Consider the following 135,082-nt stretch of genomic DNA (forward strand, 5'->3'; position numbering starts at 1 on the left):
TGTACCTTGGTTGCGGGCACATCCCCAGTAGGAGGTGTGCAAGAGGCAGCTGATCGATGACTCTCTCTCATTGATGTTTCTAACTCTTTATCCCTCTCTCTTCCTCTCTGTAAAAAAATCAATAAAATATATTAAAAAAAAAAAAAAAGATCTTGTTTTCTGCCCTGATCGGTTTGGCTCAGTGGCTAGAGTGTCGGCCCGTGGACTGAAAGGTCCCAGCTTTGATTCCGGTCAAGGGCATGTACCTTGGTTGCGGGCACATGCCCAGTAGGGAGTGAGTGTACAGGAGGCAGCTGATCCATGCTTCTCTCTCATTGATGTTTCTCTCTCTCTTCTTTCCTCTCTGTAAAAAAATCAATAAAATATATATATATTTTATTTTATTTTTAAATATATTTTATTGATTTTGTACAGAGAGGAAGGGAGAGAGATAGAGAGTTAGAAACATCGATGAGAGAGAGTCATCGATCAGCTGCCTCTTGCACACCCCCCAGTGGGGATATGCCCGCAACCAAGGCACATGCCCTTGACCGGAATCGAACCCGGGACCCTTCAGTCCCCAAGCCGACGCTCTATCCATTGAGCCAAACCGGTCTTGGCAAAATATATTTTTTAAAAAGACCTTGTTTTCCTTCATAGAAATTACTATATTTACTTTTAAAAAATATTTTTATTGATTTCAGCATCAGACATTTTCTCCACCAAAGTCTCAGGGAGGGTTCCACGGCACAGGGGGGTGCTCGCTAAGTCACAGGGGAGACGCTCAGCCGGGCAGTACCGCTGTCATGCCATGGCCGCCATGGCCGAGGGGCTCTGGTCTTGGGGCTCTTAAGGATTTCTGTGACCTTGGGGAGTCCCTAGACTCATGTTTTAAAAGGTGGAAATCCTACATAGGAAGCACTGATCTCAGTTGTTGTTTTTTTTTTTATATACATTTTATTGACTTTTTACAGAGAGGAAGGGTGAGTGATAGAGAGCTAGAAACATAGACCAGCTGCCTCCTGCACACCCCCCACTGGGGATGTGCCCACAACCAGGTACATGCCCTTGACTGGAATCGAACCTGGGACCCTTCAGTCCGCAGGCTGATGCTCTATCCACTGAGCTAAACCGGTTTCGGCTATCTCAGTTTCTTGAGATCTTGCTTCCAGGTGTATCCTTTGGCTCAAATAGATTCTTACAAAAATTCAAAAAATAATTAAAATAACTGGAAATCCTAAACATGAGAGATGGTCCGCAGCTGCCCACACCCCACTTGGCTCTTCCTCTTGGGGTGCCCTGGTCCAGAAGGTTCCACCGCGCTTTTTCGGAGAAAGTAGTACGTATCTGGGGGAACAGAGAAGGTGCCCAAGGTCAGCAAGAGCTGGCAGGCCGGGAAGTCATTCCGTCTCCATCCTCCGCACGCCGGGGGCCCCTCCACCCGCCCCGCTCCTTCCCGCCCGGCATCTTCCCCCGGAGGCCGGTGCCCCTCGTGCCCGCGGAACGCGTCCGGCGGCGGCGCCACCCCGGAGCGCGGCATCTCCGTGGACGGGCCGGCGGCTCAGGGCGCCCCCGCCTCCCCTCCCGGGGGCCCCGGGCCTCGCTCTCCGCCGCGGGCCCGGGGCTGCGGCGCCCGAGCCCTTCCCGCGGCGCCGGGTCTAACGGGCCGCGTGCGCGGGGCGGCGCCGCGCCTGATTGGCCGCGCCGGGCCGGGGGGCGGGCGCGCGCCGGGCGGCCCGCGGGCGCCGACAATGAGGCTCCATAAAAGGGAGCGGCGGGGGGCCGGGGCCCCGGATTGAGCCCTCCCCGCCGGGGTCCCTTCGCTCCTGGTCGCGGGGAGGCCCGGGCGCGGCCGGCGCGGGCCCGGCGGCGGCGGGGAGGGGCGGCGGGCCGGTCCTGCGGAGCCCGGCCGCGCCATGGCGCTCAAGGCCGAGGGCGCCGCGCTGGACTGCTTCGAGGTGACGCTCAAATGCGAGGAGGCGGAGGACGAGGACGAGGCCGTGGTGGTGGCCGTGATCCCGCGGCCCGAGCCGATGCTGCGAGGTGAGGGGGGGAGGCACTCGCTCGGACCCGCCGCCGCCCCGGGGGCCCCCGAGCACCCCGGCCCCTGGCCCCACTGGGTTGCGGGCCCGGCGCCCTGCCCCTCCGCCCGGCCCGCGCCGCCCCGCCCCCTCCCGGGCTCGGAACCCCTGGCCTCCGGCCCCCCACCTCCCACCCCCCGCCGCCCGGCGTCTGGAGCCTTCGATCCCCGCGCGCCCGCCGCGCTCCCGGCTTCCGGTGCCCGAGCGCCCCCTCCCCGAGCCCAGCGGCCATCGGCCCCCGGAGCCCCTGCTGCCCGCGGCCCGGTCTGCCCCCGCGGAGCGGACTCAGGCCCGGGGCTGGCTGTGCGATGGGCCCAGGGCGGCAGGCGAGGGCCCGGGCCGGGGCGCGGCCCCCGGGGGTCCCGAGCGGTTCGGAGGCTGGAGGCCGGCGCCGCCGCCCCGGCCCGGAGGACCGTACGGGCCCTGGAGCGCCCCGGCGCCCCCCTCCACTCCTAGGCCCTCCGCTGGAGGGAGCCACAGGTGTCCCGCTCCACAGCTCCGGGGGTGAGTGGGGTGCTTGCGGCACCGGGTTTCGGACCCGTCCTTGCCTGGGGGGGGGGGGGGCGCCCTCAGCCTCCCCGGGAGGAGATTGGCCGAGGGAGGGGGACTCAGGAAGGTCTGGGGACACCCCCCCTTTCCGGACGGGAGACAAAGGGCCCTCTTAATGGGAGAAGCACTGGTCATGGAAATGCAAATAGCCTGACCCGGACCCCCTCTTTTTGGAGGGAAGTGCCCTGGGGAGGCTGAGGGGAAAGCCATTGGCTTTGCCTCCGGGATGGATGAGGGACGGGATGAGGGATGGGATGACGGAATGGCTGCCTCTTCCGTTGGGAATCTGGAGGGTTCCAGGATGAGTGGGGGATAAAGGTACCATCCTCAGAGCTTTCGGTCCAACAGAGATGGTCTCCCAGCTTCTCCTGGTACTCGGGATGCTCCGTGCCAGGCCGTTAGGGGTGAGGAACTAGGAGCCCAGAGAAGCTGATCATGGGACACCTACGATGTGCCAGGCACTGTGTTAGGCTGGACATGCTAAGGGCCATAAACAGAGGAAACTGCCCTTCTGGAGCATACACACGCACATCCTAAGGACCGAACCCAGACAGACTTGAGTAAGTCAGGTGGTTCCGAGAACACTAGAGCAGAGGGAGGGGGAAAGAGGGGTCAGGGTTTTATTGGAATATGGAGCGGTCCGTCCTCTAGGGAGGTGAGATTGGAGCCCAGACCCAAAGGGGTGAACCCCACAGAGACGCAGGGGAAAGCCTTTTAGGCAGAGGGACTGGCAGGTGCACAGGTCCTGAGGCAGGAAGCCTCTTGGAGAGGTTCCTGGTGGGAGGGGGAGGGGGAGCTCCAGGTTTGGGGCCTGAGCGAGGAGAAGGGTGCGCTTCCCGCTGACTGAGGTGGGAAGCTTTTGCAGGCTTGGGAGGGTGGGAGTTCGGGTTGGCACATGGGAGGGGTGAGGTGCCAGGGACACATTCCAGGGGGAGGTCAGGTGGGAAGTTAGACACGCGAGACTAGATTTCATGGGAGATCTGGCTGGGGGTATAAACACGGAAAGTGCCAGCAGGCGGGCAGTGGGACGAGAGCGTGAGAGGAAGCGGGTAGACGGAGCGGTCTGAGAAGTCACACGTGCTCCAGCGGATCCAGGTAGGAGCTGGAGTCGGTCCCTCATCAGACGGTTCTGAGCGCCGCTCTCTGCGGGCACAGTGATGCTGTCGATACAGGCGTGAAGGGTCGGCAGTCCGTGCGTCCTGGAGCCTGCAGTGTGCGCCAGGAACACCCCGTGCCCGGTGCGAAGTGTGCCGTGGGGAAGGAAATGGAGGGGCAGAGGAGTGCCAGGTGGCGTGGCGGCAGCTTTCTGACTGGCAGGGAGGGCCACGGTGGGAATGTGGTGGCAGAGGGGAGGGAGCCGTGCAGGTCCCTGGAAAGATGATGAGGACGGGAATGAAGTGAGGAACGGGCGTAGGTGACTGAGGAAGAGGAGCCACGGGAAGGTGGTCCCTGGGAGCTGGGGGACAGGTCCAGCGGTGGGAGTGATCAGTCAGATGAGGTCTCAGAGCTGCCTGCTGGTTCAGCACGGGGACCTCGGGAGCGGCTTGGACGAGCAGTAGGAAAGAAAGCCGATTGCAACTCAGGGTCCAGGTCCCACCGTGGTCAGATGGGAGTTGTGTACAACCCCACGTTGGACCTGGATCTTCTGAGACACAGCCCGCTCCCCTTCATTTCAAATGCCGCCTCTCCCATGCCGCCCCAGGTGCCCGGCCTCGTGGGTGGGAACGAGCTGTACCCATGCGGGTCTTGTGCACTCGCTCCCACAGCCCCGAGCCGCCTGCCCTGGCACTGAAGTCCTTGTGCACGGCGGGCAGGTGCCAGGCAGCCTGGGGGTGAGGTGACCGCTGCAGAGGCTCGGGGGCGTGAGAGGCCTTCCGAGGGAGCCTCCCAGGTGGAGGAGCAGGCACGTGGCTCATTCACTGACCGAAGGCTCCGTGAGTCCTGTGTGCCCGCCCTGTGGGGACAGTACGATGCTAAATTACCCTCTTTGACCTCAAGAAAGTGGGACCTGATGCCAGACGTGGATGTAATAACTGCCAGGGCTGGGAGGCCAGGAAGGCTCCAGGTGTGAGACTCTGAGCGTGTCCACCAAGGGAGTGGGGGGATTTGCCAGACTGACGGGATTCTGGGTGGATGTGCGAGACTGAAGACTTATTTGTTTGTTTAAAAACAGTTTATTTTTTAAAATATATTAATGATTTCAGAGAGAGAGAGAAACATCAATGATGAGAGAGAATCCTTGATGGGCTGCCTCCTACATACCCCATACTGGGGATCGAGCCCGAAACCTAGGCATGCGCTCTTGACCGGAATCGAACCTGGGACCCTTCATTCTACAGGCGGATGCTCTATCCACTAAACACGTGATTGGCAAACAGCGGCTCACGAGCCACATGCGGCTCTTTGGCCCTTCTGTGGTTCTTCCACAAAATGCCACGGCCTGGGCGAATCTATTTTGAAGAAGTGGCGTTAGAAGAAGTTAAGTTTAAAAATTTTGGCTCTCAGGAGAAATTTCAATTGTTTGGCTCTGCGGACTCATGAGTTTGCCGACCACTGCACTAAGCCAAACGGGTAGGGCCAAACAGTGCATTCTTGTATTGTTGTTGTTACCTAACTCTTGCCCGTCCCTGTGGTGTTCCTAGGAGACAGGCAGGGCTGTTGGTGAGAAGGGGAGGGACAGTGTGTCAGTACAGGAAGGCATTTCTTTTTCTTTTTTTTTCTTTTTTTTAAATATATTTTTTATTGATTTTACACAGAGAGGAATTGAGAGGGATAGAGAGTTAGAAACGTCGATGAGAGAGAAACATCGACCAGCTGCCTCTTGCCCACCCCCGACTGGGGATGTGCCCACAACCAATGTACATGCCCTTGATCGGAATCGAACCCGGGACCTTTCAGTTCGCAGGCCGACGCTCTATCCACTGAGCCAAACCGGTTTCGGCCAGGAAGGCATTTCTGATGGTGCAGTAGCCGAAACAGCGGGGCCAATTCTAAAGAGTGTTTTTAGTTTTCAGTTCAGTGGTCATCCTATCTGCTTTCTTCTTATCCTTGCAATCAGCTCTTTAGGAAACGGAGCTTTAGGCCTGGTCCAAAGGTTATTTTGCCCTTTTAACATCCCAAAGATTTGAGGCCTAAGATGTGCAAGGTAGTTCCTCTGGGGTGACAGCTCCAGCTCCATTTATTCTTTTATTTTTTATTTTTTTCCTCCTCTTTCTAGGATGAAAGCTGAAGAATTTATTTTGTTTAAAAATTTTTATTGATTTCAGAGAGGAAGGGAGAGGGAGAGAGAGATGGAAACATCAGTGATGAAGAGAGTCATTGATTGGCTGCCTCCTGCACGGCCCCCACTAGGGATTGAGCCCACAACCCGGGCATGTGTCCTGACCGGGAATTGAACTGTGACCTCTGGTCCATCGGTCAGCGCTCAACCACGGAGCCACACCAGCCGGGCTACTCATTTTTTCACAGTGGCCTGCTCCTCCCGCACACCACCCAGTGCGGGGACTTGTGTCCTGGCTAGTATTGGCCATGGGCACCTTTGCTGATCACACCGCCCCTCCGCTCCTCCCGCAGTGGCTCAGCAGGAGAAGACCCCGCCGCCCAGGCCCTGCCTGCTGGACGCGGGCGGCGGTGGCTGTGAGGAGCCCAGGCTGCAGATGACGTGGGAGCAGGAGTTCCTGGTGGGGAGCAGCCCGGAAGGCAGCGGGCGGGCGCTGTGCATGGTGTGCGGGGCCGAGATCCCGTTCCCCTCGGCGGACACGGCGCGCGCGCACATCCTGGAGCAGCACCCGCACACCCTGGACCTGAGCCCTTCGGAGAAGAGCAACATCCTGGAGGCCTGGAGCGAGGGGGTGGCCCTTTTGCAGGACGTCAGCGCTGAGCAGCCATCCCCACCCGACTCAGGTAGCGGGGCCGGGGCGGGGGCGGGAGAAAAGCAGGCCCGTGGGGACACGCGTGTGGCGCTCACGGCACGTGCCCCTTCAGACTCGGCCCAGGATGTCAGTGCGGACCCGGACCCTGCCCCGGACCCTGCCCGAGTGCCAGCAGAGATTGTCGTTCTCCTCGACTCGGAGGACAGCACCGTCCTCCCGAGAAGGACCCGGCCCCGGGGGCTCCGCCCGCTCGAGCTCCCAGGTCGGTCACGGGGAGCCAGTGAGGCTGGGGGGCGGGGGAGGCACAGGGTGCGTTCTGGGGGTGGAGAGGCGGTGGGCAGAGAGCTTCAGCAGGGTTCAGGTTGAGGTTGCGGGGTTCAGACATATTCCCTTTTTTGCAGTTGCCCCTGCCACAGAGCCAGTAAGTAAGAAGTCTCGGAGTCAGAGGTGGAAGGAGCCCCCTGAGGAAGAGCCAGCCAGAAAGAAGAGAAGCAGATCCGTGACCAAAAACCCGGACCCGGACCCGGACCCGGACTCTGACTCAGGTGAAGGGGAGCCCATCGGGGCATTGGGGGCTCTGGCTGCGGCGCTCCAATCCGAGCCAGTGAGGGCGGCCGGGCCTCGGTTCTGGCCCCGTGGGGGAGGCTGCCCGCCCTCCGGACTCAGTGCCCCTCTCTCCCTGCAGACCCCTTGTTGCCTGACTCGCCCACAGAGGCTTTCACGGCGCCCCCCGAGGTCCGACACTTCACCGACGGCAGCTTCCCTCCCGGCTTCGTCCTGCAGCTCTTCTCCCACACCCAGCTGAGGGCCGCGTGCAGCAAGGGCCCCGGGGCGGGGCCGGCGGCCGAAGGAGGCCTCCCCCCGCTGGAGAGCCCCTCTCCAGGTGAGCTCCGAGGGAGGCAGGGCCCCTGGAGGCGGCGCTGGGCCCTGGGTGATGGGGCCCGGGCCGGCGGGTCTGAAGGACGGGCTGGCTCTGGCTGAGCTCTCCTGCCAGGCCCTTGGCGTGGCCTGGAAGCGGCCGGTAGGTTGGACGAGGCCAGTCCTCCTGGAAGTGGACTGGAGCCTGACTGAGGTGCCATCTGGGCCCGTTGACAGACTAGACCAGGGAACGCGTGGCAGAACCTCTGGGCAGAGCAGCTCAGTGAGTTGCCATGACAGCAGGGAGCGCGTGTTGCAGCACAGCCTCCTGATGGTGAGAAACTTCTGTAGGCAGTTCCCTGGGCCCTTACCAAAGTGCCTTCCCTGGGAGTCTCAGACGGTCCTCCTTCCCAGGCCTGTCCGTCCCTGTGGCCACGGTAACAGCTGCCACCCGCTCAGTGCTTCCAGCAGCACAGATGTTCCTTCTCAGTCCTGGAGGCCAGAGGCTCCCTGGCGAGAAAGTCACCGCGGCTCCTCTGGAGGCTCGGGGAGCCTGCATCTTGCCTTTTCAGGGTTCTAGGGGCCGCCTGCTCCCCTGCTTCCCCTCCTCTTCCATCTTCAAGGCCCGCGGTGGCCCTTTTCTCGGGATGTCACCTTTGGCCTGACTCTTCTGCCGCCTCCCTCCCCGCTTCAGGAGCTTGTGACCACACTGAGTCCGCCAGAGGGTCCCGGTGAATCTGTAGCTTAAAGTCAGCCGGCTGGCACCGTCCCTTCCGGCCATGTAGAGCCTGAGCCTGCAGCCCGCTGCCTGCCTTCTCCTTTGCCTGGAACTTACCGTGTTCACATGTCCTGGGGGTGGGGACTAGGGCACCTTGGGGGCCGGTGCTCCGCCTGTGCGCAGTCATGGCACCCGGCAGAGGCGGGCGGCCGTGAGAGCAGAGCACATCTCAGCAGGGCGGAGGCTGAGCCTGCCTCCTCTGTTCCGCCATGCCGGCCCTGCTCGCAGCACCTCTGGCTCGGGATGGTTCTCGCAGGAGGAGTGACGCAGGGGTGCCTGTCCCCGCCTGTCTGATGTGCCTGTGGAGTTAGAGCCCCGGGGGGATGGCTCTCGAGGAAAAGCAAGCGCGCCCCTCGCCGGCCACATCCCTCAGCGGTGCCGCTCCTGATAGCTGTATCCTCAGGCTCCCCCAGAGCTCGGCGTGTGCCGTGTGCGTGCTTCCTTCACGTGGATCTGGTTTTAACCGGCTCAGGTTTCAGCCTGAGTCACATTCCAGTCCTGCCTCCCCAGACTGCTGGGACTTGAACGTCTCTGAGTCTCCTGTTGTCTTGGGTCACGGCGCTCAGTGGCCACCTCTTCTCTGTCCAGCGGTCTGCTCTCATTCTCAGAGGCCCTTCACTCGGAGCCCTGGGCCCCCGGTGCCCAGCCCCCCCTCCCCGGAGGGGTGGGTAGCTGAGAAGGAGCCCTGAGCCCTGGGTCCCTTCGGGGTGAGTGGGGAAAGACGAGGCTCAACGAACGGAGTGAGCGATGGGAGGGGGAGGGGCTGCAGGTGTCCCCGCAGCGGCAGGGCCGGTGGAGTTTGGACTCGGCCGGAAGCCACCGAAGACACTAAACGACCCAACAGCAAGTGTCCCACAGCCCAGCCCCCAGCGGAGCCCGTGGAAAACGGCACGTGCGAGGCAGCCCTTGTCCCCGCAGCTGCGGCCGGAGGGACAGGTGCAGGCAGTGAGGAGCACAGGGCCACGCTGGTCCCGGGCAGAGCAGAGGCTCCTCCAGGACCTCCGAGCTGGGCTGGATTCTCGGAAACAGGCTTCAGCCGGATGTCTCTGCTCGGAGTTGTTTCAAATATATATATTTTACTGGTTTTTTACAGAGAGAAAGAGAGAGGGATAGAGAGTTAGAAACATCGATGAGAGAGACACATCAATCAAGCTGCCTCTTGCACACCCCCCACTGGGGATGTGCCTGCAACCAAGGTACATGCCCTTGACCGACATCGAACCTGGGACCTTTCAGTCCGCAGGCCGACGCTGTATACACTGAGCCAAACCGGTTTCGGCTCGGAGTTGTTTTACGTATTAAAGTTCGCTGAAGATTTTATTTAATACAGACACACCACTTTCAAAAGTTTAAAGATCAAGGTTTTAGAAGTTGGAAAAGTTCTCTGGTCAGGCCAGAGCGTGAAGCAGTCAGGAGAGGCTTTCTGGGGCTTTCCGAGGGCCTTTAGGATGAAGGTGGGAGGGTGCCCGGCCGCAGAGGGCTCTGAGTGCCCGGCTCCCGTTTTACCAAAGAGGACTGAGCCAGGGAGGTAAGGCCCCTCGCTCAGGCCCCACACAGGGCTGTACTTCCACTGAGCCCCCCACAGGGCCAAGAGCCCGCCCCCTGCCTCCCTCCCTCCCTCAGGCCACATCCACTGCGTTTGCTCCCCACCCCCCCTCGCTGTAACTATCGCTCCTGCAAAGGCCGGTCCTTAGACTCCTCACCAGGCCTCTCTCCCGCTGGACATTTCTGTTGTCCAGATTTGCCCAGCAGCCTACACAAAGCTCTTATCTCTCCCTTCTTCCTCCTCCCCCAGCCACTGGCCCATTTGTCCGTACACTTCCGTCCGCTCTGTGGAATGTCCGCGCCTTCAGGTCAGGGTGCCTGCCTGTCTCACTGTGTGGTGTCTCTTCCTGGTGCCCAGCCCAATAGGTGCTGCCTTACTGCGTATCTGGTGACTAAGTGCCCCAGCCGTGGGTCAGGGCGGAGACTCACTCCCTGCATCGCAGCTCTAAATGCCATTCTTGTGCTCACAGCTCCGGCCTTGACCCTCCAGGCCAGGCCTCTCCCCTCGGTCCCGGCTCTCTGAATTGCCCAGGGACATGTTCCTGGGCAGGGGTCTTCAAACTACGGCCCGCGGGCCACATGCAGCCCCCAGGGGAGTCTGATCCGGCCCGCCAGGTTTTTTGGGCAGTGAGCGCAGCCAAGGTGTTACAGTAGGAATTAGTAGTTCATATAGTCCGGCCCTCCAGCTCTCTGAGGGACCGTGATCTGGCCCCCACTTTAAAAAGTTTGAGGACCCCTGCTCCTGGGGCTAAGCGTTCCCCGCAGCTTGGCACGCCGAGCGGAGCCCAGTCCCCCCCCCTCGCCCCGTCAATCTGGTCTTCCTCAGGCTTTTCTCCCTGAGGAACTGGCCACCTCATTCTTCCGTTGCTTCATCCTCTTGTCTCAAAACCACATCAGACCATCGACAAATGTCAGCCCCTCCTCCTGTGAGCACCTCCACTGCGGCTCCTCTGCCCCAGCGTCGCTCGCCTGGTTCCTGGCGAGTCTCTGGCTTCTTGCCTTTGCCCACTGGGGCCTGGCCTCGAGCAGCCAGTGTCCCTGTCGAACACTAAGTCTTGTCCCGGTGACGTGCTCCTCACCCAGGACCCTCCTGTTCCTGCAGCGGCACCTGCACTGAGTTCCTCCCACCGGTGCTGCTCCCCAGCTCCGCCAAGCTGGCCCCTCACTTCCTGTCCATCTCTGCTCACAGGTCAGCATCCCGAGACGCTCCCTTCCTCTTCCCTGGCATATGTCTTTTCCTTTGCATCTGTGCATAGATCCTACTGCACCTCTTATTTATTCTCATTGATTGGCTCTCATCCCTGGAACATAAATTCCAAGAAAGCCACTTGCTCTGCTCCCTGCAGTGCTGTTCCCCTGGCAGCGGGAACCCCGGGGCAGAGCGTGGTGGCCTAACAAGTTATTGTTGATCAAGAGAGAATGAGCGGGATTCAGCTGTTTTCAAGGAGCTTCTAGTTTATCAGGAGACGGACCAGCTTCTGAGTACAAAGCAGAATGTGCTCAATTGGGCTTCCGGCCCCCCGGGCACTGAGCTCTGGAGACGGGGGTGTGCGGAGACCTTCAGGAACAGCCTCATGTGGGGTGTCTGGAGGCCCTGACCCTGTCTCTGCTCCCATCCCTGCCCAGGTCCCCCTTCCGGCCTTCGCGGGACGCTGGATCTCCAGGTCATCCGCGTGGAAGGAGGAGTCCCCGGCGGTCAGCCCCCTGCAGGATTGGTCCAGGCATCCCCAGGGCACCAGGGGTGTGGGAGCAGGTGACACCCCGGGCCGCCCCAGGCTTTGTTGGATCGGCACACGGGGGTGGCGGGAAGCAGGGGGTGGTGTATAGTTCCTGCTTCGGGGAGGGGGCGGAGGAGGCCTATCTCTGCTCAGAGCTTCCGCGCTGCCGCCTGGTGAAGAGTGCCAAGGCAGGGGAGGCGGGGAGGGGCAGCATCTGCTGGGGGGGGGGCACAGAAGAGTGCCCACAGCGAGTGGGGGCGTGATGAGCTGTGTGGTAGGGCACTGGGCCTGTGGAGAACCCCGCCCGATCCTTTGCTGACCCACCTCTGTCCCACCTCCTCCCGCCCCCTCAGCCGCTCACCATTCTCCCTTGGCACAGTGCCTTACACCAGAGGAGGGCACCACGGGGTTTGAGCCGAGTCCCACTACCTCGGAGGACGCCTCTCCTCCCCCCTGTCCAGGCCCCTCATCCAGGAGGCCTCCATTACCTCTTCCCGCCCCATCCCTGCAGGAGGCCAAGCAGCCGCCTGGGCTCCATTCACTCCCGCTCCCGTTTTCCGGTTGTACATACATCTCCTGTTGACAATAAATTATTTTTTTTTATTAAGAGAGTTCCGTCTGGGCCATCATTGGGGGAGGGGCTTGCTAGGAGGATAGCTGGCCTCCTGGGTGACCTTGAGGGCAGGAGGGCTGAGAGGTTGTCCAGGCAGGACCCGGGCAGGGCTTTGCTGGTCCAGAGGCCTAGGTCTGCCGTGGCGTCAGTCACAGAGAAGCCCCCCTCCCCCCGTCCTGGACGTGAGCCTGCTGACTCCCAGGCCCCCGTCCGAGAGAAGCCACCCCAGGGTCCTGTCCTGACCTTTTCAAAGGGCATGCTGGTGGCCAGCCGCCGCGGGAGAGATGCGTCCCTCCCCCGCCCCGCAGTGGAGGGTGGGCCCGCGGGTCCTAAATGCAGCCCTGCCTTCACCAGTCCAGCTCTGTGCTCAGCTGAACACTTTGGTTTGATTGAACCCGAGCCTTTGTCCTGTTTCCCGTTCCCCAGACCAGGAGTCCACCTCCGGTCTCTTCAGATTCCTTCCCCTCCGAAACCACCATCACAGGCCAGAAATGGTGAGGACTGGTTTTTCCCATTGACATGGCGTGCTGGAGAAAGGCCCAGAGCTTCCCCCGGATCCCACACAGCACTGCCCCGTTTGGAGGTGAGGGGCGCGTGGGATAAAGGGGGAGTCCGCCTTCTGCTCCTGATAGTACTGAGTGTTCAGGGAGAGGGCGTGGCTAGGGCCCAGGGCAGCGTTCCCTTACAGCACTGACTCAGCCAGGTTTGAGACCATCCAGAAAGCCAGCCCCCACATCGGGGAGGACCTGATTTAGAAGGATCTGGGCCTGTGATCGCAGTCGCTGAGCTGGTGTCACTTGATCCAGACCGGATGTGAGGAATCTTACTGTGATCTCTCATGGGACGTGTCCTTCCTCCCCATCTGACTCACCTGGAGGGGAGATTGTGGTGGAGAGAAGTCCGAAGGCAAAGATTCCTGACCCCCTGTGTGTTCCCGTCCCACAGTGTGGCGTCAGGCGGGCCGTGGGGTCTCGGTGTCTGCCACCATTTGCGCAGGTTGGCAAAACTGGTGTCCTCCCTGACAGGAAGGAAGGAATGATGCTGGAAATCAGGCTCTGAAGCCGGGATGTGAATTATTGCAGTTGATTCCTCTTCATCCTTTCACTCATGTGACTGTTTACATTATGCCGACGTGCTTTTACACAACGTGGCTGTGTTGCTGGATGTTCACAATCGAGAAAACGTAGATAGGAGCTCGTTGTAGAATCGTGAAGATAAGTGCGCCTTCACCACTGTCGACGTGATTCGTGGTTTGACCCACTAGGCTGTGAGCCCCTTCGGGGCAGGGGCTAGTTTGCAGTGACGTCGTTTTCCTAGAGCCCTGCAGGGCTGGCACATAGTAGGTGCTCAATAAATGTTTGTCAAGTGCCCTCTTGGCTTGTCTTTGTGACATTTTTTCAATGTAAGCTGGTCCCTGGGGTACAGTTCTCCACATGGGGCGGCTGCCATGGTGACGGCAACCCCACAGCCCAGCTAGCAGGGGTCCACCCAGCCTCGGCCAGGACCGGAGGGCTGGGAGCTGCCCCGGTCACCTCTGGGCTCCGGGGAGAAGGAGGTAGAGAGCACGGAGCCAAGGGCATGACTCCACCGGGATACAGAGGGAGGTTTCAGGATGTAGGGCTGATGGCTCAGGGTCCCCCACCGGGACTGGAGCCCCCATCCCGAACACCAGGACAGCCTCGCAAATACCAGTGCCTCCCAGGGCTGGGGGACGGGAACCAGCCACGGCTTGGGGGGAAGAGGGTGCCACTGCCCCGACTCCTGCCACCCACGCTCCTCGCCCCAGTATTCTTTCGAGCTCTGAAGCCGGCCACCTGCTCCCAGCCCCGTTGCCCTCCTGGATCGAGGAGATCTTTCTGGATACCAGCCATGGCCTGTGGGCAAAGCCGGTCTGAGACGAGGGAAGAGCAGCCCTCCCCGCCTTGAAGAAAAACCAGTGTGGAGGGTACGGGTAGGGAGGGGCCGGCTGGGCCTGGGCAGCACCCTCTTTGGGTCACCGGTCTGGCCCATCCCTGAGCTACTATGTAGCTCAAATGAGATGGCATTCTGGGCCCTTCGTAAACTGCAAAGCCCTGCACACCCCTGAGGGCGGCTAGAGGCTGGGGCTGGGAAAGGGGGGCGTCTCTGATGGGGTTCCAGACCCTCTGTCTCCCCCACCGGGTCTGCTGGGAAGGGAATGCGCAGCTGACCTGCCCAGGGGGACAGGCAGGGAGGGGCAGCTGCCTGCAGCCGGTGTGTCTGCCCCTCCTGGAGCCAGGTGCCTCGCCCAGGCCCTTCCCTGGAGGAATTCCCACAGAATATCCCTCCCACGGATACACCCGCCTCCGGGGGAGGGGGAAGAGCAGGCCTTTGGGCTCCCAACACCGTGTCCACGCCCCAGGCTCCTCAGGCCCCACGTCGCCTAAGAAGCAGGAGCAGCAAGGGGACGGGGGCACGACCTGTGGGCTCAGGTTCCACAAACACGAATGAGGATCCGGTGAGCAGGAACGGCCTGGTCCCCGCTGTGGGTCACCCACATGGTGCCTGTTGTATGGGTGAGGAAGCTGAGGCTGCCCATGAGCCAGGGGATTTGTCTGAGGTGCTGAGCCTGGTCTGCCCCAGAGCTGCTGTCTCCCACACTGTGCGGCCTGTGTCGGCTTTAGGAAGGCCGCCATCTTCCCCCGAGAGCCCAGGCGGCAGTCAGGAGGGTCACTCACAGTGACAAACCTCAGCAGCAGCACCCGTCCCCTCGCACTGATGGTGGTGTCCAGTGTCCTCGTCACCCCAATTTGCAGAGTCCCCCAGGTCCTGGCACTGCTGCGATCGTGCCCTGTGCCCGGCAGTGCCAACTAGAGAGGCTCCCTGCAGATGTGGGAGTGTGCCATGCCAGCACGGCCAGGGGTGAGCCTGGGCGGGGAAGGATGGAGAAGAGACAGACAAGAGGAGGAAGCTGGGTCTGGGTGGGACGCTGTCCTCTCTGATGGAGAGCTAGCGACAGCGCCACGGACTACCAGCCGCGTCTTTATTTTACAGCCGATGCCACGAGGCAAAGGAAGGGGTGGCCAAGATGTTTACAACATTCTCTTGGGTTTCAATCCCACTCAATTACCTGCACCGGATCAAGCTTTGTTTACTTGCAGCCTCTATCACTCAGGCACGTGGGGCCACGTGTTCAGACCGTAAGCTCAAGCTCACAACCGCAGCTGTTGGCTGTCATTGTGCCGGGGGCTCTGCCCTCCAGGTTGGGACTTGAACGTGGCCACGAGAGGACTGTGCCCTCTCCTCAGTCCGAGCTTGAACCTGTGCAAACGCTGTGGCCCCTCTCCACATGGAAGCGTGCTCCTCTCGCCTGTCCGGCTGACAGAGCCTGGGAACCAAGCTGAGGGCTTTGAGGGTGGAGGCAGGCCTGCTGCTCACCTGCCCCTTTTCTCCAGAACTTGGCTCCTGGGCCCCTGGGAGGGCCCTGCCTGCTGACCCTGGCCTCACCCCGGGGCCTGTGACCCCGGCTCAGTCCGAGCTTGGTATTTGGAGGCTACAAAAGCAGTGGCTGGTGCAGTGATGTCCACCTGCAGTGATGGCCTCTAGGGGGCATAGTATTGGGGGGGGGGGCGTGCTTCTCCTAGCCAGACCCTATTTCCCCTCACTTCCTTTCCCTGACATGAGGCGAGTCCTCTTGCCCACCATGGCACCCACTCTTCGTGGGGAGCAGTTTGCCTCTGAGAGACTCGCCCTGGCCCTCCGAGGTCAGAGCTGCGGGAGACCGCTGTGTGCAGCCCGGGGCTCGGGGCTCAGGCGCGAGAGGCCACGCGGATCCCCGCCCACAGCTGCCCCAGCTGCTGCGGATACAGCCGTGAACATACAGCCGCGAAGGAGAGGCCCTACAGGGGAAAACTCATAGGACTGTCAGCTGATTTCTCAGCAGAAACCATGCAGGCCAGAAGGGAGTGGCAAGAAATATTCAAAGCGATGAACAGTGAGAACCTACAACCAAGATTACTCTACCCGGCAATGCTCTCATTCAGAACTGAAGGTCAGATAAAGAGCTTCACAGACAAGAAAAGCTAAAGGAATACATCACCGCTAAACCGTATTACATGAAATGTTGAAGGGTATTCTTCATTTTTTTATTTTTTTATTTTTTAAATATATTTTATTGAATTTTCACAGAGTGGAAGAGAGAGGGATAGAGAGTTAGAAACATCGATGAGAGAGAATCATCGATCAGCTGCCTCTTGCACACCCCCTACTGGGGATGTGCCCGCAACCAAGGTACATGCCCTTGCCCAGAATCGAACCCGGGACCTTTCAGTCCCCAGGCCGATGCTCTATCCACTGAGCCAAACCGGTCCTGGCTGAAGGGTATTCTTTAAAAAGAGAAAGAAAAAGGAGGAGGAAGAGGGGTAAAAAATATGTACAATAAAATGGCAACAAATACAAATACATATCTATCAACAGTCAAATCTAAAAAAAAATAATAATAAAAATTAGCCGAAACCGGTTTGGCTCAGTGGTAGAGCCCCCCCCCCCCCCCCCGCCCCGCCCCAGCACCCCGTTTTGCTCTCCTCGGGTGATCTCGGGATGCCTCTTGCACACAAGATCTCCCTGAGATCTCGGAGCTGCAGGGCTGCGGGCGCGCGTGGGGTCATCTCGGCAGACTGGCGCATCGGTGCCTGCCTGCCCCTCCTCCTCCAGGAAGCCAGGTGGAGCCCTGGACACCAGTTGGCACCAACTCCCCTCTGCCAGCTCCGAGCGGGAGGCTGTGCCGGCTCTCGGACGTCCTCTCCGATGGGAGCCCCTGAGGGCTGGCTCTCGCTCCTGGGCCCTCCCCCTCCTGCCAGTCCTTCCCGGCGGCCCTTTGCATGTCCTTGGCATCAGACTCAGGGTCACCTCCTCGGAGCGGCTTTCTCCTCTTTCTTACCTTCAAACCAAAATCATCGTTTTCCTCTGGAAAGAGCACTTACTTGAAACGTACAAACAAAAAACCTCCATTTTTTTCACGAGTTACAGTAAAGCCAGCACGCGCTGAAACCGGAAACCCAGCTTCCGAGAGAAAATGTGATGGTCGTTAACTTTGGGGATCCCCTCTGCGCCCCACGAAAAGCTGCCCCCTTCTGCTTTCTCCTGTGCTTCTCACGGGGCTCAGCCAAAACCAGCCTGGCCCCACCCGGGAGAGTTGGCACGGAGGCTGCACAGCCCACAGCCCTCAGCCCTGTGTGACCGGGCTGGGTGTGGCCTGGCCCGAAGGCACCTCCTCCCAGGGAGCGGCTGAGAAGGTGCCGTCCCCGGGCTGGGGCCGTGGCCTCTGGGAGCAGCTGGACCTTTCTTGTGCAGGAAACACGTGAGCCAGGCTGGCCGGGGCGCCGTCCCTCCGTGCCAGGCGCGAGTCCAGGCCAGGGGTGAGGCAGGGCAAGCCGAGTGTGGTTGCCGGGTTAGGGTTTCGGAGAAAGTCTTAGCCCATTCGGGCCGCTGCCACCAAATACCACAGGCCCGTGGCTTCCAAACAACAAACGTGCTTCTCCTGTTCCGGAGCTGGGAGCCCAAGATCAAAGCGCTGGCCCATCGGTGTCTGGCCAGGGCCCGCTTCCTGCTTTACAGAAGGCGGTCCTCTCCCTGCGTCCTCACTCGGGGAAGGAGCAGAGGAGCTCTGGGAAATAGCCTTTCTTTCTTTCTTCCTCCCTCCCTCCCTCCCTCCCTCCCTTCCTTCCTTCCTTCCTTCCTTCCTTCCTTCCTTCCTCCTTCCTTCCTTCCTTCTTTTCTTTTCTTTCTTTTCTTTCTTTCTTTCTTTCTTTCGATTTTTCTTTCTTTCTTTTAAATATACATTTTTATTTATTTCAGAGAGAAAGGGAGAGGGAGAGAGAGACAGAAAGATCAATGATGAGCCGGGACCAGTTTGGCTCGATAGATAGAGCGTCGGCTTGGGGACTGAAGGGCCCCGGGTTCGATTCCCGTCAAGGGCATGTACCTTGGTTGCGGGCATATCCCCAGTAGGGTGTGTGCAAGAGGCAGCTGATCAATGACTCTCATCGATGTTTCTAACTCTGTATCTCTCTCCCTTCCTCTCTGTACAAAATCAATAAAATATATTTAAAAAAAAAAAAAAAGAAAGATCAATGATGAGAGAGAATCATTGATAGGTTGCCTCCTACATGCCCCCCACTGGGGACCAAGCCCACAACCTGGGCATGTGCCCTTGAATGGAATTGAACCCAGGACCCCTCAGTCTGCAATCCGACGCTCATCCGCTGAGCCAAACCAGCCAGGGTGAAATCGCTTTTCTAAGGGTTCGAATCCCATGATGCCCATTGGGTACATGGAGCCCTATGGCCTAATCACCTCCCAAAGGCCCCACCTTTTTTTCTTTTTTTTAAAATGTATTTTATTGATTTTACACAGAACGGAATTGAGGACAGAGAGTTAGAAACATCAATGAGAGAGAAACATCGACCAGCTGCCTCCTGCACACCCCCGACTGGGGATGTGCCCGCAACCAAGGTACATGCCCTTGACCAGAATCAAACCCGGGGGGACCCTTGAGTCCGCAGACTGATGCTCTATCCACTGAGCCAAACCGGTCCCGGCAAGGTCTCGCCTTTTAATAGCATCACCCACCGAGGGGGGTAGGGTTTCAACATAGGAATCTTGCGGGGAGGGGAGACACACACACACACATTCTATCTATAGTATTCTAGCCGAAACTGGTTTGGCTCAGTGGATAGAGCATCGATCTGCAGACTGAAGGGTCCCGGGTTCGATTCCTGTCAAGGGCATGTAACCTGGGTTGCTGGCACATCCCCAGTGGGGGGTGGGCAAGAGGCAGCTGATGGATGATTCTCTCTCATCGATGGTTCTGACTCTATCCCTCTCCCTTCCTCTCTGTGAAAAATCAATAAAATATACTTAAAACAAATAAAATAAAATGAATAAAAATAAAAATAAAAATTAAAAAAAATATAGTATTCTAGAAGGCCCCCGAGAGCAAGGGGTTCAGCTCCCCCTCATTATACAGACAAGGGGCCTGGGACCCTGCGGGGGTGGGGGGGTGCGGGGGAGAGTGACCTAATGGCTCACGTGATCCATTCGGGACAGAGCTGGGACAGAGTGGGCTCTGACTTCTGATCCACTGTTGTCTTTCCGGGAAAGGAGGAGGATGTAGCCGAGAAACGTGAGGCCCCGGGAGCCGGGCTAGACCGCTAGAGGGTGCTGGTCACAACAGCACCCACAGCCAGCGCTGGCCTGCCCGCCCCGAGTACGCTCAATAATGTGTTAACTCACTGCAGCCTTGCAGCTCAGCCCTCGCGGCGGTGCGCTCACTGTCCCCGTTTAAAAGACGGGCAGATGACCCTCATGTCCAAGGTGAATGTGGGCCTGCAGGCGGCAAGGGCCCTGCCCCTACCCCTCCAGCCCACTCAGCAATTGCCCCCTTCTTGCCCTGGGGGCCCAGAATGTAGAAATTGTACAAAGGTTTCTAAGTCCCTTCTTTTCTGTGCACTTTTTTATTTAAGAGGTGGGACCCCAGGGGGAACCTCCCCAATAAAGTCTGTTGGGGGGAAAATTAAAAAATAAAATGAAAGACAGGAAGATGGCCGAGACCGGTTTGGCTCAGTGGATAGAGCGTCTGCCTGCGGACTAAAATGTCCCCGGTTCGATTCTGGTCAAGGGCATGTACCTTGGTTGCAGGCACATCCCCAGTAGGGGGTGTGCAAGAGGCAGCTGATCGATGATTCTCTCTCATCGATGTTTCTAACTCTATCCCTCTCTCTTCCTCTCTGTAAAAAATCAATAAAATATATTTTAAAAAATAATAATAAAATAAAATACGGGAAGATGAAGTCGACAGAGGTGAGGCTTGCCTGAAAACACATGCGCCTGAGGAGCAGCAGATGTGGCATCCGTGTATTGGCCCTCTGCCCACACAGCGGCTCTCAGGCTGACTGCCCGATGCCCACCCCCTGGCGAGGGCCCGAGCTTCCCTAGGCTTTGCCTTCCTTATTAGTAGATTGAGTAGCAGCAGTGCCCTTGCGTCCTGTGCCCGCCCTGACACCCACACCGGCACGGCTCTCAGTTAATAAAAAGCTTGGGCGGCGTGGCTCAGTGGTGAACCAGGAAGTCATGGTTCGATTCCTGGTCAGAGCACATGCCCAGATTGCGGGCTCCATCCCCAGTGGGGGGCATGCGGGAGGCAGTCGATCAATGATTCTCCCTCATCATTGATGTTTTATCTCTCCCTCCTTCTCCCTTTCTCTCTGAAATCAATAAAAATGTATTAAAAATAAATTTATTTAAAAAATAGGCCCTAGCTGATTTGGCTCAGTGGATAGAGCGTCGGCCTGTGGACTGAAGGGTCCTGGGTTCGATTCTGGTCAAGGGCACAAGCCCAGGTTGCAGGCTTGATCCCCAGTAGGGGGCATGCAGGAGGCAGCCAATCAATGATTCTCTCTTGTCATTGATGTTTCCATCTTTCTCTCTCTCCCTTCCTCTCTGAAATAAATAAATATATATATATATATGTATGTATATATATATATATATACATATATATATATATACACATATATATATATAAATAGTAATGCAAGAATAAATTCTGGGTTCTGTGTACTCACACTGTAAACGTACTTTTGCGTACCCCTGTATACCTCAAATCCGACCACTTCCTCTGCTGCTGCCTTCTCTAAGCCTCTGTCGTCTCTCACTTGATTTATCATGACAGCCTCCTGCCTGCACTCCGGCCCCTTCACTCTGCTCTCAGCCCAGCAGCCGGCAGGTCCCCTCCCTCCCAGGAAGGGCACCGCAGGGGCCCGGCTTGGCTCCCCATCGCCTTCCTGCCCTGTCCTCCTGCTGCTCCTCCTGCTCACTCTGCTCCAGTCTCACTGGCCTCCTTATTCTTCCTTTCTTTATTCAAATACATTTTTATTGATTTCAGAGAGGAAGGGAGAGGGGGACACATCAATGATGAGAGAGAATCACTGATTGGATGCCCCACACTGGGGATACAGCCTGCACCCGGGGCATGCGCCCTGAACTGGGAATGGGAAATCCAACCGTGACCTCCTGGTTCACAGATCAAGGCTCAACCACTGAGCATGCCCACCTGGGCAGCCTCCTAATTCTTTAAACAGCCCCAGGGCCTTTGCTCTGGCTGTCACCTCTTTCTGGAATGTTCTTTCCCGATCGGCAGAGCTCACTCCCTTTCCGCTTTCAAGCCTGTGCTCAAAGGTCACCTTCTCAGTGAGGCCTACGTTGACCACCTTAGTACTATGACTCCCTTTCCACCCACCTTGCCCTGCAATGCCGACCCCCCTTATAGCTAGCTCTACTTCCCCACAGCATTGAATTCTTACTATTATGTGTGTTGTCAGTCTCCACCAGGTGGGCGAGGGGGGGTAAAAGGGGGAGGGTAGGGGAGGAGACATTGAGATGTAATTCCCTGATAGCAGAGGTCCTCACTTATCTACACCTGAAGAGCCTAGGACAAAGCCTTGCGCGTTGTAGGCGCTCAGTAGAGGTTTGTGGATGGACGGATTTGCAAACTGGAGAGGGATCCATGTGAGGTAATGTGTAATAAATCTTTGAGGAGAAGTAGGTGGTGTCACGGATGTGAGAAGGTAATAACTGAACTGGACCTCGGGTACACCTGGAAGTTGAGGCAGGGGACTGGCAGTTGATCAGCCTGAACAAAAGCATGGCGTGGGGAGAGCTTGGCGGCGGGGCAGGAGCTGGGGGAGGTGTGACCGGTGACACCTAGTGGAGAGGGCACTAGCAAGCTAAGTTGAGGCCAGACTGTGCCAAGCTTTGGGTGAAGGCACACACAGGCTTTTCCGACTGCCAGGACCAGCCACAAAACGTACGGGGCACCGTGCCAATGGAAACGCAGGGCCCCTTGGTAAAAACTTCGGGATGACAGCAGAGTGTGAGCATTAAATCAAGCTCATGGCCCTTCTCAGAGCAGGGCTCTGGGTGGCTGCACAGGTTAGAGGCCCATGAAGCCAGCCTGCCTGTACCATGAGGGAGCAGTGAGAGCCTCCAGCAGGACAGACATGTCATCGGAGCTGGACTTAGGAAGATGGTTCTGGCGTGTCTGGTGGGGCAGGTCAGAGGGCGGCTAAGCAGAGAGACCACTCAGGCAGGCTTGTGCGCAGAGTGAGGGAGAGGAGGGGACAGGCGGGATGGGGTAAGGCCGGCCGGGGGGCAGAGCGCAGGGTTGGGAGCCTGTGTGACAGAGCATGGAGGAAGCAGAATGCCCTTAGAGCGTGGACCGGGGAGACTCCTGAGCATCTACCTCTGCTCTCCAACCCCTTCCTCCTTCCCCTTCTCTCCAGACATCGGCAGTGCCGCTCCCTTTGGCCACCAGGGGGCAGATCATTCTCACGGATTTTTTCAAGATGAATTTGGGTTTGGGGGGGAAGCGGGGGAGGTGGTAGAACAGCCTCTGTTCTCATCTCTTCCCTTTCTTCTCCCTCAACTCCTCTGCATTTCTCCCCAACTCTCCCTCCATGGCCGGGAGCCTGAAGAGCTGGGTGGGCACGGGGAAGGGTGTGTCCTGGGTCCGGGTGCGCTCACGAAGACTGTAGGGGGTAGCTGTTGCCTTAGGAAGTATTTTCATACCACCCTCCATGGCAGCTGCCCGCTGCTTCTTTCTCTGGTTGACTTGGCCAAGGGCTCAGCTCAACACACTGTAGCGGGAGTTGGAAGTCAAAGGTCAGAGGTCCAGCCAGCACCCCCCACCCCATCCCTGCCCCTTTGGGAATTCGGTGGCTGAACCTGGCTCCTTGGGGATTCTGGCTTCTGCCCACCTTAAGCTGCCTTTGCGCCCGGGAAAGGGGGGCAAGTTCTAACATGTCTGGAGCACTCTGGGTGGGGGCAGCTTGGAGCCAGAGGAATCAGACTGGTCTGCGGCCTCTCCCCGGTGAGCCAGTCTAGGGGGAGGGAAGAGGGGGCCCAGGTTGCCACACAGACTTCCCTTTGAGTCAGGGCTCTCCAAAGGGGAGCGGGGCTCAGATCATGAATCCAGCCACCCGGCTTTCTTGATGGGAACACGAGGCCCAGAAGAGGAAAGGAACTCCTCCAGGTGCCCCTTCTTAGCGCCATCCCGCGGAACTCTCATTTTCAACCCATTTCTATTTTCTTTTCCTGGAGTTTCTTGTCTTGGAACGGAAATGTGAATTAAGATGAGAATGTCTCTCTTATCTTACTTTGCAAAAGTATTTATTTATTTAAAATATATTTTTATTGATTTTTTTAGAGTGGAAGAGAGAGGGATAGAGAGTTAGCAACCAAGGTACATGCCCTTGACCGGAATCGAACCTGGGACCTCTCAGGACGATGCTCTATCCACTGAGCCAAACTGGCTTCGACTTTTAAAAAAAAAATATATTTTATTGCTTTTTCACAGAGGGGAAGAGAGAGAGATAGAGAGTTAGAAACATCGATGAGAGAGAATCATCAACCAGCTGCCTCTTGCACACCCCTATTGGGGATGTGCCCGCAACCAAGGTACATACCCTTGACCGGAATCGAACCTGGGACCTCTCAGTCCGCAGGGCGATGCTCTATCTACTGAGCCAAACCGGCTTCAACTTTTGCAGGAGTGTTTAAAAAAGTACCTGGCGCCCAGTGGTGTGGCTCTGGTTGAGCATCGATCTATGAGCCAGGAGATCACAGTTTGACTCCTGGGCAGGCCACATGCCTGGGTTTCCTGCTTGATCCCTAGCAGGGGGAGGGCAGGAGGCAGATGATCAATGATCCTCTCATCGTCAATGTTTCTCTCTTCCTCTCGAAAGTCAATAAAAATATACTTTAAAAAATAACTAGTACTTTAAAAATAAATGAAAAGGTAGCTGGCAGGATAATATGACTATAGTGTGATGTTTTGTGCTATTTTGAACAATTTAAAGACTTTTTGGGGGCGTGGGGGAAGGTAACTGGAATTCAAAGATGTTATTTAGAATGTGATTCTGTCAATATAGGGACGTTGAGGAGGCTAAACTCAGACACAATATGTGATTTTCCCAAGATCACCCAGCATTTTCTCTTCACGGGGCTGGGCCACCTCTGCAGCCTTTCGCAGCTGGGAGCCAAGGACGCTGACCTGGTGCTGGTCTGGGACGAGAAGCCAGGATAGCAGATGGAGGGTGATCAAGGGTAGGGAGACAGGTGATGGAATAATGCTGTACTTAACAGGTGACAGACATATTGATAGGTTGGGTGACAACCGAGACGGGTTTTATGAGCTGACCCCACCACAAACGGACACGCGTTGGGAAACTGCTTTAGAATCGCGGGGACGCCCAACAGCCTCATTTTCTATTTACTCAAAGAGCAGCACGCACAGGAGTTCCCCGCTCCCCGTTCAAGGTCTGAAAATACCCGACAACTGACGGAAAGAAGCGAAGAGTTGGGCTCGGCTCCACTCGAGGGAATGACCCGGGGCTCGCCGGGCCTCGGGTGTTGCCGGAAATGGCCGACGCCGCTGGCTGCGGGGCGGGGCGTGGGCGGGGCCGGCTCTCCGCACGCGGGCGGCTTCGGGTGTTTCCGGAAACTGCCGAGAGCCAGCCGGAGTGGGCGGGGCCAGGCCTGTGGGCGGGGCCAGGGCACCCGGAGTCGCTTCGTGGATTTCCGAAAACAGAGCCGAAGCCCGGTCCTCGGGGTCGCGGAGGCGCGCGCGTCCCCGGGGGTTGCCTTCTTCGGCGTTTCCGGAATCCGCCCGTAGTCGGTGGCCGGGAGCAGGAGGCCGGCCGCCCGCCCGTCCCAGGCCGCTTCGGATGTTTCCGGCTGCCGCCGGCGGAAAGAGCCGAGGGCCGGCGGTGGCGGCGGCCATGTTGGGAGCAGCAGGTCCGGCGGCGGCTGCCTGTGTGCCGGGCGCGGAGCAGTGCCGCTGAGGGCAGGGGAGGAGCGAGGCGGGCGGCCGGCTGCGGCGGCTGAGAGTAGGCGGAGCGGCGCGGCCCGGCCGAAAGGCGGCACAGCCCAGCCGGGGGTCGGGGGGGTGCGGCCCGGAGCCGCTCGGAGCCGGCGCGGCCTAGCCCGAGCGGCGCATCCCCGGGCTGGCGTGAACGGCTGCCCGGCCTCCCCGCACCCCCGGCCGGGGCCCATGCGGCGGGTGCCTCTGCTGTGAGAAGCCCCGCCCGGCCGGGCTCCGCGCCTTCCCTTCCCTCCCTTCAAGCTTCTCGGTTCCCTCCCCTGAGGTACCGGCGCCATGTCCAGCGCCCGGACCCCCCTGCCCACGCTGAACGAGAGGGACACGGAGCAGGTAAGGAGCTCCGAGGGCTCCCGGGATTCTCCGGCTGGGCCCCTGCACCTTGCCGAGCCTTCTCCCTCCTCTGCTCTCCTCATGCCCCTGCTGCCAACCTGCAAGCCCCAGCTGCCCTGTCATCCGTCTTCCGGCCCCGCACATCCCCCTCCGAGCCCCGTCCTGGGACCCACCTCATCCGGGCTGCAAGCTGCACACTTGTCTTTCTGCTGACCCCCCCTTCCCCTCCCCGCCCTCCCGCGCTCTTCCGTGTTACCTCCCCAGCTTCCTCTTCTCTTCCCTTTTTTCTCAGGGGCCCTTCTGGTCTCCCTCCACCCACGCTCACAGCAGCCACCCTCCCTCTGCTCAGCGGGTAGCACCCAGCGATTTGCTCCAGGTCGTGCTCCACCTCTTCCTCTGCCTCTCGAGCCTGGTGTCCCCCCCGCCCGCGCAGGTCCTCCCGGCCCCTGGTTGTCACCCTCGGGGTCCCTGCCCCGGAATGTGTTCTCGGCCCCTTTCCCCCCCTTCCAGTTCCCCAGTTCTGTTTTGTTTCTGCCCAGCTTCTTCCGTCTCCAAATGGTGCTCTCCCTCTTGCTTGCAACCCACCAGCTCCACCCTCATCACCTTTCCAAATCCTTCGCCTACTCTTCGCTCATCACTTTCCCTCCTGCTCCCCAGCCGCTCCCCGTGCCTGCCTGGCGCTGGCATGTGTTGCTTCCGCGTTTCCCCTGCAGCTGTCATGCGCGTACTTTTCCCACAGGTTGCCTTTGGGGTTCCAGTCATCCCTCCCTCCCGTCTTTGGGTCCCTGGTGCTCCCTTCCCCTGGGCTTTGGCTTTTAAACCTCCAGGCCCCCTGGGTCTCGCTGCCAGTGCTTTGCCAGCCCCTGGCAGGGAGAGATGCGCTTTCAGCCACCCCATGCACACAACCTGTTGCTCGGCTCTCCTCCCCCCTTGCCTCAGCACTGCCCTGGCCTCTCTCTCTCCCCCTGCCTCTTCCCTCCTGGATCTGCCACTTTTCCTGGTCTCGTTCTCCTGGCCTGCTGCCTCCGTTCCTCTGCTCTCACCCCCTTGGCCTTACTGTGCCTCTTCATCAGGATCGCCCTTCCCTGTCCATGTTAGTCTCCTGCCTTCTTCACCTATTTATTTCCCCACATACGCTCCTGCCCTCTCCTTTCGTTGCAGCCCGCCGTGCAGGCATTTTGCACACTAGTCTCTCGAGCTGCGCTCTCCCCGTGGTGCTGACAGTCACGACTGTGGTTTCCCACCCCGGCCGCGGCTTCTCTGTGTCATCTCACCTCCGCTGAGAGCCCCTCCCCTCTGTCACCATCTCCGGGTCCCTTGCTGAGAGCTCCCTGCCGGTCACACCTTCTCTTGCGGGTTTGAAAAAACCTGAACTTGAAAAAGGAGCCCTTCTCCCTGGGGCCGCGGTGCTTTTTGCATCCTTTTGCCTCATTGCGTTCTTTATATTTTCCTCTTGTTTCCTCCTTTATGCCATCGGGACCCTTGCTGTATTCTCTTGCATGTTAACATCTTTCTCTGAAAAATATTCCCTCTTTCCACCCTCCCTACATTTTTCTCCGGTTACCCTCACTCTGGCACCGGGCAGGCGGGAACTCCGGAGAGGGCTGGCCCGGGTTCTCCTGTGCGGCGGCGGGCCCTGTGGTTACGGAGGTGGAGAGGGATGGCTGATCTCCATGTGGCCGCTGTGGGGTCTGCACGGGACGGGTCTGGAAGCAGGAGTGTGGTCTGCTGGTCCTGGTCTCCCTCGCTGGCCTGCTGTTTCTCTCCTGATGGGAGCCACTTGTCCTAGGCCAGGGGTCCTCAAACTTTTTAAAGTGGGGGCCAGATCACGGTCCCTCAGAGAGCTGGAGGGCCGGACTATATGAACTACTAATTCCTACTGTAACACCTCGGCTGCGCTCACTGCCCAAAAAACCTGGCGGGCCGGATCAGACTCCTCTGCGGGCCACATGTGGCCCGCGGGCCGTAGTTTGAAGACCCCTGTTAGGCCCTCCGGAAGCTGCCTCTTCCATTCCTTTCCCTGTCACCATCGCGGCCCAGCAGGTAAACCCTGCTCAGCCAGAGGACTTTCCCAGGCTGTTGATTAGGAGCTGGTAGGAGGAGGCCAGGTGACTGACGGGCACCCTCAGGCATTTGGGGAGTGGCCATGAGTGCCTGCTCCCAGGGAGGCTGTGGGGGGCATTGTGCCCTGCAGCAGAGGGCACCTGGCTGCCTTGGTGCCAGTCTACAAACTGTAAATGTATTCTTGCCATGGCCTTTTCTTGTGATGTGTGTGTTAATTTCTTCTCCTCCGTAAGTGCTGAGCGCATAGTAGGCACTTGGTGCACACCCATTGATGGTATGATAGCAGTAATCAGGGCACCTTTTGGCAATAGAAGCTGCTCTTCGATAACCTTGTGCGGAGCAGTGGCTGCGCACATTGTCATCCTGTCCCAAATTCCCAGTCACTCATCCGGTTCCTGCTCTGTATGGTCTTAGGTTCTCCTGAGCCGCTTCATGGCTTCTGCTCATGGCAGCCAGTCTTACTGGTAACTTGATGTTAAGTCTCATCCTATTAAAAGCACAGACTTTGGAAAACCTTGGGTCCGCCATCACAGGCAGGTACCTATACTGTTTAAAGCAAGAAAGGAGGCAAGCAGCAGCTCCTTTGGCCACAAGATGAGCTGCTGGAAGCAGCGGCTCCTTCAGAAGAACCCGTGCCGTCCTGGCTGACGTAGTCAGGGGGCTCGGTCTGCAATGAGCCGGAATGCCGAGAAACAAAGCAAGGGATTTGGTTGGGCTGATTTCTTCCCCCCAAGGTCCTCTATCACCTTATTTAGATTTAAATGATTTAAACTGGCTTCACCAGGAGCTAGGTAAACAGACTCCCCTGCTTGTCCTCAAGTTCCAGTCTCTTGTCTTCCTCTCCCCGTCTTTAAACCTGTGGCTGAGGAGGAGCTGTTTCCAGGAGCTCTTTGATCCCATCTGAATTAAACACACAAACACACACACACAAGATGTCAGAGCATGAAAACAAACCTTGCGTTGTAGGAAGAGGGCCTGTTTGCTGTCGGCTCTGCTGCTAACAGTGAAAGGAGGAGATAACAGAAGTCAAGCCCTGCCTTAGCGTGCTGGTGGCGACATGTGACTTCGGATGTGCTTCGCAGTCACAGCCTCTTCCTCTGGCAGGAGGGCTGGGCCTCCTGGGCTGGGAGCTTGGGGGATTCTTGGTCTGTGAGCCGAGCTTTCTGTTCACTTTTCCAAATGGCTCCTCTGGCCTGCAGGCTTGGCAGTGGCGGGAGCAATCAGCAAGATGACTGCTTGCCTTCCCAGCCAGCAGCAGCGGGAGCAGGGCGGTGTGCAGAGGGCCCAGCCTCCAGAGCCCACCTGCGCTGCCGGAGCTCCCGGTAACACCTGCGGAGGCGGCCTGGCTGCGGCTGCTCCTCCTCTGGGCCTGTGGAGCCCGAGAGGGGGCCCTGGAGCAGACGGAGCCTCTCCCTGCGCCCCCTCTGCTGCAGGGGCAGGGGAGGTGAGCTGTCATTCTGGGGGGGAGGGGCATTGTTCATTCTGTCTGGGAAGAGGCGTTTGGAATCTGAGTGAAGAGAGCAAATCCAGCATAGGATCCTGAAAAGACCACCGAACCACTTCAAACACATATCCCTTGGCTCCCGGGGCTGGTTCTGGCAGAACGTTGCCTGAATAGTTTGGTTCTGGTGGCATCAAGGAGCGAGCTCCGTCAGACCCCATTTCACCGCAGCCCCGCTCCGGGTGCCACCTCTGACCTCTGCCCTTTGACCCCTTGGTGCTGCTTTGTAGTCAGGGCTGCGGGTAAAAGTCAGGCCGTAGGTTCTCATTTCATGGTTGGCCCTCGCAATCAGGTGTTCTGAGAACTAGGGCTTTGGAGTCCCTGGAGTTCATAGAAGTGCCATCCCGTGACCTTTGACCCCAGTGAAGGTAACTGCTAGTAAGTTCTAATAATCTCTCTGATCTGTGGGTTTGGGGAAGTGGCTAAGCAGACGGATACAAGGCAGTCATTCAGCGTGGCTGCGTGAACTCAGGCGTGCGGAGGGATGCTGGGCTTTCTGATGGAGCCCAGAGGCTGGGCCCCCAGGTTTCTTCGTTGTCCATGTCTTAAGCAGCGTTGATGCTCTGAGGGAGGAAGAGATTGAGAATCTGTGTACCTGAGAGATTTGCCTGGTTAGATCTGAGAATCAGAAGCTGCTCAGACCAGACTGCTTTCTCTTTGGCCAGAACAGCCTAATTCCCGGTCGGCATCTGACCAGGACTCACCATGCCTTCATGCACTCTCTCTCATGAGCACTTAGCCACCTGGCCGGCATCTCTCCCCCAGGAGCTCCCATGCCTGCCTACATGTATACATTATGTCGTCCTGAATGAATATTTTATGCCTAGAGTGCAGCCACGCTTCAGACTTTGTGGCCATTACCGGCGAGCCGGCGGGGGCTGGGCGCCACCTTTGGCCTGATGATTGGTCTCCACCACATGGACTCCCCTTGCAGCACTTTGAGGCCCATTAACGGACGGGGAGGCAGCTACCTCAGCAAATGGAGAGGGCGAGGGGGTGGCCGCCTTCCTGCCCCGACCGCCTGCCCGGCTTCCTCCGGTGGCCGGCGGAGGCGGGCTCGGCCCTCCGCTGGAGAGGCGCTGGGGGGGGTGCCTTTCTGTTACTGTGGGGTGCTGCCAGGGGTGCCCTGTCCTGTCGGAACACACACTGAGAGGGATGTGGACAGGTGGGTGGAGTTTAAACACGGCCCTTCCTCCTCCCGCGAAGCTCAGCAGAGTGACAAACCAGTTAGGTGGCGAGTCTGCTTCTCGTGGGGGAGATTCCAGGGTTTGTACATTTTCACTTGAAGCTTGGGTTCTCCAGGCTTTCTCCCCGCCTTCATCAGGCACCAGTGAGTCACTGAAGTGTTACCTGCGCTTTCCCCGGTGTCTCCGCAGAGGGAAGAGCAGCCTTTACAAACCTGGTGGGGAGGAACCACCCGTTTCCCACCGGGGCTGGGGAAGAGGCCTCTGTCCCCGGGTCAGCCCTGCGGGCTCCCGCGCCGAGCAGAATGTCCCTCCCTGCCCACCGTCTCAGACTCTGAGGGGCACACCTGATCCTGAAACACCAGCGAATCGGGCCTCTTGGCTCCCAGCTCTCCCTCCGAGGGGGGACCCAGCTCCTTCTCTGCCCACTGGACCTGCTCCTTCGGGGAACAGGCTGATCGCCTCATCGGAATTGTGGGTTTTGTCTGGAGCATCTGAAGTTTCTTGGTCCCTGTGGGTAATTCTTCCCACAGATGTCTGTCTTTGGGTTGGTGCTCATTTCCCCCTACTTCCATGGATTTCTTTTTCTGAACCAAACAATTAATTTTAGACTTAAAAGCTACGTAGTGGCAGGTTGAGTAGGCGGAGGGTGAAATGGACACGGATGGCGGTGGCTAGCTGAATCCTGTGGGACAGTGGGGGTGGGGAGGGCGGAGAGCAGGGGTGTGTGTGTTCAATGGCTGGCTCCAAGCCATCTTTCTCTCTTTCACATGAGGAAGGCAGAGCAGACCAGAGGCTTTGCTGTGGAACCAGTCGGGCTGGTTTGGGGCGGCCTATTTTCCTCTGTTCTTTGGGAAGTTGGCAATACGAAGGTCTGTCTCCTCTGCTCTGCTCAGTGAGGCGTGAGCGGGACGATGTCCGTAAACACCCTCTCCCCCTGACACTGCGTGGGCCTCCGACTGAGGCTCCATGGGAGTGGGCCTGCTCGGCACCCATCCACCTGCAGGCAGTGTGGTCCGGGAAGCTCGGGAAGCTCGAAGGTACAGCTCCTTTTCCTGGGCCCCTTTGCAGTTCACCGCTTGGCACAGGGCCTCAGCCTGGCCGGAGGGAGGGACTGGGGCTGTGGTTGGCTCCCCATTTGTTGATCTGGAAGGAAATGTGGACTCTTAACTCCTGGCGGTCGGGATCTGGCTGCTAAATCCAGTGAGACCCCAGCCCTCCTGCCGCAGTGCGGTGGGCTGCCTGTCCGGGCTGTGGGGAGGGACGGGAGAGCCTTTTGGGTCGTTGGCGACAGGTACTCGGCGGAGGGACAGCTGAAGGCACCTGAGGGAGGTGGGAGCCCTCAGCCGCATGTTGGCCCTGTGTGAGCAGCGGGAGGGGAGGGCGTACAGGGCTCTGAGGCTCCCTGTGATGGGCCTCCTCGGCACCCGTCCACCTGCAGGTAATGCCGCAGCCCTTCCGCCTCTCACCGCGGAGGGCCCCGGCCTGGAAGTCGGGAATGAATGAGCGAGGCTGCCGGCGAGCCCTCCCGCCTGGGCCTGGGCCTGGGCCCCGGGCCGGAGGGCAGGCTGCGCCTGTGGCCTCTGCGGTGATCTCCCAGCAGCTTTTCGCTGAGGTTTTTGGGGGGATTGCTGGTAATCCTGTTGGGAGGGTGGCCCCCTTTTCCACCATCTCCTTTGGACTCGGGGGTTGGCTGGCCTTCCCCTACCCTGTCACCTCCCCACCTTCCTCCCAGTGGCCGTCCTGGGCCGGCTGCGCAGCGGCGTTGGAAGGACTGGGCTTTGTTTTGCCCACGGGAGTTTGAGCTACTGCTTCTCCGGTCACGGGGCCCTCGGCCTCGCACAGTTCTGGGTGCGGGAGCCTGTGGCAGAGGGGAAAGGGGCGCCCAGCACCGAGGCTGCAGGCGGGGGTTTGGTTGTGGTTGGAGCAGGTCCTAAGCGTGGTGCCCTGTGCCCTGTGCCCGAATCTTGGGTTAGCCCCCCCTGTGGCCTGGGGCTTACTTCATTGGCCTCGGCCTGCCTGCTCCTGTGTGGAAAAGGAGGAATAGCAGCAGCTGTCTTTGAGGAGTAGTTGTGGCTGTTAGGAGAGTGGATGGGTAGAAAGCACTAGAATAGGCCGTGGCAGGATGGAATCATCATCACTGTTTAAACGAGCAGCTTAGATTTCCTCTGAGTATCACAGAGCTTTAGATCTGGGCCCTGGGAATTTCTCTGCAATTGATTAAAAAAATTGGCCTCACGTGACTTTTTATATACCCTCTGGCCCCAAGGTTATAGCCAGAGGGATAGAAAAAAGAAAAGAGAATAAAAGAACAAAAAAGGAAGAAAAAAAAGAATTTGCCTCTTCTAGCCCTTGGGGTCTCAAAGGTGCTTTTTCTAGCATTTCTGTTTGTTTGTTTTAAATTTATTTTTCTATTATTATTATTATTATTATATATATTTTTACCAATCAGCGATCTAAAAGAAATCGAATGTTATTGGAAAGGTTTATGTTCTAAGAGCACTTTAAAAAAAAAAAAAGTTCACTTATTTTCATGTATCAGTATTAGGCCATCTTATTGATCAAAGGAAAACCCACTGCCCTCTGCCTGCCGTGTTTCCGTGCTGTGACTGTGGTGGTGAGTTGCTGCCTCATCAGCGGCTGGAAAGCCAAACCCAGATGCCGGAGCGTGGGCTCCTGAGCGTGAGGAAGGGCCAGCAGTGCGGGTTCCTCCCGCCAGGCCTTCCCAAGGGCAGCGTCCACCCTGCTTCTCTGAGGACCGCGTGGGCCTGAGCGCTGAGGGTTAGGTTCCTGTTCACTGCGGGTTCCCGTGCCGCTGCTGCTGGCTCCCCATGGGACTAGAAAGCCTTCCGGGTGAGGCCGGAGGTCCCGCCATCGCCCAGCTCTCCCTGGGGGTCTGTGGACTCTGACTCTGGCCGGGGTTAGGCCTCCTTTCCTGGTTGTCTTCCTGACTTGCTCTTCTAGAGCCTCTGCCTTGTCGAAGCAGCAGGTTGCGTTGCTCGTTCTTTTGCTTGTTTTTCTCACGTTGCAACTGTGGCGGGTAGGAAGGTGGTAACAGTGTCGTCTCGGGGACTGTTTCTGTCACTGCGCTTTCTTTTTCCTTTTGACCCTCCGCTGACTTGTCTCACTTCCTTTTCTTTTTTTCTTCCTCCTGTTTGGCCTCTTTGAACCCCGTTCCTTCATGATTACTGTCTCGCTCAGGTTTTCTTCTCCACGTCCCACTCGGCCTCACCTGCTTCTGTGCTCTTTGTGGCGTGGCTCGGAGAGGAATTTTGATAGTCTGAGATCTCCTTGATGTATAGAATCCCAGCACCACCCAGTCCTTTCATTCTCCTGTTGCTCTGATTTCTGTAAAGTTAAGGATTTGCTTCTTTAGAAACGTTTTCTTTTTATGTCTCCGGAGCCACCTACCTCAGTAAAGCCAGGCTTGGCAGCCTGACAACTTATTAGGGACAGCTTCCCAGTTTCCCTGGTGACAGGGTCTAAGCCGCTTCCTCTGGCCTATCAGGAATGCCATAATCTAGACCCTGTCTTGGGAGAAATCCGAGGAAGCACTTGTTAATTTTGGTAGCACAGCCTCGGCTAGGTTGCTCAATGGTTAGAGCATCTGCCTGCAGACCTAAGGGTCACGGGTTTGGTTCCCAGCGAAGGTGTGGGCATGTACCTGGGTTTCAGGTTCCATCCCTGGCCCCAGTCAGGGTGTGTGCGGAAGGCAAATTTATATGTCTTTCTCACATCTCTCTCTTCCTGCCCCTCCTCCCTTCCACTCTCCTAAAAATTATTGGAAGAAATACCTTTGGGTGAGGATTAATTTAAACAATGTATTTTCAGTGTTACAATGCAGTCTTTGCAGTTTGTTTCACTCTCACTCTCTCACCAGTATACCGTGGAGTTTTCCAGAGGCTGAATGATGTGTTGACATCATCACTCTTGGCTAATGAAACATGTATTCTGTATTCTTGTTTTCTACAATTTTTAAGGTAATGCTTTAAGGTATAAATGTGGAAGTTTTCAATGATGAACTCAGGTTGTTCTCAGTACTTCTTCTGTGTCTTTACTAACTTTCTTTAGTTGTGTCTGCTATAATTTCTGTAAACCTCGTTATCTATAATAATCTATATTAATAAAAGCGTACTATGCTAATTAGACCGACATCCTTCCGGGTGCAGTCAGGGCTGAAAGGGAAGCCCAGGTCCCGGTGCCTGCCGGCGGGAAGCGGTGCGGCCGGCAGGGGAAGGAGGCCTGTGCCCGCACGAAGTTCGTGCATTGGCCTCCGGTTGTTCAATAAATCGTTATTCTGAAATCCCAGTATCTGCCCAGCATCTTTGAGAAAACACCACAGAAGTAAGTACAACTCACTTTGGGGCAGCTTGTAATTTTTAAAATTTTATTTTCAAGTTATTTTAGTGCTTAATTCTATTTTATTCTGAAGTGGAAGAAAGCTTATAATATTTCTCTTATATTTAAGGATGGATTGTTGGCTTAAAAAAGGGAGACCAGGAGACTTGCTTTCTCACACACATAACTGCAGTGTGAAATGGACGTATACACACGTGAAAGGGAGGAATGACTCCAAAGAGACGGGGCAAAACTGTAAGAAATGCAAAATGATGATAATAATTAAAACAGGAAAAGTTTTCTTCTCAGCTTTATAGATATTAATAATGTACCTTATTGTGTCTTAAGCAACAGCACTCTTTTGCGTAGTATTATTGTGCCAGTTCAAGACCCATCAGTCAGAGTTTGGAGGAAAAGGAATTGAATATTCTAACTGCACACACCATGAGTTCTTTCAGAGCCAAAACTTGCTCCAGCTTTTCAGCCTAGAAGTGAAAAAGTCACTGAAGCCTCAGGATAAGTCACCACATTGCTTTGGCGGGAACGGCACCGGTAGCCAAAGACCAGTGAAGTCTTGAACCGCTGACGTTCCTGTAAGCCTGCTGGATGGAAAGTTAGCAAACTCAGGGCAGTGACTGGTCAAACTAAAGATTTAGCTGCAAACGTGACGATTAATATTTTGTGTACAGAATTTCACTTGCACCTTACAAATGAGCACCGGTATAGACATGGCTCAGCTGGTATCGGCATCAGCTACACTTCAAAAAACATGATCACATGAGTGCTCAGCGGCAGACAGAGACGATGAGCATGCCAAGGGTTGGATAATCTTTTTTTTTTTTTTTTTTTTTTTTTTTTTTTTTCAAATCAATCTTTATTGTTCATATTATTACAAAGGTTCCTCATTTCTTCCCCCCTCCACCAGGTTCCCACCCCACCCTCCGCCCCCTCCCCATCCCCCATTGTCCTCCTCCATAGGTGCACAGTCTATGTTCAGTCTCTTCCTCCCTCCCTTTCCCCGATAGTAAATCCCTTTTCAGATAGTAAATCTGTTACTTAGCATTATCTCATATCAATAATACCTCCACATGCCCAATGATACACTTCACACAAAAGACATTTCCAAATAGGTCAACCAGCCTCATCCAGGCCCCACCCAAGGCACTTACAGATCAACACCCCAGCGCTATACTAACTCAACACATCCAGATCTAAGCCTTCATCACTTGATTTAGCAGACCCTCAAGTTCCCGCAAAAGTTTCCAGCCATGTCTGAGAGGCAGCCGTGGGCAGGTACAGGCGAGGAGCGAGCTGTTTCGGGCCTGGCTGCTCCGGGCCTGGCCTCTGTTGCTCTGGTTCGTTCCACAACCAGCTGCTCCGGGTCTGGTCACTGCCGCTCCCGACCTAGTTGCTCTGGACTTGGCTGTAGCTGCTACAGGCCTGGGCGCACCCGACCCGGCTGCTCTGGGACCAGTTGCTCCGGTCCCGGCCGCTCCGGGCCTGGCCGCTCCCAGCCTGACAGCCGCTGCTCCGGGCCTGGCTGCTCCCAGCCTGGCAGCCTGGATAATCTTTTGACTCTGTTTCTCCCGGGACAACTTCCTCCCCATTGGCTCCGTGGGCGCACGGCCGTGCAGAGGGTCTGCGGGCACACGGCACGCCCAGGCAGGGACACCACCTCCTGGCGGCCGGAGTCCCGGACTTTGTTCCTGCTCTGCGAGCCGTTTTCACGGAATGTCCTGGAGAAAGCACCACCATCAGCAACGTCTGTGCAGTCCCAGTCCTCGAGCAAAGGTTTCTGAGGTCCGAGTGAGAAGCAGGGTCCGCGGAGTACAGTGCCGGCTCGGGAAACGTGCTTGTGTGCTGGAGCGGAACCAGCTGCGTGGGTCGTCGTTTTTACTTGAAAGAACAGCTGATGGACAAACTCTAGTTCTTCATACTGGAGTGTTTCGTGAAATGCATTTTCTTGAAATTGAACAAAGCGAGTCTGTCACCATTGCCAGTGATACAATCCCAGTGTTCAAGTGAAAATCAGAATTTTGGAAAATTTGTATTTGTCAAAGAACTTGTTTTATGAGATCAGTGGTAAAATTAATGGAATATGATCTTCTGATGTTGTATGCATTGCCAATATTTGGAAATTCTGCATGAGTCAACGACGGAATATTTTCCAAATCGCCAGTGGATAAAAGAGCCATTCAGAGCGCAAGATGACCAATGGATTTTAATGTAAAAGTACACAAAAGGGTCACTGATAAAATTTCAGATTGCACATTTGAACCAGCCTTGAAAAACTACCACTGTTACCCTGGATGGTGTGGCTCACTAGGTTGAGCCTCGCCTCCCGCACCAAAAGGTTGCCAGTTTGATTCCCAGTCAGGGCACAGGCCCAATTACGGGTTTGATCTCCAGTAGGGGGCATACAGGAGGCAGTAGATCCAGGTTTCTCTCTTCCTCCTTCTCTTCTCGCTCTCAAAATCAATGGGAAAAAATAGCCTCAGGTGAGGATTAACAAACAAACAAACAAACAAATAAAAACGTTATTTAAAAGCCCAAAGACCTACCACTTGCCTCGGCTGGATGGCTTGGTTGGTCTAAGCTTGGTCTGCGGACTGAAAGGTCCCAGATTCGATTCCAGGCAAGGGCGTGTACATTGGTTGCGGGCACATCCCCAGTAGGCCGTGTGCAAGAGGCAGCTGATCGATGTTTCTAGCTCTCTATCTCTCTCCCTTCCTCTCTGTAAAAAATCAATAAAATATATTAAAAAAAAAAAAAAAGAAAGAAAGAAAGGAAGAAAAAGAAATGCAGTATAAGAAAACCCAGCATTAAAAAAAATTTTTTTTTGAAAAAAAAAAAAAGCGTCGTCCTGTATACCAAAGAGGTTGGGGGTTCAGCTCACGGTGTGGGCTCATGCCTAGGTGTCAGGTTCTATTTCTGGGGACCCCTACGGGAGGCCACCTATCACTGTTTCTCTCTCACTTCCTTTCTCCCCTCGGGTGAGGATAAAAACAGCAAAAACAGACCACTTGAAGAGTTTTGGTCTAATATCAAAGAAGAAAACCTGCAGTATCTGAGTGGCTATTAAACTCCGTTTTTCAACCACAGGTCTGAGTGAATGAGATTTTCTTCATACCTTTGAACGAAAACAATATTTTGAAACACATTGAATGCAGAAGCAGATGTGAGAAGTTGGTTCTCATTCATTAATCCAGACATTAAGGAGTATATAAGAATGTAAAAAATGCAACTCTTGTCATGAATTTCATTTTATTTCTTTAAATATATTTTTATTGATTTCAGAGAGGAAGAGAGAGAGAGAAATAGAAACATCAATGATGAGAGAGAATCACTGGCTGGCTTCTGCACACCCCAACTGGGGATCGAACTCACAACCCGGGCATGTGCCCTTGACCAGAATTGAACCTGAGACCCTTCAGTTCGATGACTGACACTGTCCACTGAGCCAAACAGTCTAGGGCTCATTTTCCTTGAAATAATACAGTTTCTTTATTAAGTATAGGTTATTTGGCCCTAACCGGTTTGGCTCAGTAGATTAAGCGTTGGCCTGTGAACTGAAAGGTCCCAGGTTCAGTTCCGGTCAAGGGCATGTACCTTGGTTGTGGGCACATCCCCAGTAGGAGGTGTGCAGGAGGCAGCTGATTTGATGTTTCTCTCTCATCAATGTTTCTAACTCTATCCTTCTCCCTTCCTCTCTGTAAAAAAAATCAATAAAATATATTTTTAAAAAGAATAGGTTATTTGGTTATAGGTCATTTTGAAACTAAAAAGTGAGAAAACCTCTGTTGTAGACAAAACCCGAGTTGATGGTCCCTCTTGGGTTGGTTACTTGTGATGACCTCATAAAGAGCGCTAGTTTATAATTACCAGCCGCATATAATCTGCGTAAGCCTGAGACTGACCCATGTTAATTTCCCTCTTTTAGTACATATAACCCGCCTCATAAGGTGTTTGTTGCTTTATCTCTTGTTTGTTGGTTTGTTTCTTTTCCCTCTCTCAAAAAAAAAAAGGGGGGGGGGGTGGAGAGAGAGAGAAACATCAATTTGTTGTTCCACTTATTTATGCATTCATTGGTTGAGTATTGCCCTAACAGGGATCGAACCTGCAAGCTTGGTGTGCTGGGACTGTGCTGTAACCAGCTGAGCTACCCGGCTCCTATCTCTGTTTTCTTTATTCCTGAATTTCTTTCCCTTTTTCTTATTTTCTCTTTATTTATTTTTAATTTTTCTCATTTTTTTTGGTTTAATTTTTTCACTTTTTCCCTCTTTTTTCTTTGGCATTTCACACACACACACAAAAAATCATATTCCATTAATTTTACCTCTTTTTGTTGTTTTAGTTTGTTAATATTTGGATTTTAGTTTTTTGGGCTGGCATTGTGTTTTTGATTGCATTATAAGATCAGTTCCTTAGGCAGACTTCCTTTGGTGTGTGTGAAGTTGTGGTTTGGAAAACATAGTTTTTTCATTAAAAATAAGTATCTCAGGCTAGCTTGGCTCAGTGGATAGAGTGTTGGCCTGTGGACTGAAGGGTCCTGGGTTCGATTTTGGCCAAGGGCACATGCCTGGGTTACGGGCTCGATCTCCAGTAGGGGGCGTATCGGGGGCAGCCAGTCAATGATTCTCTCTCATCATTGATGTTTCTATCTCTTTCTCCCTTTTCCTTCCTCTCTGAAATCAGTAAAAATATATTTTAAAGAAATAAGCTCCCTGTATTTAAAAACACACTCAGGTTTACATGTAATGGGTTTATGAATGTTCTCTTAAATTAATGGATACATATGTAAGTCTTTCCTCATAATTTCCATTTATTAAATAATTAATGGATGCAGTCTATATAAGCAGAAGTTTTGGGGGGACTCAGTCATTTTTAATAGTACAAAGGGTTTCTGGAAGCAAAAAGTGTAAGAATCATGGTTAATTCTCTCTGGCTTTGGTTGGTCAATTTCTTGGCAATTTCATAAAAAATCATTTTGCAATTCCCAGCCCCTACTTAGTCCGGACTGGCTCTCAGGCAGCCATTGCTGCCTTGGCTTGCCGTCCTGGCCAGCTGAGGGAGCTGTCTCTCAGCGACCCAAGGGACTTTGACCAAACTTGGCTCATTTCTTCCTTTGAGTACATAGCATTGGCCTTGGGAGTTTCTTTTAACTGTTAAAACAATTTTATTTTTTAAATTTTGAGTTAATTTTAAACTTAGAAGAGTTGCAAAAATAGTCCGAAGAATTCCTGTGCATTCTTCGCCCAGTTTCCCTCTGTTAACATCTTACGTCGCCATAGAGCATGTATCAAAACTAAAAATTATTCTTGGTGCAATGCTATTAACCCAAGTACAGAACTCATTTAGATTTCATCAGTTTTTCCACTGATGTGCTTCTTCTGTTCAAAGATCCTGCAACCGGGAGAAGTGCCCTGACCCAAATCAAACCATGACCTGGCTCATAAGTCGACATTCACCACTGAGCCACACGAGCTGGGCCATATAATTTATTTTACTAATTTTGTAAGTGTAGTTTAGTCCAGTGGCATTAAGTACATTCACAATGTTATGTAACCATCACTACTATTTCTAGAACTTTTTCATCATTCCAAACAGAAACTGTCTATCAGTTAAATAATCACTCCCCGTCTACCCTGCCCCCAGCCTCTGGGAGCCTCTATTATACTTTATGTATAATTTTTCCTATTCTAGATAGCTCATGTAAATGAAATCGTACAATACTTGTTTTGTGTCTGGCTCAATTACTTAGCATAATGTCTTCAAGGCTCATCCACGTGTTTTAGCTTTAATCCCTTTTAAAAGTTAACTTGGATTTGCCCAGCCAGAGAGGTTCAATTGATGTTTTCCAGGCACTGAGAAAAATTGCCAGTTTGATTCCTGGTCGAGGCACATAACTGGGGTTGCGGGTTCAATTCTCAATCAGGGTGTGTATGGAAGGCAACTGATTTTTTAAATGTATTTTTAATTTTTATTTATTTAAAATTTCTTTATTAAGGTATTACATATGTGTCCTTATCCCCCCAGTCCCCCCCCTCATGTCCTCACCCCCCCCAAGGCAACTGATTGATGTTTCTCTCTCACATTGATCTCCCTCCCTGCCCGCCCCCCTCTCCTTTCCTCTCTAAGCATGTCCTTTGGTGAGGATTAAAAAATGGTTAACTTAGATTTGGTGATGATGATGATGATATGTATTAAGTTGATATGTTGAAAAATAATTATTAAGATGTAGTTATAATGGGTTTAGTAGTATTTTAGATTAGTCAATAGTTGAACATTTTCTCTGTTTTAATTATAATACAGTAGCTATAACCCACATAAACAAGCTGTTTGCGGTCCTTGTAATAGGAGTGTAAAGGTTTCCAGACGGGAGAGCCCTCTGCGGACAGGTGTGCGGTTGATGGGCCTCATTGGCTGGCTGCTTGCAGTGACCTCATAGGGAGCCTTTGTTTTGCAATCCCCGCGTCCTGGCGGGCCCTGGCCGCTGGCAGGCACTCCGCTCCGGTCTCAGTGCTTCCAGCTGAGGAGGCTGGTTCTCAGGGACTTTGACCAAAGTTGGCTTGTTTCCTCCTTCAGTACAGAGTGTTGGCTTTTTTTATTCCATTAAAAAGATCATTTGGCTTACTTGGATTTCATTATGACAGTAGATTTTTTTAAGCTTATAAATTGGCTGTTGGCCAATTCCAAAGTTGAAAACTGCAGAGCTTGCTTCGCCTCTCACCTTGAAGAACCTTGTGCCCACAATAGCGGAGGGCCGCGAGGCTCCAGCCTCTGCCGAGGCCAGCGCCCCACAGTCCCCGGTGCTGTAGGGCCAACACACTGTGCTGCTTTCTCCTGTACTTCACTCCTGGCTAGCCTTGTTGGTAATGCCTGCCAAAGCCCACGCTTCTTGGGTACATATTATTGTCTCCTGAGAGAGGGGAGCGGATTGGGTGTGTGTGATAGCGGGTGAACTTGATCTTTCAAGAGACAGGTAAAGTTACATCGGCTATATTATCACTCTGCATCTTGTCCTTCTGCTTGTCCTCATCCTCTGATTTCTGCAGCACCTCTGACTTACCAAAGCTTCCCTTAGCCCGGTACCTTTGGGCCTCGCTCTAGTAGTCACTTGGACCAGCTTTAAGCAGATCTTTTAAAAATGATCTCATTTGGCCAAGACCGGTTTGGCTCAGTGGATAGAGCGTCGGCTTGGGGACTGAAGGGTCCCGGGTTCGATTCCGGTCAAGGGCATGTGCCTTGGTTGCGGGCATATCCCCAGTGGGGGGTGTGCAAGAGGCAGCTGATCGGTGACTCTCTCTCATCGATGTTTCTAACTATCTCTCTCCCTTCCTCTCTGTACAAAATCAATAAAATATATTTAAAAAAATAAATAAAATAAATAAAAACGATCTCATTTGTTCAGAATCACTTCTCATCAGACTCATTAAAGAAACTGTTTAATCTAGTGCAGTGTTTCCCAAACTTTTAACATATGGGTACCCCTTCTATAATTTCCGTAACGCTGATACCCCTCGTACTCATGAGAACGTAGAATTAGGCGCAGCTAAGCACGGTGCAGTGCATATCCCCACCAAACTCCGGTGCAACGCGTACCCCCACCAAACTCCTCCCGTATCCCTGGGGGTACGCGTACCACACTTTGGGGAACACTGATCTAGTGCTTCTCTTATATCAGTTTGAGTTACATATAGACCTGCCGGATTATAGCTCTACTCGTATTTCCTGTCCCTCGGCAAGCCCCACAAAGCATATTTCTTTTTGAATTCACATGTGGCTTTCATTTCAATTCCAGAATTGAACTTGATGTGCTTTTTCTCTCTTCGGCCGCTGGTCTGTACAGAAGATAGACTCTTGCTTTCAAAAAGCATTTGTTCACTCTTGGCTCAGTCAATGACGTTCCCTAAGGGGTTGGGTACTTTAAGGGTAGACAGTGCCCCAGCCCGTCCTCTCTCCCGGGGCACGGTGTGCCTGGAGCGTTTATCGCTATGTCTTTAGCTGTAAACGAAATAGCCAACGTTTATTGAGCACTTACTTTGTCCCCGCTGCTGGCTTAGCAGTTTTACCTCATTAACTCATTCAATCTTTGTGAAATAGTAGTCTTACTGTTTCCCCACTTTACAGATGGGAAAACGGGTCCCAGAAATGTTGAGTAACTTGTTTAAGGTAAAAAACCCACGTGGTCTGGCATGTATGTTGGTGTCAAACCAAACTCTGACGGTGGCGAACTTTGGCTCTGGCTTCAGTTGTGCCCAGACAGTAGGATGGAGGCTGACCCTTCAGCATCAGCTCCCAGTCGGTGCTGGGTAAGACGGCGCCCTCGTTGGCTTTAGAGCCGGGCACGGGCTCCTCTGCCCGGCTGGTTCTTTCTGCCCGGTGGCCTGTGCCCAGGAGGCGCGGGTGTGGAGGTGCGGTGCTGCTGCTCTGGCTTACCCCCCGGCCTTGGCTGTACCATTCAGAGCCGTGGGAACTCACAAATGTACCTAATCCTGGCTCTCACTCTTCGCTAGTTCTTTCACCTGGAGTTTTAAGGACCCCTTTAGAAAAGCGTCCTGAGACCTAAAATTGGTAACGAACAAGCTAGTGCCCCTGAAGAGGACAGTGGGAGGCTGGAGGTGACTGTCCTGCGCTGTAGCACCCGTGAATGCTGGGATTCCAGAGCTCGTTTCAAAAGCACTTCCCTTTTCCCACAAAAAAAAAGGGAAAAAAGAGAAAGCTTTTGTCTGTGTATCTTAACTGGAGACGCTTTATCCTTAATGAAACGAATGTTCTCTGTACAGCCCTCCTGGGCCCCTTCCGCACGGGAGGCCCGGGCTGCTTGCTCTGCCTGGACGGTGGGGCCCGGAGCACCGAGGCTGGATGCACCTCCGTGTGCATTGGGACCCGTGGCCATCAGGTGGTCCTCCCGATCAGGTGGTCCTCCCGATCAGGTGGTCCTCCAGACGCCGTGCTGGTTCTTAGGGAGAGGGCGCCTTGGGAGGCTCCGTGAACTGAGCTCATGAGTTTATGGTTTGATTTCCGTGCTTGTCTCACCCTGGCAGCAGTGCCTTTTCTTTGATCCTGTTAGAAGTTCTCATTTATTCACAAAGTCCTAAAATTTCCAGCCCATTTTCAGCTACAAGGATAAAGGGGTGAGCTGCCGCCCTTGGTTTAAGCATCATTTATGCACTGAAGCCCTCTGCTGCCCTCGCAGAGCGCGAGGGAGTTTGTGTGATTGTATTTGTGTTCAAACCTGGTTCATTTCTCCGAGATCGCGGTTACATGTCATGTCTAAATGACTTCAGAGCCCAGCTTTTTGTCACCGTGGAAAACCACGGTCCCCATAAACCACGCTGACAAGCACAGCTTTCTCAGAGTGATGCTTCCTCTCCCGCCTCCCATCCGCACGTTCATCTCCGGAGGCAGCTGCTGTCACACAGGTGTGCTCCCGCCGCTGCTTCCTCGGAGAGCGGCTTCCTGCTAATGAAAAGGCCGTGTAATCGGCTGGGCCCACAGGGGCTCTGCCCTCTGTACTGTATTCCCAGCGAGGCCAGCCGCTCCCTTAATTACCACCTCGCCGGCAGGGAGGTGCGGCTGCTAATTGATTAGATGTGACAGTCCTTGGCATTGGTGCGGAGCTGTTGGGGTTGTTTTGTTTTTAAACGGACAGATTTGAGCCAGGTAAGTTTATTTTGGAGAGATGAAGATGTCTATTAGGGTTTCCATTTACTAGTCTCATGTCTTTAATGCCATTTCTATATCCTTCTTTTATTTATTTTTTGTCAATCCTCACCGAGGACATTTTTTCCATTGATTTTTAAAAAATATATATTTTATTGGTTTTCTTACAGAGAGAAAGGGAGAGAGATAGAGAGCTAGAAACATCGATGAGAGAGAAACATCGACCAGCTGCCTCTTGCACACCCCCCACCGGGGATGTGCCCACAACCAATGTACATGCCCTGGACCGGAATCGAACCTGGGACCTTTCAGTCCGCAGACCGACGCTCTACCGCTGAGCCAAACCGGTTTCGGCTCCATTGATTTTTTTTAAAAACTTGGTTAGAGGGATGGGAGGGAGAGAGGAAGATAGAGAGAGAAACATTGACATGAGAGGGACACATAGATCGTTTTTCTCCCACATGTGCCCTGACTGGGGCTGGGGATTGCACCTGCAACTCAGATACATGCTCTTGACTGAGAATTGAGCCCTTGACCCTTCAGTGCACAGGCCAGAGCTCCAACGATGAGCACGCCGGCCAGGGTTCTGTGTCTTTATTTTCTAACTTAGTGGTTAGGGGCTCTCGGTTAGCTTTGGTGGCCATCTCGGTGCAGGTGAGGAGTAATCGGGCATCGTTCTCCTCCCCGGCTCCTCCGGCGTGCTCCCTCTGCCCGGCACACCCGATTCCTGAGGTTTGTTTTCCTTCCCTCCTTTCTGCCGTGGAACCGTTGAACTCTGTTTTGAAATCCATTTTTCAGATAGTGTTTAAAAGCAAACACCCTGCCTTTCTTAAAACTACAGAAACTGCTTGTGAAACAGCCGAGAGGGCAAGCTGCCAAAGCCACAGTGTTCAGACCGATCCTCGGCGACAGGACGGCAGCCACTGCTGGGAGCCCTCCTGGTGATTGGGTGTGAGGAGGATTCTCAGAATAAGTGTTCAGGTGCTGAGCTCCCAGCGTCACGTTCATATCCCCGCATTGTGAGATGCTTCATGCTAAACCCATTCCAGAAGAGTCGTGAAGCTAATCTGCTGTCGATTATATAGGAAGGGTTTTAAACAAACCAATTCCCAGTCCCCTATACTTAAAAAGTTTTTTAGGAAGTGGTTTTTTTTCGAGGTGATATTTGAACCAAGTCTCTCGCCAGCTTTTCCCATTTTTAAGATGGGGCTAGCTTCAGAATTGTTTTCCCCCATGGAGGACACCTGAGCCTCAATCGCTGGGCTCTGAATTAACTGACTCTCTTTCTTTTAAGATGGCATGGAACCTTCTGTCTAGAGAATTTTATGTCTTCCCAGGCTCTTCCAGGAATGAGTACTGGTAGTTGTTCCTTCTGCCTTCCACTGCTGGCAGCCTGGTGGGTGAGGCACAGTTTAACCTGTAGCCGTGTGCCCCGAGCTCCAGCCCTGATTGAAAGGGAATTAAGGAAGCAGACGATTGGGAAATAAAAGAACTACATAAACGTGCCTCCCTGGTCACAGCCAGCGTTGAGATATGGTGGTTCTGGATGCAAAGCTTCAGGAATTCCTCCCAGCCCTGGGTGGTGTGGCTAAGTGGTTGTAGTGTCAAACCTCCGTAGAGAAGGGCCTTGGGTTCAATTCCCAGCCAAGGGCATGTACCTGGGTTGCAGGTTTGATCCCCGGCCCGGGTCGGAGCACATGTGGGAGGCAGCCAGTTGATGTGTCTCTCCCACATCAATGTTTCTCTCAACCCCCACTCTCTAAAAGTCAATGGGAAAAATACCCTTGCGTGAGAATTAACAACAACAACAGAAATTTCTTCCAACTCTTCCCCCCTCTCTCTGACTTTATTTCCCTAAACTTTAAGTCCTGAGCAACTTTTGTGACTGTGTTTATGTTCCCATGTCATCTTTGCTTGCATACTGGGCTTGTCCCTGGTTTCCAGATTGGTGAGATAAGGAAAGCTAAGTGATTGCTTCTTCGGCGCGTCTCCTTGGCTAAGCTTTCTCTGCGTCAGCATGGCACAGCTCTCACCAGGGTCGACGCCGAGGGTGGGCAGCCCCACTCATGAAGCCCCAGGGTCAGACAGCCTGGCTGCACACAGGTCCTCGCGAGAAGCGGGACTGGGGTCAGACCTCGGCCTGTGCGTGGCTCCTCTGAAAAACGGCAGAAGCCGCAGACTAGCAGCAAGTTGGCCAAACAGGTGGACGGTAACTTTACTTCCTGGATTGCGTCCCACATCGGACTGTGGGATTTGTGCTCGTGTCCCCTGCTAGCTAATGGACTCTTTTGAAGGCTGGACTGTACTTAACCCTTCTCTGGACCCCTTCCTTCCCCTGAGTCTTCAGAGTGCGTGGTGTGGTCACCTTCCAGTTACTTGTGGAATAAGATAAACTGTAGCATGGCATCATTGTCCACTTGCAGCCGCACTGGGGAAGTGTGTCCACGCTGACTTGTATGTGTCCAGGCTTTGTCCATGCGAGTCACAGTGTCCCAGTAGGTACATGGGTGACCTTTTCAGGGTGCGGGGAAGGTTTACACTGTCACTGGGGTAAGAACCAGAGGAGAAGGCACGGCTGAGAAAACCATGGCTGGCTCTCCAAGAGGGGCCAGAGCCAGAAAGCCAAGCCCCTGTTTTGCCGAGTTCTCTTCTTGCCCCGACCCCCGGTGCCTCTGGCTGCTGTTGGATCGGCCTCATCCTGCCCCTTCCGGTGGGTGGGTGAGAAGTGCACTGCGTGGTGGGGATTTGGCTGAGCTGGGGAGATGGTGCGGCGTATCAGAGGCGGGCGTTCTGGCGGGAGGAAGCTCGGCCATGAACAGGAAGCAGTCCCGGCCCGGCGCCGCTGGGTGAGGGCCCGGTGCGTGTTGAGCGGCTCAGGGAGGTCACTTGCTTTTCTGAATTGGCCAACAGTTGTGAGGAGACCAGGGACCACGTTGTGAAAAGGGCAAGAGTGAGAGAGAACCATTTTCTCCTTCCTGATTCCCTGTCTTTGTGACTCAGGGTGTGAAAGCGCCACCTGACTTTGGACTCTCCTGTTTCTGAGCTGGCGCAGGAGGCACCACCGTGTAGGGCGGTGGACGAGGACCTGTTGGACTGGTCTGCTTGGGCCCGCCCGCACCCCATTCCCCCTCCCCAGGGAGACTGAAACTGCTGAGCTGCTGCTGCTGGGCCTTGCCAAGTCAGTTTCTCCTCCTGGCTCACCTGCCCGCGGTCGGTGTGCAGGCCCAGCTCCCACCCGGAGCCCCCAAGGAGCCGAGCTGCGGAGCCGTGCCTCGGGCGGGGCAGGTGCGCGGTGTGCCTGCCACAGGCCTGGCTGCGCCTACTCAGAGCGGCCGCAGCCCAGCGCCTCGGGGCTCCTGGAAATGGACTGTGTCATTGCCTTCCCCGGCCTGTGGCCACATCCCGGCGCAGGGAGCTGGGAAGGGTGAGGAGCTTGTAAACTGGGGAAGTGAAGTCTGGGGAGGAAGGATCCTTCCCCGGGGCACACGAGGTTCAGGATAGTCATGCTGCTCAGCGGGAGAGTCATGGTGGGTAATTTTTCACCCCAGGCAGAAGAAACTTTCCAGGGTGATCCTGGTGTCCAGGCATGTCAGGTGAGGCTAACTCTGGGGCCAGACTTTTTGGCAGGTTGAACTGATATAAACCAGGGTCAGGATGTGGTCTTCGGGACCTGAGGCTGTGCCCACTTCCTGCTCCGTTCTCAGGGCACACAGGTCTGGCAGGCCTGTGAGTACGGAGGCACTGAGAGCCCACATCCACATGGCAGACCCTCGGGGCTGGTCCCCAGCCCGCACTCTGCCAGTGGGGAGACGCCGGGCCCAGGAGGGCGAGTGACTTGCTAAGGTTTGTAACTCGCTTGGGCCGAGCTGGGTCTAGAGGTGCACTCCTTTGGGGACCTTGCACTGTCTCCCCCCCCCCCCCCAATTGCTTCCACTTCACGGGCATTCCTGCTGCTCAGAGGCTGTGAGCAGATTGGGGGGACAGTGTGCGGCTGTGGTGGGGGGATAGGAGGCTGTGCGGCAGAGGCCTGGAGGCCTGAGAACTTTCTGCCCGGAGTGGGAAGGGGCCAGGGTGAGGCTGGAGCTACAGGCCGGGAAAAGGAGACATGTGGGTGTGAAATTAGTTTTACATGTCTGCGTATATACACACACACAGAGATGTCCATACACATGTACATATACACACATGGATATGTAAATCGTGTGTGTGTGTGTGTGTGTGTGTGTGTGAGTGAAGTGGTGCTTTGAATATGGAGCCATCACTTCCTGGTCCAGTGCTGGGTGCCCTGCGGGGGTGACTGTTGGTGTCCGCCCACCCCTAACCATGTGGTGTGGAGTGAAGGGGCTGGGAGTGGGTGGGGGAGAGCGGGCTGTTCCTGGTGTCTGTCCTGGCGGGAGTCTGGGTTTAGTTTGGAGCAGGCTGGCTGGGAGCCTGTGGGACTCCGTTAGGCCCAGGGTCTGCTCCACTTCCCCTCTTTTCATGGGCAGGGGGCTCTGCAGGCTTTTCAGAGGGAGCACCTGGGGAGAAAGAGGAAGGACCTGCCTGCGGACGGACAGTCCTCTCTAACAGCACCTCTCAGTGGCCACCTCCGGCGCTGCGCTCACAGGACTGCCCTCCCCGTGGGCGGGGCCATCTGTGGCTTCTCTGCCCTCGGCCGCTGGCTGGATGGCACACACAGCCAGTGAGAGTGCCCTCCGCTCCTGCCAGCGGCAGTCAGACCTGAGCCAGCGGTGTGCAGACATGACTGAGCTCCACGCTGCAGGTTCGGGCACCAGGGCGCCGCGGCGCAGCGGCTCGGTGTGCCGGCGTTCCCTCCCCTGCACACAGATGTTGCCGCGGACAGCTGGCTGGCCCCTCTCCTGCAGAGAGGCCTGTTCCCATGCTAGCCCGGCTTGCACTGTTTCCCCTCCTGCCTCTCCCCGGAGACCGTTAAGCTGCCCACCTCCTGTTGTTCCCGTGCTGATAGGCGCGCCATTGAGAGCTGTTGGCGGGAGACCAGCCTGCCGCTGGCTCTGCTCCCCAGCCTGTCGGAGGTGCGCATTCCCCGGAGCCTGGCTGGTGTGGTGCCCGGAGATTGGAGCTCTCCCGAGAGGGACCCGGCTGCTGTCCTCCTGGACTTAGGGGCGGGGTTTGAAAACAGAGAATCATAATCTCCTTCCTCCTCCTCCCCTCCTCCCCTCCCCACCCCTCCAGCACCGCCAGCAAACTGGAGGGACTGGCTCTGGAGCCGACTCTGGACTCGGCCCGCCTCACTGCTCTGCATGGCAGCAGCGATCTGGAGGAAGATTAATGGGCTTGTGAGTATGCGAACAGGGCGCCATTGCACCTCGGCCCGCAGCTCCGGGCAGGTGTGCTTAGTCTGGCGGCAGGGAGACCGGGCTCTGGCGGGAGATGGTGGCCCGGGCGTGTGTGCTGAGGCCGCCTTGTTCTTTCAGACTGGAGAAATGGCAAGCGCTTCCAAATGCTCCTGCCCTTCCGAGGAGCGGTGGGTGGTCGGAGTTTATTCTTAGACTCTCCTGCAGCACAGTATCCCTTGTTTCTAAGCCAGTCGCTTAGTTTCTAAGCTGGACTCACTACCTTCAGTTTCTCAGGAAGGTGAGGGAGTGGTGGCTGCTCCGTTGCTAGAAAGGGGATGCTGGAGGGGAGCACAGGTGGCCGGCGGGTGGATCGTGTCCCCCCTGGCCGGCTAGAGAAGGGGCATCCTCACCTCTTCCGCTGACCTCCTCCGCCAGCCCGGGAACACCCCCCGGAAACATCCTCCTGCTGCTGAGGCTGAGTGCCCACGGCACAGCCCAGCCCAGAGCAGTCCCAGCTTGCTGAGTCGGGGGGATTCGGGGTTCAGGGGCTGTGCCAGGCGGTTTTGCAGGGCCAGGGCCAGGGTCGGCGGCCTGCTGCGGAGACCTAGCTGCCCGGAGCCACCGGCTCGGGTGCTGACCACCGTCCCTCTGGCTGTGTCTGTGGCTAGTGCTGCCATTGTCAGCTTGGCCCTCTGGTTAGAGAGGACGCCCTTGACCTGGTCTCTGGGCTCGCTGCTGCCCGAGCACCTCTGCCCTAGAGCTGTGCCCCGTTGGTCTCCAAGTTCTGACTTTGAGTGGGGCAAGAAGTGGGCACAGGCAGTTCTGTTTGGTAGTTGGACTTCTGACTGGGCATTTGGGCATCTGGGAGCTGAGTGCTTTTTTTATCCAAATGTACCCTTGAGAGCTCCCTCTTAAGCTCCGCGTCACGTCCCGGTGGGCCAGGAGCGCTTTGCTTGGGTATTCATTGTTTGGGGCCCTGCCTTGCTCATCCTTTGTTCTCTCCACCCCTAACAAACCCAAACCTTTCTTACAGAGAACATTGGAAAAGTTGAACAGTGCCTCAAGGTCACTGGATCGTAAGTGGGATTTGGCATAGCCAGCTGGTTTGGTGTTCGGTGAGAGATTTCTGCTTCATATTTGAGCAAAGATTTCTTGGCGGAAGGCCCCTGCGCTGTGTTCGGAGTGCCTGCCCTGTGTACAGGGTTTGCCCCCTCCCTTCCCCTCCCCTGACAGGTTGCTTGAATCCTCTTGCTATAAACAAGTACAGCAGGACGTGTCAGGCCAGCTCACATGACCTTGGCTATCTCTTCCTGGGGTAGCCAGCATCAGCTTTAGGCACGCAGGCACTAGATGTGGTAGGGCTGTCAGGGTGAAAGGGGGTGCCAGGAGGAAGCCGGGTCTGCCGGGGGAGGTGGGTGCTAGGGAAAGGAGCCTCCGTGAGGACCGGGCAGGAAAAGCCCGCTGCCACTGACAGGCGTGAGAAGAGGGGCAGACAGCTTCAGTCCTCCGTCCCTGCCTTTCTGCTCCTGGCATCTCATCTCTCCCTCCTGTCCCTCACACCCTGTCTGGAGGGGCCGGGCCGGCCATGCAGCTGTTTCAGGAAACTGCCCCCGAGACAGATGCATGCATGCTAGTTCATGGGATACAACACCCAGCCCCCAAATCCCGGCTTCCCAATGGCGGGCTTGTGTTGGGTGAAGGACAGCTGGCGGTGGGAGCTGGGCCGCCACGGAAGCGTCTCCGCCCAGAGACGCTCAGAGATGGAGGTAGAGCTCAGTTTTCACGTGTTTCCCCAATCACAACTAAGAGCGAGCGCTCTTCAGCACATCGCCATCGGGACTCTAGCCACCGTGTGTGTGTGTGTGTGTGTGTGTGTGTGTGTGTGTGTGTGTGTATGTGTATGTGTGCGCGCGCTTCCCAAGTGCGAGCCACATTTCCCATTGTGATCCTGATCTGCGAAGTTCCCAGGCCCATCTCTCTAGAAACTCTTGGCACAGTTGCCAGCATTGTGTGTCTCAAGAGCTGTGTTGTGTGCTCGGATCTTCCTAGAGCGGGATGTGTATGTCTTGAGTGCTTTTTATCGGGGAGAGCGGAGTGGATAAAACACTTCGGCTGCTGGAGACTCTGGCTCTGTGAGAAGCCCAGGCTCCAGCATGAGCCGTGCGAATGGAACTTGGCCTTGGACTCCGGAGCTCTAGGCCCGGTCAAAGCTCCATCTGTTTTCACACGTAAGAGCGTTTGTGGTGGTCATTGGGTAAATAAGGTAAAGCCCAAAGCCTTTTTATCCTCCACCTCCCTCCTCATATCTTTGTCTGGCAACCTACAGAGTAAGTTAGGGAAGCATATGGAATTATAATAATAATAGCTAATAGGTCATGAGCATTAGTATATGTCAGGCATTGCTCTAAGTGTTTTGGATGTTATGGATATACAGCAATTTCTGACTTTAAAAAATCTGTTTTCTCTTGATAGAGACCCTTTTATGTCTGTGGGGTCTTTGTTGGTGGTTGTACGCACTAGACAGAACAACAGAGTGGGTAGCAGTGGCTTCCTGCTGCCCAGTTAGCGGACATGTCTGCGTGGTGTTTCCTCTCCATCTTTAGTCTTTATGTAAGCCACCATGCCTGTTGGCAAGTAGGCTACCCTTCAGGATTAGTTGGGGGATCTGTATTCCCTTGGTAGCCACCTTTATTCCCTGCCCTCTTTGGAGGTGAAGAGCTACAGACTTGGCTGCTCGCCTCCTTCAGAATAACCAGCATTCCCTTGTCCGCAGGCTGCGTGACAGTACGTCTCCAGTGCCCCAAAGCGCCTCTTCCTCCCAGCACCACCTGTCCATTGGGGGTCCTAGTTTCTGAGCTGACTTGTACCAAAGAGCTCCGCTCCCAGCTTCAGATCGCAGAGGTCGGAATCCTCAGACCCTCCAGCCCGCATCTCCCTGCTGCCTGGGAGCTGCCTGGGCTCAGCTGGCTGTTCCGGACCGCTCCCTTCTCTGAGAGACCCCCTTTCTAGGACTCTCTCTGAAAAGATGCATTAACTATAAAAAGTCCTTTTTATTTTTAAATAGATGTTTATTGATTTCAGAGAGGAAGGGAGAGGGAAAGGGAGAGACAGAAACATCAATGATGAGAGAATCATTGATCATCTGCCTCCTGCACGCCCCATACTGGGGATCGAGCCCACAACCCGGGCATGTGCCCAGAACACGAATTGAACCGTGACTTCCTAGTTCACAGGTGGACCTTCAGCCACTGAGCCATGCCAGCCAGGCTAAGAAGTGCTTTTTAAGAAGACACTGTAATGGAAAATGGCTAGGCCAAGTGTGTAGACAACTAGGGCACCTGTATTAGAACTGTCATTGTCACCAGCAATGAACAGTGTGTGGCTCTGGGGGCAGCTGAGACCTAATCCCAGAAGCCGCATGTACTCAGTCTGACTGAGGAGCTCTGCTTTCCAGGCTTCTCTCCTGACCATGAGCCCTCCTCCATTTATCTGGCAGGCTGGCCACGGCACCTGCCCAGGTGGCCACTCAGCAGTAGGGTCCAGCAGTCTGCCGTTGGCCCCGGGTCAGGACTGCAGTAGCAGGGCCGGGCCTGGAGAGTGGGTATGAGGCACGTCCCGGCTTCAGTTGCCAAGCAGAGACTGTTCTAAAGAGCACTTGCTCTTTGATGCGTCAGGGACTGCCCCAGGCTCCCTGCTGTTCTCTCTAGCTGGATTCTCCCGGCTTCTTCTCCCTGTAAGACAGTCTCCACTCCCGGCTCCTTTTCTCCGCCTCAGCCCTCAACTCCACCTGGTTCTTGTCTCCTCAGCCCAGGGGCTCCCAACCTGATTCTGGCCACGCCCCACCTAAGCGTCTCTAACATCCTGACCCCCCTCCTCCTGTGACATAGAGTTCTTATTATTCAAAAAGCGAGCTGTTCCCGTGGAAGAAGCCTAAAAGGCCCTGAACTTGGTCTAAACAAGCTTCCAAAGAACATGGCATCCATGAAAGAGAAAAATAAAGGAACAAAAGGACAGTTGAAGTACTGAGGAAGAAATTGTTTAAAAAATAAAAATATGTAGTGATATGAAAAAATAGAAAATAGTTTCAAAACATAATCGAGACCTGAAATGCATAAATATGTCACAATATATATTTATATACGATATAGGAGACCCCTAGAACCATAAGAAATGCAAAAAACTCACTGTGAATAACTCATTCTCTAATTGCCCCCCTTAAAAATCACATTGCCCCCCTGTGGGGGTGTGCCCCACGATGGGAACCACTGCCTTAGACCATTGCTCCTGCTCAGCCACCTCAAGTACTTTGAAGTAACCCTCTTTACCTCAATTCCTCTTGTTTCACCCCATCACCCAGGGTTTGGAGTTTAGGGCCCTGTTTCTGATGCCCCTGCTGCTTGCAGAACAAGAAACGTTCCTGGGTCCACGGGGAACACGAGCTCACTGCCCTGCTGCGGGCTGCGGTTAATCAGCCATCCAGATACGATGGTGGGCCCTCAGGGCTGGCCCAAGGACACAGCCTCCATCTGGAACCTGTTCCTGGGGATAAATAGTTCTCAGAGCAGAACTTTGGGCGAGTTGGGGATTTTGTTGGTACACTGCAGATTTGCATGTGTTTGTGGAAGAGTTCTCATTACTTTGTAGTCATGGCACCGTCTGTCACAAAAGTTGTCCTCCTGTATGCAAATGCCAGTGACCAAAAGAAACACACGCCGCTTGTTGCTCATTCCCGGGGCCTGTCCTGAGGGCCAGGGGACGGGAGCTCTCGTGTGACCGATGGGACCATGGTCAGGTGGCCCCGGAAACGGGCGCCCTCACCTGTGTGGTTTCAGGGTTCTGCCTGAGCAGGAGCAGCCCCGTGGGCTCTGTGGAAAGATCAGCCCGTTGGGTTTTCATCGGTCACTTCAGGGGGGCAGCCACACTGTAGCCCAGCTGGGTGGGGACGCTCTGAGGCCGAGAGTGACGGCGATGGCCTTAGGTGGCGTCTCCTTCTGCTTGAGCTCTGACCTCTGGCCATGCTGACTTCTGGGGCAGCAAACTTTGTCCCAGTGTGTTTTCTGACATTTCCTCCTCCTTGAACTCCCTCTTTGAAACTGGAGGAGCAGGACAGCAGTAGTTTTTCCACTTCCAGAGGGAGATGCCGTGGAGAGGGGCCCTCACTTTACTCACCACCTCCCTGTAGGAGGTGCCGGGCCGGGTAGGCCCCCGAAGGCCCTGGTCCCAGCACGGGGCTGGTCTGCTGCCGCTCGGCGTGGATGTCTCAGGAAACGCATTGGGAAGGGCAGAGACGAAGAGTAAGATCGCACCCAGGTAGCAGTGCTTTGCGTGAATGCCAAGGGTTTTGTTTTTTGTGTGTGTTTTTAAGATCTCGTGCTTCTCTTTTACTTTGTGTTGGCAAAAACCCGGAGAAGATGGGAGATTCTGGAGGAGATGATTATGCTGGGTGAGTCAACTGAGCTCCCAGCTGCCGTTTTTAGTTCCTTTGCTTTCTGTACCGGAGGCTGTTTGAGGAGGGGGCGGGGCAGGGTGGGATTGCTGATCGCTGAAGCAGGACTCAGGCAGGTGTGTCCAGGTGACCTTTCTGGCCATCTCGGGCCTTACTCTCAGTACGTGATTCCAGGAAGAGACGCTAAAGCAGAGGTCTCAGTGCAGCAAACAGCAATAAATGTGTCCTGCAGGTCCCTGTTGCTTTCCCCAATCAGTGCCTCTCAGAAGGCCGCCAGCGGCACTGCCTTGTCACTGCAGGACACAGAGGTCTGGGTAGCAGAGCCGGGGAAGGATTGAATGAGAGAAGCAGAGAGACCTGTCTGAGTGGGAGAGCCTGGTGGTGTGGGGCAGCAGGGATTTTGGAGGAGAGGGTTCCCCCCCTGTGATGAAAGGAGGGCTTGGCCTTGATTGAGGGGGGCAGACATGAGGGGGGCCCTGCTGGTTCTGACATCTCCTCCTCCTCGATGGTCTTGTTCACCAGCTTGGCCTTGAGCTTTGTGTCAGGAGGGAACACAGGCTTGGGGCGGAGCAAGCACGCCGTAGGGGTCATCTGTCCGCGGGAGAGGGGGTCGCTGCCCCTTGGCGGTTGTCTGCAGAGGGCACTGTGGCGTCCTAACAGGTTTCCTCCCTTACTCTTTACACACTTATTGGTTCAGTGCCTGTTGAATACGCCGCCATGTGCTGAGGCGTGTGGGCCATGGAGGAGAGACCAGGTCCCTCCCTCTGTGGGAGAGTGTGGGGAGGGCAGGTCTGACCACAGCTTCACAGGCAGCAGGTGCCCGGAGAGGGGAAAGGCTCCTGTGGCGGGAGCTTCTTGTCTTCTCTCCTGCGGGACAGAGGGGAGGGGCTTTACGGCCCAAAAGCTGTACACTTTGGCTTGGTGAGGGTAGTCAGACCTCTATTCTTGAATGTCTCCCATCTCGAACAATTCGCTTCTCAACCTGCTAACCCTCTCCTGCGGAGAGCTGTCCGATCAGTCACAAGTCTCTCCGGAGACAGAGGAGAGGATGCCCGGGTAGGAGATGGTTTACTGCTGTGAACATCTCAGGGTACTGTGCTGTCAATATTTCTGTGTGGTTTTTTGCTTTTGTTGCTGCTTATTATAATTATTAATTTTTCATTTTTATTGTACAGTTCCTTTCCTTTTTATTATATTTTATTTTGTATCTCATGTCCTTTTTGTTTTTAAAGTGCTTATGTATAGATTGGACATGTACTATGTATTGTATATGAAAGGTTAAAACGGAATCATTTGGGGGTCTGGGACAAATCAATTCAATTTACATTGTTTCTAATGGAAAAAAATGATTCGGTTTTCGAATAGCCTCCTGGAAATAACGAAGTTCGAGAAACGAGGTTCCACTGCATTTTACCATGGGCAGCGAGGTGCAGGCGCTGTGCGGCACTGAGTGCACACAGAAGTGAGCAAGACATTGTCTTGATGGTTCAGAGCTCATGGAAACACGGGGGTGCAGACAGGATGGTGTGCGAGCCCAGAGCAGGGAGAGACCACGCGCCACTGAGAAGGGATCTGGGTAATTCTTCAAACAAAAGGGACAGGAGGGCTGCCTTACCGGGACCATTGGAGAGCAGGCATATGTGCTGGCTGGTGCTTTGCTGTCAGTGAGGATCTGTGGTATCCTCACACCACAGCTCGGTCCCTGTCTACACTGCCCCGGGCTGGTGGCTGGGTCCCCCCAGGGCCACCTCCAGAGGACGCCTTCACTCCCACCCAGATGCAGGCAGGCGTGTGCTGAAAACCTCAGTACCTGCGAAGACGGGAGCTGAGGGAGGCCCAGCACCTCACTGCCTGGTTAGTCTCCACGAGCTCCCACAATCCTCTGTGGAATGAGCCAAACCTTCCTGCTGCAGGCTGCCTTCTGCCTCCCCCAGAGCCCGGGCTGCTGGCAGGCTGGCTCTCCTGTGATATGGAGGAACTTGTTGGTCTCCATGGTTACAGTAACCCACTGGTACGGGAGGAGCTGAGTGGAGTGTGAGGCTGGCAATGTGAGCTCCCCCAGCCCTTGGCACCCTGTGGGACGGGTCTGGGCTGTTTCTTGGGCCTTTTCTGGAAGGAGTTAAGGAGCGGACAGGGAAGGGAGGAACAGGCACACCTCGGGCCTCCTCTGGGCTCCTCGGGGGCAGAGGTGGGTGCCTTCTCGCTCACCCACTGGTCTTGGCAGGAGTGGTTTCTGTGAGGAAAGGGAGACAGCCCAGCCATGGTAGCATTATGACTTGATTCTAGAAGGAATCCCAGCTTTGCTACTCGGGTACTTATAGTCAAGGTCTTGGAGATGAAAGCTCTTCTTAGGGCTCAGAGAACCCCTGGAGATGAGAAGAAACCAGGGAACATTGTCGAGACCTTACCTTGTACCAGGCGCTGCGGCCCGTCAGCACCGTGGCCTGGCCGCACTGATCCCGTGGAGTGTGCACAGCTCGTGTCCTCGTGTCCTCCTGTCCCAGGCGAGGATGCAGACTCAGAGGAGTCAGGTCATCTTGTCCGTCAGCTGGTGAGAGCAAAGGCAGGGCTCCCTCCCATAATGCAGCAGGCGGAGGCTGTGGTGAATCTAATGGGCAGTCCCTCCCTAAGTTCTAGAAGGCGGGAACCAGGTCGCTCTGAGCTTTGCAAATGGCCCTGGTCCAGAGGTAGGCGCTCAGCAAAGGCGTGCTGGAGCGACAGCAGTGCTGTGGAGTGAGACAGCTCCCTCGGTGGACTCCACGGGCATTTCAGGTGACAGGACGATGGGGCGTTGAGGGGTGCTCCTTGTACTGTGGCTTCAGGGAACGAAGGGGAGTGAGCTGAGGTGGCTCGGTTCCGATCTCATGCCGGTCAGCTCTCGCCTGCTGGTTGTCTGGGCAGGCCCTGGCCTCGGCCCGCAGGCTGCTCCCCTCGTGGCCCAGCTGCAGCGAGGTCGCCTGGCTGGGATGAGGCCTGCAGCCCAGGAAGTTAAAGGGCAAAGACACTGCCTTTGCTGCAGTTCCAGGCTCCTCTTATCTCCTGTCAGGTAGGCACCGACCCTGGCTGGGAAGAGGGCACAGCCCTTGGACCGTCTGCCACAGCGTCGCCTCCTCTCTGCAATGGGCATTAAGGAAAGGGGTCCCTCAGATGCAGCCATCACAGTTCACTTCAGGGGTGAGGGAGTTGCATCCAGCCTCTCTCTCCACTGGTCAGTGCTTACCACAGCTTTTTAAGATCTCCTACCCAGAGTGCTCCACTGGTTTATTACCTCTTGGCAGTTGAGAGCGACAGTTATTCAGGATCAAAGGATGCAAAGAAAGCTCTTGGGTGCATTGGAGGAGGAAGGGTTAAAGAGCCAGTGACTTGCCAGGGCCATGTGACTTCACAGCTTAGTCCTGCCCCGTCTGCCCCAGCCTCTCTGAGGTCAGTGCTCGGTACTTCCTCAGGATAGAAAGCCCCGTACTGCCCTCACACACGACTGAGGAAGCTTCTGAGCCGCTTCTGAGGAAAGGGGCAGGTGGTCCAGCCAGGCTGAGCCCACGGTCCAGACCAAGGCCCAGTCTGGAAGGGAGTGGTCCACTTGTGGGACCCCCTGGGGAGGGCTTTAAACCGCCCTCCACGACTGCCCTTCACCAGACAGGGGCGTTCCATGGTCCCAGCACCTTCCTGCAGCCTCACATCTCACCTCTTCTCTGGAGGAAGAGCCAGGGACTGGCCTTTTTGGGGAAGTGAAAGCAGATCAGGCATGAGAAAGGGCTGATGATTGGTAGAGGGACAGCAGAGTCCTTAGTGGGCACAAAGCCCTGGCTCCAGTCCCGCTCCGCAGGGGAGGCGTGGGACCTGGGCAGGTCTCTTCACTCCCGTGCCTCAGTGTCTCACCTGCCTGCCCCTCCGCCTGTGACCATGCCGTGCACGCTGGCCGACGGTGGTGTCAGAAGTGTCTCATCTCATGTGTAAGACAAACTGAACTAGTATGATCTTCAGGTGCCTGTGCTCAGGTGCTGGGCGGGCACAGAGGGGATCATGGCCGGCCAGAGGGGTCTTTAAGGTGTTGCTTCACGGGAAGGATCCTAGCCTGGGGCAGTGGGTTGAATGGGAGATAGACCGGGGAGCCAGAAGAAAGGCCAGGACCAGAGCACAGAGCACAGGCAAGGCCAGCAGGGGCTTTGCAGCAGGAAGGTGTGAGGAATGGCTGCCCCTGCTACCCCCAGGCCCTCGGAGCTTGTAGGGAGCAGCCTTGTTGTATGGGGGGGCGTGGAGGGGATGGGAGTTGGGTGGGAACCTGGGTTAGATTGCCAGAAACGGGATTGGAAGGGATTTAGAGGGACATTTCATTCTTCAGCCTTTGGGTAAAATTCAGAACCCAGAGACCTCTGAAGGGCTTCACTGGATCCCTGGACCCCCTGAAATTTGTCCAAGATATTTTGGATGTAAGGCTCATGCATTTTCCAAGGGTCCATCTGCCCCTGCTGGGTAGCTGGTTCTGCCACCTGTCCCCCAGCCTTGTTCTCGCGGGTGGTTTGCTGGTCTTGCCCCCTCTGGGTCAGCGTGTCTGATTCCCATGCCCCTCTCTACCCTGCCTCCGACTTCAGCCCGTTCCCAGGTCCACCTGCCGCAGGTGAGATAAGGACTTTATGGCAGCGGGCTGGAGAGTCTCCTCCTCACCCTCTCCCAGCTGTTACCCAGCAAAGCACCTTGGGGAGGGTGGGGCAGCCCACTTCCGGTGCGGGGGAGGGGAAGGGAGAAGGAAGTTGGTCTGAACCCGCCTCTTTCTCTCTTAGTCTCCCTCCTTCCTGGTCCCCTCCTGCCCCTTTCCTCCCACCTGGCTCCCCGGCGCAGTGTCCTGAGCTCCGTGTGCTTCCTGGCCGCCAGGGCCTGGCCCGCAGGGAGCCTGGGGTTCGTCCCCGGTGCTCTTCCTGCCAAGCCCGGGCTCTGCTAGTGGTAGTTTCGGTTGCGACATAGTCCAGGTTCCCAGGCAGGAGCCGCTGGGCCTGGCTGCTTTGCTGCTTTCCACTGAGGAGGTGGTGGAAGGTGTCGCCGGCTTCGGCTGAGTAAGGGTGGCTGGCGGAGCGCCCCCGCCCTGGGCCTGGCTCTTCCCGGCCTCTGTACTTTGCCCTCACTGCCTGACAGGTTCTGCCGTGGATGGAAGCTGCTGGAGGTGCTTGTCCCTCTCTCCAGCCGGGTATGTGTTCCTCTGGTGTGGTTTTTGCTCTGGGATTGCCCTTCCCTCTCCTTTCCCTCCCACCCCGACGGGCTCTTTGAAGGATTGCTGGATGGAGCCGGCCCCTAGCACTGATAAAACTCACGGGGAGGGTGAGGAGGCTTTGGCCAGGAGAGGAAGAGCAACGACCAACAGAGTCTCCCCTGAGATGGAGCGAGAGGAAGGGGTGGTGACAGCAGAGGCCGGGCGGGCTCACGGGGACTAGTGAGGGGGACTGCCATCTGGGGGGGTCGCCCCGGGCTAGTGCCGAGGGACACTGTTCTCCCTCCACTCCGCAGCGCCCGGGCTCACTCTGCCCTGGCAGGGAGTGCCCGCTTGTCACCCTCCCAGTTTGGTCCCTTCCCGGGAAGCCTCGGGACGTTGAATGCGAGCCCCACAGCGGAGCTTTCCGGGGAAGCGCCGGCGGTAGGAGCCTCCAGTCTTAGGGAAGGGCCCTGCCCACCTGAGTCAGCGCCCGGCCTCTCGGGGCGGAGGCTGTCTTCTGGGCAAGCCTGGTGCCGCCTGGGCCGGGCTGGGCTCCCAGGCGGAAGGCCCAGGGATGGAAGGCCCCTGTCCTTTTAGCCCCGCGTCCTGTGTCCCCTTCTCCCTCTGCGGAGGCCCTGCCGCTGTTTAGGCCCCCCCTGAGCCGCCTGCTGGCGGTCTGCCATTTGGTGCCAAGTATGGCCTCGAAGGGTGGCTCCCGTGTTCTGTCTGAAGGCTGTCTGAGCGCCATGGGGTCTGCTGTCAACCAGCGTCCTCAGACCATGGGGGTCCCCGGGCTGTGCTGTCAGCCACAGCGTTAGCAATGCCCGGTGCTCCTTGTCTTACTGTGAGCAGGAGGGAGAGCTGGCTGGAGCCAGATCCAATTTGGTTGGCCCGCAGGGCAGCTGGTCCTCAGCCATCCACCCTGTTAGTGAGATGTGGTCCAGGCGGAATGGACAGAACCAGGGAAGGGACTATCTTACCTCTACGCTGGCCTTCTAGGCCCAAGAAACAGTTTTCTACCGGAGATTTCTCACGTGTCCCCGTGGGCCCTCCTCACCCTGTCCCACTCCCCTCTTCGGGGGACATAGGCCAGCTTAGAAGAGGCCAAGAGGTTAGGAGAAGAGCTACATGCTTTGCGTCCCGAGAGTTGGGTGGTTCAGTCCTGAAAGGGGAGTGGTGACGGGACGGGGGATCAGCAAGCACATGCCAGTGCTCTCTGCGTCTCTGCGACCTAGACCGGCAGAATCTTTGCTCTTACTGCCCTGGATACCAGCTTGGAACCGACCCTTCCCAGCTGCCCTGCCCAGTCCCTCCTGCGAAGAGCAGAGGGGGCCGGTGTCGGCCGGCAGCAGGAGTCAGAGGGGATGGCGGCCAGCGCTCAGCCGTGACCTCTTTCCAGCAGGGAGGACCAGAGTGTCTCTTTCCAGCCCCATCGGGCTGAGCCAGCTCAGGAGGACTCTACGCAGATGCCCAAGTCTTGTTGACAAGGAGGCTCTGGCTTTGAGAACAGTGGTATTTGGACTAAACATAATGGCAGTAATAGTTGCCCTTTCCTGATTGTTGTGTAAAGCACTGTGTGTGTGTCCTCTTACCTGCCCATGGGAAGTAGGGAACAGTGTGTGCCACTTTCCGGACACGGGAGCTGATGCAGCAGGTGGTGGGTGGAAGCGAGTGATATGGGACAGAGCTCTTCGACATCTCAGGACTATCTCCGACACAGGGGCGGGGTCACCCCATACCACTCACCTTTTGGATGCTTTGCTTCCCCTGTAATAATCTCTTCTCCCTCTGAAGGATGGTGTGGATGGTAATAAATTAGCAAGTGGCAGATTTGGGATTTGAACCCCGGCACTTGGTCTCTGGTCCTATACTCTTAAGCCCCTCTTGCCACAGTTGTTCCTTGAAGTCCATCCAGCATGCAGCTCAGCGTGGCAGGAGGTGCTGTCCTGCGATGCCATGCAGACCAGCCTCGGGGGCTAGAAACACCAAGAGGCATGGGCACACGACAGGCAGCAACATCCCTGATATTTGGCTTCAGAGGGGCAGAGGGCCAAATGCTCAGGTAGATGTTAAACCCCTATTCTAATTCTGAGGCTTGGAGACTGCCGGGTCATATCCTCAGAAAAGAGGGGCGTGGTGAGAGCTCCGGGGGTGAAGTGGAGGCTGCCAGGGAACTTTCCACCGTCTTCCAGAGGGACCGTGAGAGGACCGGGAGTTGGGGCAGAGGAAGGGCCCTGGCAGCGGTCTGGCAGCACCTGCGGGGAGGTGGGCGAGAAGAAGTAGGCCATGGCGGCCAGGCCAGCAGGACCCTGTTGAATAGGACTTGGAGTGCCCTTTGGCAGACAGAGCAAGTACCAGTGGAGCCTGGAAATGGCCTTCTCTCCGAGGGGTAAAACCTTAGAGCTCCTTTTGGAGGGAAAAAACAAGTATTTGAAAATCTACGGGTCTAGCAAATGCTGTTTGAGGACCAACCAGCTTAAGTGAGCTGCAGGTGTCTGGACGCCAGAGAGCAAGAGGCTTGGGGGAGGGGACACCGCAGAGCTTGGGGGAGTTGGACTTGCAGCACAGAGAGGTGCCCTGAAAGGCCAAGGGGTGAGCAGGGACTCTGCTGACAAGCCAGCAGCCGCTCCTTCCACAGGAAATCTTTTCTCCTCAAAGGTTCAACCCGCCCAGCCGGTGTGGCTCAGAGGATAGAGCATCAGCCTGCGGACTGAAGGCTCCCAGGTTGATTCCAACCAAGGGCACATGCCCGATCCCCAGTAGAAGGTGTGCAGGAGGCAGCTGATCCATGATTCTCCCTCATCATTGATGCTTCTATCTCCCTCTTGCTTCCTCTCTGAAATCAATAAAATTACATTTTAAAAAATATTTTATTGATTTTTTTACAGAGAGGAAGAGAGAGGGATAGAGAGCTAGAAACATCGATGAGAGAATCATCGACCAGCTGCCTCTTGCACACCCCCCACTGGGGATGTGCCCACAACTAGGGTACATGCCCTTGACCGGAATCGAACCTGGGACTTTTCAGTCCGCAGGCCGACTCTCTATCCACTGAGCCAAACCGGTTCCGGCAAAATTACATTTTTTAAAAAGGTTCGACCCATGTGCTTCTGGGATCTGAGTCACCCCAAACCAGCCAGCAGCCACTGTGCGGAAAGGAAAGTCCTCCATTGACACACGGAGACGGGAAACACCCGCACAGATACTTTGTGTTGTTGTTTTTCTGCCTCAAAAGCGTCTGGTGGGGGAGCTCGGGAACCCTGGACAGTTCCTTGGTGGTAGGAGTCATGCCTCTCCTCTGTGGTTTCTGTGGGCTTGCCTCACTCAGCCAGAGGGGCTGTGAGAGGAAGAGCTTTGACTCACGCTGTCACCCTGCTCCCCTCCAGCCTATCTCCGGAATTTCCCACGGCAGCTGGATGGGTCTGGGATGGGCTCTGGCAGCAGCTCTGTCCCATGTGCTGGAGTGATGGTGTCGTGTGTTCTTTGAGAGATAAATCAGGACTCTAGACAAGACTCGGACCAGACTCTTAACAGTTTTACTGAGATATAATTCTCATGCCATACAGGTCACCCATTAAAGTGTACAGCTAAGAGCTATGCATCTCTCTCCACAACCTCCCCTCCCTCTTCTGCCCTCAGCCCTCCACGAATCTGCCACCCGTCTCCGTGGATTGCCTGTTCTGGACCGTTCATAGAAACGGAATCATACAATATGTGTGACTGGCTTCGTTCACGCAGCACCATGTTTTCAAAGTCCATTCGTGGTGTTGCATGTGCCAGAACACTTTAAGTTGCCAGTGACTGTTGCGCGGTGTGGATCTGCCACAGTATCTGTTCCCCAGTTGATGGACATCTGGGTCATTCCCACTGTCTGGCTGTGATGCATACGGATGTTTTGAATGAACACGCATAGAAGGTTTTTGTGTGGACATACATTTCCTCTTCTCTCGGGTCTGTAGCTACAAGTGGGATTGCTGTGTCGCGGTATTCTGTGTGCAGTTAGCCCTTTGAGGAGTACACAGGTCTTCGATGGCCTCCTCTGGACCATACCCTTTTGGAGTGAGGTTTCTGTTCCTGGTCAGTGCTGTTATTTCTGCCTCCTCACACCCTTTGAGCAATGGGGGGGCTAAGAAGGGCAGACGGTTACCTTGCTCATTGAGTTAATTCATTGCATAAGGATTCATTGGGCACCTGCCATAACCCTGCCTGTCTAGTTGCTGGGATGTATCAGTGAGTACATGGGTCTTCTTGAACTTCACTCCATCGGGATAGACAGCTGATCCCTGCAAAGGGAGAATAGGAAAGTGAGTGCATTGAAGTGATCTGCTGCTGCTGCTCTGAGATGCAGCCCTCTCCCGGGGGAACGGGCACCAGGGCGAATGTGGGGAACTAGCAGGCAGGGTGCTTACCGGGGCGCTGTCTCTGCCTGCAGCCCACCTTGGGACACCTCGACTCGAAGCCCAGCAGTAAGTCCAACATGCTGCGGGGCCGCAACTCAGCCACCTCTGCTGACGAGCAGCCCCACATTGGCAACTATCGGCTCCTCAAGACCATCGGCAAGGGCAACTTCGCCAAAGTGAAGCTGGCGCGGCACATCCTGACCGGGAAGGAGGTGAGCGCGGGGGGAGGGGGGGGGGGACACGTGGCACCTCCCGCCGTTGGCACCCCCGTCGGTAGCGTGGGACTGCTTCCACAGCCACCCTCTCCTTTACCAGACAGAGTGTGATCTGAACACAGGAGTGCCAGGAGGGATGGGGCAGAAGGAGGTGGAAATAGTAGGAGGAAGTGGCTTGAGTCCTGGGTCTACCGGGTTTAGTTTGGTCAAAGAGGTAACCTTGGGCTTTTGTCTCATGTTCAGGTCGCTGTGAAGATCATTGACAAGACTCAGCTGAACTCCTCCAGCCTCCAGAAAGTAAGCAGACAGCCCTCCCTTTCCCACCCTCTCGGCAGGGTCAGTGATCTGCTGACCCCATGGGGATCTCTGGGATCCCTGGTTGAGACTCCGGTCCTCTCACGGTTCCTCTGATGACTGTGCTGTCTGTAGGGTTTTGGCTGGTCCTCTGGGCTGACTCCCGACGGGGCTCCCTGGCCACGGGCACTCTGACACAGCCTCGCTGGCCCCTCCCAGCCACTTGGCCTACTATCTGACCTACTTCTGCACCTTGTTATCTTTTGGCCTTTGGCCAGCCCTACGCAAAACTACTAGTTGTAGCCATCACTAGAAACGCATTCCAGACCTGGGTGATGGAGGTGGGTCCCTCTGGAGGCACAGGGACAGAGGAGATGGGAGCCTGCCCCGGACTCTGCCAGCTGCGTGGAGAGGGGGCATTGGAGACGGGCTTTCAATCCACACTGTTTCACACTGTGACAGGGAGGGCAGCGACGGGCAAGCACTCAGCTCTCCTTCCCACTTGGCTCCTCTTGGCTAGAAGCGCAGGGTCATGCGCCAGAGTCTGGTTCGGTGAGGCTGGGCTTCGCCTTCCCTCCTGACTCACCGCGGGAACCATGGTCTCACTTAGCTGGTGGGGAACCCTCCAGATGGCCCCCCTGCTTGAGAAACGACGAGGCGCTGGTGGAGGCGGGACAGGAGACTGCGCTGGCAGAGGGGGGCAGTGTGCTAGTGACCATTGGCGCAGAACCGGAAGCTGCCCTCTCCCTCCATCCGGGGCTCCGGCAGGAGGAGGAGGAGGAAATCTCCATCCGGCTCCCAAAGCTGCCCCTTCAGGTCACTCCATTCCCTTTGTGTCCTCGTATCCAGCTGACCGGGTTCCGCTTCTGACCTGGACTGACCCGGTGCTTCCCACCTCGTGGCAGGAGCACAGTGTGCCAACCGCGGTGACACTGGGAGGCCGGGGATGAGGAGCCGAGGCCTGTTACTGTCAGAGAAGCGCTCGGATTGGGAGTGTGTGGGTTGAGGTGCCCTGACGTGCTGACAGACAGACAAAACCGGTGTTTTCTTTTTGCTGCCGTGGGATCCCCGCAAGGCTCTCTAGTTCAGAGGGAACGTCGCTGCCACCACGCGGGCTCCTGCGTGGAGCTGTGCAGAGGCAGGGAGCGCGCTCCTCTCGGCTTGTGGGCTCGGACCCGCGGAGCCGGAGCCTGTGCGAGGGCCCTTTGGTCTGTGGAGCAGGCCAGCCTGCCGCCTCCGTGACGGCCAGCGTCCGTGGGCCTCTTACTCCGACCCCTTCCTCCCTGCCTCCTCCTGCCGGGGGTGGGACCCGGAGGCACCAGTGCAGACAGCGTAGCCATCTCCGAAGCCTTTTAGCCGCTCTGTCACCAAGGCCAGTCTGATTCTGGCCAAATCGCTCAGCTTAGATTTTATCCAGCAGTGGCCCTGAAGGACAAACATTGGAGAAGCTAGCCCCTCGGGCTCTAGAGAGCTCCCCCAGGGGCGCCCTCTCCAGCCAGGGCACCCTCGGGGGAAGAGCCCTGGCAGGCGCCTGTGGGCCCCGCTCAGTGCTCTGCCCTGAGGTGGGCTCCGGGACTTTGCCGGCCCGGGAGGGAGGAGAAGCCCGGGCTCTGCCAGAGGAGCCGGTCAGGACCAGGTCCTGGAGCAGGGGGCCCGCCTCACCCCTCACAGCTCCCGGCAGTGCTGGGGATCATTGAAGGGAAACTGTTCACTTCATTTCACAAACCGGACCCCAGCCTCCCCCACCTCCACCCCAGGAAACTAGTGTTGCTCTTGGTGGAGTGGAGAGGCCTGGAGGTTACAGACCGGATGGAGTTCACTCTGGCATCTCTCTGTGTGGAATGTAAGGCGAGGAGTCCCCGGTTCTGTTCCCAGAGAGCGTGAGTGTGTGGAGGTGGATTTGATTAAAGCTGGCATCGGCTGTATATAGGAGTGGCTTCTGTCCCGCCCCAGGGGCCCGGGAGAAAGGCCTGCCCACTGACGCAGGGCCCCCCGACTTCTGTAATCAGGTGACGGCTCCCCCCATCCATTGGACCGAGCTGGGGTCTCTCTTGTCCTGAACTTTCATTCTGAGGATTCATGCTCAGGGGTTCACGGTCCCTCCTGGAGGCACCCAGCCAAAGCCCTCTGCTGTGCGGGGCAGGTTTGGGTGGACTGCGAGGGCGGCCGGCTTGCCCGGGTGCAGAAGCTCAGGGTCCGAGCCATTGGAGCCCAGCTTCCCTCCCGCTGACCCTTCCTCCCCCCGGCCTGTCCTCAGCCTGAGGGCCGGGAGGGGAGGTGCAATCAGCTGTCCTGTTTCTCATCCTTGCCTCTTCTTTTTGGAGAGAGAACCCCACAGTGCCTGTTGGAGGGCTGAGGGGGCAAGCAGAGCAAACACAAGCCCTGTTTTCCTTTCACTTTGCAGCTGTTCCGGGAAGTGAGGATAATGAAGGTTTTGAATCACCCCAACATAGGTGAGAACCAGCTGCCCGCCGTTCTCTCCCCCTCAGGGCTCCACTCGCCACATATGTCCTTCTCCTGGCCTCCTTCGGGGCTGCAGTCCGGGTGCCTCTGGGGAAGCCGCCACAGAGCAGCTCTGCCTGGGCGGTGGCTGCTCGGGAGCAACTGTCCTTGGGAGGGGGGCCTTCCGCCCCAGGTGCCCCAGGCCATGGTGGGGCTCCATATGTGGCTCCTACTTTTTTGACTCACGGCTTGGCCTTTTCTCTTGTAGTTAAGTTGTTTGAAGTGATTGAGACGGAAAAAACTCTCTACCTGGTCATGGAGTATGCCAGTGGAGGTAGGTATGGCACTGCCCCTCCTGCTGTGCGCCCGCTCCGCGGCCCAGCACGCTCTGACCCAGCCTGGCCCGTCTCTCGCAGGGGAGGTGTTCGATTACCTCGTGGCTCACGGCAGGATGAAGGAAAAAGAGGCTCGCGCCAAATTCCGCCAGGTGGGTGTGACCCCCCTGGGGTACGGGTCTGACCTCGGCCTTTTGGGATCTGGCTTACAGGGAGGGGCTGCCTGCCGTAAGGGTCCTTCCGGCTTTGTTATCTGAGTGGCAGCTTAGGATGAGGTCCCCAGGTCACAGCTGTGCCAGCTCTGGCCTCCCCCAGGTGCTCCGGACTAACCCTTCTTCCTTCCTTTCAGATAGTGTCTGCTGTGCAGTACTGCCACCAGAAGTTTATTGTTCACAGAGACTTAAAGGTAGGCATGCTAGCCCTAGCCAGTGTGGCTCAGCGGATAGAGCGTCAACCTGTGGACTGAAGGGCCCCAGGTTTGATGCACATGCCCCGGTTCCCCAGTTGGGGGTGTGCAGGAGGAGGCTGATCCATGATTCTCTCTTCATTGGTGATGTTTCTCTCCCTCTTTCTTGCTTCCTTTCTAAAATCAATAAAAATATATTAAAAACATTAAAAAAAAATAGAAAGGAAAGAAAAGAAAGAAAGAGAAAGAAAGAAAGAAAGAAAGAAAGAAAGAAAGAAAGGCGTGCTCTTCGCCCTGCACCTTTGAGGTAGGGCAGGTTGTTCCCTCCATTCACCGTGACGTGACCGTCAGCCTCAGCATGCCAGGCACCGCCAGCCTCTAATGCGTTGGCGATAATGAGGAAGCCTCAGACTAGACTCAGGCTCCCATCCCAGCCGCGGGCAGAGGCTCTGGGTCACCACCCTCCAGTGCCAGGCAGGGCCGCTCCAGACCCTGCTGGGCCGTCAGACAGCCCAGGCTGACAGGGGAGATGCCGACTGCGTTGGCATAGCTCTGTGCAGAGCGCACGGGCACGGAGAGGTTCGAACGCAAGGCAGATGTGGCCGGGTTAACCTGGGCCTGCGGGAGGCGTTGGCAGCTCGGAGCGTCTGAGCCCTCGGATCCCAGCTCCCCCGGGGCTGCCGCTGAGGCGTGGCCTGCGCTGCCCTCCCAGCCCCGCTGTTCGCGCTGAGGAAGGCCTGCCCGGGGCCGGTGGACGAGTCCTGAGCCCAGGAGGGCGTCCTGTTGGCTTCCCCGTCCCCCCCGCTCCGCCTGCCCAGCGCCTTCGTGGGTCAACGCGGGTCCCTGACGTTTGCATCTTCCTCCAGGCAGAAAACCTGCTCCTGGACGCTGACATGAACATCAAGATCGCAGACTTTGGGTTCAGCAACGAGTTCACCTTTGGGAACAAGCTGGACACGTTCTGCGGGAGCCCCCCGTACGCGGCCCCGGAGCTCTTCCAGGGCAAGAAGTACGACGGGCCCGAGGTGGACGTGTGGAGCCTGGGCGTCATCCTGTACACACTGGTCAGCGGGTCCCTGCCGTTCGATGGACAGAACCTCAAGGTGGAGTGGAGCGCAGGCTGAGATCACTGCTGTTACCCCTCATCCCGCTCTCAGCCTCCAGTCTTCCCGACCTCTCCCCTGGGCCTCCTCCACACGTCCCACCAGCGCGTCAGAGAGGGGCGTGCTGAAGGCAGCAGCTGTCTTCCTCAGCCAGCGCAGTCACTCACTTCTCCAGAGATGGGCCAGTTGTGCGTCCATTCAAGCCCTCAGGGCACTCAGGACGCAGCCACGGCTGGTCAGGGGAGGGTCATGTCCCTGCTCTCTGCCTCCCACTGCATTTCATTTCTGTCTGCCTGGCCAGGCCTAAGCTCTCGGGAGCCCCGATATTAGGTTTCTTCCCTTGGCTTTGGGGTGATTGCCGTTTCCCTCCTGCAGGAACTGCGGGAGCGGGTACTGAGGGGGAAATACCGTATTCCGTTCTACATGTCCACAGACTGTGAAAACCTGCTTAAGAAATTCCTCATTCTCAATCCCAGCAAGAGAGGCACTTTAGAGGTAAGCAGCCGAGGGCCCCGCGGGCCGGAAGGTCCCGGGTTCCCGAGGAACCCTTCACGCTGAGGCTCTTTCCTCTTCATTTATTCCCCAGCAAATCATGAAAGATCGGTGGATGAATGTGGGTCACGAAGATGACGAATTAAAGCCTTACGTGGAGCCGCTCCCTGACTACAAGGACCCCCGGCGGACAGGTGAGGCGAGGCGGGGCCTGAGGTGGAGCTGCCGGGGCCTCGGGACCAGCCATAACTGTATCTCCCTGCGCAGAGCTGATGGTGTCCATGGGTTACACCCGAGAGGAGATCCAGGACTCGCTGGTGGGCCAGCGGTACAACGAGGTGATGGCCACCTACCTGCTCCTCGGCTACAAGAGCTCGGAGGTGTGTGCCCTGCCCTCCCTGGTCCCTTGCTGGCCGTGGCACCCCATGCTTCCGTACCCCACTGAGGGCAGGAGCTCGTGTCTGAGTGGGCGGGCTGCCTCTGCTGATGAGGTTCAGGCCTCAGCTTTGGTGGCCAGAGCCCTCTGGTCTTTCTCTCCCTGGTCTCCGGACATCAGTGAATGATGGGTAGCTGGTGGTCTGGGCTTCCACATGGGTGAGCAGATCGGGCTCTGTCCTGGCTCGACTGGGTCTCAGTCCCTCTGCCTGGGTCAGTTCTGTGTCCACCTAGAAATTTTGTTTCCATGTGTTGGTTTTTGGAACTGCATCTCTGGGCTCTGCACACAAGGGTCCCTGTGTTTTTCTGAGAAAGTCTCGAGTCTGTGCTGCTTCTGCCTGGTGCTTGTGTCTGGATATGTGGAGCTGTGGGCATGTATGTCCATCCTCTCGGCTGCGGAGTCCGTGGGGTCTGGGATGGGAGTCTTGGTCTCCATCTGTGTCCCCACGAGCACTCATGGCCTCTCCACCCCGCTCCCCGGTGGTGCTGGGCTCCCTCTCTTGGTTCTCCCCTTAGCCTGCCCAGGGCGTATACGAAGGTCTGTGTCTGGCTGAGTTCCTGTGGGCGTGTGTACCCCCCTCTGAGGTGGGGTCTTTGTGGAGGTGGTGGTGTGCTGTTGGGGTCTGTGTCGGCACCTGTTTCCACAGCGTTCAGTTGCACGTTGGTCTTGCAGGGCCTGGTCATAGGAGCGCCGGGGGGATTGTGGATCTCGGCCCAACTTCTCCCCCTTTCTGTTCTTGCAGCAGGAAGGCGATGCCATCACCTTGAAGCCCAGGCCTTCAGCGGATATGACCAACAGCAGTGCTCCTTCCCCGTCCCACAAGGTACAGCGGAGCGTCTCGGCCAACCCCAAGCAGCGGCGCTTCAGCGACCAGGGTGAGCGCTTCGGGGAGTGCAGGCGGGGGCTCGCCCCTCTGCTGAGAGGTCACAAGGTCCCGGACTTTGGGTGACATAGCTGAGTTTTACTCCCCATTCAGCCACTTATTAGTAGCATGACCTGGGCAGGTCCCTTCCCTCAGCCTCTGGGAGGTGGTGTTGCTGATTGCCGGCAAGACTGTAGGAGAGCAGGCGTCGGGTGGGCACTCTCTGGGCCCTGTCCTTACCCGTTCCCACTGTCACTCTGGTCCAGCAGCTGGTCCTGCCATTCCCACCTCAAACTCCTACTCTAAGAAGACTCAGAGTAACAACGCGGAAAACAAGCGGCCTGAGGAGGACCGGGAGTCCGGGCGGAAGGCCAGCAGCACAGCCAAAGTGCCTGCCAGCCCCCTGCCCGGCCTCGAGAGGAAGAAGACCACCCCCACCCCCTCCACGGTGAGCCACGCTGCTGGTCCTCCCATCTCCTCCTCCTCCTCTCCCCTCCCACCCCTCGGCCTGTCCTCTCCGGGCAGCTCTCAGTCCACCTGACCCCTCCTCCGGGACGCGTTTGCTAATTAGAAAGCCTAGCCCCACAGGAAAGAAGCCGGTTTCCCGGCCCGGGCCTGCTCTTGGGGAGGAGGGGGAAGGGGCGCTGTGACCCTGCCAGTAAGACACTGGCTCTCTTGCCGAAACCGGTTTGGCTCAATGGATAGAGTGTCGGCTTGGGGACTGAAGGGTCCCGGGTTCAATTCCGGTCAAGGGCATGTACCTTGGTTGCGGGCATATCCCCAGTAGGGGGTGTGCAGGAGGCAGCTGATCGATGACTCTCTCTCATCGATGTTTCTAACTCTCTATTTCTCTCCCTTCCTCTCTGTACAAAATCAATGAAATATATTAAAAAGGAAAAAAAGACACTGGCTCTCTAACACAGCCTCGTTCTCCCCCACAGAACAGCATCCTCTCCACCAGCACAAACCGAAGCAGGAATTCCCCGCTTTTGGAGCGGGCCAGCCTCGGCCAGGCCTCCATCCAGAACGGCAAGGACAGGTGAGAGGCCTGGGCCAGCAGTGACTGTCGGCAGCACACTCCCCTCCCTGCTCCCTGGAGTTCGTCCGCTCTGTCTGGTCCAGCTTTCCACACCCCAGACCTCCTCCCTCCCCTCCCCCTTTCCCTGTGCCCCTGCCACCGCTCCTTGCAGTGTACCACGTGTGACTCCCTGGTCATCTCGGCTGCCAGCCAGGCCACGGCAACCCGCTCCTCTAGGCATCAGTGCTGAGGCCTGATCTGGGCCCCAGGTGCAGGCAGGGTAGAACTGAGGCCCACTGCGGGGTCTGCACACAGAGTGACCCCGCTGTGCCCCGAGAGCTGAGTTCCCCGCCCCTGGACCATCAGCATCTCTTGTGCGTTCCTGACTCCGCCTCTTCGGAGCCCATTGAAACTCCCCTTGGCAACGCCCTGCTCCTTCTGGAGAGGAAGCGTCCTGTTCTCAGAATTCCTAGGAGACGGGGTGGCTGGAGGCAGCTGCCTCCTGTTGGCTTTCCTGCACTTCTGGTTTCCTCCCAGCCCCGGGCCACCGGGCCTCCCTCACCCGGCCCTCTGCTCCCAGCTCTGCCTTCCTCAGCGCCGACCGGTGTCCGCTGCTGCTCCCCGGGCTGACCTCATCCTGCCGAGCTCCCAGCCCCGGCGCCTCCTGCTGCCCTTGCTCCTAACCCAGCCTCCTGCACGCCCACCCCTAACCCAGGCCTTTCCGCTGCTTTTGTCTCCTAGCCTAACCATGCCAGGGTCCCGGGCCTCCACGGCTTCTGCTTCTGCCGCAGTGTCCGCGGCCCGACCCCGCCAGCACCAGAAATCCATGTCGGCCTCCGTGCACCCCAACAAGGCCACTGGGCTGCCCCCCACGGACAGTAACTGTGAGGTGCCGCGGCCCAGGCAAGTGTGCTGGGGCAGCTGGTGACCTGCCGCCCCCAACAACTTCTTCCCACCTGCTCCTGCTCTGTTCTTGTCATCTCAGCCACAAGAAATGGCTTTGTCCCCTGCAGCCAGGAAGTAGAAGGAACAAAAAATGGCTTAATGCCCCCTCTTTTCCTCCAGCCTCCCCTCAGAGCAGATAGCCCGAAGCCGCCCCGAGGCTCCAGAAGGAAGCCTTTTGGTTCTGAACCTTCCTGGACAGTCAGCATCACAGGGACTCACCCGTGAGGGTTGGTCAACATTGTCCCCTCGAGGTTCCAGTCTGCCCAGCTCCCAGGGAGCCGCATCTCCAGCTGTACCGCCCTCCACACACGTATCCCTCCTCGCCTCGCTCCCTCCCCAAACCATCTCCCACCGCACCTAGATGTCCTCCTCACCAGTGTCCTCAGTGGTCACACCCCTCCTCCTGTGTCCTCTGTGATGGCTGCCTCTGCCCTCGCATCGTCCTTCCCTGCTCCCACCAGGGCTCCAGGTGCTCGGCGGGATGGCCCCCGGGCCCTGATGCGTTTCCCCTCCCCCACCTCTCTCCCACAGCACAGCCCCCCAGCGTGTCCCCGTCACGTCCCCCTCCGCCCACAACATCAGCAGCAGCGGAGGAGCCCCCGACCGAACTAACTTCCCCCGCGGAGTGTCCAGCCGGAGCACCTTCCACGCTGGGCAGCTCCGGCAAGTGCGGGACCAGCAGAACCTGCCCTACGGAGTAACGCCCGCCTCCCCCTCTGGCAACAGCCAAGGACGGCGGGGGGCTTCGGGGAGCATTTTCAGCAAGTTCACCTCCAAGTTCGTACGAAGGTGAGAAGGGGCCTTGAGGTGGCAGAGTGTGAGGCCAGGCCTTCCTGCCTGCCTGCGGGTGGGATGGGGGACCTGGCTCTGGGCTTGGGTCTGGGGTTAAGAGAGGCTTCTGGAAGCCTACAAAATTGGGTCTTTGTCCACAGCTCAGGTGCCCAAACCCTCCTAGTCCCTCTCAGGTCTCCCCAACTCCTTATACATGCACCTCATTCTCTGGCCTGAGCAGATGGCCCATGCTGAAGCCGCCTCCTCTCTAGGAGAGTGTGAACTCAGATGCTAAAATAAAAGCCCCCTCTTCTCCTGGGTTCCCATGGAAACTTATATTTGGTGACGCAGCTGCAAAGTCATGAGACCTGAGCCAGGCTGGGCCAGCAAGGAGTTTTTCCTGGTCTCCCGACTTGCCCCCTCTGACCTCCTTTCCCCGAGCCCAGGGGGTTGGTTGGGTCTCGCTGCAGCCACTCCCTCTGCTGCAGCCATGCTCTCGGCTCCGGGCTGCAGGGTGAAGGCCATAAGGGCAGCAGCTGGTGGGGGCCCAGGCGGCCTCCTCCCTCGCAGCCTGCTGCGCTGACTTTCTTGTGTGGGAACCAGGGTGGGGAGTCTCTTCATGAAGTTTCCCACACCTGGCTCCCACCACCCCAAAGGGGCAGTTTTGATTCTTGAGGTGCACCCAGGACTCTGGCTTCGGGATAGTCCCTGTCTCTGCCCCGTCCTTCCTCTGCCACCTCAGTGCAGCTCAGGAAGCAGCAGGAGGCCGGCGAGAGCAGGCAGCCTGCCCTTCCCTTGCACTGCAGCCCGCTCAGCTGGAGTAGGCAAGCGCCCCTCGCCAGCCCTGGAGTCCAGGTGCAGGGCTGCAGGGGGCGCGAGCAGATCCCGTGCCTGGGACTCTAGTCTCGCTGAGCGGCTCTTCCACCAACGGGTGACCCTTGAACCTGTGAAGTCCACCCCTACCTGCTTATCCACATACCGTCTTGTTGTTTTGTTTTTTTATTTCTTTTTTTATTTTGTCTTTTTTTTGTTTGTTTTTTTAGAAATCTGTCTTTCAGGTTTGCCAGAAGGTAGGCGTTGAGCCCAGTGTGTGTGTGTGTCTGTCCTGTGTCCTGTGTCCTCTGTCACTAACTCCCTTTCTGGCTCCTGCTCCCGCTGTCTGCTAACCACATCTGTGTGGCCCTCTGCCATCTTAAAGGGATGAAGACGGCTCGGACTGGGCTGCCACGTGAGGCCTCATCTGTCCACTCGGGGCGGATGGCTGTGGAGATGATGGCCTCTCCCCAAGCCAGGGGCTCTTCTCAGGGAACTCTCCCTTTAAGATTGGCTCCTCCCCCACCCCCACCCCCACCCCTGGGTTTTGGTCTTTGGTCTCAAACATGGGTTTGTGTTCTGGCCCTTGCCCTGTCTGTGCATGCGCTCCCAAGAGGGTCTCCTTGCCGAGGTGGACAGTGCACCTGGGATGGTCTCATTCTGGTCTCCGGGCTTCCCCTTCGCTATCCCTGCAAACCTCTGGGCTCTGTGACCTCCTGCCCCTGTCCCAGGCATGCAGGACTTTGGAGGTACTGCAAGGACTCGGGGTACATGAGTGGGGCACAGCACCCCTCTGGCAGCTCCTGCAGAGCTCGCCCCCCCCCCCCCCCCAGCACACCTGCTGCCTCCAGCAGTATCTGGATGAACCAAGCCGCCTCCCTTCTGGCCTGACACGGCCATGGCCTGTGGCTTCCTAAGAGCCAGGAGCTGGATGTCCTAGGGTCCTGGCAAAGCGGGGAGATCCCCTCCCTCAGACATCTCCCTCCCCAGGCCAGGTCCTGGCTCTGCTACCGCCCCACTCCCCACTCCCAGGCTCTCCTCACCCTCCCTGGAGGCCTGGTGGGCCAGATACCAAATACCAAGCTGAAGACCAAGGCTCCCGAGGCCCTGGGCTGGGACACCTGGTCGGCACGTTGGTGCCGCAGCTGACAGAGGAACAGCCGAGACAGGGTCTTCAGGCTTCCCCTTCCACCTACGAACCCCACCCAGCTCTTCACTGCATGGTTGGCTGCTGACTCATTGGGGGCCAGCCCTGCAGGCGCCTCCGCCCACAGGGCAGGAGCCAGGTGGGGCCGGAGCGCAGCCAGCTCCTTCCCTCGCACAGCCCGGGCTCCGGGTGCGCAGCGCGCTTGTCTGCATTTGTGTGTCTGATGTCTTTGTGTTCCTTTTACATGTGCTGCTGCTGCTGCTCTCTCTCTCCTCACCCTGCCCTCCTCTGCAACCCCTTTCCCAGCTCCAGGCACCCCTCTTCCAGCCAGGAGCTGGAGAAGCCGCTCAGCGGGGCCAGACCTCTCCCCACCCCAAGGTCTGCCCTGCCCTTTGTCCTCTCCTGGGGAATCGGATGGCTTGCCGCCTGGCAGGCAGGGGAGTTGTCAGAACGGGGAGGTGGGCTAGTCTGGCCCTTCCCCTCCCCCGGCCCCAGGCTCCATGGAGCACATCACAGCCGCTCCGGAGCGTGGCCCCAGCTCCCCGCCCCTCCCCCCAGGCCTGCCATGCTGACCGCGCGGCGGTGCGGAAGACCCTGGACAGCAGCCTGGCCTGGTCTGGCCCCTGCCTGCCTGACTGGGTGCTGGTGCCTGCACCTCCGCACCTCCCTGCCCGCACATCTGGGACTGGGGAGGGCCGGGCTCCCTGGTGGAAGGGGAGTCGAGCTGCGGTGTGAGGTGCCCAGAGCCGTGTTGGCTGCCAGGTGACGGGAAAGCGGCCTCCGGGCCGTCCTGCCTGCCGCGGTGGCACCTCCCTGGACTGCCTCACTGGGTCTGCACTGTGGAAGGAGCGAGAATCCCAGCACTAAACTCTCCCTCGCTCTGTTTTTTGAGGAACCTGAACGAACCTGAAAGCAAAGACCGAGTGGAGACTCTGAGGTGAGAGGGCTGGAGCCAGCGCGGCCCTGCCCCGGCCGCCGGGCTTGCCACGCCTCCTGCTCCTCTCCTCCTGCCACCCCTTCGCCACCCTCTCGAGGCTTCCCTTTTCCTCAGAGCCCCATGCCCAGCTCGGGGCCTGCGGTCAGGGGTGCTCGGGAGGGGGCGCCCTGCTCACCTGTCTGGGCCTCCGCGCTTCCCGGGTCCAGCCCTGAGCTCAGGCCGTTGGGCGGTGCCCCCCTTTCCCTTCCCCCCACCCCGTTCCTCCCTGACCTCCCCTCTCAAAGGGAAGCATGGCTGTACCCCTGCCCTGCCTGGGCTGGCTCCTGCCTGGCTTCTCCTCACCTCTGCCCAGGGGGAGGCCGGACTACCCACGCCTCTCGCCGCCCTCTGCTCTCCTCTGCTCTCAGGGTCCCTGGTGCCAGGGGGGTGCGTGGGGGGGGCCTCGGCCCCGCTGACCGGCCCTGCCTCCCCGCAGACCTCACGTGGTGGGCGGTGGCGGCAGCGACAAGGAGAAGGAGGAGTCCCGGGAGGCCAAGCCGCGCTCGCTGCGCTTCACGTGGAGCATGAAGACCACGAGCTCCATGGAGCCCAACGAGATGATGCGGGAGATCCGCAAGGTGCTGGACGCCAACAGCTGCCAGAACGAGCTGCACGAGAAGTACATGCTGCTGTGCATGCACGGCACGCCGGGCCACGAGGACTTCGTGCAGTGGGAGATGGAGGTGTGCAAACTGCCGCGGCTCTCCCTCAACGGGGTGCGCTTCAAGCGGATATCCGGCACCTCCATGGCCTTCAAAAACATCGCCTCCAAAATAGCCAACGAGCTGAAGCTTTAACAGGCTGCCAGGAGCGGGGGCGACGGAGGCGGGCGCTGGACTTAGCTGCTGCCCGCGCTCCGGCCCCCGGGCAAGACTGCAGACGGACGGCGTGTCTCCCCTGCTGCACTTCTCCCTCCGCCCGCTCCGTTTTCCTCCATGTGCGCGGGGATGGGGTGGTCTTTCCCCACGATGGCCCCTGCCCAGATGCTGCCCTTCCCTCTCCCACAGGAGGTCCAGGAAGGGAGGAGGGCAGGGCAGGGCTCCCCTCGGTACTGCGGTTGCACAGAGTATTTCGCCTAAACCAAGAACTTTTTTATTACCAAAAAGAAAAAAGAAAAAAAAAATCCCAGCGGCCACTTTTCCTCCCTGCCCCATCGGGACAGCTGAGACTGGATCTGTGGGGTTTCCTGGGAGGGTGGCTCAGGGCTGGAACACTCTCAGGCAAGAGTGGTGGAGCTCCCGGTCAGGCCCTCCGCCAGGCCCGCTTTGGGCTTCTCCCTCTCCCCTCCCCTCCAAGCAAACCACCAGAGGTGGCCTTCCCCGGACCTCAGGCCCCTGGGCCGGAGCCTGGGGGCCAGGGGCTGGGGCGGGGGTGCTGTGCGGCCCTGAGGTGGGTGGGCTGGCAGCGAGACGTGGGGCCCTGGCCTCCCCCCACACTGTATCCTCTGCCCCCCTCCCCCCGAGCTGGGCATTTCCTTCCACAAGCTGCTGTGGGGACTTTTGTCCTCCCCTCGAGTCTGTGCCATCTTGTCCCACCCCCTCCCGGGGACGCAGGCGGGGCTGACCCCAGGGTTGGGAGAGGGGAGGGGGTGCGGGCAGACGGGCTCCCGGCCCCAGGGGCCGCCGGGCTGGGCGCTCTCCGCCATGGGAGAGCCTTTTGTCTGAAAGCTCACAGCGAAGCCCGCTCACTCCGCTGCTCCTCTCCCACCGCTCCGTTCATTGGCATTAATCTGGGCACCAGCTAGCTCCATAGCAGTGACTTCCCTCACCACTCATCTCTGGCCTTGCCTTTCTTCCTGACACTGTCACCCTTCCACTCAGGAGACACTGCCCGCCCGGAGCCTCCGGGCCACGCCGGCCAGATGGGGCAGCAGGGCCGGCCCGCCCTCCACGGGCAGGGGACGGCCAGGCCACGCCCAGCTCGCCAGCCGGTGGCCGGGGGGGAGCGGCTGGTGGTGGGCGCTTGGCTGGTGGCGGCCGCTGCATCCCTTAATTTATTTCTCTGCTGTTTCTGTTGTTGAGAAATTGGGGGAAGGGGTCCAGCAGAGAGGCTGCCCCCACCCTCACCTGAGTTGTACATTTTTTGTGATGGGTTTTATTTTTTATTTTATTATTTTATTTTTTTGATTTATGATGACTCCACCCCTCCATCACCCCACTCCCAGGCCAGGTTCCTTGGCGATTAAAGCCCTTGGGTCCCAGGAAGGGGCCTTGCCAACCTCAGTCCTCCTGCCCCCAAGCCCAGCTCCGGGCTCGGCTCCGGCCAAGGGCTCCCTCCTCCCCTCCCCCCTCCCGCCCTGTGGGACAGCCCTGGTGCTCCGAGGGGCTGGGAGGGCATGGCTTGGCTCCCGAGGGGGTGGTGGCGGCCAGGGGCTCCCAGGCAAGGCGGCCCTCCCCACCCAGCCCCCACTCCTGCACTTAGTTTCTCCTCTGGATCAAACACGTAATAAAGAGAATGTTTGGAATCTGAGCTACCTCCTCGTTCTTCTCCCACTGGGCAGGGACCCAGTCCCTGTGGGCACGGTGCAGCCCAGCTGGCTGGGCCGGGGGCACCCCCTCCCACCCCCACGGCAGCCAGGAAGCGGGGCCAGGGTCCTTACACCAACAGGGAGAGAGGACGCAGTGAGCGTGGAAGGTTTTATTTCTTTAAAAACATTGAAAAATAAACCCATGTCTGCATCTGTTCCTTTCTCTAAGCTTCCGGGTGGCGAGTGCAGTGGGCACTGCGAGCTCAGCACTTCCCTTGAGGCCTCTCGTGTGGCCAAAGCGGGGAGAGCTGCCCCTTCAGTCTCAGCTGCTGTCCAGGCCGAGGACCTCTCTGCCCCCTCCCCCCACCAGCCCCTCCCTACCTCACCCCAGACTTATTGCTAAAAGGAGGGAGAGAGGAAGAACTGCCAACAGGCCACATGTCCTCCCCCCACCCCCCAAGCTACGATCAGGACCCCTCTACACCCTCCACACGAAGGGTGGGGTCTAAAGGCCACTCCCCAGCTGACAGGAGGCAGCCACTGCGGCCGCTCAGAGGCCCGGCCCAGCCCCAGCAGGCTGGTGGGAGGTGGCGCAGCTGCCAGAGGCGGCCAGGCCAGCAGCTGTGGGTCTCTGAAAGACCTTGCAAGAGCTCTAGTCCCTTCTGCCAGTGAAGCCAGGGTGCCCGCGCATCCAGCAAAGGTGTTCTGGAGCCTCGGGGCTCAGAGCGAGGGGGCTGGAGGCTCCAGGGGGGCTCCGATCAGGGTGGGCGGGGGCTGCGGGCCAGGGCGGGCGCTGTGGCGGGAGGCAGCCACCGCCGGGCGGATAAGAGGTGGGGGGGGCTGGTTGGGGGCCAGCCGGGGCTGGAGGAAGCGGCCCTGCTGCAGGGGTGGCGGCTGGCGAAGCAGGGTAGGAGCCGTGGGCAAAGGTGGCCTCAGCAGGGGGGGCGGCTGGGACAGGGAGGCGGGGGGCGGAGGAGGGGGTGGCGCGGGGGGCGCGGGTCGGGGCACAGAGGTTGAGACCGATGTGATCTGGACCTGAAAGGGAAGAGGAGAGTGAGACCAGGCTCCGCCACACCCTCAGCCCACCCGGGGACGGGGGTGGCTCCGCTCCTCTCTCCTCGGAAGGGTCCCTCCCCTTCTCACCTCGTCATCTTCCTCTAGGGCCGGGGCGGGCAAGGGAGCCCCTCTCCTGGCCTCCTCCATGGGGACCGGGGCTGCCGGGGCCCCGTCCTGCTCAGCCTCCCATTCCTGCAGCACCTCCTCCAGATTGAAGCGGCGCCGGTAGCTCACAAAAAAGGTCTTCACCTGCGTCAGGGTCTTGTTCCCAATCACCTCGGCAATAGCCCCGAAGTCTTTGCCGTACCTGCGGATGGCTGCGGGCCGGCCGAGGGGCACAGAGAGCACTGAGAGCTGGCTCCTTCCGGCCCCTCCCCCCGCCCGCTCCTCGGAGGGCGGGAAGGCAGCCCGGGCCCTCCGTTCTCCTCCACGTCGCACCCACCTTGCACAGCCAGTAGCTGCTCATCCGTGGTCCAGCGGGAGTTGAACTTGGTGTTGACCTGAAGAGCAAGGAACAGATCCCTGACGCTCAAAAACACAAAGACCGAGGCTCCGCTCTCCGAGCAGAACACCCCTGTCTGCCGGCCTCCAGGGGACCCCTCCCTGCACCCCAACTCCAGAGCAGCCTCACCTCGGGGGGGCGGAGCGGGTCAATGCCGCCCTCCAGGGCTTGGCGGAGGCTGCTGTTGGTCTGCTTCATGCTTTGCACCTGGGAGCCCGGGCAATGGAGGGATGTCAAGCTCTCTCCGCCCGGGAGCCGGTCCACACCAGCCGCCCCAGGGCTCTGGTTCTGCACACACCAGTGCCACTTCCCACAAAGCTCCGCCACCCACCACCTCTCTCACTCCACCCTGCAGCCACGCAGCTGTGCCCGCTCCTGTCCACAGGCCAGCAGGCGAGGCAGGGGCAGCAGCAGGCTTGGCGCCCGCACCGGCTCCCTCACCCCTCAGCTGCCCGGTCACAGTTCCCAGCTGCAGACTCCTCCCTCTGCACGCCCCCACCTGACGCTTGAGGGAGATGAGCTGGGAATCGAGGCCTCGGAGCGTGAGGTTGGCAAGGTCTGGGCTTCCGGACACGGCGGTGAGGCCCTCGGGGCTCAGGTACATGCCCTTGGGGGGGCGCCGGCGCGTCCTCAGGGGGTGGTGGCGATACTGAGACGCCTGGGCCTCCTTCTTCCCGGGGCCTGGACGGGCGTTCAGGGGCCGCGAGGGCAGGGGCTGCCAGAGAAAGGAGAGGAGGCGGTGGCGCAGAGCCCACAGAGAGGGCCGGCAGGCGGGCCCGGCGGCTCTCAGACCTCACCTCTCTCTTGGGGTCCCCGGCATCGGGCTCTCCCTCACTCACAGCCCCTCGTCCCTCTTCGGGCTCATCACTGCTGACACGGGGGAGAGGAAGAGTGAGCGAGGTGGGGGCTCCGCGCGGCCCCTCCCACACCCTGGCTCCCCCGGGGCGCCCACCTCTCCTCTTTGTCCTTGCGGCCCCCCAGCCGCCGAGCCTGTCTGTCCATCACGCTGGTGCGGCTCCGCGTCTTCTTCCAGGAGTAGTAATACTTCACCAGGCTGGGGATCAGCTTGTCGGGCAGCTGGAGGGGCAAGGCCAGAGGCTGGGGCCGCCGCGCCCGAACCCGGGCAGGGGCGGCAGGAGGGAGGGCGGAGGAGGGGCGGGCACAGGGAGGGCTTTACCATCTGCTGGATCCGCTGGAAGCACTTGCCGTGGAAGCCGAAGGCCTGTTCGAACAGCACCTTGTCCTCCACGGTCCACTCGTCCGGGAACGGGGTGAAGTTGGCCAGGTCGGCCAGCGACTTCTCCACGTCGTGCTTGTGCCACAGGAGCATGCCCAGCGCCTGGCCGGGGAGAGGGCGCGACTCAGCCGGAGCCGCCCGGCCCGGCCTGGCCCCACCCAGACCCCGGGGCCGCGGCTCACCTGCTCGATGTTGTAGCCGTGCTTCTCCTTGGCCATCGCGATGTACTTGTCAACTGCGGGGGGGTGGGGTGGGGCGCAGATATTGGAGGAGGGATTACAGGTCCTAACCCTGCCCCTCCCCGCCCCCCGCCCCCACACACAGGGGTAGCCTCCAAGCCTGAGCCCCAGGGCAGGGCTTGCACCCACACTCCTGGGGCAGACGGGCATGAGCGCCCGCCCCCAGTGCCCAGGGATGCGCATGGAGCCAGGCTCCCACCCACTCACGCTTGGCATCCGACACGCAGTGGTTGGGCGACCACACGAGCATCCCCTTCAGCTCCTTGTTGCTGTAGCGCGCGGGGCTCTCTGCAAGGCAGCGGAGGGGGAGCGCTCAGCAGCGGACGGGCGCGGGCCGGACGCATGGCCCAGGGCGGCAGGGCAGCGGGCCTGCGAGGTGAGGCCCAGAGAGGAGGAGGGGCAGGAAAACCCGCCATGCCATGGGGCCACCACCCCCGCCTGCCCGCCTGGCTGTCCTTCCAGTGGGCGCCAGCCAAGGGCTCCCCTAGGTGGGGCTCGGGGCCAAGCCCCGGGCCCTGGGCACCCCTCCCGGTGCAGCCTGTCCTGCCACTCACCAGGCTTGCACTCGGGGATTACGGCCTGGTAATTGGTTCCAACGCGGATCATGCTGTCTGTGGAGCCAGGAGGAGGCAGTCAGGGCTCCAGGGAGGGAGGAGGGAGGAGGGAGTATGTGGCGGGGGAGGTGGCCTGGAGTTCTTCCTGAGCACCCAGGCCCCCACCTTCCAGGAGGCTCCCTTCCCTGCTCCCCTCAGCCACACAGGAGCTGGAATAGGAGAGACCCTGCCTGGTGGCGGCCTGTGGGGGCATGGGGGGCCCAGGGGACTCGGGGTGGGGGTGGGGGGCAGCGGACAAGGGGCCAGTCTGAGAGCCCAGACCGGGCAGAGCCCTTTGTTCTGGCGGGGGGTGGGGGGCGGTTGGAGGGCTGCCCCTAGACCTGGACCACAGCCCTGCAGGAACCCGAGGCTCCTCCCCACCACATGAGCTTCCCAGCTCGGTGTGCCGTCTTCCCAGACCCTGGCCGGCCAGGCCCCGGCCCCACGCAAGGTGGCAAGGTATGCGGGGGGGCGCCCCTCTGGGGCGGGAGGGGGAGGGACGCCCCAGCCCCTCAGGGCGCGGGCGGGCAGCCAGGGGCCCAGCCTCCAGGTTCCGTGCCGGCGGCCCCAGGCTTTGGGGAGACCGAGGCACAGGCTCCGACCCGCGGAGGGCAGGACCCTGAGGGTAACGGCCAGGGGTCCGCCACTCTCCCCTCCCCGCCCCGCTCCCACTCCCAGCCCGCGGGGGGGGGGGGGGAGCCCTAACCCTGGCCGCGGGCTCACCGTGCGAGTGCTCCTCCTCGCTGCTGTCATCCTCCGAGTGCGGCTGCCCGCCGTTGGGCGCCGTCTTGGCCCGGCTGCGGGACAGGATCCCGGAGCCCGCGCTCGGCTTCTCCATCACCGAGGGCATCCCCCCGCCCGGCGGCCCCGGGGGGCGCGGGAGCCTCGGGAGAGCGGCCGGGGGCTGCGGCGCTCGCCTCGGGTGCCGCGCGCGGCCCGGCCTGGAGAGGTCGCCACTGAGGCCGCGAGAGGCGGGAGGTCGGCGTGGCCGGGGTCCGGCGAGGCGGGGGCTCAGCGGGCAGCCCCGCGCTCCCCGCGACCCCCGCGGGCCAGGGCGTCGGAAAAGTTTGTGCGGAAGCGGGGTGCGCGGGGGGGCGAGCGCGGGGCCCGGGGCGGCGGCGGGGCGCGCTCGCCCGGTGCGCTCCCCGGGCCGGGGGCTCCCCCGGGGGGAGGGAGGGCGCCCTGCCCTCGGGGCGCCCCGAGCCCCGCGCCCTCCTACCCGCGCAGTCCGCGCGCGGGCACGGCACAGCCACCGGCGCCCCCGCGGGCTCCGCGTCCCTCGGCTTCGCCGGGATGCCCCGGTGCCCGGCGGGCGCCCTGTCCCGACCGGACCCCTGCCCGCGGCCGGCGGGGCTCGGGGGCGGCGGGGCGCGCGGCGGGGGCGCGGGCGGAGCGGGCGGAGCGGAGCCGCGGGGCCGCCTGCACGCTCCCGGCGCGCCCCCCGCTCCGCGCCCGGCGCTCGCTCCTCGCTCGGCTGCCGCCGCCGCCGGTCGGCTCGCGCACACAATGAGCGCTGGCAGGGAAGTAGTGCCGGCTGCGGCCTCAGCACCCCTCCCCCCGCGATGCCTCCGCCAGCTGAACATCTGGCCCCGGGCGGGGGGCGGGGGCGGGGGCCGGGCGGGGCGGGGCCGGCGGGCCAGACCTCCGGGGGCGGGGTCAGGCCGAGCGGCGGGCGGCCCTCCGCGGCCCCGGGGCTCCAGGCCTGTCCCCGGGGGGACCTCGCCGCCCCCCCCCCCCGCAGTAGCCGGGGGTCACCCCCACCCGCCGGGGCCTCGGCTCACTGCCGCCCGCCCCGGGGGCCCTGAGGCCGCCGGCCCGCCCGGGTGGAGCCCAGCTTTTCCTTCATTTCCCTTCCTGCCAAGGAACTCCCGCCCCCCCTTCCGCAGGGGGGACCCCCCTCTTTGGGCGCCCTTGGGGGCCACAGCGGATGGGAGGCCGGACAGGCCAGGAATGAATTCTTCCCAGAGCTCCTCGGCCAAACCCAGCTCTTGGTGCATCTGTGGGTCCCCGGGGGTCACCCCGTTCCCTCTCATTGCCGCAGGGTTCACCCCGACACGGCCTAGGGGCTGCGGGGCGGGGAGGGAGCGGTGCAGGGAGAGGGCTGGGTGCCCCCCACCCCAGGGGTCCCTGTCCCCGCGGGGAGCGGCCCCTCCCCCGGGCAGGCTCGGGCAGAGTGACAGGCCGGGAGCGGGCAGACGGCGCAGACGGAGGGGGGGAGGGCAGAGTCTCAGCCAGACCCGCCACCCTGCCAGGCACACAAAGAGCAGCGCGCACCGGCGCGGCTCGGGGTCCGAGAGCCGTGCGGTCCGTCCCGCAGCCCGGCCCGTGCGGCCCCGGGCCCCCCCCCCCCCCCCCCCGCTCTTAGGCACCCCCGCCGGGCACACCCGCGGTGCCCAGGCCGGGCCGCACTGGCACCTCCGCTCCTGCGCTCGGCCGCTCTGTAATCAGGTTCCTAAATTTAGCTGCAGCCCGGGCTCGGCCCCAGCCCCCACCCGCCGAGGCCGGCCCCGGGGTCCTGCGGGCGGGGCAGGGCCTGGCTGGGGCCTCCCGGTCCGGGGGCTCCTGCGGGCGGCTGGGCAAAGCCGGCCCGAGCGCCACCCGCCTGTGGCACCGTCGGGCCACACACGGGGCCACCCAGCCCGCGGCCACGTTGCCCGCCACACCTCCAGCAGGAGCTCCGGGGCCTTTTTCCTTCCTCCTCCTGAATCATGGCCTGGGCACCAACCCCGGTCTGGACAAAGGAGGGGGATGGATGGGCCAGGGCAGAGCCGAGCTGAGGGTCTGGGCTGGGGGTCTGGCTGAGGGTCTGGGCTGAGGGGTCTGGCTCGGGGGGTCTGGGCTGAGGGGTCTGGGCTGAGGGGTCTGGGCTGGGGGGTCTGGGCTGAGGGTCTGGGCTGGGGGGTCTGGGCTGGGGGGTCTGGGCTGAGGGTCTGGGCTGGGGGGTCTGGGCTGAGGGTCTGGGCTGGGGATCTGGGCTGGGGGGTCTGGGCTGAGGGGTCTGGCCCGGGGGGTCTGGGCTGAGGGTCTGGGCCGGGGGGTCTGGGCTGGGGGGTCTGGGCTGAGGGTCTGGGCCGGGGGGTCTGGGCTGAGGGTCTGGGCGGGGGGTCTGCCTGGATGAAAAGAGCCTCCCCCTGACCCTCCCTGAGTGGCAGGGCTCACCCGCCCCCAGCACCTCCAGGCCTCAGAAGGCTGTCGCCTCCGTCCCCCCCTGCCTGGCAGGCAGCCATGGCTGCACACAGCCCTCCCCTGTGATGGAGTCTTCCATCTTGCCCACACCGGAACCCCATTAGGCCGGGCCTCAGTTGGGTTCCCCATCCCCCTTGCCTCGCCTCCTCTTTCTGCCCTCACCTAGCGTCCTGGGCCCGGCCTCTGGCCCCAGGCCTCAGCAGTAGGCACACTGTCCCCTCCCCCCAGGCTGCCCCGGGGCCCCCCAGCCCCTGGCACCCTTCCTCCCCAGCACCCCAGCTCACACAGAATTCCCTCCCCAGCACCCCAGCTCGCACACAGAATCCCCTCCCCAGCACCCCAGCTCGCACACAGAATTCCCTCCCCAGCACCCCAGCTCGCACACAGAATTCCCTCCCCAGCACCCCCAGCTCGCACACAGAATTCTGTTCTCCCAGCTCCCGAGAGCTCAAGGCGAGGATTCTGCTGTGGAGGTGGGGGCAGGGCGGGAGGTCTGCTCTGTGGGGGAGGGGGTGTTCTGGGCCCTGGGGGGATAAGGCTTTTGCCTACCGAGTGGGACCCCATAAGGGAAGGGTTTTCCCAGGAATTTGGGGGGGACGGCAGGGGCCACAGCATCCAGAGAGGAGGGGCATCCTGGGGAGGAACGCTCCCCAAGGGCAATGGCGGCGGAGCTGGAGGGGGAGGGGCGAGGCCCCACCCTCCCACCTGCTGCAGCTGCCCCCTCCCCAGCTGGCCCCCTCTTTTGTGCAAAGCCACACAAAGGACAAGGGGCCCCGGTCGGCCTGGCCATCTGCTCCCAGCAGCCTGAAGGCTCTTAAAGAGACAGCACCCCCTCCCTGCCGCCCTGGGGCTGCGGGGCTGGAGGGAGGAGGCTGCTCTGAGGGACCAAACCCCACACACGTTCCCCGGCCCGCAGCGCCGAGGTCAGGAACCAGACTCCCCCGGGCGCGGGCGCAGAGGTGCCACGTGGCCAGGGACAGGGGTGAGGGGGGAGAGGGGAGGCCGCCGGGGGAGCCAGACCCTCCCCTTCAGCGTCAGGCGGCAGAGGAGCCAGCGGGGCTCCAAAACGGGGACCGGGACTGAGAACTGGGGTCCCCTACCTCCCCGAGGCCATCTCTGGGCTGTGAGACCTGCTCCCCACTCTCCCGCCATCCTCACTGAGCGCCCCTCGCCCTTCCCGGGAGGGGCCGGGGCCCGGCCTCTGAGGGCTGCGGGCCGGGATGCGGCCTCCCTGCAGCCGTGCAGCCACCCCGTGACCCCGCACATTTCTCCTGCATTCTCCCATCGAGGACCCCGAGGGCCCTCGGCCCCCACAGGCCTCCTCAAAGCCCTCTGCCATGTCTGAGGCTGCCTCTCTCCCTAGGCCTGGAAGAGGCTCCGAATCCCAGGATCCCCAGGGGGGAGCCCAAACGCCTTTGTCCCTCGGCCGGGACACGCGTTTGCATTGTGTGTGTGATGGGTTAGGTCTCGCTGGCTCCCCCGGGCTGGATGTGGGCAGGGGCTGCCCACCGTGCTCACGGCCGAGGTTCTCGGTGCCTGGCAAGGAGCAGGCACTCGGTATTTGCTGAAGAAGAAACGGCAGGAGCCCCAAAGGCCCTCCTCTCCCCAGGGCTCCCTTGTCGCCCGCCGGTCAGGCACCTGGCCCCTCCCTCCCCAAGGTGAGGCAGAGGGACGAAAGGTGAGCAGGGATGCCGGGAGAGAAAGGAGGGTGACCTTGAATGAGCCACCCAGCCGCGGCCTCCCCTCGGGCTCCCTCCTCCCAAAGGCGGGGGCGGCGCCAGCCAATCCTGAACTCACAGCCCCGCCAGACAGACTGGGACTGTCCCGCTCTGGCCGCTGCGGTGTGGTGCCTGGGACCCCGCCAGGCCCCCGCGGCCACAGCCAAGGGTCTAAGCCTGGGGAGGGAGCAGCAGGCAGGCAGGCAGGCAGCCCTGGGTCGGGGAGGGAGGGTGGCAGGATCTAAGCAAAAACCTGGCTGAGCCGCTGGGGGAGCTGGGTGGAGGTGGCTCCCTGGCCTGGAGGCCTGGGGAGCAGTGGGGGGGGGGTCCATGGGGAGGGAGCTTGGGGAGTCCCCTCCAGGGCCCCCACCCTCTCAGTCCGGTCCAGACAGGAATGCATTGATCCTCCCTTCTCCCCGCCCCCAGGCCTCCCCCAGCCCCCAGCAGGCTGTGTGGCCAGGACACTGCCTCCCCCTCTCTGGGCCCAGTGGGTAGCCTGGCCGGGCCCACACTCCCACCCGGGCTGCGAGGAGCTGGCAGAAGGTGCCGGAGGTGAAGCCCGGTGCAGGCGCTGCCTCCGCACTGCGGCTGCGGGGGAGCTGGGTGCGGGGAGCCGGGGGAGGGCAGAGCAGGACCGGGGGAGGAGGTCAGCACGGGACCCCGGCTTCCTGACACCCGCCCCGCGGAAACCTGACTCCCTGGGCGCAGCGGGCCCGGGAGGGGAGGGTCAGCAAGGCCTGCGCTGAGGCAGGCGCCAGGAGGGGACGGGGCGCCCGGCACCCATGAGGGGGCCTGTCCGGATCCGGGAGCCCGGGCTGTTTTTCCGGAAGCCAGGGAGGGGACCTCCCCTTGCCCTCACCTGGGCAACCTGGGCGCCCTCTGGCGGTGACAGCGTGAACCAAGGGGTCCCACCTCGGCCCGGCCTGGGGGTGCTGGGCCCGGCCTCCTCCCAGGGCCGGTGCCCGGTGCTCGGGATCAGGGTCCCCTGGGCCATCTGGAGTCACTGAGCTTTAGCTCCGATTTCCCGCAAGTCTCCCTGGCCCGGAACCACCGGAATGAAGTCGGGGGGATACAAGCCCCCAGTGATGGGGCAGAGGGAAATGCAGCATAGAGCCCGCCAATGTCTCAGACCTGGCTTCCCGCCGGCTGTGTGGCCTGAGGCGCTGACTTGGCCTCTCTGAACGCCGGTCCCTCCCTCCCAAAGGGAACAGTAATGCTGACTCATCTGGATGCTGGGAGGATCCAGCATCATCTTATCTGAGTGTCATTAGAGCCTGTTGAGACTGGCTTCCTTCTGAAGCAGGGTCCCTGCTGAGCACCCCGCAAGGCTGGGAGCCCCTTGACTGTTGTGCGAGTGGCCCAGGCTCCGGGGCCAGCGAAGGCCATAGCCGCGGACTCCTGGGCTCCGGGACCAGCGCAGGCCATGGCCGCCGGGCTCCTGGGCTCCGGGGCCAGCGAAGGCCATGGCCGCGGGCTCCTGGGGCTCCTGGGCTCCGGGGCCAGCGCAGGCCATGGCCGCGGGCTCCTGGGCTCCGGGGCCAGCGCAGGCCATGGCCGCGGGCTCCTGGGCTCCGGGGCCAGCGAAGGCCGTGGCCGCGGGCTCCTGGGCTCCGGGGCCAGCGAAGGCCATGGCTGTGGGCTCCTGGGCTCCGGGGCCAGTGCAGGCCATGGCCTGGGGCTCCGGGGCCAGCGCAGGCCGTGGCCGCGGGCTCCTGGGCTCCGGGGCCAGCGCAGGCCGTGGCCGCGGGCTCCTGGGCTCCGGGGCCAGCGCAGGCCGTGGCCGCGGGCTCCTGGGCTCCGGGGCCAGCGCAGGCCGTGGCCGCGGGCTCCTGGGCTCCGGGGCCAGCGCAGGCCGTGGCCGCGGGCTCCTGGGCTGACCTTCAGAGCGAAGAGCTCTTCCTCGGTGACACCTGCCGTCCTCCCCGCAGACGCGGCCACTCCCCCAGATTCCTGCTTCGGTTTGCTCTCTCCCGTCCAAGGACACACAAGTCTCAGGCACTGCCCTGCGCACGCCCGCTCCCGCTCAGGGAGGCTCCGTGGCCCCCGGCGGCCTCGGGCCACGCTGCACCTCCTCTCCCCGTCAGCCCTCCCGGCGTCCCAGCCTGCTTCCCAGCCAGCCGAACGGTGCTCACCCCCCGCGGAGTCCTCCCTGGTGCCCCGAAGGCCCATCCTCTCCCCAAGCCCGGCCTGGCCCACCTACTCGCATGCCCACGCCGGGCCTGGCCCTGGGACCGCTGGCTCCTCAGGCAAGCGGGGCTCTGACGGGCACAGCCAGGGCCCCCGGGCTGCTCAGCGCATCCTCCCGCTCCCCTCAGCTCCTGCTTCCCACCCCACCCACCCGCATGGCCTCAGCTCATGGCCTGGCCTCCCACTTCAGGGAGAATTGAGGCCATCTGGCCGGAAGCCCTCCGCGGCCGGCCCCACACCCAGGACCCCCCTTCCCGCTCACCTCCAGTGTGGCCGTGCCTTCCCCTGCCAGCCAGCCTCGTTCCCAGGCTTCACACACTCACACTCACATTCACACACTCACACTCACATACACACACACACTCATTCACACTCACACACTCTCACTCACACTCACTCACACACTCACACTCACGTTCACACACTCACACTCACACACACACTCACACACACTCATTCACTCTCACTCACACACTCACACTCACTCACACTCACACACTCACACTCACGTTCACACTCACTCACACACACACTCACTCTCACTCATTCACACTCACACTCACTCACACTCACACACACTCTCTCTCACACACACACACTCACATTCACTCACTCACACTCATTCACACTTTCACTCACACTCACACACTCACACACTCACACTCACATTCACACACTCACACACACTCACACTCACTCACACACACACACTCACACACTCACACACACACACACTCATTCACACACACTCACACATTCACATTCTCACACTCACACTCACTCTCACTCATTCACACTCACACTCACACACACTCACACTCACACACTCACACTCACTCATTCACACTCACACACACACACTCACACACACTCACACACTAACATTTACACTCACTCACACTCCAGAGCACCTTGGTCCTCATGTATCTTTCCTCCCTCATTATTTCCCTCAGTACATCAACCTGCTTAAATTCGCCATCCTAAACCTCCCGCCCCACATACACTGACACAGCACACATGCACCCCCCCACACACACACACACACACAGCTCCCTCCCTCCGCGATCACCTTCAAGGACCCTGTCAGCTAAAGCCACTGCTGCCTTTTCCTTTGTTCGCTGAGCTTCTTAGAAGAGTTGTTCCCTGAGCTCACTCCCACTCTCCCAGCCCCGGCAGTGCCTCTCCACCCTCTGCCACTCCAGACCCTGCTCCGGCCAAGGCCACTGGGCTGTTATCTGTGAACCCCAAGGACATTGGCAGTCATGGCCCCCCCACCTCTGGACAGGGAGGGCCCCCTGCTCCGAGGCAGCAGCTCCCTGGCTGCCTCCAAACCCTACTGCTGGTCTTTCACGCCCACCCCAGGCTCCGGACCCCCATAGCCAACCAACTGCCTTCTGGCATCTGAGCCTGGTTCTCTCTGACACCTCCATCCGGTCCATCCAAAGGGATCTCAGCCCCTTGCCCACTCATCTGCACTGCCTGCCCCCCTCCCAGTTTCTCTTCCCTGCACCTCCTACCCTGTTCCCAAAGTAGATACTGGGGAGCTGCCCTGGACTCCTCCCTGCGCTCCACTTCCATGTCCCTCGGTCTCCCATTTCCTGTCCATCCCTCCACACAGACACCCCCTCATCCTTTACCAAAACAGCCGCCCAGCGGCCTCCCAGCCTCCCCGCTTGCCCCTCCAATCCATGCCTCTTGGGGAGCCAGGGAGATCTCCCTCAAATCCATCTGAGCAAGTCAGCCCTGCGTCCCTTGTCCTTGGACTGAGTCCAAGCTCCCAGCATGGCTTATCTCCGTCCCAGTCCGGCCTCCTGACCTCCACCCCCCTCAGCCTCCTCCTCCGGGGGGCAGTGTGGTGCTCTGGGCTGATCCCACCAATGCCAGCCTTCCTGAGGCCCAGGAAACCAGGATTGGCTCGGAATGTAGACCAGTGACCCCACATGGCCCCGCCAGCAGGCTACCACCTGGGACAAAGGCCAGGCGGCTGAGCCAGGAGGCTGGCTGCCATTTTAAAGCCCCCCTGCAGAGGGCGCCAGGAAGAGACAAAAACCTGGCTTCTCAGCGACGCCACAGTCACGGATTGACCTGTCTGAAGCGTCTGAAGCCACTGAGCCCTGAGCTTTTCAGCCAGTGACTACATTTCCCTGATCGAGCTGGTTCATTCCAGTCTTCTGTCACTTGCAACCACAGCCCCTGAAAGTATACATCTCTCAGCACCACCCGCCTGAACGTGTACGTTGGCTGTGCAACCACCGGCCGCCGTTCCGGTAGCTGGGAAGCACTGCTCCATCCCTCCTCACTATTCCGGTTCGCCGTGCAAAGTGCAGCTCACTGACACCTTGTCCGGGACGTTTGGCCCTCTCCATCTCAGCACCGGTCACTCGATGGAACCCTCTGCCTGTTTATCTGTCTGTCCCCTCCTCGCAGCTGTGAGCCCCAGAGGGTGGGGCATCTGGCTTCCTCCCCGGGCATCCCAGCTCCTCACAGGCTCCACAGCAGCTGGACAGAGCAGGTGCTGAGCAAATGTCTGCCCAGGGAGTCAGCGTCAGGTCTCCATGCACCACCTCCTCGGGAGAGCCCTCCTGGCTGCCCCAGCCCCCTCACTCCATAGCTACCTACATGCCAGGCCCGAGAAAACCATTTCTGCCAGATCTCCCCTGACGTTTAGCAACATATTTGGAGTGCCTTGTTAGCAAAGTCATGAATAATGATGGGAAAAGTCAAGTCCTTATCCTAGATAAGAAAGAGGCAATATGCAAATTGATCCTCACACCCCGGTGTCACAAGATGGCTGCCCCCACGTTGTCACAGTTGGGGGGGACCAGGCCTGCAGGGGAGGGCAGTTGGGGTGATCAGGCTGGCAGGGGAGCAGTTAGGTGTCAATCATGCTGGCAGGAGAGTGGTTAGGTGTCAATCAGGCCAGCAGGGGAGCATTTAGGGGGCTATCAGGCTGGCAGGCAGAGTGGTTAGGGGCAATCAGGTATCCAGGCAGGCGAATGGTTAGGAGCCAGCAGTCCTGAATTGTGAGAGGGATCCTAGATTGAAGAGGGTGCAGGCTGGGCTGAGGGACCCCTCCAGTGCACAAGTTTCATACACCAGGCCTCTAGTAATAATATAATAGCCAATTTCTCTGAGTGCCTATTATTTTTTCACAGCTACATCCTCAGACCTCAAATTAGTACAATTACTTAGATGTTCAATAACAGTTGTTGAATAAATTAGTGGATGACTAAGCAAATAAATTCAGTGCTTAGAGGTACCAACCACTATGTGCAAAATGCCTCACTTAGGCCCTTGCCAGGCATTTGGTTAGAGCATCGTTCCAATATGCCAAGGTTGCAGGTTCAATCCTCGGTCAGGACACATACGAGAATCAACCAATGAATGCATCAATAAGTAGACCAACAAATTGATCGATCTCTCTCTCTCTCTCTCTCTCTCTCTCAAAATCAATAAATAAAAGTTAATTTTAAAAAACCCCTACCTGCCAGGTTCAGAGCAGCCAGGCCTGGAGCAGCAGCCAGGCCCAGAGCAGCCAGGCCCAGAGCAGCCAGGCCTGGAGTGTTGCGGGGTCGAACCCTGGGTTCAAAATGAAAGGAAAGAAGGAGCAATGCAGCCAATTCGGGTGCCAGAGTGTTATGTCCGTCATCACAATGGACTCAGAGAAGCTCCTGTGTCCCTTCACTCAAAAGAACTGAGAGTTGCCCAGATGACAGCAAAGTGGGAGAGGAAAACTGAAGGCTACGCAAGGGACTGAGGTGCCAACATGGAGTCTTCTGAAGAAATTAAAGACTGAAGTGGAAGCTACTTCTTTAATCATGTTCCTGCTCATGCTAGCATGTTAGCTTCCAGTCTTCTGCAAAGTCTTGTGCAGCAAGTCCAAGGGCTCTGAGTAAATCTACACCAGCAACAAAAGAGACTCATTTAGTAGCTAAAAATATTAATATGTCCATAATTCTGATTTCTCATTTTGTTGTTTTGCATCGGCATTGTTGTTATTATTTAATAGCCAGAGTTTTGCTCTTGACATTCAAGTTTTGAAAATAACATGTATGTGGTTTAGTTTTTGCATTGGCATTATTTGCAATTGTTTTTAATTTTAGAGCCCTATTATTGATGTTTAAATTTTATTTTAATTAGTAAAAAAGGGTGAGATGTAGAGAGCCGCATGGACATTCTTTTAATTCTTATCAGCTGAGCCCGAGGGCACTAGCAGAATCCTCTTATCAGTGCTGATTTCTTAATCCATGTGCTTGGAATGAGGAGCAAATAGGACCTGGACTCACCCAGGTCTCAATATGCTAAATCTTGTACCAAAAAATAAGGAGCTTACCCAGATTTTGATGAATAGGATCTGGGCACACCCGAAACTCCTTTTGACCTTAAACTCCCCTTTGGAAGCCAATAAAAAAACAAAAAAACAAACAACAACAACAAAAAACAAGGGAATTAAAAAACTTGATGAACAATATTAACTGTTGAATATAATAGAATCAGAGGTATGGAAGGGGAGTGGACTGATGATTCTCAGGGAAAAGAGGAGTGGGGGGTTCGGGAAGAGACTGAACATAAACTGCACCTATTGATGAGGACAATGGGGGGTGGGGAAAGGGCAGAGGGTGGGGTAGGAACCTGGTGGAGGGGGGAAAAAATGAACTTTTGTAATAATATGAACAATAAAGGTTTATAAAAAAACAAACAAAAAAAAACCCCTTACCTAAGTTATCTCATTTCCCCCAGCCCAGCCCTAGGAGGCAGGCCTTCTAACTACCTTCATTTTACAGGTGAGGAGTGAGTTGCCTAAGATCTCACAGCTTGAAAGTGGCAAAGCTGAGACGGATCCCAGGCCAGCGGAGGCCAGAACCCTGGTTTTCATATCTGTGTCCACCCCTGTCAGTGGCAATGCTTTGGCGGTTCCCCCCCGGAGGGAACTCAGAGAAGAGCAGACACTGTATTGTCCCCCTCAGCAGAGCGAGGCTGGTGCTCACACACGGACAGGCTCCGTGACACTGCGCCTCAGGTGCTCCCTCAGCTCTGCCTCTGGCATCTCTCGGCTTCCCCAGGTCACCAGGTGGCTGCAGCCGCTCCGAGCACTCCCCCAAGAGGCCCAGTTTCCAGAGAGGGACGTAGGGCAGGGCTTTCTCCTGGGCGTCTTTCTTTCATCAGGGAGAAATAGCTTTCTTTCTTTTTTAAAATATATTTTTATTGATTTCAGAGAGGAAGGGAGAGGGAGAGAGAGAAAAACATTGATGAAAGAGAGTCATTCATCAACTGCCTCCTCGCCCCACACTGGGCGATCGAGCCTGGAACCCAGGCATATGCCCTTGACAAGAACCGAACCTGGGACCCTTCCATCTTCAGGCCGATGCTCTATCCACTGAGCTAAACCAGTGAGGGCTGGGAGAAATACCTTTCACAAGAACCCCTGTCCTTTAAGCCAATCCCCAGCAAAGGACGGGTGCCTAGGATTCCATGATGGGATTGGACCAGCACACCGACCAGGGGTCTCCACCCATCACCTGAGCACAGTTGGGGGTCTATTAGCAAAGAAGACAAAAGCATGGCTGTTGGGTGGGCAGACCCCCTGACCCCCACTGCCCACCCCACCGCCCTGGCATCGCACCCTCCTGGCACTCCTATTGGCTGAGCTACAACCGGGAGAAGCCATGGCCCCAGGGGCCCACTTTCCCTGAGATGAGAACCAGCAAAGAGGGCGACAGCTCCTACCGGACCACAGGCTCACGGGGCCCGGGGGTGAGTCTGCGGGACAGATGGCCTGGAACAGAGAGGAGTTGCTGATGTTGACGTGTGTAGCTTAGATGTATTCAGCCATCCACTCAACAAGCATTATTGCTCACCATCTCCTCCGACTCCCTCTGTGAAGCCTGAACCAGCAGCGCTGGCGGGCAGGTTGCCTGGAGACTGCTGGCGTGGCCTCCAGTCTGCACCTTGCTCTGCAGGCACCTTGCCTGAAGGACCAGCAATGTCTGCGGTGGGCACGAAATCGGCGGCGGGAGTCGGAAGGAGAGAGGCTGGGAAACAGGATAAATTACGGGCAGAAAGACCTTGGCCCTGAAGAGGGGGCCCTGGCATGTTACAGGCCGAATGGTGTCCTCCCCAAAATTCCTGTGCCAGTCCCAGCCCCCAGGACTGCAGAATGCAACCTTATTTCGAGATAGGCTCTTTCCAGAGGCGATCAAATTACAGTGAGGTCGCTAGGGTGGGCCCCACTCCAGTGGGCTGAGCTCCTTATAAGAAGGAGAGATCCAGCCCTAACCGGTTTGGCTCAGTGGATAGAGCATCAGCCTGTGGACTCAGGGGTCCCAGGTTCGATTCCAGTCAAGGGCATGTACCTTGGTTGTGGGCACATGCCCAGTAGGGAGTGTGCAGGAGGCAGCTGATCGATGTTTCTCTCTCATCGATGTTTCTAACTCTCTATCCCTCTCCCTTCCTCTTTGTAAAAAAAAAAAAAAAATCAATAAAATGTATTGAAAAAAAGAATGGGAGTTCCAGACACAGAAAGTCAAGGAGGGAGATGGCCTGCTCCCGACCCGGCCAGTCCCTTGCTTCCAGATTCTGGCTGCCAGGCCCGCAAGGTAAGTGGCTGCTGCTTAAGCCCCGCAGCCTGGGTACCTGGTGACAGCATTCCAGGGGAGCACACAGGGCCAGGCCTCTGGGCACAGGAGCTGGACAAGGGCCTGGAGAGGCTGTGGGTCCCAAAGTCAGGACATCTCCACCCCCGCCCCGGCTGTGCGGGGAGGTGGACTCCATGGCCACCTGAGCCCCCACCTTCCCGAGGCCAGCGAGGCCAGCGGTCACGGGGAAAGCCAGCCACCAACGGCCTCCTGGTGACTTCTCCCGCGAGGGTGGTGTCTGAGGGCCTTGAAGTCGAGAACAATGAGGTTTAATGGGAGCCTGTGCCAGTCAGGCAGCCATAGTGCCGCCTGCCGAGTGACCCTGCGCTGGCTCCTGTGAGTCAGCGGGCAGCCTGAGGTCCTGGCAGCCTGGCGCTGGCTCCCCCCGCAGGGAGCGATCGGACAGGCTCAGGTTTGGTCTCAGTTCTGAACCTCGTCCTGGGATTCACACACGGCCCCTGCTCCAGGGTTCTTTGTTTTGCTTTGTTTGTCTTTGTTTTTGTGCACAGCTCAGCCCCATGCAGTGTGGGAGGAGACTAAAAGGGCATGAAGGCCAGGAGCTGAGGGTCATGGGGCGGGGGGATCCCACAGGCTGCAGGAGACTCTGCTGCTCTAGGGGGCTCTGGGGGCGAAGGGTCAGGAAAGGACGAGTCTCACAGGTTGAGCCTGGGAAGGAGAGCGCCTTGGGAGGGCAGGATCCCAGGGCTGCCGAAGCTGGATGGCTGGGCACACGGCAATTTATCTCCTCCCGGCTCTGGAGGCCAGAAGTTCAAAGTCTCTGGGAAGCCCCGCCACACCTCCTCCTGGCCGCTGAGGGACGCCCTCACATCCTTGGCTGAGCCAGGCCTCTCCGCTTCAGCCTCTGCCTCCACCTGGCCACCTCCCCTGAGTCCCTGGGCCTCAAACCTCCCCCTCCTTCCTCTTCCAAGGAGGCCAGTCATTGGATTTATTTATTTTTTATAAATATATTTTTATTGATTTTTTACAGAGAGGAAGAGAGAGGGATAGAGAGTTAGAAACATCCACCAGCTGCCTCTTGCACACCCCCCACTGGGGACCTGCCCGCAACCAAGGTACATGCCCTTGACCGGAATTGAACCCGGGACCCTTGAGTCCACCGGCCGACACTCTATCCACTGAGCCAAACCGGTTTCGACACCAGTCACTGGATTTAAAGCCAATCCTAAATCAAGGATGATCTCACCCCGAGAGCCTTAATTCCATCCGCAAAGACCCAGTTTCCAAACACGGTCTCCTTCGCAGGTGCCAGGGGTGAGGACTTCAGCGGATCTCTTTAGGGCAGTGTTTCCCAAACTTCTCTCATGATGAGAATCACCTGGTGGAGTTGTTAAACTACAGATTCCTGATTCCCAACTGAGAAGTGCTAAATTAGAATTTTTGGTTACATATAGGTAAAATTGTATACTTAACTTAGTGCTCTTAGTTAAGTATACAATTTTACCTATATGTTTCAAAAAATTCTAGTTTAGCACTTCTCAGTTGGGAATCAGGAATCTGTAGTTTAACAACTCCACCAGGTGATTCTCATCATGAGAGAAGTTTGGGAAACTGCTTTAGGGGACTCAATTCAACCCCTTAGGTCACAGGGGTCTTCAAACTACGGCCCACGGGCCACATGCGGCCCCCAGAGGAGTCTGATCCTGCCCGCCAGGTTTTTTGGGCAGTGAGCGCAGCCGAGGTGTTACAGTAGGAATTAGTAGTTCATATAGTCCGGCCCTCCAGCTCTCTGAGGGACCGTGATCTGGCCCCCACTTTAAAAAGTTTGAGGACCCCTGCCTTAGGAGAAGCGTCCCCGTGGGGCGCGGCTGGCTGGTGCCATGACCTAATCTCTCCACCTGCTTTGGCTCAGGTGTCACCGCCCCAGGGAGCCTGTTACCTGCCTCGGTGCCCGGTGCCTGCGCCTGCCCCCACCGTGCCACCTTATTCCTGCAGCTAACATCTCCTGAGCCAGGCGGGTTGGGTCCCGGGGGTACAGCCATTAAGGATGCCAAATTTAGATGTTTTTAAATTGATTTTTTTTGTTGTTGTTAGTGAGGAAGGGAGAGGGAGAGAGAGAGAGAAACACCGATGTGAGAGCGATACATGGATCAGCTGCCTCCTGCACACCTCCTACTGGGGGATAAGCCGCCATCTGGGCATGTGTCTGGACTGGAATCAAAACAGCTGCCCTTCAGTGCCCAGCCAACCGAGCCACCTAAGCCAGGGTTTGGTGGCCACATCCGACATATAAAGATTCAGGGCGCTCAGTGAGTTTCAGATGAAGGGTAAGTTCAAGCTTGACCCATGTCTTTTTTTTTTTTTTTTTTTAATATATTTTATTGATTTTTTACAGAGAGGAAGGGAGAGAGATAGAAAGCTAGAAACGTCGATGAGAGAGAAACATCGACCAGCTGCCTCTTGCACACCCCCTACTGGGGATGTGCCCGCAACCAATGTACATGCCCTTGACCGGAATCGAACCTGGGACCTTTCAGTCCACAGACCGACGCTCTACCACTAAGACAAACCGGTTTCGGCTTGACCCATGTCTTGTGTCTGGCAGCCCTGACCGCAGCAGAGAGCAGCACAGCCCGGCGGCGGGAGCCGCAGCCTCATGGGGAGCTGGCAGAGGAGAGGGGCCCTGCCGGTGGACCACAGGGGCTGGAGGAGGCAGCGGGAGGCCCAGGAAGTGAGTCTGGGCCAGCCACCCGAGTCAGGAAAAGGCTTCCCCTCTGTAAGCTGGGACCCAGGGGTGAGGAGCGGAGAGGGTTTCGGGGGAGGGGGACAGCAGGTGGGGGTGGAGAGGGGGGACCTGGGCAGGCGGGCAGCGGCCAAGCACCCTAGCACCCTTGTAGGGCGTTATCTGGCCCGGCTGGATGTGTCAGTGAAGAGAGGGGAGGATTGTGCCCTCACAGATGCCAAGGAAAGAACAGAGTTTTGAGGAAAAGGGAGTGAGGGACCCGGCAGCTGGAGGAGGTCCGGGAGGAGAAGGGCCTTGCTGTGGACAGGGGTGAGCAGAGCTGCCGGAGGCACCGGGAGGCCTGTCGGCGGGGACAGAGGGGGCTGCAGCGGGGGAGGGTTAGTGGCAGGAGAGGCCAGAGGCACAGACAGGGTAGACCCCCGTTTCCAGGTGCTTTTGGGTAAGAGGAGCTCCGGAGAAGCTGGAGGAGGGAGGGGTTGCGGGGAGGGACCCTCACCGAGGGGCTGAGGCCCAGGGAAGTCTGGCCTTGGAGGAGGCTCGGCTCCTGCCTCCCCCGAGGCAGGAAGAGGCAGGTGGGGAACATTCAGACTCTTTTTGGGAAATCGAGGCCCCTCGGGCCAGCTGATGACACAGAGGACAGCACAGAGCACACAGCGGCCCTGAGCCTCTGCTGAGCAGGTGAGCAGAGGAATAGCTGGGAGCAGCGGAGGGCTCTGGAGTGACGGAGGGGGCTCCAAGGACAGTATTGGGGGGGGAGTGGTTATCTTGGGGTGAAGGAGAGGCAGAGGAGGAGGAGGAGCCCAGAAAGAAGGTGGGAGGGGTACAGGCCTGAGAGGAGGGTCGGAGAGGAGGAGAGCGGAGAAGGCCCGGGCCCCTGCGTGGGAGCTGGAGGGCAGGGCTAACGCGGCCTGAGGACAGCCTGGTCCGTAGGGGCAGGTGCCGGGCAGGAAATGGAGGGAAGGAAGGAGGGGGGGCGGGGGCACAGCGGGTGGGGAGGGCATTCCTTTCCTGCCGAGCCATGCTGGTGCTGTCCACCATCCCATCTCATTTACCCCAGAGCCCCTACGGAAGAGGACGGTGACATGATTGCTACGGGTGGTCTCACAGTTGTGGGGGGGCTACATGATGTCACCTCCCCAAGGGACTCCTGGGCTCTCCCCTCCCAGGCCTTGTCTGGGAGCCGGCAAATCCCAGCAGCCAAGAGTGGGGAGTGACAGGAAAGATGGGGCGCAAGGTGTCCGGGTGGCAGGCGCCTGTCCCCTGAAGCAGCTGGCAGGAAGCTCCCCAGGGGCCGAGAGGGGAGAGGCCCAGCAGGAGGGGCGCTGGGCTGGGGGGCGGATGAACCTCATTCCTATCCTGCCTCCTGCTTCCTGCTCACTGTCCCTCCCCAAATCTCCTGGCCTCCTCCTTCGAGGCAAGTTGAGATGCCCCCACCTGGGCCACGCCCCTCTGACCCTTAGCTCCCTCTCTTGGTCCCAGAATGCTAGCAACCCGGTTTTCTGAGTCCTTCTGGTCTACCTACACCCCCTCCAAGTCCCTCCCAGCCTCCTCCAGCTCTGAATACCACCCAGGGGCGTACTGTGCTGAAAGGAGTGTCTCCTGCCTGCCCTCTCCCCTGGGCTCCAGACGCCCAGTACTCCGCGTGTCCATGCGAATATCTCAAAAGCTTCTCAGAACAGACGTGGCTGGAACGGAGTTCCGATCTCCCCCTCCCCCAGGCCCACCTGTCCCACCTCGCGAAGCCGCCCACGTCTCCGGTGAAGCCACTCCATTCCCCCAGCGGCACAAGCTAAACATCTGAAGGCAACTTAACTCTCTTCTTTCCTTCAGACCCTACATCCTCTCCTCCAGCAAGTCCCGTCGGCTCTGCCTTCAGCACGCACCCAGGCCCTGGCCCCCTCTCCCGCCTCCTCTGCTACCCAGCGGTGCCAGCACCGCCACTCTTCCTGTGGTGAGAGCAGTGGCCCTGGCCCTGCCCTCCTCTGACCTGGCCCTACACGCTCCTCCTCCCAGCACCAGGGAGGACCTGCCCGCAGCCCTGCTGCCCCTCCACGCTGGCTCTGGTCTCAACGCCTTTCAAGACCTGCCAGCCCTCCCTGACCTTCTCCTTACGTGGTTGGTCTCCCCTCCTACTGCCCTCTCTCCCCAACCACACCGGACTTCCTGCGGCTCCTCAGACATCCCAGCCGTGTCCCAGCGTGGAGGCTCTGCCCTGGCCGTACCCCTGACTGAGCCCCTTTCCCCAGGGAGCCTCAGGACCTGCCCCCTCCTCTCTTTCAGAGCTTGACTCCAGTGTCACCTCGTGCTTGCCTTCCCTGAGCATCCTGGTTAGAACTGTAAACCCTGACCGTCCCTATCCTCTTCGCCTGCCTTTCCCCGCCCCCTCCACAGAACCTATGTCATTTAATGTAGTATGTAGTATGTAGTATGTAGTATGTAGTATGTATTTTACCCAGCCATTTAATTATCTGCCTCCTGCTTCTAGTTCTATGAGAGCAGCATCTTTTCTGCTTGGTATTGCTTTCTTCGCTGTGGGTAACAGTGTCTAGCAGACGGTGGGCACCCAGCAAATGTTTGAGTGCCTGTTCCGAGCACTGGAGATGGGAGAATGAGCAAAACCTGACAGTCTGTGGAGCGGAAGTCCTGGGCAGTGTCTCCCCGTGTTCGGGTGTTCAGCCCTACCTGCAGGGCTCTCAGAGGTGACTCTGTCTCCGCCCCTGGATTTCTGTGGGCCCAGGGGTGTGCGGAGTGCACAGGCTCCCTGGGTAGTTCTAAGGAAGGTCACGTGGGGGTCACATCTTGGGCTTCTGGAATAGACTGAAATCCTGCCCAGGATGCCTGGGGTCTCATTTCCCCCAGCACCATCTCTCTTCATGAACAGTTGTCACGTGCCTGGCTCCTCTCTAGAGTCCTGTTTGAGAAGGCAGCCAGCATCTTGCTCCTCTCTGTGGCCCCTGTCTCAGCACAGCGTAGGGACTGTAAATGTTGAGAGCAAATGAACGGAGGGTGGATGAATGGTGACAAGATGGATGAATGAATAATGGGACTCTAGTTAAAAGGGAATTTCAAGATTTCAGGATCTAGCCCCACCGGCCTGGCTCAGTGGCTGAGCATCAACCTATGAACCAGAAGGTCATGGTTCAATTTCTGATCAGGGCACTGATCCCCAATGTGGGGTGCACAGGAGGCAGCCTATCAATAATTCTCTCTCACCGTTGATGTTTCTGTCTCCCTTTTTTTCTGAAATCAATAAAAATATATTTTAAAAATAAAGAGTTCAGGATTTAAGTGGGAACGTTTGTGCCCTAGCCAGGTGTGTGTGGCTCAGCTGGGCGGAGCGTCATTCTGGACACCAAAAGGTTGCAGGTTCGATCCTCGGTCTGGTGCCTACTCATCCAGGTATCTCTCACACTAAGGTTTCTCTCTAAAATAAGGAAAAAAAAAAAAAAAAAAAAAGAAAGAAAAGACTTCCCTGTGCCCAGAGTTGCAGGATGGGCTGGTACTTCAGCAGTCGTGACAGTTTGGTTGTCTGTGAAGGTGGCTGCTCCGGCCTGGCGGGGTCACAGTGATGCTGAGCGCCAGGGCTGCCCGGAGGCGTGCTTCTCCGCGCGGCGCAGCGGTTGCCGTGGCTACAGAAGCAGCCTGGCGAGCAGGGGGCGGGCCCGGCGCTACGTCATTCTTAGCGCGACGCTCTCTGCGCCTCCCGCCTCTTTCGGCTGCAGGACCCTCAGCCCGCCTCCCGCGCTCTCCACCTGCTCGCGCCCCCACCCGCCTCGGCTGTGCGCACGCGCGGTGCCCACCAGCGCGCGGGAGAGCCCGCCAGGCGCATGCGCGGTGCGGGGACCGCGGTCGCTCCGCTGTCGCCGCTGCCGCCGTCGCTGCCGTTGCCGCCTTCCTGCCGGCAAGTGTGGGAAAGAGGAGCCGAGGGCCGCCGCCGCCGTTGCCGCCATGGGGGTGAGTGAGGCAGAGGGAGGAGACGCGAGGGTCCAGGGCGCTCCTCGCTCCACTTGCTCCCTGCGCCCCCATTGTTCCTGAGCCCCCCCTCACGTGACCCCGACCCCCTCCGGCCTCACGTGACCCCCAGCCCCCAAATCACCCGACTCCCCCATTCTAAGTGTCCCCATGCCCGGCCCAGCGCGGGAATCCTTGGGGAGCCCCCTTCTCCGGACCCCACCCCCTCGGTGTCCCCGCCCTCCGCGTCCCGCGCGCCCGCCTTCCTCGCTGACCTGTTACCTCCGTGGCCTCCCCGGCCCCTGCGCGGATCTTGGGGTGCCCCCCGCCCCAGGGGTCACTGTCACCTGGTTGTCACCGGCTTTGGGGCTTCCCCCGGCTTAGGTGAGCCCTGGCCTGGGGCAGCTGAGGCCCGGGGAAGAGAAGGCACCCAGCCAAGGTCACACCGGCGGTGCCCGGGGCCAGGCCGCCCCTGGTCTCCGAGCCCCTGCCGCCCGCCGCCCGCCGCCCGGCCTCATAGAGCCGCTCCCGTTCCCTTTCGGAGCCTCGGCGCCAGGTTCCTCCTGCCCCGGGAGCGGTCCCTCCGTCCGGCGGGAGCAGGGAGCTGCCCTTCGCACCCCCTGTCGTAGCGGCCTCAGCGCCGCAGGTGGCTTTGCAGCGGGAGCGCGGGGTGGGCGCGGGCCTCGGCGCGGACGTGGGGGGGGGGGGCGGCCACCTGTTCCCGCGGCGCCGCCGCTGCTGGCGGGAGTTAGGCACATGCTCCTGTGGGCTCGCCTTCCCAAGCCCCGGCAGAGCATCAGGCCCTCTCCGAACCAGGGAAGCGGCCCTGCCTGTCTCAGTGTTAGTTTCACACGGGATCCCCCACGTTCGGAGCCCTGACTCGGGAGCCAGCGCTACCTCGGCTCCAGCCCCATCCGCTGGCCAGCAGCACGCCCCTGTGCCAGGGACAGGCCCTGTGAATGTGAATTCCCCTGCATGTGAGGGGTGGCCCCCCCTCAGGAGAGGTGGACCGGGGAGTGAGGGGGTGGGTGCAGGGAGCCCCGTGGCCTTGGGATTAGTGGCTGTTGCTCTGCCTGTCTTCGCAGCCTTTACTTAGTGAATTAACAGATGTGAGCTAGCTTTCCTTTACCCATGGTGTGTCCCTGCTGTTACTAACCTGGATGCTTTTCTCATTCAAATAGTGATTGACTGGACAGATCAACTTGTTAGCAAAAATAGTTGTCTAACCCATGTCCAAGCACTTTGTCATCCACGTCAAAGCACATTCATCATCTTTCAACCAGGAATTTGGGGGGCTGTGTTCCGTAGGTAGAAAATCAAGTATGGAGACTTGGGCATATTTAACCTGGGCGTGGGTGAGAGGCCCCGGCCTCTTGTGGGAACTAGAGGAAGCCTGTGTGCCGGCATCAGCCGCTTAGACGGAGCAGGAAAAAGAAGCGTAACGTACCTCTCCGGGCCACTTCCTGTTGGCTGAGCTCCTCCCAGGCTCAGAGATACTGTGGTCCGAGCTTCCCTCAGGCCCCGGCCTATCGCTCGGACGTTACAGATGAGCTTCTCAGAATGCCCCGACCTGTCTCTTCTGTTCTAAACTCACTGCAAGAGGGAGACCTCACTTCCTTCCCTGAAACCGAACTGGAACCCTCTCGTCGTCATCATCCTCATGGACGCCCCACGTCAGTGTCAGGATGGCCCCCAGGTGGCCACTTCCCAGCAGAGGGCCACGCTCCCACAGCTGACCTCAGGCTAAGGGGCCTCCGAGGGAGCACTGTTCTTCAGCGCTCTTTGGCCCTGGCTGCCACACAGGCGTTGCGTTAGGAATTAGATTTAGATGTCTCCCTTTGCCCCGCACAGAGGCTCTTTTCGGATTTTGGATATTTTGTGGGATGGGGGAAGACGGGGGTATTAACACTGAAAATCCAGGAGATGACAAATTTTTTTATCTGAAAGGTGCCTCTTGCCTCCATCTGGGTGTTTTTTGTCTCTTTAAATTTCTCCAGCCCTAGGTGGTTTGGCTCAGTGGATAGAGCATCAGCCTGCCAACCAAAGGGTCCCAGGTTCAGTTCAGGTCAAGGGCACATACCTTGGTCGCAGGCCCTGGTCAGGGCATGCGCAGGAGGCAACCAATCAATGTGTTTCTCTCACATCGATATCTCTCTGTCTTTCCTTCTCTCTTCCACTCTCTCTAAAAAATCCATGGAAAAATATCCTCCGGTGAGGATTAAAAAAAAATTTCTCCATGTCAGAGAAGTGAGTGTGGGGATACTAATGTGGTAGGAACAGCACGGGGAGGAGTCTCACAGCTGCATGTGAAAACACGTCACGCTCCATAATGTGTCATAAGTGCAGTCGATGGGATAGTGGAAGGAGCATGGACTCTAGGTTTCAGACCTGGATTTCAATCTTGAATGATTACCAGGTGTGGGTACCTCCTGTTTGCTGAGTGCTGGGCTGTAAACTGGCAAATAAAGCAAATGTGGCCTCGCCTCGGGTAAGGCACGGTTTGGTGGGAATGAGGGAGATGTAATAGGAAGACCTCTGAGACTCCGGGGCCCGGAAAGTTATCTGCCCTCTCTGTGCCTCAGTTTTCTCATCAGAGAAGTGGGTGCACATACCTTGCTGAGTTCTTGTGAAGATTAAAGAAAATCCTCTATTAAAGCGCTAGCAGAGTGTCTGCTACTAGTGGATCCTTGACAGTCCCATTTGATGGATGAGGAAATGAGGTTCAGAGAAATCTTGCTGGAAAAGATTAAACAACTTGTCCAAAGTTCAGTAGAAGAGCTGAAAACCAAATCCAGCCTCTGACTCAGAGTCCTGCACTCTATTTAGAAAGCTCCCCTGGGACAGACACTGCCCACATTGAGCTTCCTGCTCACTGTGCTTGTGCCCACTTTAATCAGGAGAACGTTTCCATGTCCCTGCAGGATGGTCTCCCTCCACGACACAGGGCGAAGCTAACTGGAACAGCAGGAGGCTTTTCCAAGGGTGTGCGAGGTTTGTGGGGACCCCTGCCTGCCTGGCCCGGCCTGCTGCAGTCTGCCTCCTGCCCCAGTGCAGGCGGCAAAGCGCTTACGGGGCGCTTCCATTATCTGCAGCCCGGGGTCATGGCAGCCCGAAGCCTCACTCCCCCCCCCCCCCCCCCCCCCCCGTCCCCCTGCATGAATGAGCCTGTAAACCCGAGGCTGGTGCTGGCTCTCCTGCTGCTGGTGTTTGGAATTGCTTACTTCCTGTGCTTAGAAACGAGGGAACCCACGTGTCAGTGCTCTCAGAATCCCTGGAGCCATGCTTTCCTTCCAGCGCCTTTGATCCTGCAGCTCCGTGTCATGCTGAGAGTTAGCGTGCTGGGTGGAGGAAGGGACTGCTTCTGCGTGAAGGTGTGCTGGCTGCCCTGTCCTTATAGCCGTTCCGTGAGGCCGGTGTTGCGTTCCGTTTCTCTGGAGATGGAGTTGCTTTCTCAAGTCATGCAGGGGCAGCAAGGGCGCCAGCCTGGCCTGATGGGTGCCAAAGCTCGTGTTCTTTCTGCCCCATCGCACAGCCCTGGAGCCCTGTCTCGGGTCTCCCTGTTCCTTGCCCCTACCTCAGGGAGATAGGACTTGGGGTGGCACTGTGTTGGCATACCAGCCATCACCAAGCCAGAGGGTAATGGGAAATGAATTGCTGAGTAGCTGCCTGGAGGGCTTTTGAGATCTCATCTTGACCTTAACCTTGGCCACCGGCCTGAGAAGGTCTTTGACAGTGACGTGGGCTCTCCCAGTGGGAGGTAGCATGGCTGGTGGAACAAACACTGGGTCTAAGGCCCAGCCCTTGGGATTGAGTTTCCCCCCTGGGGAAACTTGGGACGAGTCCTACATTTCCTCTCTGGGGAACTTGGGACGAGTCCTACATCCCTTTGAGCCTCAGTTTCCTCATGTGAGGGCGCTCATGGTTTCTGCCCCGGGAGCTGAGCCAGGTGCTGTCTGCGAAAGCACTTTGCCAGCGAGCGTATCTCGGTGCTGTCTGGAAACCCAAATCCTGAGAGAACGATGGAAGCACCCAAACCTGTCTGGTGGAGGGCTGGTTCTGTGTCCAGTCCCAGCCCCTCTTAGGGAGGCAGTGTGTTCTCTTGTGTTCCCTCCTCGAGAGGCAAGAGCTGGGTCTGGCCTGGCCTCCAGCACGTGCTCAGCTGCAGACACCAGTGGCTGGTGCTGGCTGAGTTCACAGCTGAACAAGCAATCCCCGGGGCGGCCTGGTCTCGGAACTCTTGCCTCCTGGTTGCTTGAAGGAGGAGTCAGCAGTGTCACTCCTGGGGGAACCGAGTAGGACCGCTCTCTGGTGAGCTCAGAGCCATCTTACCATGCCTTTGGGTGCCCCTGCACCAGCTGGGTGGACGGGCACCTCCAGATGTGTGTGCTGCTCCGGTTCTCGGGTGTGAGTGGAACTGTCATTTATCGAGCATGTGCTATGTTAACCCTCACGGGCTCAATGCCTCCAGATCGATATCCACGGCCCCACTCAGCCGGGGAGAGGAGGCAGTGTCTTGCCTGAAGATGCAGGGACTGAAGAGCAGAAAGAGGCTTTGGATAAGATCTGACAGACTCCAGAGCTGGCTCTTTCCCCATGTTCCCCCAGGAGGGTCCATTTAGGCCTGAGAGCCGCACACGAGCCTCAGAAAGGATCTGCCCTCCCTGCAGCTGTGTGTGGCTTCCCACTGTGCTCCTCCCTCTGCCTGTGGCTGCGTTTGGCTTGTTGGCCACGTGTCAGCAAGGCCTCTGTCCCCAGGTGAACCCCGTGGGCCCTCGCTCTGCCCAGTGTGCCTGCCACTCACTGGCCGTGGCTGAGCAGCACTGTCCTTAAGCCAGAGCGCCGTGGCCCTAGCGAGACGGGCCCAGCTCCCAAGCTCTGCCTCCCAAGGCCGGAGACACTGGAAAGGCTCCCAATAAACTGTCCGCAGCTTCCTCAGCTGCATCTCCTCCCTGACTCTGTCCAAAACGACTGCCCTCCGCAGGAGGCAGGGCTGAGGGAGTATTCTTAGGCGTCTGCTGGGGGCAGGCTCCCCGACGGGAGCTGAGACGGAGCTGAGACTCTCCCGAAGTCTCAGGCCTGGAGCACTCGTGGGCCTTTCCCACCTAGCAGGTGGGGCGGCCTGGCTCGGAGTTCCTGCTGGTGAGGCCAGGTCTGTGGATGCAGGGACCAACCCTTCGGTTCCTCAAAGGCTTGGCCGCAGACCTTCAAGCCAGCGTTGCTTTTCTGTGTTACAGAGGAAGTCGAGCAAAGCAAAGGAGAAGAAGCAGAAGCGGTTGGAGGAGCGAGCAGCCATGGATGCCGTCTGTGCCAAAGTGGATGCAGCCAACAGGGTGACCACTCCTTCCCAGTCCCTCCTCCATCTGCAACTTGGCTTTTCCTTTTACTTCCTTTGGCGCCACCCGGTGGCAGAATTGTGTTACTACCCACCATACTTCCGCTGCCTCCTTGCTGAGGAAAATGAGCCAATGAGCCTGGGAGGGTTTCCAGGTGGGCGGCAGTCGGCCCCGGGCAGGGAAATGTGGGTTCAGGAGGAAGCGGCTGCGCCCCTCTGGCCAGAGGGCCTGGACAAGAGGGCCCGGAGAAATTTTCATTAGGATTTTGCATTTTGGGAAGCACACCTCCCTCATAAAATGTGGCATAATTTCCTCACTCGTTCTTCAAACACTTACTGACCGCCTGTGAAGGGCCACAGGGTGTTCTGGGACCAGGAAGACGCAGCCACCTGGTCTCATGAGGCTGCAGTTGGGAGGAATAGCCGTGAACCTGAGCGCCAGGTGGGATTTGACACTGAACCAGAGAGATGCTGGCCACCTTCCCACCCCTTCATAGCTCACCTTTGGTTGTCCTTACAGCCCCTCAGTGACAGTCCACATGGATAGGGTGGGGTGTTCAGGTTTGGGTTTTGATAGGTGAGCAGTGAGCAGGTAGTGTGCCCACAGGCCAGTATCAGTTTTAGCCTGGGCGAGTCTCTTCCTGTCCTGGCAAAGGAACTAACTGAACTGTGTTGGCCTCCTCACCATGCCTCCCTCTCACATGGGGTTCAGAGCTGAGGCAGGGTCCCTCTGAGGGTGGACTGGCCCAGCGCTGAGCCTCCCGGTGTGGCCTGACCAGCATCGGACTTCAGGGCAGAGCGCACTCCGCCACGTGGGTGCTACTTCTCTCCTTCCCTCCACAGCTCGGCGACCCTTTGGAGGCTTTCCCCGTGTTCAAGAAATACGATCGAAGCGGGTGAGTTCGGCATCCCTAGCTTTTGTCTTGAGTGTCTTCAGGAACTCACCTTTCCGCAGTAGCTTCCCCAGACTCAGATTTTCCCACTCTTCTTGTTAGGAAAAAGCAGAAAAGGTGGCTAGTGCCCTGTTGATACAAAATCCCTGCCCGGTTAGGGGGACAAAGGAATCCATAAACGAGCAGATTGCATAGTCTCAGATTGATGCCTCTAGGATTTGTTATTCTTTTTGGACAAAGAATCATAGAGCTGAAACTCTTTAAAAAAATCATCCAGGCTGACTCATTTCATACATGGGGAAACTGAGGCTCAGAGAAGTTGAATGGAATTTCTGAGTCTGGCAGCTGAGGAGGCTTTCAATTCCCAATCCAGTGCTCTTTCCCAAGTGTATAGTATTCTTGTTAAAATCCACTTACTGGCTTTGTGACCCTGGACAAATTACTTAACCTCTCTGTGCCTGAATTTTCTAATCAGAAATGGGTCTAATATAAGGTGACCAGTCGTCCCGCTTTTGGCGGGGCAGTCCCGATTTTTAACAATTTGCCCCACGGCGTTTTTAAAAAGTTCCGATTTTTGGAAAGATTCTTTTAAATCTTTTGGACTTTTTTAAAAAACGCCTCGAAACGCTGGTCAAATTGTTAAAAATCGGGGCTATCCAGCTAAAAGCGGGACGTCTGGTCAGCTTAGTCTAATAATAGCATCTTTCTAATGGAGTCATCAGGAGAATTAGATGTAAAGCATTTGTACCTGGAGCATACTAAAAGCTAGATCAGTGTCAGCAATTATTACTACTGTTATTACTGATTAACTTACTGTAGGGTCTGTCTTAAAGCCCCCCTCTCCTTTCAGTCCTCTTGGTATAAAATAGGAAGCATAATCTTACCAGAGATTCGTTGGCTGGGGGGTGGGGGGAGTGGGAGTTACGGTTTTAGAGAATCACAGCTGTGGGTTTGAATCATAACTGTGTCTCTTATTAACTGTACTTAGAAAAGTCAGTCATCCTCTGTAAGCCTCATTTTTAAAAAAAATATATTTTATTGATTTTGTACAGAGAGGAAGGGAGAGAGAGAGAGAGTTAGAAACATCAATGAGAGAGAGTCATCGATCAGCTGCCTCTTGCATACCCCCTACTGGGGATATGCCCGCAACCAAGGTACATGCCCCTGACCGGAATCAAACCCGGGACCTTTCAGTCCCCAAGCTCTATCCATTGAGCCAAACTGGTTTCGGCTGTAAGCCTCATTTTTAATCTATTAAATGGAGTGAAGATGCCAGACTCGCAGGGTTGTTTTAAGGAGGAAAGAGAATGTATTCAGCTCTGTAAGTAGCAGGTGGTATGAGTTAAATTATATATACATAATTTAATTGATTTCAGAGAGGAATGGATGGGGGAGAGAGATAAACATTAATGATGAGAATCATCGATTGGCTGCCTCCCACACGTCCCCCACTGGGGATCAAGCCCACGACCCAGGCACGCGCCCCTAACTGGAATAGAACCCAGGTCCCTTCACTCTGCAGGCCGACGCTCTATCCACAGACCCAAACCAGCCAGGGCGGTGGTATGAGTGTTCTAATGGACAAGAAAGACAAATGTAAATACATGAGTTATGACACAAAGACTACTGTATTTGCCTTTCATAGCTGTGTCGAATCTCACAATGTCACATTATTTTATTCTTTTTGTGTGTGTCAGACACAGACCGCTCCTCTGGTGGTTGTCATTCCCTTTCTGGGAGGCCTGTGCCATAGTTAGAGATCCCTCACTGTGAGAGCTCTTAGTGACTTCGGCACGGTCACTGTTTACAGAGCAAGGAAGGCTCTTCCGAGCCAGAAGCTCGCACGCACAGCTCCTGTGCTGCGGCAGTCAGCAGCGGTGAGGGTGGGAAGGCCCTGAGGGGTCATGTCGAAGGTCACTGAACGATAAGGACTTGGAGGTGTTGGCTCCAGACCCTTCAGAAGGTGGCACTGCCTGGAGAATGTGGTTGGCAGTTTGGCCGAGGAATTGAACTGTGATTTATTTATTTATGTGTCATTTAGAAATAAATAGCAGATTGCGACACCTTAATGCCTGCAGCATTGGTTAGTTTGGGAAAACAGTGTGGGGTTGGCTCCGTTCCCCTCTGGCCAGCTGAGAGCACTTGTGTTGTCAGAGAGGCAGCAGGTGACACTCCTCAGGGTGCTGTGGGCCTGAGGTCACCCTGACGCTTTCAGAGGAGACGGCAGGTCAAAGGGAAGCGGACTCATGGGGGCCAGAGAGGAGCCCATTGAGAATTAAAGCGGCAGGAAAAGTGCCTGAGAGCAGGAACCGAGGGCAGAGAACACGGAGTGTTTGTGACAGTGCAGGAGGGGTGGGGAGAGAGAGGAAGCAGCAGAGAGGGACACGTGTATGTAAGGAGCCGGGTCTGGTGAGGGCCGTGCAGGGGCCGGAGGAGGGACTTGTGGTCGGGGCGGGCCTGTGATGACAGTTGTTCGTGGGCCCACAGGCTTCGTTCCTTCCCAGGCACCTTCTGCAGTCTGTTGGGAGGCTGGGCTCCCCCTGCTGTGGAGATTCTGAGGTCAGGCTGTCGGGGCCGCTGCGGCTTCACGTGCTTCTTTTTCTTCTCAGCTTAAACGTCTCCATTGAGTGTAAGCGAGTGTCTGGACTGGAGGCGGCCACGGTGGACTGGGCCTTCGACCTGACCAAAACCAACATGCAGACCATGTAAGACCCTGGCGGCCGCGGGCTCGCCCAGCTGGCTCTCCCCTCCCTGAGCTCCTGGTCCTGACCGCCCCACCCTCCCAGGTATGAGCAGAGTGAGTGGGGCTGGAAGGACCGAGAAAAGCGGGAGGAAATGACAGATGACCGAGCCTGGTACCTCATTGCTTGGGAAAACAGTTCCGTCCCCGTTGCCTTTTCCCACTTCCGGTTCGACGTGGAGTGTGGGGATGAAGTCCTGTACTGGTAGGAGCCCCGGCTTGGGGGCTTGGGGTGTGGTGCGGGGAGGAGACCCTGCTCCAGGCACTCCCGTGGTCACAGTCCACCCTGCCGTCAGTCTCTGGCCGGCCTGAGCCCCTAAGCTCGCCTCTGCTTCTCCCCCAGCTACGAAGTGCAGTTGGAAAGCAAGGTGCGGCGGAAAGGCCTGGGGAAGTTCCTCATCCAGATTCTGCAGCTCATGGCCAACAGGTGAGGCCCCGCGGGCCGCGCAGGTGGAAGGAGCTGCCTCGGAGGCGGCGCTGTTCGTGCATCTCCGTGGAGAACAGGCTCGGGAATGTTTTGGAAGAAGGGCATCTAGAACCCTCTCAGCAAGATATTCCCTGCCTGCTGTCATCCCAGAGTTTGTAACGCGCCTCATGTACAGTGGGGTGCAGAGAGGAAGTGGAGAATGGGCAGCCAGTGCGGTGGGTGCCCCAGACAGAGGCTGGACTTGGGGCGCAGAAGTGCTTCTGAGGCGCAGGCAGAGGCACAAGAGAGGAAGCACGACTTAGTACCTGTCTCTGCAAGGCATGCTCTCTGCTTTCTCCCCAGCACCCAGATGAAGAAGGTGATGTTAACAGTATTTAAGCACAATCATGGCGCCTACCAGTTCTTCAGAGAAGCGCTGCAGTAAGGAGCTGGGCCCTGGTGGGGACTTGCAGCCCCAACACCTTTTCCCTGGTCCTGGCCCCCTTCATCCTGATGCCCAGCGCCCTGTCCCAGGGTCCTGGGGGCTGGGGGCTGGCCTGGGAGTGCCCTCTGGCTCGGCTCCTTCCCTCCTCCTGTGTCCTCACATCTAGGGGGCTCAGAGTGTGGCGGTGGAAAGTTCTCGGGCCAGCGAGGAAGGCAGGCAGCTCCTGCAGCCACCTCTCCTCCCGCCTTGCAGGTTTGAAGTCGATGACTCTTCCCCCAGCATGTCTGGCTGCTGCGGGGAGGACTGCTCCTACGAGATCCTGAGCCGGAGGACCAAGTTTGGGGACAGTCAGCATTCCCATGCTGGTGGGCACTGTGGTGGCTGCTGCCACTGAACTCTCAACCAGAACGCCCTCTCCAAGGTCTACCCTCTCCTGGTCTCGTGCCGCCTGCCAGGTGCCCTCAGAGCTGTGGCCTCCGCAGCCCTGCCCGTGCCAGACTGCGCCCTGAGAGCACAGTGCCCCCTCCTCTCCTAGAAGAGCAGAGTGCCAGGAGGGAGCCAGGGGAGAGGATGCTGAGGGAAGGAGGAGCTGGTGAAGGCTGGGCGTGAAGTCATCCTGGCATGGAGGCTGCCTTCTCACTCCGCTCTTGCGCCCTTGAGCGTAAGATTCCCCGACTCTGTAGCTGGACTTCTGACACTGCCCCCCCCCCCCCGTGTCTCTCTCACACACACACACACACACACACACACACACACACACACACGTGTGGACAAACGGAGTGTTTGTGCCCACCTAACGAAAGTCCTGGCGCCCTGGTCAGGGTCTGGCTGGTCCTCAAACGGACTTGGTGGGAGGTCTGGGCACAGCAAGGCTTCAGACTCCGGCTTCGCGGGCGGGATGCTCTGGTGGCGTCCGGGAAGGTCTGTGCTCCGTGGACCCAGTTAGAGGGGTGTCCCGGGACCAGCAGCTCTGGGAAGGAGGCTGCTCCCTCCATCCCTGTCAGGGGCTGAGGAGGCCAGGAGCCCGGAGGAGGGGCCGCATTGCTCCTTCGGGCTTTTGGACTGCGCTGCGTTCTCAGCTTAACCTCATCTATGGCATGACTCAAGTTTAAATCCTAGCAAAAAGCTGGAGGCCTGCCTGTCCGCTCCATTGCCCTCACACACACTCCCCTGCCTCTCACCCGCCCCATACCTCTCTTACTAAGGGGGGAATAACATCAGGGAGCCCTCGTCTCCCCCCAGAGGACCTCTCCTGGCATCGCTAATGCCTTCCTCTCAGATCGTGGTGCTGATAGCTCTCTGCCGGGGGTCCCCCTCCCCAGAGAGCCCCCAGCCAGCAGCAGGCCCCCGCCTGCGCTCCCAGCCTCGCCCTCGCCGCCTCCGTGAGGCCCCAGTGCCACCGCCCTGGCCGGCAGCGCGGGCTGCAGCAGGACCGCCGGGCGGCCACAGCGGCTCTTCCCGGGGCACCTGGGGCGCGGCTGGCACAGGAGGGAAGGCCTTCCTCTTCTCAGGATAGAGGCTGTGGGGTTAGAGCTCCCACTTGCCCTGCTCCCCAGCCTCGTTCTCCCTCCAGGGGAAATGACCAAATCCTTACCCAGGAACAAGCGCCTAACGCCTCCACTTGGAATCCTGGACTCTGCGCTAGGGTGTCTTAAAGTTCTAGCCTTCGTGAAGCTGCTGTCCTGGAGGCCCGTGGGTCCTCCCAACCCCTGTCCGCTCACAGCCCGCTGCCCTGGCTCGGGCCCTGCTGACCGCCTCCCTGGAGCTGTGCTAGCTTCTCCCCCAGGTCCCTGCTTGTGGGGGTCTGTGCACATGGCCGCCTCACCCAGCCCCCGCCGAGCACTCCTCGTTGCTCTTGACCCCCCAGCTGTGAGCGGGCCACCCCTTGGAGAGGGGCCTGCAGCTTTACACTGGAATACGCCCGTGTCCTCACCTGCTGGTTCCAGGGGGTTACCCAAGGGGCAGAGTTCCCGTTTCCGGGAGGGCAATGATGGGCTTCCAAGAATCCTGGACGGACAGAAGCATGTTTAGGAAGAGTGTTTCCTGATTCCTGTCTCTCCAAGACAGAATGGTAACTATTTATTGTCTTAGATCATGGATTTCTGGTACCTCCCACTCAAGGGGACCAAAGGATCCCCAGTGTAAATCCCACCGAAGGTGAGTTCAGTGTATGTTGTCTCTTTCCGGTCACTGAGTCCATTTGGTGCCACGCCCTGGGGCTGCTGGGAGGGGGCTGGGCTGCGAGGTGCTGCCTGAGGCAACCCTCAGCCCCCCCCTGACCCAGGCCATGGTGATGAGAAACAGCAGGCCTTTACCAGGCTTTTTGTTTATTGTTTGGGGCACATTAAACTATTTTTTTAGATTTTTCTTTTAGTTGTATTCACTTCAGGTTATTTTTGTTGATGTCAAATGTGTATATGATGCGTATGGTTTTTAACCCTGGGTTTTTTAGAGGAAACTTTGAAGGATATATTTTTTCTTTAGCAACTTGTTATCACTGGAATGAAAGGGGAAAGTGATCTTTTTGCATTGTTGTGTTTGTATGTCACAAATAAAGACACTTTGTGCAGCTGCGGGGCATGCTGTGCTGGGTGCCATGGCGGTGGGCGGGGACACGGTCCCAGGCTCCCCGATGGGCCTGTGCTCCAGAGGCTGCAGGGTGATGTCGCCGGCCCTTCCTGTAAGAGAAGCTTCAGCCTGAGAAACCTCGGGGTGTCTGGGTGAGCAGCAGAGGTGGGAGCTGAGACCAAAGGCGTGTGTTTCTGTCACTTCCCAGAAGCCCTGGGCAGAGGTCAAAGGTAAAGGCGCCTGCTTTGCATCCTGGAGGGAGTCTTGTGACCTCTGGCTGAAGGTGAATCCCAGTGCAGCGGGGGTGCTGAGTAGAGGAGCAGGGTGGTGGTCTCTCCCTTTTACTGGGTTACCCTGAACACTCCGCCTGAAAAAGATCCAGCCCCTCCCCCTCCACTCAGGAGGCAAGGCCCCGGGGAAGGATAACTCAGGTCAGGCTTGAGGGAGGGACGTTACCAGTGGGGAGGCTCTGTCCTGCCCTCACGTTTGGCAGGCGGGGCCATGCGCTCCTCTCCCAGGCGGGACTCCGGCCAGGCCTGGCCAGGGGGAGCTGGGAGAGGCAGGAAGAGGGCCGGAAGGTAGAGCTGAGAGGCACTTCCTGTGGACACTGGAGGGGCTGCCTGTCGCGCTCCCGTGGGGACCACATCTGCGGGAAGGAGGGGAGGCTCGGGGGGACTCCCCAGCCACAGGGAGCATTTGCGCGTTGGAGGGTCAGTTATCTGGGGAGAGGAGCTGGGTGTGGCCTCAGCCGTGTGGGCACCCCAGGATGGGGGACGGTTTGTGAGGCTGTCTTATCTGCCCCGGCCTCTCCACTGCCCTCCAGCTGAGCCCCAGCTCCTCGGCTCCCAGCACTGCTGAAACACACACCCAGGAGCAGGGCAAGAGGCACAGTGGTTGGATGAGTGGTCAGATCTGAGCTGGCTTTGGCCTTTCACCCAGGGCAGGTACCCTGCTTCCCTCACTTCCTCCCCAAGGCCAGGCTGTTCCTCCTCCGCTGCAGGCAAAGGTGAACGGGGCATTTCCCGGGAGTAACCCCGACCCTGGAAGGCCTGTTCCTCCCCCCAGTGTCCCGGGCCTGGGGCCTGGCCGTGCTCTAATCTGGGCGTCAGTGCTTTGTTCCCGAGACAAAGGCCTGATCCAGCCCATTAGGGCGGCAGCCCTGCCCTTCCTCCCAGAGGCTGCGCTGGGCCTGCCTGAGCCCCTAGGCTGTGTGCTTTGAGGGGAAAGTTGCAGATTTAGAAGGATCTGTCCTGGGCTGTTTGCCAGAGCCTGGGGCAGGGCGAGGGCAGGAGCTTGGGGCCGGAGGTGGGGGTGGGCTGAGACTGCGACCTTGCCCATACCCATGAGTGTGGGGGAGGGAGAGAGGGCGGTAGCTCAGGGCCTGGGAGCCATTCCTCCAGAGGAAGCTCAGGCACTGCTCATCCTTTGGGGACTCAGTCCATGGCCGCCTTTCTGTGAGCCCCGCCTGCCTCCATGGGGCTGAGTGCTCTCACAGCTCCTGTGCTCCCAGTCCTGCCATCCACCTCCGCCCTGCCCCCTGCCCCCTGCCACAGCCTGTGTGAAGGTGGGTAAAAGCAGACAGACCTGCCCTGGAATCCTGTCTCCTTTGTCGGAAAATTGGAGTAATATATCTCCCTCGGGATCTTGTTGTGAGGATAGAATGAGGTTGTACAGGTAAGGCCTGGCTCGGGCTGGCTCCTTACCCCTCTCCTGTTCGCCTTATGCCTCCCAGTCAGTGCCCTGCAATTCGTAATCGTCTGTGTGTGGATGTGTGCCAGGCCCTTCGGAGACAGTGGCGAGCCAGACCCAGACTGCCCTCAGGTGGCCCGAGGCTAGGGACGGAGACCAGCCCTGTGGGCAGTGCCAGCAGAGGCTCTGCTGGGCACAGGTGGCACGGGCCTGGGGTGGCCAGTGGAGGCTGACGGATGAAGGGCCACCCATTACTTCCTACCACACCGGGCACTCTCACTACCGTGTTTCCCCAAAAATAAGACATTCTCCGAAAATAAGATCTAGCGCATGGAAAGATAAGACATCCCCAAAAAATAAGACCTAGCGCAACTTTGGGAGAAAAATTAATATAAGACACTGTCTTATTTTCGGGGAAACAGGATAGCTTTTCACAAAGTGTGTGTTTATCACCTCTCTCCCCCGTGAATATTTGTCATCACTTGGATCCAGAACAGTTCCTAGAACACATTAGGGACGAGTACATATTTATTGAATAAAGTGAGCTAGCTGTATCCCTAAGCAGAGGCGGAGAGGAGGCTTTAGTGGTGAAAAAGGAAAGCGAGGTAAGGTGTGAAGTGTCCTAGGCAGATACAGAGCAGATACAAAGAAGCGAAAGGCTGGGGGGGGGGGGGGGGCCGAGTATGGGGGGAGGCGCCACCGGTGAGCAAGGAGGGAGGTGCGGAATATTTAGAGACGGGCTGGAGTGACATCCAGAAATTGGAACTTGGACCAGTGAGAGTTAAGCAGGTGTATGATTTGGTTAGATTTATGTTTAAATTAAAAAGAAGGAACGTAGAGGTGGAGGGAGGAAGGTCGGCTGCCCTGCGTGGAGACCGGGGTTAGAGAGGCTAACAGCTAATAGAGAGGAGAGTTCGGTTAGGTGAGTGTCTGTCAGCCGGCGGGGCCAGAAGCCTGGAGGGAGGCCGGCAGAGGGGGGTCTGGAGAGCGAGGGGCGCAGGGATGGAGGGGGCGGCCAGGGTGGTGCCTGGGCTCGGAGCTCCAACCCCGGGAGGGGAGTGCAGGAGGCAGCCCAGCGATTTCTGCTCTCTCCTCCACGGTCCTCTCTCTCTCTCTCTCTCTCTCTCCTCTCTCTCTCTCCCTTCTCTCTCTCTCTCTCCTCTCTCTCTCCTCTCTCTCTTTCTCCTCTCTCTCTCCCTTCTCTCTCTCTCTCTCCTCTCTCTCTCATCTCTCTCTCCCTTCTCTCTCTCCTCTCTCTCTCCTCTCTCTCCTCTTTCTCCTCTCTCTCTGTCCTCTCTCTCCCTTCTCTCTCTCCTCTCTCCTCTCTCTCTCCTCTCTCTCCTCTTTCTCCTCTCTCTGTCCTCTCTCCCTTCTCTCTCTCTCCTCTCTCCCCTCTCCTCTCTCTCCTCTCTCTCCTCTGTCCTCTCTCTCTCCTCTCTCTCCTCTCAAAAAGGGTTATAACTTACCCTTACGTGACAGCGTCACCACAACTGTCACTCAGGAAGATGGGCCGCTCCGGAGGCGGGGCATGACCGGCAGGAGCTCTCCACGCCCCGCCCACCGGCGGGAGGGCGGCGTCGATTGGCTGTTTCGAGGAACGCGCCAAAAAACTGGGGAGGTGCGGCCTTTCGTCATTTCCGGGGCGTTTCCGGGCCGCCCCTTTGCCGCCTCCCCTGCCCGGAAGTTCCGGGCAGCCATTTCGACTCCCCGACCTTGGGCTCCGCCGGCCGCCGTGTGCAGTGCGTTCGGTGCGATCATGTCTCCGCTGGCGCCGCTTCTGCTGCGGGGCCTCGCGGGCCCGGCCCGGTGGCTGCTGGTGCCGCGCGCGCAGGTGCACTCCAAGCCTCCGCGGGAGCAGCTCGGCACGCTGGTGAGCGGGCGGGGGCGCGGCGCGGGGCACGCCCGGCCCGGCGTGCAGTCGGCCCCAGGGTTTCGGGTCACAGCCCGCCAGTCGGTTCCTGAGGGAGCCTGGACTGTCAGCGAGGGTAGTAGTTGCTACCGCTACTGATTGTTAGGGAAGTGGGGGGAGACCCCAACAGGTGTTTGCAATTCCAGGAACGTGGGAGCGCTTAAGCTCGACTGACAGCTTCCTCCTGCTGGCGCAGGGATCCACTGCCGCAATGGCAGACCCCGCCTTGAGTGCAAGCCCTGGGGATCCAGGGCAGCAGGCCTGGGAGGTCGCTGCGGCGGAGGAGCTCAGAGTGATAATAGTTGCAGCTGGCGCCGCTGCGGGCCTGCTGTGTGCCAGGCACTGGGCCAAGACTGCTGTGCTGGCCCCATCCGTCCTGCCCGGGGCCCGAGAGGAAAGGCATGAGCGCCATTTCTGGCTGAGGGAATGGAGACTTAGGAGCAGCCGCATTGACTTGTCAAAAGTCATAATTCTTCCGTGGCAAAGAAGGCATTTGAACTCAAGCGTGACTCCAAGTTTCCCAGCGATCTTAGCTATAGGGAATGTGGAAATGGCTTGGTGGTGGTGGTGGGGGGGGCAGCCTGGATTCCAGCCCCAGGGGTGCCTAGCAGTCCCGGGAAGGAGGTGGGAGGCGCATTTTTGAAGTTACCAGCCCATGGAAGGTTCTGGGCCCCAGCCGGCCCCTCTATAAACAGCTTTACATCCTTGTCCTGTTCCTTCACTTGATCAGCGGATGGAGGATTCCTCCAGGGATCCAAACCAGGCTGCCCCTCCCTCCCCGCTTCCATGTCTGACCCTTGACCTCAGGGCCTGGAGTGGGCCTTGGACCTGCCGTGTTCCTCCCCTGCAGCCTGAGCCTTCACTCCAGGAGGGGGCTTTCTGCCGCCCGGGGGGGTGGGCAGCTTCTCACTGTGGGCTTCCTCCCTCCCTGTGCTCCCTGCAGGAAGTCGCCATTGGGCTCACCTCCTGTTTCCTGTGCATCTTCGTGCCGGCCGGCTGGGTGCTGTCTCACCTGGAGAGCTACAAGAAGCGGGAGTGAGGGGCCGGCCGCCGCCGCTGGGACCTGACCACCCGCCTTCCTGATCATGCCTGCTGCATTCCTGGCCGCCTCCCCTGGAGGGCGCCCTTCAGCTGCCGCGGCCTCTTCTGCAATGTGACCACTTGATTCTCCATTGTGATCATGGGACCATGTCATTCGATGTACAAGGCCCTGCTGGGTAGGACCCACCTCGCCACAATAAAGTCTATTTAAATCATGCTTCCGAAACTCACCGTGCCTTCCACCTGGGCTTCTGCCTCCGCACTTGAGCTGAGGTCGGTGTTGGGTGGGGGTGTGGAGAAGGGGCCCGCTGGCCTCATGGCCCTGCTGGCTGACTGGCCAGTCCTGGTGCCCACCATCCCCCTGCTGTCTGGGAGGGCTGCTTCCTTTGCATGCTTTCCTGTGTTAAAATGATTTTATTTGGGGAAACAAACACGGGTGTTATTGGGCAGTGTATGTGTCTGCGTGTCTGCATTGAAATATGGTAGCAATCATCACAACATGCATGTCTGTGTGTGTCTGCGTGTCTGCCTCTCCCGTTGGGGCCAGTCTTCCCTGGCCAGAGTCGGTGCTCCAGCCATTTCTCCGGTGGTGATGTCCTTCCTGGTTGGGGGGACTTGACAGTGTCTTGCCTTTATCACTACACCCCTAAGTGCTTATGGGCTGACTGGCTTTCTTGTTCTCCTGTCCGTTCTCCTTGGGTTGGGGAATTGCTGCTCCTCCATTCCTGAGGGCCTGGGGGTGCCTTCTAAGCTGGGAAACTCTCCACACTGAGCTGGAATCCTGACTTCCGGTGTCTCGAAGGAACCCCCAGACTGCGGTCCGCACCCTGGAGGGCAGCTCCAGCTCTCCGGTGCTGGCCCCTGCTCCGGTGGCTTCTGAACAGACAGGTTCCGTGTTCCTTCCCGGGAGCTGCTGCCAGGCTGGAGGGCAGCGCTGCCAGGGGGAGCTGGAGGGCTCTGGGATGTGGTTGGCTGAGGGCCTGGGTGTCCGAGCTCACATCCCCAAACCCTCTTCGCCAGGATCTTGTTTCCTGACTTGTGTTGGCAGAAGCTCAAGACGAACCCTGTCCTTTTGTCTAGTCTTTCCTGGCCTTTTGTGTGGTGCCCAGTGAGGCCTGGGGGAGCCAGTGCCTGGATAGTGTGACAGGGCTGCCTCCCTGGTGGGGGTGGTTGCCTGCCTCCTAAAAGGCTTGTTTCCGCACAGGCCAGCCTCTGTGCGGGGCCTGAAGGGCAGGGCCTGGAACGCTGGGCGGCGTTCCCAGGGTGGGACAGTGGCCGAGGAGTGGGATGTAGGATCTGAGGGGCAGACCTACGCCAGGTCGGGGTGCTGAGGGAGGAGCAGCACCTGTCACCGGCAGGTTCCCCAACAGCTCCCTGGGGAGGGAGCTCGTGGCTATCGCCTCCCAAACGGGGTCACCCCTGCCCCTGCCTCACGGGAGGCTGCAGGGAGCGGCTGGAGAGTCAAGCCTCGGACTGACCCGTGGCAGAGCCGCATAAAGTCCCGGCTTGGAGAGCAGAGCCCTCCACACAATTAAGCTTGGCCTTAGTCCTCCCTTTTCCTGGGGAGCTAAAGGGCTGTGGGAGGTGCAGCCAGCGCTGCCAGAACAGTGAGAAGTAGGTTTGAAACTCAGAATGGTGGGCTGGGAGGCAGAGCCCAGCTTGAGGCCTGGTTTGTCCACTTGCTGTATGACAGTGGCAAGTCATTTAGCCTCTCTGAGCCTCAGTTTCTATGATTTTAAAATGAAGATGGTGTGACCAGTGGAATCGTGGCCTCCCACAGATGTCCATGTCCCGATCCCTGGAATCTGAGTAAATCACATGGCAAAGGGGACCTGCAGATGTGATTAAAATTGTGTTGAAATGGGAGAGCCGATGGGCCCAGTATGGACGATGGACAGGAAGGGGGAAACGGTCATTTCCAGCGGGCTCTGCCCACCTGCCTGCCTGCCTGTGCTGGCTGGGAAGATGGAGAAAGCGGGCGGGAGCCAGGAGCGCAGGGACCTCCAGGACCTGGGATCAGCCTTCGAGTGGTGCCAGCAAGAACACGCACCTCAGTCCTACAGCAGCAAGCACTGCATTCGCCAACACCCTGCAGGCGGCCGCAGCTGCTCCCTTAGAGCTCCCGGAAGGGAACGCAGCCAGCAGATGCTCATCATCTTTGTCCCGTGGAACCCGGACCAGACCTCTGACCCTGGCACATCCCGTCTGATCCATGTTTCTCACATGGATGTTCCTCTCCCTCCCTCGCTCTGAAATCAATTAAAAAAATAAGCTGAGTTCCTGGGCCAGTTTCCTGCTCGCTGCTCTGCCTGCGAGGAGGGCTGGGCAGCAGGGGGAGGAAGGCCCTCCCTTACAGGCCTTGTCCGTGGGGTGGGTTTGTTCAAGCGGATTCCTTCTGACTCCAGAGCAGCTGTGCTCCCTGTCCTGTGAGTCCCAACCTCAGCCTCCCCCTCCCCCGTGCTCCCTCCCGTCATGGACTCCCCCTGGACGTAAGGGAGGAGGCGGAGGAGTTGTCTTGCAGCTATTTTTAAGAGCTAATGAGATAGTTGAAGATAAAAACATTAGGCTTCAAGATCTAGTAAAGCCTAATATGTTTTTGTCATCCACTGTCTCATTAGCTCTTCACAGCTGCAATTCATTTCTACTGACGGAAGAGCTGGTCGGCATGGCAGACTTGATTGTTAAAACCTGGGAAGGAAATGAACTGTTGGGGAGGTATAGGGGCCAGATTGGGTGGGTCCTTTGCTTTCTTGACTTTGGAAGAAACCCAAGGCTCAGAGAGCCGGTGAGCAGGCACTGGCGTGCTTCCGGGACCCAGATTTGACGCTGGTAGTGCGGCTGTGGGAAGGTCACCAGGGCTGTGGTGAGCCCGGGCACCAGTGCACCGGCTCCAGGGCTGGACCAAGCTCACCACCACGCTCGGTCACTTTCCACTCCTGCACGGTGACAGCGGAGGGGCTGCCTGGGCCCGAGGCACAGCTCCCTGATGACCACGGCTGTCTGTCCTGCAAAAGGCAGGAGCTGAGCCCAGGCTACCGCCTAACAGTAGCCTCAGCATCCACGGCCTTGCCACTTTGTAACCTTTTAAAAAGTATACATGCTTTAATGGCTTTCAGGGAGGGAGAGGGATGGATAGAAACATCCATCAGCTGCCCCTCAAACACCCCTCCTGGGGATTGAGCTCAAAACCCAACAATGAGCAATGACCGCCACTTTGTAACCGTTTTTACTTTTAGGTAATTCACCTGCAACTTTCACATTGCACAGAAGCATCCTGTGTTCCCTTGACCCAGTTTCCTCCATCAGTAACATTTTGTAAACTAAAGTACAGTGTATACTAAGGATATTCATATACAGTTACATACAAATGTTTCGCCCTGGCCAGTGTGGCTCAGTCGGTTGAGCATCATCCTGGGAACTGAAAGGTCTTTTTTTAAATCCTCACCCAGCCCTCGCCAATTTAGCTTAGTGGATAGAGCGTCGATCTGCAGACTGAAGGGTCCCGGGTTCGATTTAGGCCAAGGGCACATGCCCAGGTTGTGGGCTCAATCCCCAGTAGGGAGCATGCAGGAGGCAGCCAGTCAATAAATTTGTCTCATCGTTGATGTTTCTCTCTCCCTTTCTCTCTGAAATCAATAAAAATATATTTAAAAAGTCCTCACCCAAGGAGTGAGGATATTTTTTCCATTGATTTTTAGAGAGTGGAAGGGAGGGGGGTGGGGAGGAAAGAGAGAAACATTAACACCGATCAGTTGCCTCCTACTGGCGCTCTGCTGTGGCTGGGGATGGAACCTGCTTCCAGGGAATCAAACTAGTGACCCTTTGAGGGCTGATACTCTAACCCAGCGGTTCTCAACCTTCCTAATGCCGCGGCCCTTTAACACAGTTCCTCATGTGGTGACTCCCAATCATACAGTTATTTTCGTTGCTACTTCATAACTGTGATTTTGCTACTGTTACGAATCATAATGTAAGTATCTGTGTTTTCCGATGGTCTTAGGTTGTTCGACCCCCAAAGGGGTTGAGACCCACAGGTTGAGAACTGCTGCTCTAACCACTGAGTAAAATAGGCCAGGGCCAAAGGTCACGGGTTTGATTCCCAGTCAGAGCACATGCCCAGGTTGTGAATTCAGACTGATCAGGGACAGAGGGTGTATGGATGGGTCGGTTTCTCTTTCTCCCATCCTCTCTCTAAAAAAATCAATAAAGCCGGAACCGGTTTGGCTCAGTGGATAGAGTGTCGGCCTGCGGACTGAAGGGTCCTGGGTTCGATTCCGATCAGGGGCATGTGCTGTGGTTGTGGGCACATCCCCGGGGGGTGTGCAGGAGGCAGCTGATCGATGTTTCTCTCTCCTCATCGATGTTTCTAACTCGCTATCCCTCTCTCTTCCTCTCTGTGAAAAATCAATAAAGTATATTTAAAAAATAAAATTAAAAAAATAAAAATAAAAATCAATAAAAACATAGGAAAGCCCTGGCCCATGTGGCATCTCCAGTGCACCAAAAGGTTGCTGGTTCAATTCCCAGTTAGGGCATGTGCCCGGGCTTGTAGGCTCAGTCCCCTGTGAGAGGACTGCAGGACGCAGTTGAATTCTGATGTTTCTTCTCTCTCCCTCTCTATAAAAATCAATTTAGAAAACATATTTAAGAGATACAGAGCCCTAGCTGGTCTGGCTCAGTCGGCCTACGGACTGAAGGGTCCCAGGTTCAATTCTGATCAAGGGGTTGTGGCCTGGGTCCCCAGTGTGGTGGGCAAGAAGCAGCCAATCAATTTTCTCTTATCACTGATGTTTCTCTCTCACCCTCTCCCTTCCTCTCTGAGATCAATAAAAATTTTTTTAAAAAAGATACAGAATGTTTCATCTCCACAAGGATCCCTCCAGCTTCTTTTTTACAACCACACCCACTTTCCTTAAACCCTGGCAGCCACTAATGTTTTTCATTTTTATCAACTCGCTTTTTTTTTTTTTTACTATTATTTCCATTGATTTCAGAGAGGAAGGGAGAGGGAGAGGGAGAAACATCAATGATGAGAGCATCATGGACCCGCTGCCCCACGGCCATAGCCCCACACGGGGGTGGGGAGCCCTGACGGGGAATCGCCCGTGACCTCCTGGTTCACAGGCCGCCGCCGCCAAGTCCCTGCTTTTAAGAGACCCGCCTCCCTCCCAGCGGGAGCGCCGCCCCGGGTTCGGTCCTGGGCGCTGGCCCCGCGCCAGAGGGGCTGCCCTCCCGCCCGAGGCGGAACCAAAGCCGCCCGGACAGAGGCTCCCTGAGCGGGTCTCCTCTGCCCGGAGCCCGGAGCCCGGAGCCCGGAGCCGGAGCCCGGAGCCCGGAGCCCGGAGCCCGGAGCCCGGAGCCGGAGCCCGGAGCCCGGAGCCGGAGCCCGGAGCCCGGAGCCCGCCGCCTCGGGCCACTCCCTCCCCCCCGCCTCCCCTCCATCGCTCAGGTCGCCTCCGGAGAGGAGGCTCCTGGCTTCGGGCTCTGGGCTCCCGCCGGGTCGGAGGCCAGGGAGCCGGAGCCGCAGGTGCGGCGGCGGAGGCGGGGCGGCGGCGCCGGGCCTCCCAGCCCCTCCGCGGCCCGGCCCGGGGACCCCGTTGCTAGGGGCGTTGCCAGGGAGGGGTCACGAGGAGGGGCGCTCTTCCGGAGGAGGACAACGGGTGACCCGGAAGCGGTCGGCAGTGCGGCGCTGTTTAAAGATGGCGGCGGAGGAACCTCAGCAGCAGAAGCAGGAGCCGCTGGGCAGCGACGCCGAAGGTACCGGCTCCGGGAGGACCGCCCGGCCGGGGCCCGGGGCGCGATGCGGGACCGCCGGCTGCCGGGGGGGCGGGGGGCGGCGCAGCCGGCGGCCGGGACCGGGCGCGCGAACCGCCCTTTCTCCGCCGCCGCCTCCCCTCCCCCTCACAATAGAGGAGCCGCCGCCGCGACCCCCGTCCGGGCGGGCGGGGCGGCCCGGCCCGCGGCCCTTCCCCTCGCGCCCCGGGGCGGGGCCTGGGCCGCCCCGCCTTCCCGCCCTCACCCCCGCCCCATCCCCCGCCCCCCGTGGGGCTCCGGGTCCGGGTCCCGGTCCCGGTCCCCTGCCCGCCGCCCCGGTCCTTCCCGCAGGCCCGGGCCCGCCGCCCGCCCGCCCGCCCTCTCCGGAGCAGCGGCGCCCGGCGGCAGCGCTCCCCGGGCCGCGGGCACAAAGGCCGGGCGGCCGGGATGCTGCGGGCGGGGGTGAGCGGCGGGCGTGTGCCCGGAGGACTGCCCGCCTCCCCCGGGGAGCCCCCTCCTCAGGCCCCGCAGCCCTGCCCGCCCGCCTGGCCATTGTTTCCTGAGACCTCGGGAGAGCGGGGCCTTTCAAAATGGTGCCACTCGCTCCATTTTCACTCGCGAGCTCGGCCCTGGGAACCGAGTCGGTCCCCTGGGTGGAGGGACAGTCATTGCCGAGGCCCAGCTGCGGACCCGGGCTGCTCAGGCCCACGGTGTTGGCTTCAAAGTTAGCGCCCCCCCCTCCCCCATTTTAGCCGCACACTCCAGGGACAGCCCTGGCAGACCCGCCCCGGGAAGGTCTTGTTCGGGGTGACGTCCGTTGAGGACCAGCAATCCTGGCCGCTGGCTGCTGAGCGAGCCCCTCGGGTCCCCGCTCCCCATGATGTCACCGAGGGCCGGAGAGGTGGCCCCCGCACCGGAGGGAGGCCCCGCAGGAGGGAGGCTGCAGCGAGGCGGCGGGAGCGGGACTGGGAGGCGCTCAGCCTTGGGGTTGGGCAGGCCTGGGTTCCATCACAAGCCTTTGCTAGCTGTGACCTTGGGCAGGTTACTTCACCTGGGCATTGTGTTACCTGTAAAGTGGGCACCATTGAGAATACACAGGGCTGTGGGGGTGGGTAGGGGCTGGGGGGGGGGAGATGGGAGATATCAACAACAAAAATATCAACACTATCAACAATAAAAATCAGTAAAGAGGGTGCATAGGAAGGCGGGAGGAGGAAGGGCGTGGTCAAGCAAGTGCAGGCTCACAGGAAGCTCATCCAGCCCAGGATCTGCCTCCTCCTCCTCTTCCCAGGGGACCCTGCCCGCCTGCCCCTGAGCACTCCCGGGCTGCGGAGAAGAGTGTGGGAAGCGGGGGTGAGGGGTGCTAGAGGGGAGGACACACCTTGGGGTGACCGCCCCTGCCCTGCATGTCAAATGGGGGAAAATAGGCCTTGGAGAGGAGGGCTTTGCTAGAAGGACAGGTGGTGGAACAGGATGTGAGGTGCCCGCTTCCAGATTGCAGGCTGCTCTCCTGGCTGCTCTTGTCCTTGGTCCAGCGGCCTAGAGGAGCCAGCCAGGCCCCGGTAATCCTTGGCTGCTTGCTTCTTCCAGGTGTTAACTGTCTTGCCTATGATGAAGCCATCATGGCTCAGCAGGACCGAATTCAACAAGAGGTGAGGGCTGTGGCCAGCGCTCTGTGATGGGTGCATAGGCTGGGCCTGTGGCCTGTTCTCTGCTTGGGAGCCCTTTCCTCTCCAGCTGGGCTAGATACGGGGTGCCTTCAGGCGGGGAGGGGGGAGGGTCTGTCCCTGAGCCGCCGGGGGCCTCCCCAGCACCCTTCCGTTAGGGCTCGGTGTTCTGGGCCAGGCGTGACGGTCTCTGCCCCCTGCAGATCGCTGTGCAGAACCCTCTGGTCTCGGAGCGGCTGGAGCTGTCGGTCCTGTACAAGGAGTATGCTGAGGACGACAATATCTACCAACAGAAGATCAAGGTGGGAGCCCAGCGTGCGGGCAGGTAGTGGGGGTGGGAGCAGGAGCAGGTCTACATCAGACACCTCCTCGCTGGGCCTGGCCTCTTACTTAGAGGGTGGAGTGTGGGGGAGCTGCTGGAATCACAGGACCTGGATTTAAATCTTGACTCTGCCACACGGCAGCTGCATCCTTCAGGCCCTTTACCCCTCTGGCCTCCGGCCTCCTGTCTGTGAGTGGGGGAGATGGAAGCATGGCCCACGGTTGTTGAGGGCAGTTGAGAGACTGGTGGGGCCTGATGGTCTCGGTGCTCACAGTGGGCCGCATGGACTGGGGTTGGAGACTAGACCTGTGTGCCAGGTCCTGCTGCCTCGTTTACAAACAGGTAAGCCCCTTAACGGCTCACTTCTCTGGGAGCTCGGAGGCAGAGATGTGGCAGTGGGTTTGTGTAAACAGTAACTCAGTAACATGACAGCCTGGGGTTTGGTAAGTGTCACTTTCCCACCTCCCCCGAAGGATCAGAGACGCTTAGACCCTTCTATCCATGTCAGGGCCAAGCTGGTAACCCAGTGATGGAAGGTGGTCAGGCCCGGGGTGAGTATGGCACCACAGTCTGCACCAGACGGGCAGGGCATGGAAGCACCTGGGCCCCTGGGAGGGACCGTGGCTGTCCTCCATTGTTGCCAGATCTGTTTTTCCCAGAGAAGCCAGAAATCATTTTGATAAAAAAATTCTCCAGGTTCCTAACACTTGGCAGGTGGTTCAAATTTAAAATGTTACGTGGATTACCCTAGCTGGTTTGGCTCAGTGGATACAACACCGTGGACCCAAAGGTCCCAGGTTCAATTCGATTCAAAGATTGCAGGCTCCACTCCAGACAACCAATTGATGTGTTTCTCTCAAAATTTCTCTCTCTCTAAAAAATCAGTGGGAAAATATCCTCCGGTGAGGATTTAAAAAATAAAATGTTATGTGGATCAAACAGTACATACAGCTGTGTGGCCTGTGGTCTACTCTGCCCCTTGCTTAGGGTGTTTGTGATTTAGCCCAGGTCTGTGGAGAGGTGACGGTACTGGTCTGGGCCTGACAGCCGGGGTTTGAGTCCTCCACCACTTCCAGCGGCGTGGGCTTAGGCAGCCTGAGCATCGCTGGGCGGAGTCGCGCCTCACCGGGCGGACATGAAGCTGGAGGGAATGCCGATGGTCAGTGTGAGCTCTGCGCGCGGGGCACGGCCAGGGCCTAGCAGCCAGCGCCTAGCCAGCGCAGGTCTCTCCTCTCCCTCACGTGGTTGGTTAGTGCGGTGGGGCCTTATTGCAGGACTTCCCTGCCACACTCAGGCTCCCTGGTAAATCGACAGGGGGGCTGTCTTGGGTTCTTTCCCATCGAGGCATTCAGCGAATGTCTGAGTGTCAGCATGCTGTGTGTGCAGAACTGACACCCCACTCTGTGCTGTGCCTAAGCATAGGCGACAGAGCCTACACAGAGCTGGTGGCTCTGCGAACGGGCCCTCGGAGGTCAGGAGGATATGGGTGCTAGCCCTCCGCAGAGGCCTGGCGGGGAGACTGCTCCGCGGGTTCTGGGCGCTCCCTGAGCTGCAGTGCTTTGGGCTGTTGGCACGCTTGTGAGCCGTTGTCTTCACAGTTATGAGCACAGGCTGTGGGCCGGGCACTGTTTGGGCCCTGAAGACGGAGGGATGACCACCACTGGCAAACTCCTGCCCGCATGGAGCGGAGTGGACAGACAGAGCAGCCAAGGGCAGCTGGGCGGCGGCGGAGTGACTGAACTGAGCACGGGAGGGGGCCGTGGCCGCTGGGCAGGGGTACATGGTGGTTGGAGGAGCGCGTGGAGGCGAGTGGGAAGCAGTTGGCTGTGGGAAACGGGGCTGCGACCGGAGAAAGGACGTGGAGGAAGCGGAGGGTATCAGCAGGTTTCTGGGCTGCGCAGGTGGCGGGGTGAGAGCAGGCTGAGCGCAGGTGGAGGCCGGGAGACCTGATGGAAGCTTTACAGTCGGATCAGCAGGAGGCGGAGTTAAGCAGTGACAGGTGCAGGGTGCTGGATGCATCTGAGACAGAGCCGGAGGGTCTGCGCTGGGTGTGGGGTGAGGGTGCAGGGACCGAGGCTTTTAGGGAGTGAGGGGGTGCAGCTGATGGAGGGGAAGGCCGAGAGGAGCGGGCACGTGGGGAGGTCAGCACCTGCTGCTGGGCTGGGCAGTTAGAGGCGGTAGATGAGGCAGCTGGAGGTGGGAGCTGAAGTTGGAGGTCAGGCCTGAGATAGGGCAGGCGACGAGTTACATTAAGGCTACGGTATTTAAATCCCAAGATGGATGACATTAAGAGGGTTGACAAGCGGAAGCTGTCCCGGCCTGAGCAGGGTTGTGCCTGCACATGCCGGTCACTGGGATGGATGTGTGTGGTGACCATCTTCCGGCAGGTGACGCCGTGTCGTGAAGGGTGTGGTGGTTTGGTGGTGACCCTGACCATCACAGGTCAGAGGGACGAGGCGGCGTGGCAGTGAGGGCCGAGGGCAGGAGAGGGTGGGGAGGGAAGCGTGGAGGTGTCTTGAGGGGGTTTATGGAGAAGGAGAAGGGATGAAGGAGCCATTGGGAGCAGGGGAGCAGTGAGGCCTGTTTGCCAGGCAGCACTATTGGCCACTTGTGGGGCGGGTTTGATTAACAAGAAAGTCCGTGGAGTTTGGCTAGGAAACCGAAGACGGCACCTACAGGTGGTACCTGTGAGCCGCAGGGAAGAGGTGAGGAGCTACCGAGGGGAGCTGTGTCCCACCCCAGCCTGGGCTGTGCACCCCTGCCCCGAACCAGTCTGCCCCGTCCTCATAGTGTGGAAGTGTGGTCACAGCACAGGCGCACTGGCCCAGGCCGATTCGCTCGCTCGTTTTCATGAGCAGACAGCCCTGCAGGCCAGGCTCTCGGTGCCGGAGCCGGACCTGGCGTGGCCAGTGGCTAGTGGCCGGTGACTCATGCAGCCAGCGTGGACGTAAGTCGAGGCTCCCGAGGCTTTGGGGGCTCTGGGCTCTGGTCACTAGGTGATTCCCACCGCCAGAGTCGGCAGCCCAGGGCGGCAGGGAGCTGCGTGGGGCTCGGTGCCACCCTGTGGTGTGCCTGCTGGTGTGCCTGCCTGCCTGGTGCTGGTGACGCTGATGGCCCGGCGCGGCTGCCTCCCTGCAGGACCTCCACAAAAAGTACTCGTACATCCGCAAGACCAGGCCCGACGGCAACTGCTTCTACCGAGCCTTCGGCTTCTCCCACCTGGAGGCGCTGCTGGACGACAGCAAGGAGCTGCAGAGGTGAGGGGTGGGCGCCCTGCCCTGAAGGGGGTGGGCGCAGTGCAGGGGCCTTGTGGGCCCCCGCCTCTTCCTCGATGATTGGGGGGGTACAGCTCCACCCGAGGGCAGACACTAGGCTGGGCCTCTCTGTTGGCTGAGGAGCCCACGCCCCCCGCTTCCCCCTGCCGTCAGGTTCAAGGCTGTGTCCGCCAAGAGCAAAGAAGACCTGGTGGCCCAGGGCTTCACCGAGTTCACAATTGAGGATTTCCACAACACGGTGAGCCCGTCCTGCTGCCGGAGGCCAGAGGGTGGGGGTGCCTGGCCGCGGCGGGGTTGACCGTCTCCTCCCTCGTCTTGTCTCTCCGGCAGTTCATGGACCTGATCGAGCAGGTGGAGAAGCACACCTCGGTAGCCGACCTGCTGGCTTCCTTCAACGACCAGAGCACCTCGGACTACCTGGTGGTGTACCTGCGGCTGCTCACCTCGGGCTACCTGCAGCGCGAGAGCAAGTTCTTCGAGCACTTCATCGAGGGCGGGCGGACCGTCAAGGAGTTCTGCCAGCAGGTGCCGCCCCCGCTTCTCACGTTCGGACCCTCTTTCCCTCTCCTCTCGGGGTGGGGAGCCCTGGGGCCTGGGGGCGGGGGCTGAGCCCAGGGCCTGAGCCACCCCCGTCCCGCCCCCGTGCCGCAGGAGGTGTGCCTGGGGTCCGCGGGGCCGGGGAGGGGGCTGAGCCCAGGCCCTGAGCCGCCCCCGTGCCGCCCCCGTGCCGCAGGAGGTGTGCCTGGGGTCCGCGGGGCCGGGGAGGGGGCTGAGCCCAGGCGTGACCCGCCCCTGTGCCGCAGGAGGTGGAGCCCATGTGCAAGGAGAGCGACCACATCCACATCATCGCGCTGGCGCAGGCCCTCAGCGTGTCCATCCAGGTGGAGTACATGGACCGCGGCGAGGGCGGCACCACCAACCCGCACGTCTTCCCCGAGGGCTCCGAGCCCAAGGTCTACCTGCTCTACCGGCCCGGACACTACGACATCCTCTACAAATAGGGCTGGCTCTGGCGCCGCGGCCCTGCTGCCCTCCCCTCTGCCAGGCACTAGACATGTACAGAGGTTTTTGTGTGGTTGTAAATGGTCCTGTTTCACTCCCCCTTCCCTGTCATACAACCCTCCACGTTTTATTAAAGGGGATGCTGGTGGTGAGCCCGTGTGCGTGTCCCTGCTCTGCTGCTGCCGCCTGGTGCTCTGTGTCTGGCTGACACCCCCCCCCCCAGGTGGGCTCCTCAGCCCTTCACCTGTCCCCCCCAAGCCTCCCAGCAGTTTTGAGGGGCTAGGCCTCTTGGGGCCCCCTCTGATTGTTGGGGTTCTGCTTCCTTCGTGCCCCCCCCCCCCCAGCTGGCCCAGGAAGCTCCTTGGGGGCTTACCCAGGGCCTAGGACCACCAAGGCTTCAAGCTGCCCCCTCATAGTCCACTCCGTCCTGCTGTCCTGGCCGGGGCCCCAGGCCCCAGCTGCCTGCTCTCCATCGGGGTCTGCATGTCAGGGAGCACTGGGAGGCGAGGGCCACATGGTGGTGGAACCTGGCTCAGCAGGCGGAGGAGCTGGGGTACCTCTGCACCCCCAGGCGACCCCACCTGGTAGGGGGCAGCCTTCAGGCCTCTGCTTGGTCAGGTCCCCAGGCAGGACTTGCCAGGCTGCCATCCCCTGCCCGCCCCAGGCCCCTGCCTGTGCCTGCTTGCACCCCTTTGCTTCCCCCCCCGCCCGGTGTCTGCATTGCTTGCCTTTTTGCCTTGACTTCCTTTCCTCCCCACCCCAGCACATGTGGGGGCTCAATCCCCAGGCTGTGAACTCCTTGGGGGGCAGGCCCTCAATAAATGTGAAGTACTGCCCACGTGTGCCATCGCCTGGCCCTGAACTCTCACCGCCCTGAGCCTGCACCGGCGGGTCCTCCCTCACCCAGTCAGGCTCAGACCGCGAGCTGCAACGGCTGGTCTTTATTAGGCTCCTGCGGGGCGGGGCTGAGGAAGGGATGGGTGCCCAGCGGCAGGCTTCAGCACCCCTCAGAGCTGGGAGCGAGGTCCAGCAGGCCCCAGCGCGTCCGCATCCGCGTCTGCGGGCAGAGACGGGTTGGAGGGCGCGTGGGCTGGGGCTCCCAGGCCGCCTCCCTGTGGGTGAGCACCAGGGGGAGCGGGCGTGTTAGTGGGCAGGTTAGTGGGCAGCCACACAGCAGGCCAGGCCCTGCTTACCAGTCCTGGTCAGGGTGTGCGGCGGGCCTCAGGCTGGAAGGCAGAGGACACTGAGAACCGGCCTGGGGGGTGGGGGTGGGGGTGTGGGGGCGGGGGGGTGGGCCTGCCTCAGGTACCTACCCACGGGGAAGTAGTGGGGCAGCCGCTGCAGGTAGATGCTTTCATCCTTCTCCAGGAACACACAGATGATCAGCCGGTCCACCTGCGCCAGGGCCTGGTCAGCCTCAGAGCCACCCTCTCCCGGGTCCCGCCTGGTCACTGTCCCCTCGCCCCTGGGGACGGCCTTCCAGCTAGGCTTCACCCTTCTCAGAAGGGGGCCGTGGTGTGTGAGGGGAAGGAGGGGGAGCAGAAGGACTGGTGTGGCCAGACACCATTGGCGATGACGGGGCTGCTTAGTGGGACTGGGGTGCACCCCATCACCCTCCTTCAGCCCCCTCACCCGGGCCCAGCCTCACCTTGTCCTTGTGCTGCTCCAGCCACTCCCGCAGCGCAGCCAGCACTACCTCCGCCGCGGCCTCGTTGGGGTAGCCTGGGGACCCCAAGAAAGGGAGTCCGGGTTCTGCCCCGCCCCCTGCCGCTCTGCCACACGTTCAGCTCCCACTGTCTGCCCGCCTGCCCACCCCACCCTTTCTCCTCCTGGACCCACTCACCAAACACGCCGGTGGAGATGCAGGGGAACGCCTGGAGGGTAGGGAGGGGAAGGGATAGCGTCACTCCGCCCCGTCCTCCTCGCCCCGCCCCTCGCCTCCCGCCCCGCCCCTCTCCTCACCGCCCCGCCCCTCACCGCCCCTGCCCGCCCCGCCCCTCACCGCCCCTGCCCGCCCCGCCCCTCACCGCCCCTGCCCGCCCCGCCCCTCACCGCCCGCCCCGCCCCTCACCGCCCCTCACCGCCCCTGCCCGCCCCGCCCCTCACCGCCCCTCACCGCCCCTGCCCGCCCCGCCCCTCACCGCCCCGCCCCGCCCCTCACCGCCCGCCCCGCCCCTCACCGCCGAGCGCAGCCCGTGCTCCAGCAGCAGGGCGAGGCTGCTCAGGTAGCAGCTGCGGAGCTCGGCGGCCTGGCTGGCGCTGGGCTCCCCGTAGGCGATGGGCCCCACCGTGTGGATGACATCTGCGGGCGGGAGGGGCCGGGTCAGGGCCGGGTGTCCCTGTGCCCTCGGCTCTCCCCGGCCAGCCTGGCTCTGGAGGGGCAGGAAGGGGCCCTCCCCCTCCGGGTGCCGGGATGCGGCGCACCGAGTGCTCTGGAGCCGAGTGCACCCCGCGATGGACCCCGGCCCCTCCGCAGGTCCGCCCTCAGCGCCCCCTCCCTGTAAGCCTGTGCCCCGCAGCCTGCACCGCCCGGGGTGTGGGGCAGGGCCCGGTCCCGGCACCCGGGGCTGCGAGGTGCCCCAGGAGAGGAGCCGCCGGCAGCTCCGGGGCCGCACAGTGACCGGCGGGCAGCGCCCCTCGGCGGGTTGTGGGGACTCACACTTGGCGGGCAGCCGGTAGCCGCCGGTGATCTTGGCCTGGCCGGTCTCGCAGTTCTGCAGGGTCCGGCACTCGTCGGTGAGCAGCGGCCCGGCGGCCCGGTGGATGCAGCCGTCCACTGCGGGGAGGGGCAGTGAGCTGGGCTCCCCGCGTCCCCCAGCCCATGGTCCGGAGGGGAAGGCTGAGGCCCACACTGAGCGGTCCGGGCCCCTCGACGGTGCTGGGGCCCCGCGGGCACCCGCCTTTCCCCGCGGCCGCCAGCCGCCCTCCCTCTCCCCCCCCGCCGTGCTTCCCCCGGGAGACACGGAGACACCGAGGCGCGGAGGGCGGCGCGGCCGGAGGAGGCGGCGGGCGG

The 135,082-nt window shown here is 58.7% G+C and overlaps 6 protein-coding genes across 25 annotated transcripts in view; 4 read left to right on the forward strand and 2 right to left on the reverse strand.

The window, feature by feature from the left end:
• The first annotated feature begins 1,700 nt into the window (after positions 1–1,700).
• Positions 1,701–11,987, forward strand: SPINDOC (spindlin interactor and repressor of chromatin binding). Its single transcript, XM_084895919.1, has 6 exons — positions 1,701–2,022; positions 6,183–6,512; positions 6,594–6,743; positions 6,883–7,026; positions 7,167–7,364; positions 11,289–11,987. Exons 1-6 carry the CDS (start codon positions 1,896–1,898, stop codon positions 11,417–11,419), a joined length of 1,080 nt encoding a protein of 359 aa, XP_084752045.1. The 5' UTR covers positions 1,701–1,895; the 3' UTR covers positions 11,420–11,987.
• Positions 11,988–24,555: 12,568 nt separating this feature from the next.
• On the forward strand, positions 24,556–79,023 carry MARK2 (microtubule affinity regulating kinase 2). 14 transcript variants are annotated; one of them, XM_084895824.1, is made up of 19 exons: positions 24,556–25,218; positions 64,332–64,511; positions 64,758–64,811; positions 67,213–67,261; positions 67,519–67,584; positions 67,667–67,737; positions 67,935–67,991; positions 68,858–69,094; positions 69,470–69,589; positions 69,681–69,780; positions 69,854–69,966; positions 70,768–70,897; positions 71,151–71,332; positions 71,826–71,923; positions 72,644–72,805; positions 73,379–73,636; positions 74,662–74,688; positions 76,471–76,515; positions 76,991–79,023. In XM_084895824.1, exons 1-19 carry the CDS (start codon positions 25,165–25,167, stop codon positions 77,349–77,351), a joined length of 2,364 nt encoding a protein of 787 aa, XP_084751950.1. In that variant the 5' UTR covers positions 24,556–25,164; the 3' UTR covers positions 77,352–79,023. The 14 variants fall into 14 exon arrangements, with proteins under 14 accessions (XP_084751950.1, XP_084751943.1, XP_084751951.1 ...); XM_084895817.1 differs by having other exon boundaries at positions 24,557–25,218; positions 70,765–70,897; XM_084895825.1 differs by having other exon boundaries at positions 24,557–25,218; positions 71,154–71,332.
• RCOR2 (REST corepressor 2) lies at positions 78,647–84,934 on the reverse strand. 3 transcript variants are annotated; one of them, XM_084895868.1, is made up of 12 exons: positions 83,372–84,934; positions 82,610–82,666; positions 82,263–82,343; positions 81,999–82,051; positions 81,757–81,918; positions 81,532–81,656; positions 81,377–81,449; positions 81,079–81,294; positions 80,709–80,786; positions 80,520–80,577; positions 80,165–80,394; positions 78,647–80,056 (listed from the first exon to the last, which is right to left on the reverse strand). In XM_084895868.1, the coding sequence occupies exons 1-12, from the start codon at positions 83,496–83,498 to the stop codon at positions 79,742–79,744; spliced, it is 1,575 nt and encodes a 524-aa protein (XP_084751994.1). In that variant the 5' UTR covers positions 83,499–84,934; the 3' UTR covers positions 78,647–79,741. The 3 variants fall into 3 exon arrangements, with proteins under 3 accessions (XP_084751994.1, XP_084751993.1, XP_084751995.1); XM_084895867.1 differs by having other exon boundaries at positions 81,377–81,446; positions 83,372–84,357; XM_084895869.1 differs by lacking the exon at positions 80,165–80,394 and having other exon boundaries at positions 81,377–81,446; positions 83,372–84,366.
• A 17,951-nt stretch (positions 84,935–102,885) lies between these two features.
• On the forward strand, positions 102,886–115,415 carry NAA40 (N-alpha-acetyltransferase 40, NatD catalytic subunit). Its single transcript, XM_084895954.1, has 8 exons — positions 102,886–103,029; positions 108,261–108,356; positions 109,202–109,254; positions 111,861–111,956; positions 112,038–112,196; positions 112,335–112,418; positions 112,761–112,838; positions 113,095–115,415. Exons 1-8 carry the CDS (start codon positions 103,024–103,026, stop codon positions 113,234–113,236), a joined length of 714 nt encoding a protein of 237 aa, XP_084752080.1. The 5' UTR covers positions 102,886–103,023; the 3' UTR covers positions 113,237–115,415.
• Positions 115,416–125,590: 10,175 nt separating this feature from the next.
• OTUB1 (OTU deubiquitinase, ubiquitin aldehyde binding 1) lies at positions 125,591–132,914 on the forward strand. Its single transcript, XM_084895941.1, has 7 exons — positions 125,591–125,806; positions 127,394–127,455; positions 127,674–127,772; positions 130,931–131,049; positions 131,221–131,305; positions 131,398–131,592; positions 131,871–132,914. Exons 1-7 carry the CDS (start codon positions 125,749–125,751, stop codon positions 132,066–132,068), a joined length of 816 nt encoding a protein of 271 aa, XP_084752067.1. The 5' UTR covers positions 125,591–125,748; the 3' UTR covers positions 132,069–132,914.
• Positions 132,915–132,995: 81 nt separating this feature from the next.
• MACROD1 (mono-ADP ribosylhydrolase 1) overlaps positions 132,996–135,082 on the reverse strand; it is a 115,758-nt gene continuing 113,671 nt past the window's right edge. For 2 of the 5 annotated variants that reach the window (XR_014796028.1, XM_084895923.1), the window contains exons 5-11: positions 134,729–134,845; positions 134,250–134,371; positions 133,913–133,943; positions 133,718–133,791; positions 133,383–133,464; positions 133,263–133,295; positions 132,996–133,126 (exon numbers count right to left, since the gene is read on the reverse strand). Coding sequence is in view for 4 of the 5 variants with exons in the window: in XM_084895923.1 (XP_084752049.1) it covers positions 133,291–133,295; positions 133,383–133,464; positions 133,718–133,791; positions 133,913–133,943; positions 134,250–134,371; positions 134,729–134,845 (431 nt within the window). In the remaining variant the exon portion in view is untranslated. Of the gene's footprint in view, positions 133,166–133,262; positions 133,296–133,382; positions 133,465–133,717; positions 133,792–133,912; positions 133,944–134,249; positions 134,372–134,728; positions 134,846–135,082 lie in introns of all 5 variants that reach the window. The other 3 variants (XM_084895922.1, XM_084895925.1, XM_084895924.1) reach the window with 2 other exon arrangements.

The sequence above is a fragment of the Pipistrellus hanaki genome, assembly GCF_964339955.1.
Source record: "Pipistrellus hanaki genome assembly, chromosome: 9".
Taxonomy (NCBI): domain Eukaryota; kingdom Metazoa; phylum Chordata; class Mammalia; order Chiroptera; family Vespertilionidae; genus Pipistrellus; species Pipistrellus hanaki.

What these genes read in the sequence shown, in the direction of transcription:
- OTUB1 (XM_084895941.1), top strand. Translation starts at nt 125,749, where the DNA reads ATGGCGGCGGAGGAACCTCAGCAGCAGAAGCAGGAGCCGCTGGGCAGC. An exon ending in GCTGGGCAGCGACGCCGAAG is followed by an intron (nt 125,807 to 127,393) that starts GTACCGGCTCCG and finishes TGCTTCTTCCAG; the next exon opens with GTGTTAACTGTCTTGCCTAT. An exon ending in TTGAGGATTTCCACAACACG is followed by an intron (nt 131,306 to 131,397) that starts GTGAGCCCGTCC and finishes TCTCTCCGGCAG; the next exon opens with TTCATGGACCTGATCGAGCA.
- SPINDOC (XM_084895919.1), top strand. Translation starts at nt 1,896, where the DNA reads ATGGCGCTCAAGGCCGAGGGCGCCGCGCTGGACTGCTTCGAGGTGACG. An exon ending in GCCCGAGCCGATGCTGCGAG is followed by an intron (nt 2,023 to 6,182) that starts GTGAGGGGGGGA and finishes CTCCTCCCGCAG; the next exon opens with TGGCTCAGCAGGAGAAGACC. An exon ending in CCGCCCGCTCGAGCTCCCAG is followed by an intron (nt 6,744 to 6,882) that starts GTCGGTCACGGG and finishes CCTTTTTTGCAG; the next exon opens with TTGCCCCTGCCACAGAGCCA.
- RCOR2 (XM_084895868.1), bottom strand. Translation starts at nt 83,498, where the DNA reads ATGCCCTCGGTGATGGAGAAGCCGAGCGCGGGCTCCGGGATCCTGTCC. An exon ending in CGCAAGGACAAAGAGGAGAG is followed by an intron (nt 81,450 to 81,531) that starts GTGGGCGCCCCG and finishes CCCCCGTGTCAG; the next exon opens with CAGTGATGAGCCCGAAGAGG. An exon ending in CCCTAGAGGAAGATGACGAG is followed by an intron (nt 80,057 to 80,164) that starts GTGAGAAGGGGA and finishes CTTCCCTTTCAG; the next exon opens with GTCCAGATCACATCGGTCTC.
- NAA40 (XM_084895954.1), top strand. An exon ending in AAGAAATACGATCGAAGCGG is followed by an intron (nt 109,255 to 111,860) that starts GTGAGTTCGGCA and finishes TTTTCTTCTCAG; the next exon opens with CTTAAACGTCTCCATTGAGT. An exon ending in GGGGATGAAGTCCTGTACTG is followed by an intron (nt 112,197 to 112,334) that starts GTAGGAGCCCCG and finishes CTTCTCCCCCAG; the next exon opens with CTACGAAGTGCAGTTGGAAA.
- MARK2 (XM_084895817.1), top strand. Translation starts at nt 25,165, where the DNA reads ATGTCCAGCGCCCGGACCCCCCTGCCCACGCTGAACGAGAGGGACACG. An exon ending in CCACCCCCACCCCCTCCACG is followed by an intron (nt 71,333 to 71,825) that starts GTGAGCCACGCT and finishes TCTCCCCCACAG; the next exon opens with AACAGCATCCTCTCCACCAG. An exon ending in TGTGAGGTGCCGCGGCCCAG is followed by an intron (nt 72,806 to 73,378) that starts GCAAGTGTGCTG and finishes TCTCTCCCACAG; the next exon opens with CACAGCCCCCCAGCGTGTCC.